This window comes from Fundulus heteroclitus, chromosome 21 (genome assembly GCF_011125445.2).
Source record: "Fundulus heteroclitus isolate FHET01 chromosome 21, MU-UCD_Fhet_4.1, whole genome shotgun sequence".
NCBI lineage: Eukaryota > Metazoa > Chordata > Actinopteri > Cyprinodontiformes > Fundulidae > Fundulus > Fundulus heteroclitus.
This window is the reverse complement of record NC_046381.1, coordinates 13888713-14032891: the sequence shown is the minus strand read 5'-3', so window position 1 is coordinate 14032891 and position 144179 is coordinate 13888713. Positions and strand designations below refer to the sequence as shown.

The 144179-nt window shown below is 40.2% G+C and overlaps 3 protein-coding genes across 9 annotated transcripts; 2 read left to right on the top strand and 1 right to left on the bottom strand.

The window, feature by feature from the left end:
• Positions 1-29231: 29231 nt before the first annotated feature.
• vipr1b (vasoactive intestinal peptide receptor 1b) lies at positions 29232-100347 on the top strand. Its single transcript, XM_021307360.2, has 13 exons — positions 29232-29496; positions 47535-47625; positions 50402-50512; positions 78852-78952; positions 82983-83080; positions 88038-88170; positions 91167-91320; positions 91462-91522; positions 91604-91676; positions 93039-93130; positions 93720-93849; positions 96023-96064; positions 99220-100347. The coding sequence occupies exons 1-13, from the start codon at positions 29443-29445 to the stop codon at positions 99409-99411; spliced, it is 1332 nt and encodes a 443-aa protein (XP_021163035.2). The 5' UTR covers positions 29232-29442; the 3' UTR covers positions 99412-100347.
• Positions 100348-117206: 16859 nt separating this feature from the next.
• On the bottom strand, positions 117207-125295 carry sec22c (SEC22 homolog C, vesicle trafficking protein). 2 transcript variants are annotated; one of them, XM_012880158.3, is made up of 7 exons: positions 125035-125295; positions 124447-124658; positions 122284-122447; positions 121934-122113; positions 121681-121799; positions 119627-119692; positions 117207-119524 (listed from the first exon to the last, which is right to left on the bottom strand). In XM_012880158.3, exons 2-7 carry the CDS (start codon positions 124626-124628, stop codon positions 119324-119326), a joined length of 912 nt encoding a protein of 303 aa, XP_012735612.2. In that variant the 5' UTR covers positions 124629-124658; positions 125035-125295; the 3' UTR covers positions 117207-119323. The 2 variants fall into 2 exon arrangements, with proteins under 2 accessions (XP_012735612.2, XP_012735611.2); XM_012880157.3 differs by having other exon boundaries at positions 121681-121802; positions 125035-125293.
• A 46-nt stretch (positions 125296-125341) lies between these two features.
• On the top strand, positions 125342-142547 carry nktr (natural killer cell triggering receptor). 6 transcript variants are annotated; one of them, XM_012880154.3, is made up of 17 exons: positions 125342-125426; positions 127577-127655; positions 128274-128348; positions 129251-129358; positions 129761-129805; positions 131831-131918; positions 132726-132755; positions 133474-133619; positions 133779-133968; positions 134072-134239; positions 135524-135611; positions 135723-135871; positions 135949-138609; positions 138680-138763; positions 139983-140042; positions 141781-141876; positions 142019-142547. In XM_012880154.3, exons 2-17 carry the CDS (start codon positions 127598-127600, stop codon positions 142080-142082), a joined length of 4110 nt encoding a protein of 1369 aa, XP_012735608.2. In that variant the 5' UTR covers positions 125342-125426; positions 127577-127597; the 3' UTR covers positions 142083-142547. The 6 variants fall into 6 exon arrangements, with proteins under 6 accessions (XP_012735608.2, XP_021163046.2, XP_021163047.2 ...); XM_021307371.2 differs by lacking the exon at positions 125342-125426 and adding an exon at positions 125585-125678; XM_021307372.2 differs by lacking the exons at positions 125342-125426; positions 127577-127655; positions 128274-128348; positions 129251-129358 and adding an exon at positions 130034-130057.
• Positions 142548-144179: the final 1632 nt, after the last annotated feature.

The following is a 144179-nucleotide window of genomic DNA, read 5'->3' as shown; positions in this document are numbered from 1 at the left end:
CAATTATCCTAACATGCATATTTTTGTACTATTGGAGGAAAAGCCACAAAATGCTCGAGGAGAACATATAAAATCGAGTCAGAATTACTCCAGGCTGGGATTCAAACCCATGACCATCTTGGCTCATGGCAACGGCGCTGACAGCTGTCCCACTGCACAGCCCTGCCGAGGAAAGTTTCAGCGAAAACATTGGTAAGAGCAATCTATGCTGCATGAAAGCATTCCCCTTTGGAGGCGGTCTCAGAGAGTTTCTTTGGGTTGATCAGAGCATCTTAAAAAGTAGTCTTTTAGATATGTGCTTTGCCCTTACAAACCTGAATCAAACGGCTAAAACGCCTCAACAGCATGCAGTCACAGAGCTCTGCTACTGAGCTAATGTTTGAGTCAGGAGTGTTGAAGCAGAGACTCATCGAAAAGTTGCAGGACACTGGCCCCCAAGGACTGGTGACTGAGACAGCTGATCGAAAATATACACAGATGGGCTAAAATAAAGGTAAACTGGTCAAAAAGTCTAAATGGGCTGAACTTGTACAGGGCTTTTCCAATCATACTGACCTCTCAAACCGCTGTACACTAGAGCCACATTCACCCAGTCGCTCCCACTAATGCACACATTCATACATCAATACACAGCTCTGTAGGTAACTTGGGGTTAAGTGCCTTGCCCAGGAGCATGTCAACATGTAACAAGGGAAAGCTGAAATCAAACCCATTCCGATTGCAACTACTGAACCCACCAAGCCAAAGTCTAAGAATCAGAGTTTCATATACTCTCATCATGGGAACAAATGTCATATTCTACGTTCTGTAATGCACCAGTACCACTGGCAGCAAGGTAGACCCACAGCATTATGCGACCATACCAGCCTAAACATATATTCTCCAAAAATACTTCTTTCCATTGTGTTATAGTAGCTAAATTTTTGTCTCCTCTGACTATTTAATGTTTCTCCAGAAAGCACATGGTCATTGCAACTTTCAGACCAGCTTGAATGTTTTCAGAGATTAAGTGGTGCAACAGGACAGTGACCTAAAAGTTTCATTTACCCACTAGGAATTTGGATTATTTAATAGAAAATATTCAGTTAGAATTGTAACTTTTAATTCAGATATTATGTATGACTTTAGACCCTTTGTGGCTCATAGAAAATTCACGATAAATTTTGTGTCCACAATTCTTTGTTTTCAAAGTGCATTAAGGTTTTTTGTTGTGTTATCATTCAGTTCAAATAAACTAATAAAAGCATAAAAGTCTTAGAACATAATCCCTATATCCAGAACAGTCAAACATCTGCCTGTGACTGTATTTATAGCTCGTATCTGGCAGATTGGCTGTTCTCCTTATGGTCTGAATGCATTTTTCAATTCAGAGAGAACATTTCTGTGAGACTTAACATCAGATTATATTTGATAAATGTAAATCTTTCAAACCCCAGAATTGTACTGGCGCTCCAAATTCAACATGCAGCAAGAGTCTAGCATGGTTCATGTTTGTTCTATACGGTTTAGATGAAATATGAGTTGATCTTTAAGTGGCTTCGATCCTTTAGCGTGTGTTCAGTTCATGTTGGGTTTTTTATGTCTCAGCTGTTGTTTTATGTAGTTGTATGGATCGTTTCTCTCCTGGGTGCCCTAAGAGATAAGCAACATATATACGAACAAGCCTGCAGCGCTTATTGTGACTATGTGCTGTGAAGCACGTGCAGAGGTACACGGACATATTTATCCTGATATTGGACATCTTTGCACTCTTCAAAAACGCCAATTGATCTTTCACACACTGTAGAACTAGCTGTAATAACATGAAATGAAACACTATATTTGGTCCTAAGACCACCACCGGAGGGAGAATAAACTGAAAGCTTTTCCCACCAGAAGTGATTTGTTTTTCCTTTTCAAAAATATGGGAGACTTCTAATCCTAGCTTCATGTATTCAAGTCTTATTTTTTTTTCTAGGAATCCACTAACATAGCTTTAAACATTTCCATGAAAGTGTTGTTTTTACTGTTTCAGTTGCCGTTTTACTTGGCAAGGCAAGTTTATTTGTGTAGCACCATTGAAACACACGGCGTTTATTAGTTAAAAAGGGAAAAAAAATGAGATGCATTGAAAAACACCTAAAATATAAAAACACAAAGCATAAAATAAAAAGAAAGGAATGTTAAAATTACCTGAGACATGACAGAAAACGAACAATAACTCCATCTTTTATCTTCATGAGTAAGTTGCAGTAAACAAAGCTGTCAGGTAGTTGGTTCCAGAGCTGAGGGTCATGTTAAGTCCTCATCCCAACACCACAGCTGGAAAAGGTCTCAGATGAGCTGAGGGGTCTACATGGTTCATAACTGACCATTCATCCATTCATTTTCCAACATGCTTATCCCTTATGGGGTGGCGAGGGGTGATGGTGTCTATCTCCTATCTGTCAATGGGAGAGAGGCGGGGTACACCCTGGACAGGTCACCAGTCTATCGCGGGGCAACACACGACCATTCATGCACACACTCACACCTAAGGAGAATTTAGAGAGGCAAATTAACCTCACAGTCATGTTTTTTAAATGTGGGAGGAAGCCAGAGTACCCGGAGAGAACCCACGCATGCACAGAGAGAGAACATGCAAACTCCATGCAGAAAGACCCAGGGTAGGACTCAAACCCATTTAGGGCCTCATAGTTCACTGTAGGATTTAAATGAGATCTTTTTACAGAGAGCCATGATTTAAGGACTGCTGTATTTGATCCGTTTTTCTGGTGTTGGTTGGGACTCTGGCAGCAGACAGTCTGCAGATGCCTGACTGATACGACACAGAGACCAGGAAAGACATTTTACAATAATCTCACCAACAAATAAAGGCATCCACTGGTGTCTTAGGTCAGTAACTTTTATTCAGGCAGTGTTTTTAAGGCAGTAGTTAGCTGGTTTATTGATAGATGTTACATGGCTGTAAAAATTAATGTCATGTCAAAAATGTCTGAATTAATGATGACACTTAGGATTTCTGCATGATCTGTGTTGATTAGTAGCAAAAATACTGATTTCCACCCTTGCATTTTAGAAGAAAACACTTGTTTATTTCTCTTCTGCATAAAGCTTGAAGAAAATTCTTATCCATCTTCTCAAATATATATATATATATATATATATATATATATATATATATATATATATAAACACTCTGTTATGGACTATTAATAGATATTGTTAGAAATGTAGTAGTACCCCATAACCTGAGCTGGGATTTATGGATTCTCCATAGAAGTGGCAAGATAATGTCATTCTGGTTTGTTACGGCTTTTAATAACAAGGTGAGTAAAAGTATTTCCAGTTTGCCAAATCAAGATATGAAGCAGTTTAGTACAATACCGCACAATTTTAAGATCAAGTACAAAAACCAAAAGATGTCCCCAAAATGTGAATATGTTTCGGGACACCCAGCGATGAAGTGGGAGATAGTCATTAACAGAGTCCTCAATTCCCAATGCTTGAAATTAATTTTGTAGTTTTTCAGTTTGGGTTCTGAAGCAAGAGATGCGGTTTTATCTTTGAGAACTAGAGAAAAAGATTAGCTGAGCATTGAAAAGGGAAACAATATCATCTAAAACAGAGACATATTTTCAAACTGAACTTTTACAGGCAGGTTAGAATACGATTTAAAACATGAGTCACAGAAATGAGCTATTAAGGCTTTGCACAGGCAACAAGATGACTCAAGGATATTGTAAACCTTAGAGCTGAATTTGCATTTGTAAAAATAAAATGTTATGGTTTGAATGCTACAGAGCACACGTTTTGGTATAGTCTCATGTCTGCAAGGCTAGTTAGCTTTCTAAAATGCATATCTTTCTCAATAATGCATTGATTTCATACTCAGTGAGGTATTGAATACATATATCTGCAAAAATCTATTTGGCACAACGATTTAAGCCTAGACAACTCTTTGCCTTATAAGGCTCACAAGTACTAATTAAAACTTCACATTGTTCATTATCATGTTGACGGTTGCTTTTAAATTTTGAATAACAAGTACTACCCCTGTAATAACAAGGGACAACGTTTTGACATTTTAAAACACTCTCATGACAGGAGTCGGGCTTCCTTTTTTCTTTTTGACAAGTGAAAAGAAGAACAATATCATCCAGTGGCCAAAGAAGGAAACGGGAGATAGACCAGCCCTCACAGTCACAGAGGCACTGCTTTTGCTTTTGATAAGCAGGAGTCATTATTCACACAAGGACAGGTCAGGACGGAAAAAAAAATCAACACTGTCTGTCTTTATCTGACAAAAATGATTAAGCGGAAAGGCTTTCCACTCCCGTCGTCGAACCTGGCATTGGTCCTCATTGGGTCCAACCTTTCTTAATCGGACAGTGGAAACACCGCAGCCGCCATCTATACCATGTAAAGGCAGGAGGTCAACACACACAGTGATCCACAAGCCGGTTGCTCTAAATTCGGTAAGTGCAAATCCGCTTGTGCGACCACAATCGAAATGACAGGTAGCTGAAGCAATATTCTGCAGGGCTGGGGGTGTAGAGGCATTGGGGAGAACGGGTGAAATGGCTGATGGTGATGGGTGAAGAGTGGCAGGTGTGTGCGTGCTAAATTTAGCAGCTGGGCATACGAATGGAAACAGGAAACGTCCACTCCCAATTTTAGTTATTTTTTTCCTCTTTGGCAAACACCTGTTTTAAGCTTTTTATAGAGACATTGGCTCCAACACTGAGTCTTTTTTGATCTGTGATACAATCTGATACAATCAAGGATGTGTAACAATGCATGTGTGGTTGCTGAACTACAAAAAAATAAGGTTACTTCTGCAGGAAAACCATTCAGTTCTCACTTAAAGCTTCCCAATTTGGGTTATTTGTTAAAAAAATAAATTAAATTAAATAATGTAATAAATAGCTCGATAAATTCCTCCGTTGACTTAATGTAAAAGGCTATGTTCTACATAAGTTTGGGTAAGTATATGGGGTTAGGTTTTCAATCCAAAAAAGATAACTCGACTTTATGACCAATTCTTTGATCGAAATATAGAAGCTGAACCTATTTTTTCTTCCCTTTAGATATCATGTATCTTTGCTTTTCTTCGTCATGCTTCTCAAATCAAACTAATTTCAAGATAAACAGGTTAAATATAAAATGCAGTTTTCAAATGAAGATTTCATTAACTGTGGGAAAATCCGCCTGGACCTGTGTAAAAATTGACCTTTGGCAGCAACAACTCCAAGAAAGCAATTGCAATAAGTGGGGTTTACATCATTGTTTAAGAAATGAGGACCGTTTTTCTTTGTAGAACTGTTTTAATTCAGTGAAACAAGCCGTATACAACTCCAGAGGGAGGCGTTTGAAACAAAAGCCCCCTCAGCTGACTCCTCTCCATGTGGAGGAGCGGGGGCTCTACTCCGACCCCCTCCCTGATGGTTGAGTTTCCATCCACCCATGTGCCCTCATTCTCGTTCTTTTGGTCATGACCCAAATTTCTTGACGATAGGTAAGAGTAGGAATGTAAACCGATCACTAAACCGGTCCAGGGTATGGATTGCTGTGGTTTTAGCTACAGGATGCAAACTAGCAGGACACTCTCACCAGAAGAGCTGAACTTAATTTACAGTAAATCTGTTTTATAAATGATTGCAAATGTGAAATTGAGAACTACTGCTAAAACGGAATGAAAAAACGTCACAATAACATATTTGTTCAAAGGTGTGCCCACTTATGCAGGCTTTATTTGTAAATCTTTTCTAATTTTTTTCATTTTCCTGCTGAGTAACACTCACTGTGTCTCACCAACACAAGCTGCTAACAAAAGCAAGGTTCATCCATAGTTCAGAGAATATAAGCGTCTCTGTGTAAATCTGTTCACTGAACTTTTGGCTTGCAGCAGCTGTCCGTACTGTCTGTGCTCTCTATGTACCTGCGGTTAAAGTTTTATTTTGTATTCTACACACAGCAGGTCACAATGCTCTCCTTCGTCTGGCAGTGATGTAATTTCACTGGACAGTTTCACAAACATATGGTTTTGTCTTCTGTAAAAACAGGAAAAATACACTCAGGTACAAAATTATGTAATAACATTTGAGGACATGTACTAAACCTGGTGATCAGCAGGAACCTGGCAGGTTAGACGACGAGGATGCTGCAAATAAAGTAAATTTTTCTCTGAACCTTTTTTGTTTTGTTTGATTTTCTTTCTCAGTCTGATAACAGAGAAAAACCTTTGTCCTGAATTGGTTTACCATGATGATGGAAATGCACACAGTCCAATAATATGACGAAAACTAAACTGTTTTTATGTGATACAGTAAACTATAGAAAAATGAGCACCGTTGGGTGAGAAACCCTGAGTTATACAGAAAGAAGCACCTACAAGTTGAAGCACACCAGTAGGTCCATCACTGAAGGGCTTAAAAAATAAATAAAATAAATGTAAGTTTTGGAGAGGCACTGTCAAAGGCTGGGCTTAAATGTGATTGGGATACTGTGGAATAACTTTAAACAGGCTGCTCTTAGTTGACAATCCTCCCATTTGGCAGAATGTAAACGATTCTTGATGTAAGCCTTAGCTAAAGTATTCCCCCAGCGACGTTTAAGAAAGCTTCCCTGTTATTTCAACACTTGATGGTAGTTGTTGCCACCGGGGATGACTCTACAAGTTTAAGGGGCAATAACTTTTTTTTCCAAGTTAGTTTAGATTAGCTTCCATCCATTTGATTAACAGTAATAAAACCAGCCTCCATTAGTAGGCTCAGTGTGAGTATATAAAGAGGTATTTTGTCAGGCATCCCAAACCCCCCAAAAAGTTTAAAAGATTTTAACTTTGAGGTTCATATAAAGGCCGCCCAGATAACCTCGTGGCAGCCAGTGTCCTTTCATAAAACCAATGTCCTTCCAGATGTGACCAGAAATCTGTGTGGAAATTGGCACATCCATCCATCCATCCATCCATCCATCCATCCATCCATCCATCCATCCATCCATCCATCCATCCATCCATCCATCCATCCATCCATCCATCCATCCATCCATCCATCCATCCATCCATCCATCCAAAAGTGCCCTCCTGATGTTTTTTTCTTTTTCTTTTCTTTCTTTTCCATATTATGTTTTCCAGTTTATAGCAGTGTATTGTGGCGAGGTGACTTTCTGGATTTAAAAGCTTATTTTTTCAGTGCACCACATTTTCTGTAAATTTGCCCGATAAGAACTACCCCTGTAACCCTGCCGCGTGCCTCTGTCAAATGGAACGTGCTGCGCGCAGCAGACGGGTGGAAAAGACACGCGGTGCTGCAGCTGCTGCAGCACCTCCTCACCTCTGTTCTCCTCACCTCACCTCTCCTCTCCTCTCCTCTCCTCTCCTCTCCTCTCCTCTCCTCTCCCGCCGCTGTGTATTAGAACCTGCCCTAATGGAGCCCTGTCTATCCTTCCAGGTAACAAACAAAGCCCGTGCATTTGCTTCCTAAAGATCATATGAGAAAGTCTAAACTTCACTTGCTTCAAATGTATCTCAGCTGGCTGAGGATACCTTCCTGCGTCTTCTACGTTTTCTATGGTCACCGTCACCAGGTGCCAAGAGAACATTTAGACGGAGTTACAGTTTTTTTTTTTTTTTTACATCTGCTAAAAACATCAAACCCCATTCTTAAAACCCAATTCTAAGTTCTCTAAACTGTTTTTTTATAACCATACACAATCTTGGCCAAACCTCAAACACCTTTCATTGTACTTAGACACAATCTGCAAAACACTCCTCTTATTTGCAAAACCTTCAAACACATTCTCAGTCACTAAACACATTTCACATTGTGATTCACTCGTGTTGCAGAATTCTAAACACTTACAGCAAAAATATGAACACAACTCCAACACAGCTGTCATCTTTAACGCACAGCAACTCAAAATTGAACACACGTGTATCTAATGATGTGACTGGGCCAATTGGGCGGTGCGAAAGCCTTGTCTGAAGCACAGGTGGCACATGTGCGAAGAGCTACAATGGACAGAAACATACAGAGAGGCAGAGGAGTACGTAGTAGAGGTGGTGGAAGAGGAGGAAGGAGACAAGGACGAGGCAGAGGAAGACAGATAGTAATCATCACTGATGAAGTTCGGGCAACTATTGTATACCATGTTCTTGTTCCTGGGCAAGTGAGAGAAGCAGGACAAAGGGTCCAGCCTAATATGAGTAGCTTCTCTGTGGCCAGCATCATCAGGGCACTCAGAGAAGCGAACAGGTAATTGACATAGAGGCAGGAACATAGTTGGCAAACATGCCATTGTAGAAGTTCCAGGCAAGCACGGTGGCAAGTATTGAGAAAAATATCTTAGGCAGTAAGGTATGTCTCCCCCCTATTGCTGGGTAGAATAACACATGCAGCTTTAGGTTTATTGCAGGAGGGGGTAGGTCAGAAAAGGACAGTTCCTTTGTTCGAAACAGATTCCCCCTCCTCTTAAAAAACATGGGAGGGTCTCACCCTTAAAAAGATGTGTTCAGACTTGTGAAAGTTAGACAGAATCCTGCATAGCCAATCGCTATGAGGACATCTTATAATGGTAATGTAATACTCTGTCTCCATATTTAATTCCTAATAAATTAAATATGCATATCACAATGTTTTACCTCTGATTGACGTATTCCTCATTTACTGCCAAATCTGGAACCGGGGTAAGATGGGCCTTCAATAGATATGCAGGAGCAGGCCGGTGTACTTAACCTATCAACAGGTCACCCTTTGTGCAGCCATAAGTAACCTGGAGGTTCTCCACCGGCATGCAATATAACACCGAATATCTCCTGACCGTTCTGGGTAGTCTACAGGACATTATGATTGCACGTGAACATCGGGATCAGCAGTGCATCCAATGTATGGCATAGTTTGGGACACCATGTTAGTTTGCATTTCACCATGCTGCCCTGATACACGAGTGGTTCACCAACAACGAGCGCTTCAGGAGGGTTTTACTGCCACCCTACAGCCCCTTCCTGAATCCAATAGAGGGGTTCTTCTCTACATGGTGGTGGAAGGTCTATGACCGACCGCCCTGTACTAGGGAACATTTACTGCAGGCAATGGAACCGATCTGTGATGATATACAGTAACTATTGGTTCTTGTCACGGCCGGGTTCAGCACACCAGAGGGCTCTTTTCCCGTTGTTTGGCAAGGGAAAACATACATTGCAAAACAGACCTAAAAATAAGTATAATGTTCTTAAAGTTAGTGTGTTTGTCCTTGATTTGAGCAGCAAAAATCTTATTCCATTGGCAAATCATCTTATTTACCTGCTCAAATCAAGGACAAATACACTAACCTTAAGAACATTTTACTTATTTTTAGATCCGTTTTTGCAGTGAAGCCTGTGATGTGGATGGAGTCCTCTGGCCAGACCCTGCACAAAGACAAGTTGTTGGTCAATGAATCTCGGCCAATAAAGCCTTTTTTTCTCCCTTTTTTCCCATTTGTTGGATTTTCATTTTGTTTAAAAGATATTTCATATTGCGTAAATTTAACAATAAACATTTAGGTAATATGTTAGCTCCTTGCACTGGTTGCTGTGTCTTGAATTATTTTCTGTGGTCTCTAATGAATGCTCTGAGGTGAATCTGTTTTTGCTTGCTGTGTGTGTGAACTGAACACATTGTTTGGATTTGTGTTTAAGGTTTTGAGAAAATGGAATGAAGTTTCAAGAAATGTGTTTTTAGCTATTGTGAAAAACTGTATTATGTCTGCTGTAATGGTACCCTATGACTTTATTTGGCTTATTTTTTATCGCAAATACAGAAGACAAGTTTGTCTGTTAAAACATTTAATTTAAATATATTTTAGGCCAAATGAGCTGGGTATTAACTATTAATAATTCCTTTTAATAAAGTTTATTAAATCACACTGGCCTCATGCAGATGTATATAATACTTCTTATTACCATATTCTCTCCTGTCGGTTTAATTTTGACTACAAATTTTTTTTTTTTACTCTTTTTCTGATTATAGATTTAAGATGAATAGTCTGATGATAACTCATCTGACCCATACCTGCTAAATTTGTCAGGGTAAACTGGTTTCTTACAACATAAGCTTATATGGTGCAGATGATATTTTCTGATAAAACTACAGAATTATGTAATCAAGACAAACACACTGTGCTCAACATTTACCAACATTTAAAAATAGAAACAATTGACACAATTCTAGAAGTTTGACCAGGCCTGTAATGGGACTAATTGGAGTTAAAAGTCACTCACTACCAACTGTATCTGCATTCATAGGTAAAAAGTTAATTATTGCTTAAAAATATATTTGTTTTTGCTGTGAATCTGTTTATCTCTGACACTAAACTTGCTCAGCAGGGCTGCATGCATCGACTTACAATGATTCTTCTCCATTCCACCAGTTCAGTTCAATTGGTGTATGCATACAAAATACTGGATTTCAAAGGGAGGATGTTTGAGGTTTTATTTTAAAAAAGACAGCAAAACAAATGTCTGGGTAATTCAATGCAGGAAGCAGTGAAAAACATGCATTTTGTGCACAGCTCCCAACATGATAGCAGCTCTCCAATACAAGCAAGAAAAGACAAATATGGAATCTACAAGCCATTTCGACACACCATTGTATTACCTAAATTGCTATGGGGATGTACTGTATAATTTTTATGTACCTGGGTAGGGGGAGATTGGACTTTTATAGTGAGACATACCTGCACTTTTGATAGTACTGTTAAGTTTTTAAGCCGTCACGGCTTTTACTTAGAAAACAAAAGAACAACTTCCAGGAGCGTGAGTCAGAGTTTCTGCTAGGTAGGATTTCATTTAAAGTTGTCCTTGTTGAGTGAGCTGAATGCACTAATACTCCTCCTCGCTGTAAGGCACGTTAAATGGCACCTGAATAATACATTGGTAGGTTATTGAAACAGAGAGGGGGGAAAAAAGCAAAGGAAATGTGTCTTGTCTGGCTTTTAAAGGTGTGGGCAGTTTGAAAAGCAGGATTTAATTTTTGCCTGAAAATGCACCTGTTCCGGTTTTTGTCAGTGTCATCATGGTGGTCCGTTATGTATAATTTGACTCTTTGAATCACTGCTCCCATTGAAAGCTATGACACATTTAGCGAACACAACAGAGCCTAAATGCTCTAATTCATGGGATGTGGCACGGCTTTACATCTCTTCAGCTGCTTGGCGGTCTCAGCATCTGGCCTGTACTCCAGGTGGGATTCCAGTCAAAAAGCATCAAAAGGAGACACACGGGAGGGATTATTTGTCCCAGCTTGATCAGAAACAAATTGGGACCTAACATCCAAGATTTGAACTGAGCAAGAATGACAAGCAAAACATAAAAAATAATAATAATAATGTAAAGATGTCAGGATCAGCTTATAAAACTGACAACGGTTTTCTTTTGTAGTTGCACTTTAACGGGTCAGGACTGAAATAAAGCCAGCCTCATTTAGGGAGAGAAGTATTTGCACTCTTTTTTAAAATAATATCTAACTCCACGGGCATAAATATTCTTAAGTGAACTAATTAATTAGAATCGATGCTATGAATTTTAATGTTGAAAGGCCCTTTACATCTGCAAGACGTTTAGCCAGATGTCCTCTGAACTGAGGTTTTAAAACTGTTCGCCATACGACGGTGTCTCAAACCGTCAAAGTCTTTCAAATACCGCACGTCTGATGTGCTCCAACCATTTCACACCCCGGGAACGTTATTACTTTAGGTTCAAAGGTGACGTCTCGGAGCGAAATGGCACTCTGCGAAGCTAATTTCTCTCCTGGGAGGAGGAGCGGCTCTCTGTCACAGATGGACGGGGCTTTTTCTCTGCAGCAGCTCTGACACTCCTGCGGTACTTTGAAGGCTTTGATGAGTTTCAGTGGAGGAGGCTAACGTGACACTGACTTCGGTACAGTCACATCGCTCCTTGCTGTGTGGGCATCATTTGAAAATCCTTCAGCCAAGTGGCAGATTCTGTCATCTTATCGGAACGTTAAGCATTCAGAACGTCTTGTGCTGACGGCAGCTCGTCTCAGGCTGTATTGTTTGCTCGCTACTTTTGTCAGCTGCACCTGATGGATTAAAAAAAAACAATTTTCTCTCTCCGCAGCTTCACCACTTTGTTTATTTTAATGGATTTATGATTGCTGTTTGCAAAATGATGCATCATCAGGACACAATTAATGGGTGAGGAAGAGGTGCAGGGATTGTCCTTGAGCCTTTCCACTTTAAAATTTAGAGCTTTAGTGTTTTAAAATGTTGCGGCTGGTTTTGTGTTTTGTCCTTAAAGCCAGCTCTAAATAATTTTTACCAACAAAATACAGCCACCTTATGATCTCTACAATCTTTAATCATGTTGCTGCTTTACAGCATACTAAAATAAAATAAATAAAAAATAAATTAAATACAGGCATCAGCCTTTAACACATGCAGTCATTTTCAATGAATTAAATATACGATCCAATGAGGTTTGTTTATCAAATTAAAAGTGACTTTTTAAAAACAACCTTTATTTCTAAACATACTCTTTATGAAGCGCACATTTGTGTTAAAAATAATCTATAAATAATCTTGAAAGTTTTGTTTTTATTACCTGTAAGTGGAAAATAATCATGATTAACAGAAATAAAGGCTTGAAAACATCAGTACGTGTAATGGGTTTTGAAGCAAATTACCTTTTCAATAATATTCTAATCCCATGAATGTGACTAAAAGCTTTGTCGCTGCTGCTTTCTGGGCCCTCTTCCCAGCCCTCACTGTCAGGGAAATTTCCCTATACTACTATACACAGCTTAAACCATATTTTTACATACTCTGTGTAAAAAGGCACAATTTTTTTTTCCCCATCCAAACTTTTCATATTTTACATTGGTCAAGACTATCAAGTTTATTTATTTTTGTTAGACGCCAGGATAAAAATAGTAATTTAAATCATCTTCTAATTGAGAAACTTACTTACATTTCCTTCATTTTTGGCAGCATTATCTTTTAATCTGTATGCTGTGGTTCAAACAGTTTAAGTATCGTTTCACAAGCTTCTATTAATAGGTTGCATGAATTTTGGCACAAGCTTTTCAGACCACCCACACATTTTCAGCGAGACGGAGATTCAATTCACTTCAATTCAATTTTATTTACATAGCACCGATTCACAACACATCATCTCAAGGCACTTCACAAAGTCGATTCAATCAAATCATACTGATTTAAATTTGTGATGGCCACTCAAAAAGCATCGAGTTCGTTATCCTTCTGCCACTTTGCAACTTACTCTGTGGGTATCTCAGTGTCAGGAACGGGGACAGATGGACCCAGTATTCAGCCAGACAAACAGGAGGTATAATTAAAGAAGGTTTATTGGAAGTTTTCTTGACAATGCAGGGACAGGCAGGCTCGTTGGTCAGAATAACAGTCCAAGGTCGGTACACAGTTCAGCAGACAATGCAGGCAGGGATCAAGTAAGCTCAGAAATCCAGAGGCAATTGGGTAATATGAAAGACAATGATCTGGCAGAGTGCAGGAGACAGAGGCAGGTGTAGGTAGAGGAGTGAGCAGGTGAACGGAGTGAAACTAATTACCAGAATGGGTGGAGCTGATCAGGGGGGGAAAAGTCAGGTTGGTTTGGTTTAAGACCCTGGTGGAGACAACAATTATGGAACCAAAGGTAGAACAATTTGCTGACACAACTAAATTAATGTATCAGTGGTGCTTCTGGGCCCACAGGAGAAATCCAGGACGGCACTGAGGAGAATGGGCAAGTTGTTCTAAGATGTGGGAAGTGGATGATGGAATCGATGGATGAGACATCGGGCTTATTGTTGTAAAGATTGTGGCGTTCCAAGGGAGGAAGGTGAGTTCATCCAGTGAGGCTAAGATTGGCAGGTGAGTGAATGGAGCTTGTTGTCGAGGGGTTCTGACAACCAGAACCAGGGGAGAACCAGGGGAGCAACATGAGGAACAGAGGGAGAGTTTAGGTAAAAACTAGAATGAACTCTGAGAGAAAGGAGGCCAGGAACCAAAGTGTGAACTGGGAAGCTGGTTACCTAAAATTAAGGCAGCAAGGAGGTAAGCACAGGACTGTAGGCCTGATTAGCATTCATGTTAGCAAAAAGCTCTGGCCTCTGCCTCAGGGAGTCCGCTCCTTATCATGTTCCTCCTGATTAGGCTGATGAAGTCCAGCTGTGAGGACATACCTGCTGGTTACACTCTGCAATCAGAGCTCACACACACACACACACACACACACACACACACACCAAGGCTGCATTCACTCTGCAGGCAAATGCAACCCAGATCTGATCTTTTTGACCGTATGTGACCCGTGTCCGTCCTTTTCAATGCCTGGCTCAATTCCGATCTTTCATCCCCCAAGAAAAATTAGATTTGTGCCGCTTCCATATGTGGTACTAGATCGGATACATGTTGTGTATTTTTCAAGTCTGAACGGTCATATTGCATTTCAGCCGTCTTTTACGTCACTCTCCTGCCTCTGAGTACACATCTCTACAGACTTCTCTACAGCAGTAGCATTCGTATTACACGCTTCTTACCTTTCTTCCTCTTGCTATGATGTGATCTTAATATTGTTGGCTTCCATTACTCTATAACTTTCTAATAATCAAATAAATAAAAAAAAAATTCTTATCAAGATTGTTAAGAAGATTGTGGCTAAGCAATTAACTGCTTCTTTAAAAAAATACAGCATTCTTGATAGTTTAAGGTTTCTGTAAAAGTCATTCAACAGAGACAACTCTTCTCAGAGACTTTAATGATTTCTTGGAGCAAAGTAACACAGGATTGTTCTGTCCTCCTAATGTTGGACCGAACCTCAGCATTTGATACAGTGGACAACCAGATCTGGCTTGTGTATCAAGATCTTCCTTAATTTTAACAGTATTTGTTATATCTTTCTGATTGGTCCTTCTGTGTCGCTGCTTTAAATTACAGGTCTTACATAAGCCATCTTCATGATGGTGTACCACAGGGTTCTGTTTTTGGGGCCATTATTATTTTTTTGGTTTCTGGTGTTCCCATTTCAGCACTTTTAAAGGTGTCTCATATCATTGCTGTGCATGCCTCATGTGGTATTTAAACTGCATGTCTTGCTATGTACTTAAACTTTTTAAAAGGTTGGATGACTAAAAATGTTCTCCTTCGAAATGATGATGAAATTGAAGTTCTTGATTGTGCTCCATAAAAGCATACAACTGTAATAATGGAAACTCTTTGTCTTAAGCCTCTCATGCCAAGTCTTCCTTTCACTTTGCTTTTGCTTAAGATGACTATGTTCAGACTCTGGTTCGCTCATGTTTTTTTGTCATTTAAGATGAGATAAGATGAGATAAGAAATTCCTGTATTGTCCCATGATGGGGAAATGCCGGCGTGACAGTGGCAAAGAGAGTTACACACAGTTTATAGTAATGTAGAAAAAACAACAACAATCGGATTTAATCTAATCTAATCTAAATTTTGTTCTATGCTCTATGTTCTATAGTAAATATTGCAGAGTTATTGATACAGGGTTATTGTAAAAAAAAAAAGGTAGAAATTATAAAGTCTAACAGCAGCTAGTAGGAACGACCTGCGGAAACACTCCTTTGAGCATCTGGGATTCAGCAGTCTGTGACTGAAAGAGCTCTCCAACTCTGCAACACCTCCTTGCATGGGGTTGCATTTACGGAGTAAAGTAAGGACTATGTAACAAACAGAACTGGACGTCTGAAAGAATTTTGTCCACAAATTCACTCATACTTCTGATTGATCATTAATCAGCCTATATGAGCAATATGATGTGTGGATGCTTCTCCACAGCCATAAGCCCCACTCTGCTGAGAGCATGGTGCATATCAACTGAAGAGGCATGATGATGGTGCATGTCAACTTTTCTTCTCTTATGTGTGGATTACTCATGTCAGCAGCTTGATGAATGTGGTTAAGTTGAAAACTTATGGTAATGCTGCATCACACATAACGGGAGAGCGGCACATTTTTAAGGCACTCCAGGTGATCTCTTCAAGACGCTGCAGAGACCTTCCGTATTCTGTGATCTTATTCCAGTGTGAGCAAGAGCTAAAGCACCTAAAGTAAATACAACTTTAACTAAATGTGTCAATATTAGGTAACTCTTCAAATCATGTCATTTCAGCTGTTGGGATTCTTGTTTTTATGAAATTTACTGTTTTGGGGCTTTCCATGAAAACTCTTAGGCAATCAGGCATTAATCAATAGTAAAACTAAATATCTACTCAGTAAGTCATGTCCAGTAGTTTTTATTACAGCTTTGCTGACTTGCCTGCTCCTGTTTTTACACAACTTGCAGACTTATGTGACATTTAGTTAACAAATTCAGACCCTCATTTGTGCTATGCTGCAAGTGCATCTTACCGCAAATACTGTCTGTTTCAACTAACCGTTGAAATGATCGCCCATCCCGGTGGAAAGCAGGAAGAATAATCGATGTAAGCAAGTAACAGTGATGCATTGTCTAAGCTCATTGCAAACCAAAAGACTTTCATTAACGTCATTAGTATTGATAGAATACACTCATTATTGTTCTATGGCAAATAACTAATTGTCACCCTTCAGCAATACATGGATGGTGTTTTCTATAAATGATTGTGTTAATCGTTCTGATTACAGATTCCCCTTCTTGCTTGTTTTTGTTCGGGAACAGATTTGCAGAATTTGGGAGAAAGATATGTCACTTTACATCAGGCTAATCTTTATTTAGAACATTACATAACAATAAAGAATGAAACTTGGGTTTATATAAAACGTCACACGAGGATAATGAGTGAATTTCCTGTTTGCTGGCACGTATTTCTTTGCAAATTTACGTCTAATATTCCCTTACAACCTGCTCCTGCATCAACTTGTCACAAACTGAAGATCCCAGAGGAATTTGTAAATATAAAGAGCTGCTGGTAATAGTGCATGTAGATTGAGTTAATTTGCACAGGGAAATGCTTGAACTGGAAATTGAATAAATGTGCAATGAGTCCAATTTCAAGTCAACAATATATTAAAGAAACTTGCAGCTATTTTACATCTCGCCTGGTTGTCAAGTGTACACGGATCAGAGCATCTCGAACCGTCAGTCAATGCCGAGGATGTGCGGTTGCAGTGTTTGAAAGATGACAGCTGATTGGCTGTGCCACAGCTGGCACGCTGCCCTTCCAGACCTTTTAAGACAGAGAATCAGGTTGGCTGTCAATATGATTGCTGTCGACGGCATGTACCTCCATTATGGTGCACCATGTGTGTCATGTTCTGCCTCTCACTTCTGCCAGCCACCTGCAGCAGTGTTTACCACACCTCTGCTGTGCACAAAGAAACTGCCATGGCAAAGCTAAAATAACCTTCTGGAAATGGGAATTCCTTGAAGGAAGCATATCCTAAACAGCTGGAGCATCTGGCAGGCTGTAGAAGGGAATGTGGAAACTCCCTGCTGCGTGCCTTTTTTGTCCGTATTTTTGAAACAGTGTATTTGATTTGAACTTAGAAAGATATTTCCACTTTTTGTTGCATATCTAACTCATGGATGATGATCGAGGGAAACCTATCTGTAAGGGACAAAAACTGAAAAATTATACTATAGTTTCCTTTGAAAACTACTTTATTTGTGTACGCATCTGGGATGAGGCTCTTAAGTTGAACCACAGATTGCAGTAGTTCATTTGTGAATTTTTTTTATTATTATTAGAAAATCTGTCTTTCTTTCAATTTAAAAGATTTCATTCACCCACTTTCTAAAGCTTTTGGATCATAAGTCAAATATTCAAAATCTTGCAGAAAAACACTAGAATCCCTCTGATTGTAAAGATGCTCCAAAACTGTCTAAATAAAAGGAAACTTGAACCAATGCTTGAGGCATAAAGTCCTGCAACAAATAGGAAAGTCTTGCATCATTTATGACATCCCCGGTTTTGCTCCACCTTTGTAAATGTAAATAAATAGTCCATTGCACTAATGTGGGTAAAAACAAAAGTGGGAGCATAAACTTTCACTTCTTAAACAAGATAATATTGTCATAACAATCCCTTTATCCCCTGAAATATAATAAAAATATTATAAACATCTTGCCTCAGACAAAAACAGAGGTAAGACTATCACTTAGTTACCAATTTTTTATGCGCTTAATTTGACATTACTCATGCTTTTAAGATCGCTGAGACCACATTTGTTGTTTAAGTGGTATCTTTTTGTTTTTAGGTTGAGTGTGTAGCCAGGGTGGGAAAGACTGAGATTACCTGCAGTGCACTAATGAATTATTACCAGATGTAACTACGTCGCTTGTTATTGCATAAACAAAAAATCCTGCCGGTTCTTCTCCTTGCAGTGCTCTTAGAGAAGCCAATGTTTCTTCTCTGGTGGTCATGCTACACAAATCTTTCAACAGCTGTGTTACGTGTAACATGTCACAACGAGATGCATGCTCTCTTTCTCATCGGGGCTTTCACACTCTCTGTAACCTTTAGCATCTTGAGCACGGTAGCTTGGTCAGGTGTCGGCACCGGCTGCATCGACACTCCATCCAACAGGCTGAATAATATGCTGGCATGTAACTCATCAGCAAATAGATTACAAAATTAGCCCACAATATTACATACCAAACAGGGCTTTTTGTGATAAGAGCAATACACACATTAATATTGCAGTGATGATATATTCGCTGTAGGATATTTACCTGAGAGCCTCCTCTCCTCATACAGTGCTGTAATGCAGGGCAGCATAACACAATTATGCCGTTGTTATATGATCTGATAGAGTCACACCTTCTAGTACAGCATGTTCCCGCAGAATTGCTCTGTAGAATGAGTGAGTTTTTCCATATATGCTGTTAATACCCTGTACATACACAGTAGGGATCGGTAATTACACCTTAAGTACTTAGATATAGGCAGTCTTTTGATACCCTTTCAATGGTACCCCATAGGTATAGTTTTATTTAATTTTTTACTGAAAACACTGTAAGTATTGGGCTCTTTTAAGCACTACTGACAAAGCTAATTGGACACTTCCTGTCAAATGTTCATTCATTCACCAATCTACTTTCAGCTTTAGATTCCCAGCTCCAGTTCATCTGAATCAGCAAGGTCAGCATTATTATTATTGTTCCTCTTGTTCACAAACAACAAAGAGTTGCTTTTAGATTTAAAGCAGTGTAGCTTTTAAAAATTCATTCCCAATTTCCTCTTGCTTTGTTCGCTCTGACCAGGCTCAGCTGGCTAAAGTCCTGCCTGCAAACTCCTGAATCACAAGCTGACAATGGCCCTCGCACACTAATGCTCTCACCTTCACCTCTGGTTGTGGCTCGGGTTTAAAAAAAAATAAAAAATGGAGGTGGCGACAGGACTCTGCTTGGTGCACGGGCGAACGGCAGCAATGGCAGTAGGAGGACTAATGGAAAAACACATTGTGTGGTCACAACAGAGTGGATTATAATGGTAGTCTTACTTTTTTTTCTTTTTAATTAAATTGCTCTGTGTGTGGGATGCATGCCTGCTGTAAAGGTAAAATATGTTTTATACAACATTAATGTTTTTATTCCAAAAAAAAATACCAAGTCATTGTTAACAGTTTGCTGGCAGGTACCGCATCTCTTGAACATTTCGCTCATGATTAAAAAGTTTTCTGACAAGAGAGCAAAACATACAATACAGATTGTGACTGTAAAGATGAATGGAACTTGCGAAATTAAGGCATTTACCTACAGTTTGTTCCCAAATCATAACTTAAGGTCATGCTGACAACACCTTGATATATAAAAAGAAATCTTTGTCTGCTTCATTGCCAATTCCTGAAACAAACAGTTTTGTTTTACCTCAACGCTTCACTGCAGACGCTTCTTTTGACATAAAGGTGGGCTGAGATGTATTCAGCTCAAGGAAATAAACTCAACCTTCTCTCAAAATGTCATGTTCACAGCTACTGCTGTGATTCTTTTCCTGTTGACTGCTGTAGTCATTCTCAGCATTCTGGATGGTTCCAACTAAATCCCCTGATTGCATGCACCTGTTACCGCCCTGATTACTCGCTTGGTTTCACCTGTGTGTGCCGCTCCTTAAGCCTGCCTTCTCCTGAGTGCTGGGGCCAGATTCTCAAAAACCGCCGTGTGAGTAGACCATCCAGCATTCCTGGCTTACCTGACTGTGTTTTGACTTTTGATCGTTTTTAGGATTTCTGCCTGTTGCCTTGCCCTTGTCAGACTCTCCTGTGGTTCTTATTTTCTAGACATAGACCCTTGACTGTTGCCTGACTCTGACTCTCAGCCCAGCCCGCTCGTACCTCTGCCTCATATTTGGATTCCTGGACCTAGAATTGGACTCCGGATATAGCCTGCTGGATTTCCCCATTTGTGCCTCTGCCAATCTCCGATCACCTGATATGACCTTGGACTGTATTGCAATTCCCTCGCCTGACCCTTTCAGGAGGGAAAATTCCTCATTGGATTATTTGTCTGCTACGGATCCAATTAAGGTTAGTGGCTGCTTTTGAAGTACTCACCCCTCTCCTGTACAAGCTATCAGCCACTAACCTGTCTCTCTCCCCTGCAGTGCTGCAAGTTCCGTTTTTCAGAAGTTCGCCACTCCGGCTACACCTACTTCTTTAATAAACTTTTTAAACGTTCATTCAGTGTTTGTTTGAAAACATCGGGTCCAATTCCTAATATCATTAATTAAATTAAATTTCATTTATATAGAGCCAATTCATAAAACATGTCATCTCAAGGCACTCTACAAAGTCAAATTCAATAATATTATACAGATTTGGTCAGATTATACAGGATGGTCATAAATGTCCTATATATGGGAACCCAGTTGATTGCATCAAAGTCCCGACAAGCAGCATTCACAAAAGGAGATCATCCCCTGAAATTGCCATATTTGGTGTGGCCCCTGCCATGGACCGCGGAACGCATTTCAAATTGGTCGGGCCCTTCAGTCCGGCGCGCATGCGCGAAAAACCCGGATGAACGTGAACTACCCATTTATTTAACTTTTTTTTTCTGACGTTCCAGCACACACTGTATTTATTTCCACTTACAATCATTATATTACAGCTAACACAATATTTACAGAATAAAAATGCTTTAAAAAGAAAAGTCAAACTCACCCCTGCTCTAAATATTCCCGAAAAAGTGTCTCCGTCTGCCATTATGCTGGATGAAGTCCCTGGCTATCCTCAAAGCATCCACTATGGTCAAAAGATCCCTCTGTGTGTGGGCGCACATCAAGCTATTTAGTCTTTTCTGGGTCATTGTTGATCTCAGATAGGTCTTGATACGACGGAGGGACGAGAAACACCTCTCAACACTTGCAGTGGACACAGCCTTAAAGCTAGCTAAGCTAACGAAGCAAACAAAGTAGCGGTCATTTTGTTTACATCACATGACACAATCAGCCAATAGGGTAGTTCACGCGTGACGTCAGCGCTACGTCCAGGTCCGGCGTGTAGCCACAAACAGTACTGTTCTCGTCTACTACATGACAAAACGGGTGATTTAGAGCGTATTTTTACTTCGTTTATTTTTGGAATCTAAACAATGCCTACGACTTGTTGTGCTCCCGGTTGCACACAGAGGCATTCCAAATCGTTGGATGTACGTTTCTGTCGTTTACCGAAGGAGGAAGGACGAAGAAAGAAATGGATATTTTCAATGAAAAGAGTGCAGGCAGACACTCCCAATGGACTGGGGGGGCATCGTACTACGAGAGAATTTGCAGTCTACTCTTTATCTCCGGTAAATACAACTTAATTCTGCTCTAGTCATTGTTCTAATTAAATAGCGGCGGAGGGGAGGTGGCGATCGCTACACGGGCCGGAGGAGCGGCTGCTACAGCAGCAGCTAACCTAACCCCCCCCCCCCCCTTTAGTTTGTAGTAGCTATTGTTGTAATCTCCATTGCCTTTAATGATTTGTTTTGTTTTTGATTGAATTGTTTTGTTTTACCAACCTTGTTTGGGGCATTTTTTAAAGTTTGAATCGAGTAGTGAAGAGTCTTTATCATTGCACACACTTGGAACTTTGGATCCCTCTTGCTTCTGTTTCTGGGGGTGTGAGACCTAATAAGAGCAGGCTAACTGTTTGAAGTCCACATGCTGTTTCCTGCAGCTGTGTCCTGCTGTTAAGATTAACATAAATAATTTACTAGGAAGTACAACAGTGACATGTTATCCCATACAACCCGAGAGACTGGAGAACGTTGCCATGCAAGAATAAAAGGGCTACACCTTCTTGGTCCAGACTGTCGCTACTAACTTCCCAGATCACGAGACTGAAGGTTTTGTGCTCTCTACTTTGAAGAATTCCTGAAGCTCATTAAGATTTGAGCGTTTGTGACAATAAATGTTGAAGTCTTGTAGCAAATCTTCAACAAGATTTAGGTCTGAACTTTAAATGTATGAATGTGCTTAGGTCTAAACTAGGAGTCTCCAACTCTAGTCCCTGAAAGCTGCTGTCCTGCAGCTTTTAGATGCGTCCCTTCTCTAACACACTTAAATGAAAATTAATGGTCAGGTCCCGGCAGGGATGAAGGACATGCAGATATGGGAATTCAGCTGTTTGAAACAGGTGTTTTTTGCTTTAAACTTCTCCAAAACCTTGTTCCTGCCTCCAACGGTTAACTGTATTTATCAGATAAAAACGCTAAAGCAAAACATTTGGTTGCACTTTTATTCAAGGGTATCAGAGTAATGGGGGCAAATACAACTACATGCCACACTTCAAATTTTGTATTTGTCTCTCTTGTTGTGTCTCTGCTCTGTCTTCTGTAACCCCAGTCGACCGAGGCAGATGACCGTTCATACTGAGCCCGGTTCTGCTGGAGTTTTTTTCCTTCCCGTTAATGGGGAGTTTTTCTTTCCACTGTTGCTTCATGCTTGCTCAGTATGTGGGGTTGCGGCAAAGCCATGGACAATGCAGACGACTCTCCCTGTGGCTCTACGCTTCTCCAGGAGTGAATGCTGCTTGTCAAGTCTTGATGCAATCTGCTGAGTTTCTTAGAACATTTTTTTTTTGACCAATCTGTATTACCTGATTGAATTTTGACTTTGAAAAGTGCCTTGAGATGACATGTTTCATGAGTTGGTGCTATATAAATAAAATTGAATTGAATTGAATTTTTTCTTGCTTCACATAAATGGCTTCCTTCACCCCTCTTTTAAAACATCTGTCTTCTTGGTCCAAAATGGGAACATTTTGGTCCTCAAAAGAGTGTCCTTCATCCTTGAGGTGCAGGTGGACAGCTGAGTCCTGTCCTGAGGAGGCAGCTCTCCTGTGTAGTTTGGTTTCTCCAATATAAAGATCAGAACATTCCTCACTGCACTGAACCACATACACCACCCCGCTCATCTGGACCAGCCTCTCTCTGAGGGTCCTGTTGGGTTTAAAATGGACTGAGAAAACCCTCCTGAGTTTTTGATCTCAGGTCTATAAAGCTTAGAACTCCACACTACTCCAGACATTTTGAATGGAGAAAGCTTCCTGAATGCGAAGCGAAACGTCTTCAGCTTCAGAATAGAAGTCCAGTTGTTTTATTTTTTTAATCTTTTTTTGTATTGGTTTTTTCACATCTGTTTTGCTTTGTTCTGACATGGAAACTCTCCTTTCCACCGTCTCCATATCAATGTTCAGTATGAGGGATTACTGTAAATGTCACCATGCATTGCCTGTCCGCTTTTGCTTTGTGCTCATTTAGAAAGTGATTGCTGTGAATTGTGACACATTCCATCAGCTGATTTTTGTAACACTTTGAATTGGATTATAATTGACTTTGAATCTGTCTACATGATTGGGCAGAATTTAACGTATATCTCTGTGTGCCGGATATTTGTTTTAGTCAGTTGCCTTGAAACGTCTGAATCGGTGCTACATAAATGAAATAAATTCGGTTGACTTTGTAACTTTCTCACCCTGCTGTTGGAATATCTTTCAGTGTAACTTTTGTGTTTTACATCATGATTCAGCCATCATTGATACTGTGGCTCTACTCTGTTTTCTCCATCCATATTCATGAATGAGCTCCTGCAGAGGGATGACACTGAGAGTGAAGTCACTCACAGAGACAGAGCAGGAAGCTGTGAGGTCCAGTCAGCTGTGACTGGCGGCCAATCAGCTGGGACAGACACATGGACTGGACGCTCGACAGGATGGTCAGGATAGATGAGGACGCTATGTGACTGCGGGGGGTCTCACAGTGGACAGGTGGATTTAAAGACACTGGAACAGCCTGGAGATAAAACCATTTCCCTCAGTTTGATACATGTCCGCAAAACCCAGCTTTTTGTGACTTTCCTTCAGCTATGGTGACCAAAAAATGTCTAAAATCCCTCTTTCTGGGTTTTTTGATTTGTTTTGTATTTTTTTAATGACATAAAAAAAATCTATACCTTATAATAAGCAGTGTGTGAGTTGAAAAGATGAGGCAAATGATTATAGTGAGTGCAGACCATTTAATAGAAATATAGATTAGAATAAAAATATCCATTGTTGTCCCTCAGAGGAGAAATTCAGGGGTACCAGCAGCAAAGTGACAGGCAAGTCGAAGCATCCTGATTCACACTTTCTTTCTTTCTTTCTTTCTTTCTTTCTTTCTTTCTTATAAAGAAAGAAAGTAAGAAAAGACAGAGCACTGATCTATTTCTTATGAATGTTTGTCCTGTACACATCTTTACGCATTACTCCTGCTGCATTTTGGATAATGGGACTTTATGTATGCAATTGTTCAGCAGATGTCTCTTTATTTATTTAAGGAACCATATGTCACAACTGGCTGCTTCATTCTGTCATTATGATAATGAGATGCTGGTCACCTACTGTAGACGTGCTCTATTTCCTCTGCCTGGGTGGCCACTGGGCTGCACTCTGCCTGAAACCATATCTAATGAAAGTTTTAAGAGCTTATGCTGTGTTTTAGGATTTTTCTACGTTTTCTCCTTTCATTAAAGTTGTAGGAACTTTACCTCAGGGTTGTGGCTATTACCCCTAAAGGCAAAGTGATGTGTATGGCAACACATCACCCTATAGTACTGCGTGTTGTTTGGAAATGTATTGGTTATCTTTAACTAGAACATCTCGAAGCAATACATGTGGATGAAGAAGAAAATGCTGGATTAGACTGCCACTAAACCCTTATACCGTTGACTGTTACTGAATTTAAATAACTAGACTGGGGACTGGGGTTGCAAATTAGCCTATAGGCTAGAAACCTTTCATGCAACACATTTACACATTTTGTTATGGCTCTGCCTATTACAATTATGAATGTAATAATGTGCGCTGCATTGTCCCTGACAAATAAACTAATAAAAAAAAACAAAAAAAAAAACAGTCATGGACGACAACCTGAGTTTACAGTCTAATCTCGGCTGTGTGTATAAAAAGCCAAGACGTCATCTTTTGTTTGTTGCCCAGAAAGCTAAGTGGCTTCAATGTTAGTAAAGACACTTTGCAACTGGTATGTAGGGCACTCATTCAAAGTGTTTTCTCCTTTAAAATAGACTCCTGGTATGAGAACCTCTTTGCTAGGGAGAAGAACAAGCTGACCAAGGCAAGGCAAGGCAAATTTATTTATATAGCACAATTCAGTACAGGGACAATGCAAAGTGCTTTACATGATTAAAATATAGCAAATTAAAACAGAATAAAAGCAAGTAGGAATAAAATGTAGATAGAAATTAGAACAAAGAAGTGGTGATTCAGTTAACTAGAACAGTTGAAGGCAATCCTAAACAAATGTGTTTTTAATCTTGATTTAAAGGAACTCAGGCTTTCCGCACCTTTACAAGTTTCTGGAAGTTTGTTCCAGATAAGTGGAGCATAGGAACTAAATGCTGCTTCTCCTTGTTTAGTTCTGGTTCTGGTTCTAGGTATGCAGAGAAGGCTGGAGCCAGAAGACCTTAATGGTCTGGAGGGTTGATACACTGATAACAAGTCTGTAATGTATTTAGGTGCTAAGCCATTTAGGGATTTATAGACTAACAGAAGGATTTTAAAGTCTATTCTCTGAGATACAGGGAGCCAGTGTAAGGACTTTAGAACTGGGGTGATGTGCTCTACTTTCTTAGTCTTAGTGAGGACACGGGCAGCAGCGTTCTGGATCAGCTGCAGCTGTCTGATCCACTTTTTAGGTAGAACGGTGAAAACACCGTTGCAGTAATCTATTCGACTAAAAATAAACGCATGGATTATTTTTTCCAGATCCTGCTGAGACATCAGTCCTTTAATCCTAGAAATGTTCCTCAGGTGATAAAAAGCCGACCTTGTAACTGTCTTTAGGTGCTTTTGGAGGTTCAGGTCTGAGTCCATCACTACTTCCAGATTTAGGACCTGATTAGTGGTTTTTAGCTGAAGCAGCTGAAGCTGTGTGATAACTTTTGATCTTTCCTCTATTGGTCCAAAAATTATTACTTCAGTTTTGTTTTTATTCAACTGAAGAAAATTTTGGCACATCCACGTATTGATTTCTTCTAGGCATTTATTCAGTGCCTGAACTGGTTCATAGTCACCTGGTGACATGGTGATGTAGAGCTGTGTGTCGTCTGCATAGTTATGGTAGCTGATGTTGTTATTTTTTATTATCTGAGCTAGGGGGAGCATGTAGATATTGAAAAGGAGGGGACCCAGGATTGACCCTTAGGGAACCCCACATGTGATTTTTGTCATCTCTGATGTAAAGTTACCTACTGATACAAAAAAGTCCCTGTCCTTTAAGTAGGATTTAAACCAGTTGAGAGCTGTACCAGAGAGGCCGACCCAGTTCTCCAGGCGTTCTAACAGGATGGAGTGATCAACAGTATCAAATGCTGCACTGAGGTCCAATAGAACCAGCACGGTGGTTCTTCCACAGTCTGTATTTATATGGATGTCATTAAACACCTTGATAAGGGCGGTCTCTGGACTGTGGTGAGCACGGAAGCCAGACTGGAAAACGTCAAAGCGGCTGGTCGTAGTTAAGAAGGTGTTTAATTGTTGAAATACAGCTTTTTCAATAATCTTACTGATAAAGGGGAGGTTTGAGATGGGCCTGTAGTTCTGGAGTAGAAGTTTGTCTAAATTATTCTTTTTCAGCAGTGGTTTGATAATTGCTGTTTTTAGGGACTGGGGGAAAACACCTGACAGAAGGGACGTGTTTGTTATATGAGTCAAATCAGACGCTATGACAGGTAAAACTTTCTTAAAGAAAACTGTGGGTAGAACATCAAGACAGCATGAGGAGGAACTTAGCTGCTGAATGATCTGCTCTAAGCTTTTGTGGTTTATTTGGCTGAATTGGGACATTTTGTCAGGATAAGTTCCAGCTGAATACGGCTTTGGTTCTGGAGCTGGTGTGGATGTACAAAATGATCCTCTAATTTTTAGGATTTTTTCAGTAAAGAAGTTAGCAAATTCATTGCAGGCCCTGGTGGAGTGGAGTTCTGAAGCCACGGACACAGGAGAATTTGTTAACCTGTCGACTGTGGAAAATAAGACACGAGCGTTATTAATGTTTTTCTTAATGATCTCAGAGAAGAAAGATTCTCTTGCATTTTTCAGTTGTAAGTTATATCTGTAAAGTCTCTCTTTATAGATGTCATAGTGAACCAGGAGTCTATTCTTTCTCCACCTGCGTTCAGCTTTCCGGCACTCCCTTTTTTCACTTCTAGCTGCTGGAGCATTTCTCCAAGGAGATTTTTTCTTCCCGGAAAGTTATCTACTAGCTCATCTACTGAGTTGCAGCCCAAGGTTGAAGTAGCAGAGTAAGCTTGAATAAAAATTTCTGTGGCATTGTCCTTAAAGGTACGTTTTCTTACGATGTCTCTTTGGCTAAATGAGTCACTGGAAATGATGCTTTCAAAGGTAACGGAGAAGTGATCGGATAATGCAACATCAGTTACATTGACCTGTGAAATGTTTAGACCTTTAGTGATGATCAAGTCTAAAATATGTCCCTGTTTGTGTGTTGGCTGTTAAACCAAAGTTTCTAAGTGTGTCACACAGTTCTTTTGCACTTCTGTCTTTAGGGTTGTCAACGTGAAAGTTGAAGTCTCCCACAATAATAAAAACCACCAAGTCATATGCAACCCGACACTCAGTAGAGACATTAATTTGATGCCCAGAAAAGAGGTGGAGTGGAGAAAGAAGGGTAAGTTTTTCTTCATGTCTTTTTAAAATAAATGGCCGTAATCTGTTACAATGTCATAGAACATCAGTATATTTGCGTAAGCAATATTAGCCTGCTTGTCTTTACTGAGGGTCTGGTCCCATGTGACTTTGTGGTCGGCTCCCCCCAGTGACCTGGTCTACTTTGGTAAAGTGAGTTTGCAGCTGTTTTAACTTGCTCTTGTTTTTGGTATTTGCAGCATTTTCTGTCAATTTGCTTCTGTCTGTTTTCTGTGATTGCGGCATTTGTCTTTTGCGCCATGTTTCTATTCTGTTTGTTTTTTGTGCCAGCGTGTTTTGGAGTCTGCGTCATTCATGATTTCCAGGGACAGTCCTCATATTTGATGACCTGTCCCCAGCAAAAGCTGTCCCTGGAAATGTCCCCGATTTCAGGAATGAGAGGACATTTGTTGCTAACAACAAAGGTTGTCTTGCTGTTAGTTACTCCGTTACAGAGTAGTAGAATAGGAGTAGAGCATGTTGTTAACCACCCCCCCCCCCAAGAATAATAATATTGATATCAAAGAAAAGGTCTTTTGATTTGAAAATATAGGTGTTTATTGGCCTTAGAATCACCTTAGATGGTAACATTGTTAATGTCACCAGGAGCGAGGTCAAAAGCAAGTTGTTCTTTTGAAAATCATGGGCTTTTGATCTATGATGAGTCTCATCTGTAACCCAAGAAACCAGGTTGCTGTTTTGTTTTTTGTTTTACCTAATGTCTGGTTAAAACTAACTAACCTTTGTCCCATCAAGAACCCACAAAATAACCCAGCAGTTTTTAGAGTGCACGGATATTTTTTTTTTTTAGAAAGATGTACAAGTGGCGTGCGTGTGCGGCAAGTTAATTTTTAATTTGCCCATGACAATGCTCCATCTGATAAAATCATCTTTCATCAAGCCTGTCAGACTTCCTTCAGCCTCTGTTTGTTTGGAGAAGATTAAACGCAATATTAGGGATTACACAGGAATTAATTACCAGGCTCTCTGACTGACACAGTCCTCCAGCAACACGCAGCGAGCTGACAGCCTTGTTAACAGCCCACAGAGACCGGCGCTGTGGAGTTGTGAATGGGTGAGGGGAAGGGGAAGGGGAGGGTGCAGTGGAGTAGACGCAGCTCTCCTGCTGCTGGAGGAGCGCACAAGACAGGAGCGCGGTCTGATGGAGCGGCGGCAGCCTTTTACCACACACAGATCTCCCCATGTCTGAATAGTTCTTACAGAGGAGAATTCACCTGAACCAAACAGGACTGAGGAAACTTCCCATCAGCGGTCTTTTGCCCAAACTGGGAGCAAAAACTGAGGAAAGGATGGATTCTTTCCAGCTGCTCTTTCTGCTGCTGCTGTACGGATGTCTTCCAAAAGTAAGTGTTTTATTTACGGCAGAAACATAAATCATGTTAGCCTCGTGATTGCGAAATGAATTTGATGCTTACCCAAAAGTGACTGAATGACCGGATACAGCTCCTACTAAACGAGATAAAAGTCTTCAGTCACTTGGATTTGAAATGTATTCCTTGAACTTTTTGACATCATAGTTACTCCCCACCCCCCGTTTTCCTTTTCTTTTGATCATAACCCAAAGAAGCATTTTTTCATCCTTTTGTCAGTAGATGAGTCACAACATTCGAAGGTGAAGCTCTCTCAGTAGTCGTCGTCGACAAATCTTCTCTGTTTTATGAAGAAAGCGTTAATAATTCAAATGGACGGTCTAAACCAAGGCCATGCTGGTGTAGAGCAGACATTTCTCAACAGACCGGATTGTGAGTCAGAACAATTGAACTGGCCTCTGAATTAAACTGCTTTTACCTTCAGTCATTTTTTTTATTACCCGACTAACGTGTACCATTAAAGGTATACTATGCAACCGGGGTTGATTTTCCAGCGAGTCTCCCCCCAGAGGGCGAAAGTAAAAGTGCACTGTCATAAAGATGCTCAGCTGTTCTGGTTCCTCCGTCAAGCCAGGCGCGGTTGTTTTGAGTTTAGCAGACAGGCGAACGCAAAGAAAAGTGGAAAAAACGGCAGTACAAACAATGACTAACAAACACAGTGAAGGTATGAACATCAACCTTCCCGCAGCGCTATCTTGGCGAGGCGGCGGCGGCGGGGGCGGCGGCGGCCGCCTCGCCAAGCCGCGACCGCGGCCGCCTCGCCAGTTTTATTATTATTATTGTTTTTTTTGTTTTTTTATGTTGGCAAAACGCTACCGCCACCGCCTCGCCAAGCTGCAGCCGCCGCCGCCGCCTTGCCGCCGCCGCCGCGGTAGTGTCTCGCCAACATAAAAAAAAAAAAAAAAAGATAATAATAATAATAATAATAAAACTCGATAAGCTTGCATGCTTATTTGATGTTAACACGCGGTTCTTTGTTGTTGCTTTCGCGCGTGCATATAGTGAATGGCAGGGCAAAAACCACATGGAGTTCTCGCAGTAAAGCAAGACTTCTGTGTGTGCGGGCCGTGAGCTCTTGCAATTGCAAGTGCGGTATTTCCCCCACAGACCCCCAGGGCGGCCGAGAAAACCTTTGTTCGACCTGAAATGACTCATTTAATCATCCAAAACGGTATGGAACACATTAATTAACTGAAAAATGTTGCATAGTATGCCTTTAAACGAGTTGAGTATGATTATTTTCTCTGAGGAGACAAAGGCTTCCTGTACTTTGGAGAAATAAGTAATTTCATTTCAGTATTTTCTATGTCTGGTTGGGTGTGGAGGAAAAAAATATAGTATTTCCCAGTCCCACTGTTGTCTCATGCATCCATCCATCCATCCATCCATTCATCTTTGGTCTGTACCGTAGTATAATCTGTTGCATATTCTCATTGAAATCTTGCATTTATCTTTTAAAATGAGCAAAATTTGAAACCTAAAAATTTGTGTCTGGAAAAATACAAGAAGGTATCGTGAAATAATTGTCAAAACCCGCAAGACTTTTAAAGATCCTATTGCTTTTGTTGGTGCCCTCTTCCAGGGACTCTAATTTGCATGACAAACCACTGACTTTGTCAGACATCATAACGTCACCTTTCAGCGAAACTGTGCATCGGGTAGTTTTACTGTTGCGTTTTGTTTTCAAATTCATGCTTTATACAGTAAAACCGCTGGTAGTAAAATCAGCAAATAAGCTGCTCCGTATAGTTTAGTCGCGTCTACACACTCGACGCCCACGTGGAATCTTGTTTTATCAGAAGTATTTACCTTTGTGCCGATCTCCTTGCTATGCACAGCTGTTGTCCGCACTTCTATGGTTTCAGTGATATAAGAAGTGGATGCTTTTTGTTCCAGTTTCAAACACTTGTGAGAGGGATTCAAAGACGACCGTAGGAAGTTAATAATGGTTGTTGATTAAGCGTGGCAACCTTTACTGCCCACCAAGAAGGCTCTTTTGAGGCTCAAAATAACACAGAGACTCTGAACTCCCTCCTTGCCTTTGTGCCACGGTGGGTTAGACAACTGCGAGATGTCTGGCCCACCCCGACGCCTCGCATTAACCAGGATCATCACTTGTTGACATACCTTAGTGGCTCTTACGGGGTGTCTTTCCCAAAGTCCTCTGTGCTGGCTTTAAAGCAACACAGCCTGTCATGTTCCATCAATACACCCAGCGACGAAATGCAGCGTTGAAGCCGCTAAGTGGCCAAAACTGCGCGTTAGTGGCTGAATGCCACCTTTATCGATTTAACACAAAGCAGAAGGGACGGGGAGGAAGAAGGGGACAGAGAGTGGGGTGGGCAATAATAATAATAACTCGTCCTTCCCTCTGGTTGTGAAAAACAAATTCACCTGACGGACACCGAAAGGAACCGTCTTTTCCAAATAAAGCCCGTTTTCGTGTAAACTGTTTGTGTTGGAGTGCAGCTGGGTGATTTCCTGTTGTGGTTAAAGAAAAGGGCAGGAGGTAAATTCTGACACGACTCCTGCGAGTCTAGAGCTGTCATGGCAAATGGGGTTCCCCTCGCTGCAACTTCAAACAGAACCCTTTAAACAACACAAGAAAGCTAAATTAAAAGAAACATTTTGAGATTCATTTAACGCTATACGCGGCAGCATTTTCAAATCTGCATGGAGAGCAAAACTTAGTCCGTCATGAATCAGGACAGAGACAACATCAAGCTCTCTGAAAACCGATGGCTGCTGGAATGAAGCAGGTAGCATGAGCATCAATCTCAGCTGCAAAAAAATCGGATGAATGAAACGCAGCAACTAATATTAATAAGAATGTATCTTTACGCTTTAGTAGGAGAAGTTTTTCCTGTTTTCTCACCTTTTAGCAGTTCAAGAAGCCACCTTTCCACCTTTCCATTAAATAATCTCTCATTTCTATTCATGACTTAAATCTTTCCCTAAACTGACCGACACTTGCTGCTCTCTTACTCTCAGCTGATCCTATGAACACTGGCTTACTTCCTCAGTGAGATGCTCCAGTCACTATTACCTTTATGTTCTTTTATTGTTCATCTTCTGTATGGCCCCATGCAGGCAATCACCGTTTAGTCACATTTTACCAGTAGGCAAGAAAGTGTTTTTTTCCCCGCTTTTCTTTTGTCTCTTTTTCCATTATGATATTAGACTAAAGCACAAGCATGCTAGGATCTCTGTTTGAAATGTGTATCTGGTGTCAGATTTAATGAAGTGTTGCTTCAATAACAAAAAAAAAAAACATTACCTAAAACAGCTGGATGTCACAATCCATTGGTGTTTGTTTTGATTTTCATCTGTGTTTTCACTCGCCTTATTTAGTTCTCTTCTCTGTTCGTTATTGTTGGTATGGTGTTGCCATATCGGTTCTTTGTGCTCTTTAATGTTTGGTGTATTCCTCTAGTTAATTTTTCTGGTACTTTTCTTTTGATCCTTTTACATTTAGGCCTCCTACACATGCAGACAAACACAGTAAATCTTCACAAACATATACCGGGTCCGTTAGTCGTGCCGTTACGGTGCCACAGAAACATGCAAATCATAACATGCACTGATAACTCATGTGAAGGACGTAACATCATGGAGGGGGATCAGATACAAACATCTATGCATGTTCATCATGATCTTTATGGGGATTGGCGGGGGACGCGCCATGTGGGGTGGGCTCGTTAGAAAGGAAGAGTCCAAGGACGCTACTGACAGCCATAACAAAGCCGCTATATGCCTCAGCGTGATCATTTCAAAACAGATGTTACTCTCATGTGCACACAGAAAAACAAAACCTCCGTTTTGATATTTATCCACTCTGGGATCCGTTTAAAAAAATATATTATGCTTTACGGTCTTACAAAATCTGTGTAGATGCACAGCCTAAACGACAAAATACGTTTGCAGAAAACACCTAACCCCGTTTCCGTGTGGACGAGGTCTTGTTTCCTCTTAGATCTCTGTTTGACATTTTTCCCTTTGGGTTTCTTCTTCAGCTCCATTCATGCCTTCATTAATTTGCTTTTTCTCCATGTCTCTGCTCCTTTATTTTGTCTCAGCTGTTCCACATCTCTGACTGCTCTGCCTTCTCCTCCTAGGCTGAAATGAAACCCTCTGATTAGGTCTTCTGGTTTGTCTTTTCTCTGCCCCTGTTTCAGCTTTGATACTTACTGGTTTCTTTTGCTCTCCACAGCATCCTCCTGTTACCGTGCCCATTGTTTCCACATGTTTTAGTCCAGTTCTCTGTCTGTGCTCCTTGCTCTGTTCTCTTTGTGCCAACCTGTAAGTTTTTGTATTATGTTCTTCATTAAACCTTTTCAAATCACCATGCTGCTCCCAAATACCTGCCTGCTCATTATTCTAGCTATTGCCTCACACATCATGACCACTGGATGTCCTGTTGGCTGAACATTGGTACACAGCTCACTGTCTCTCACTTTAGTTTTTTTGTCTTGCTACTTGTTGTCTCTTTAACCCCCCCCCAATTTTAGACCATATAGACCGGCTGTAATGAGTGATCCCTGCGTTTCTGTAGAGAAATGACCAGGCAGTCTCACAATCATGCTATGTAATTTATTTTGTTTTAACATGCAAAGATCTATTTATTCCCGCATTAAATATTTAAGGACTCTGAACACTGAGCAAATGAGAACGACTTAAAATATACGACCTTGGCTGTCCTGTTGCCATAACACTAACAGCGGCGTGTATTTCTCTCTTTTGTTGTGACAGCTTTGGTCTCTTGGACAAACATGAATTAGGTATAGAGCAAAAAGGACACTAATGTATAAATACATGAACATCTGCCTTAGTACAATGCATGTCAGCAGCATTTCTGAAGGCAGGGGGTGCTAAAGGAATCTACTGAGTTTATACTTTTAAAAGCTGTTTAGATTTGACGTTACTCAAATCTCAAAAATTGTGAAAACGTAATGTTTTCACAATGTTATCAAATTTGTCTACTCAAATCTAGTCAAGCACTGGCTGATCATAACATCGGATTTGATATTTGAAAATGTTAGGTACAAATTGTGTTACTTTAAAGACTAAAAAAAAAAAAAAAAATACAAAAACTACATAATTCCAAGAAACAGTTCATATCCAGACATCTTCCTCTGGATATGGGGATGTTCACAGTTTGATGTGAAAACCAACCTCTGGTTTATCCCAAATGTCTTCTACAAGGTTGAGGTCAAATATGCTTCCAATGACTATATTTACCGGTTACTGTATGTTCTCTTTGACCTCTAAATGATTCAATGAGCTCAGCAGATAGAAAATAACATCAAATCAACAAATCCTGTGTCTCACTTAAACTGCTGGCTTGTCTCTCTGGTGCATTCTTAAAATAAGTCTGCTCTGAATCATTGTGGGTAGAGTACCCAGACATTTTACTCAAATCAGAGTAGCAACCATTGTTAATAATATTTACTCAAGTAAAACTACTCCTATGAGTACACTTTGTTCAAAACGTTACTCAAGTAAATGTAACTGTAAACCTAGTTACTATCCACCACTGGTTAAAAGAGCCAGTCGATGATCTGATGCAAGTCCGGCTGGAAAACATCTTTAGCATCTGCACATTTATTTCATTGTTGTTTGTTGTTCTGTTTATTTTTGTGCACAAAAAACAACAAAAAACAAGGTGAGGCAGGATAGAGAGAATGTAGATGGTCTTCAGAGGAATTTGGACTGTCTTCTGAAATGTATGACTCTTCCTCACATGGTTCTGAGAAATAGAGTCTGTTTCGAGTCTTCAACTCTGTGGTGCGGACATACTGCTTCATAATCATGGTGGCTGCATATCTGTGTCCATGGAAGGAGGAGTCTGGTAGCAGCAGAGGCAGCTTGTTCAGCACCCACTGACGTGGTTTGGTCATCAGAGAATCTGAAGGTGTTCTGGCTTCGTCAGCTTCATGCCAAGACTGAAACATCCTCACGTCCTTATGGGGTTGCAACACTTCAAGTGAATTAACAGAAATGTCTTAAAATGTAACTGGCATGTGCGTTGCATCGCCTGTAACTAATAGGATCTCACGAAGCAGCTGAAACAGGTAGGGGAGAGCTCCAAGGCAATAAAAACACCTCCACTTGCACTTACAGGTTGGAATGCATTGGTCTTGCCATAGATAAGGGTCCCAGCTGGAGAGAAATGCACACACCTGTAAATTTTGCAAACAGGATGGATGTAGAGAGAAAATGTATTTCAACCTGGAAAGACTCACACAGACAGAAAAAGCAATTTGAGAGATTTATTGACACGAATCAATAAGAGTTTTTTAGCGCTTGGACCCTGGCAGAAGATGTGAAAGCTGGGAATGGCTATGAGCTTAGATGTTCAATTTTAGGATCAGGATTAGTGAAGTCTTCTCCCCGGGGTCCGGACACTGGTGGTGGATGCTGGAGGAGAGGAGGGAGCCAGGAGGAGCCTGAGAGAGGGATGAGGCTCAGCTGAAGAGCCATGAATGGAGAGATAAGCAAAGCCTTGCAGGATGATTGACTGAGGTAGGAAGACGACTTGATGCAGATTGGCTGGATCACAAGTAGATGACGAGTCATTGGGGAATGCAGGTTAGTGGTCCAGTCTGAATTTACGGCTAAACTCCATTTGTCCCGATGTCAAAGAGCAGCCCTGGTGTTGTATTTTTTGATGAGGTTGAAGAAGCAAGATGACTGGGGAGTAGAAAAGTGTAACCATTGACACCCTGAATGAATAACTGCACAAAAATGTCCTTTTATTGCTTCATCTGGGCTGACTGCTGCACGTTGCCTCGGTTAAGATCTACAAAATCTATTTTTCCTTGTTCTTGCAACAGTGACTATAAACATTAATAACTATTACTAATATTATTAGTATCAACACTATTATTAAACCATTTTTAATGGGTTGAAACACGAATCCTAATCCCCAGCTTCAGGTTTTAGAGCCTGGGTGTGACTGACTCATGGGGATCTGATTTGGATTTTGTGATTTTTTTTTTTTTGTGTGTGTGATTTTTGTTGACAGCACAGTTAGAGCACAGAATGCTGCAGCAGATGGTGTGTCTCCGCTCCCTGTACATAAAGTCTCTTCACCTAGATCTACCCATGCTGTAAAACAGCTGCTGAAAATACTGATGTTTGCTTCCCTTCTTCACAGCAAGGCTGAAACGGATACTGATATACATAGATATGGACAACCTAAAGTTTTTAAGGAAGGAATCTTTGGTACATAGATGTGTTGTAATCTTTTGCAAAGGTGGCCGAGAAAGCAGCAGGAAGAAATGGATGTGGCGACAAGTATAGTCTCATGTTTGCTTTCAGAGTGAAACTGGTAGGTTTTCTAACTTTGCTGTGATCCATCAATGTTCAAACAGTCTTGGAGGTCCTGGAGTCTACGGCGGTGTTGATGTGGTTTGAAAGAGAACTTGCTGATACTGTTCTGACAAACCTGATTGTGTGTTTCCTTATTCTGAAGCGCACTCAGCATCCAATAGTGAATGTGAATTTACAGAGTGAATAGCATGTCTGGGTACAGACAAACCTTGCCCACATTTAAATAAGACATCACGGATGAACATGTTTCCATGTTTATGTGTATGCTAACTTCACAACCTCAGCAACTATTTGGCATTGTGAAAGACCACGGATATCTGCATTACACCAATCGTCTAGAAAAAATACCATCTACTGAAAGCTGGTGCCGATGCTTGGGCAGGAGAGGAAAAAGAGAAAAGGGCAACCTTCTGTGCTGCTGGTTCTTTACAGAAAACAACGTGGAAGCAGTTGTTTCACATAAGCAGTTTTAGGTTGCAACAAGTCAAAAATAATAATAGCAATCTCACATAAGCAGTTTGTGTAGTTGAGACATAGGGGGAAGAGGTGAATCTGAGTTTTTTCACAGCCAGTTTTTAGGACTAAAAATCAAAGTCCCCTTATTTCCTTAATTGACAGTATCCTTTTTATTTTGATGCAATTACAGTACATTGTTCTGCATTTTTTATAGAACACATGTAAAGTTTTTAAAAGATTACATATTTTGAATTGCTGTTATTGTTTCTATTTTCTTATTCTTTTCACATTACCCACTGATATAGTATCTATCTATCTATCTATCTATCTATCTATCTATCTATCTATCTATCTATCTATCTATCTATCTATCTATATCTATATATATATATATATATATATATATATATATATATATAATGATACATATACAATCTTTGTCATTGTCTTTTTGAGAACTTCTGCATCTATCGTGTTTGTAGCTTCAACCGGATGCAAAAACAGGTCCAAATTGCTTCCATTTGCCTGATTGCATGTATTTAGGACAATCTGCTGGATGGATCCAGTGAGGAGATTGTATCTGGTGAATTGGCCCTTTAGTCTTTAAATGCCATGTAGTGTAAAATGTGGCAGCATTGGAGGTGCTGGACATGTGCTTTCACTTTCCAAGCACAAATGTGTGTCGCTCACACTGCTTTCAGTACTACATCTGACTTGCGTTGATACGCCGTTTAAATGCCTGTTGGACCACACTCCCGCTGTGATGTGGAGGTGTGCGCTGGAATATTAATGGCTCAGACTGACAGGGTCTTACTCTAGCATCGATGTTAAAATCTTCTATTGATTTTCTGTTTCTTCTGTCGAAACCTTAATCAATCCAATTCTGAATTATAAGCTCGTTTTCTCTACTTTGAGCTTGTGTGAAAAATGAGCAATCTGCACTGGATGCATGTAATTGAGGACTTTATTGATTTTTTTTTTTTTAAATAGTTTCTCCGGCAGTAATGTGGGATGTTATTCAGTGGCTCACACTTGTCAGTGTTTCAGAGCGTTAACTCACTTGCTAATAAATCCTAAAAGGTTTTCACATAATGTAGAAGTTGCTCCGCGTAGAGCTGGAAGCAGTCTATAAAGACATTACTCTGAATTGAGGAGCCGCTCAGTGACACAAGCCTCTCCTGTCATTTACTCCTCGGCTCTCCCCATTTTTTATTTGATCATTATCCTCCCCTCACATAAGGCAAAACATGGCTGCCATTTTATAGAGCAGCCGACACTAAAAAGGGGGAAGCAGCCCCCTGGCAGCCCCTCGTGATGAGCTCTGCTCAAACCATCAGAGCTGTCCGGTATTTATGAGATGTTTTCCTTTCTGAGACGCAGTGTGTATGTGTGCTTCCTTTAGGGTTTGCAGAGGTCTACCTTTCATCAGCTGCGAGGGAGATTTAATTTAGTGTTCACTTCCGCTGTCTGTTTGGAAGAGGTGCTCAACTGGACATATAAGTATGTTTTTAGCATCGGTTGGCGGGCGTTTCATTTTGCTTTCTGCATTTTAAACCCAAATCCCAACCATTCACCGTCCTTCCTGTTCTTTTGTTTCTTCGAGGATCAGGAGGAATCATGTGCCGTGAACCTGGACGATTGCTTCTGCACTTGGTCGCCCTCTTTGCGCTTCTGGCTCTGAAAAGAATAAACCGACTCTGAGCAATAAAAAACACTTGATCCCAGCAGCCTAAAGGCTAAGGCTGCGCAGACGTCACTGTATTGTGTCTGTTTGCTTGTCTCATGAGGGACTTTGTCTCTGGGTTTACTCTGTTTATGCAGCATTAATGATTTTGGGGAATCTTCAGCTCGGAACTTGAGCGTGTATTTTGAAAACAAAGTCGTGTTTTATTATTTCTGATTAAAATGCGGGAGAAAGTGGACAAGACTACAACATTCATCGTTGTAATCTAGTTGAGGCTTTAACCATTTTTATTTAACATCCAGTAACACAGCTTTGGTGCTTATTTTGAACTTTGTTTGCTGTCAGACACTAAGATCCTTCGCTCTGCGTTGAGCCAGTGTGTTTTACCTCAAGTAAAAACGTCTTGAATCCTTTAACAAGGTCCTGGGCTTGAATTGTGGCCTGGGGTCTTTCTGCATGGAGTTTGCATGTTCTCCCTGTGCATGCATGGGTTCTCTCCAGGTACTCCAGCTTCCTCCTACATTCCCAAAACATGACTGATTAATTGGCCTCTCTAAATTTCCCTCAGGTGTGAGTGTGTGCCTGCATGCTTGTTTGTCCTGAGTGTCTCCGTTGCCCTGTGATTTACTGGCGACCTGGAGAGAGATATTACTTATTTGTTATTGGAGAACATTAAAAAATGGATGGATGGTCATTTTACTTCTGCTTTTCAAACATTTTTAGATTTGTTTGTTTGTAACCCACACCAGACCAGCGGGTCATTTTTCAATAGTTCTAAACTCCTTAAATTGTTGAATTAGTTTGTGCATAATTGCCACATCAAAAAATGAAAAGAAAACAAAAATTCAAAACAAAACAAACACACAAAGCAGAAGCTTTTAACCAATGTTTAAATTAGGAACTTAAGGCAAGAGCAGAAGACATGTAAGCCACCAGGACACTATGTGAAGTACTATACACCAGAGGTATAGAAATTGTCAACCAAAGTTGGTTCATGAGTTGTTAGGATTAGCAGTTTATATCTAAGGTGCATATATACCAGAAATAAGTAATTTGTGTTTTATGAGACTTTTTTTAGGGACTTTTTTTGACCGCCAGTGGCCTTAAGCAATAGTGAGACAGGGATGAGTCACTTTTTGTAAATGTGTTTCCAGACTTTACAGCATTATCAGGTCCTCCATCCCTTTTACACAAGGTCAATATTTGTGACATTAGCTTAGCAAATTAAAACTACATTTACATCAATGAGTTTGCATTGAAGGAAAAAGAGAAACTGACCAATAAATCCTGAAAACTGACCAAAGCCCAGTTTTAAATGAAACATTTGGCTGTTTGTCTTGCTTTCTGCAGTATGTCCTGATTTGTTATCAATCATGTTGGACCTGGCACACGCAGAAAAGTCATTAGTCGGTAACTGAAATTCATTTCCCCTTGGAGGGTCCAATGCCAGAGCCACAGAAAAAATTTAGGATCAAGAAGTTGTACAGCGGTCTTAATAGCTACATAGCTACAAACAATCTTACCTTTGAGACTAACACATTTTAAATTCCTCAAACTTCTCTGTTTAAACTCTTCTAATCCACAATGTCTCTGTGTCACGATCCCTACGTGTTTGACTTTAAGTCGCCGATTCTTCCTTGATTTTTAGGTTCTCCAGTTGTCGCCATTTTAGTTCATTCTTGTTCTTTGCTAATTTTGTATTATTATGTTAGATTCCATCTCTTTTTCTCTGTCCATTAAACCATCCAGTCATTTCTCACTCAAAGCTTGAACATGAAAGGTGAAGCCAACAAAAAACATCATAACCCTCACTCTTCTACCCATTATCTTTGAGTGGAGGTTCTGTCGGGCCATCTCAGAGAAAGCTTGCATCGTGGAAACGGGAACAGAAATCTCACTGGGTGACAAATTACATGCATACAAGATGATAGGGACATATCTCTCCACTTGAAGCATTTCCAGAGAGATATGTTTATTTTATTTAGTTTTTTTTTTTTTTTTTTGTAAAACTGAAGCCTACAGAAATTAAAAGTGAAATCTACCACTATGTGCCGAAGAACATGGAATCTGTCACAGCGGTGTCCATTCATCACACTTTCCATTTCCTGAGTGCAGATGAGAGCCTGGATCAAATCTCAGTGGATAATAACAGGTAGCGATACTCCTCGAGGTCTTCTCTTACATTTCAGGTGTGAACAGTACAGCCCACTTATAGTGGTGCACATTTTGCCAAAAGCTTTAAACAGCAGAAAAACAACTTCTGAAATGAGAATCTGAGGTTTCTGATATGACAGTGCATAATATGTTAGTCAGATGTTTGCTTTGATATACCTTCGAGAGTAAATCCACATTAATAAACAGAGTTTGCATGAGCCATATAGATGCTACAGTTATAAAGTATTCACACCCCATAAACAAATATGTTTTATTGGAATTTTATGTGAAAGACTAACAGAAAGTGTTTTACAATTATGAATTAGAAAGATAATTATACATGATTTCAAACATTTTTACGAATAAAAAACAGAAAAGTGTGGTGTACAAAAGTATTCAGCCCCCTTTTCGTTGAGGTTGCTTGATGATTGATGACTGAACAGAGTCCACCTGTGTGTGATCTAATATCAGTACAAATACAGCTGCTGTGTGACGGCCTCAAGGGTTGGTTGAGAGAATATTGGGGAGCAAACAGCATCATGAAGTCCAAGGAACACACCAGAGAGGTCAGGGATAAAGTTGTGGAGAAGTTCAAAGCAGGCTTAGGCTATAAAAAGAATTCCCAAGCGTTGAACATCTCACGGATCACTGTTCAATCCATCATATGGAAATTAAGTATGGCACAACTGCAAACCTACCAAAACAAGGCCGTCCACCTTCCAGGAGGACAAAGGCCTTAAACATAAAGCCAGGGCTACAGTGGGATGGTTTAAAACAAAATATATTCATCTTTCAGAATGGCCCAGTCAAAGTCCAGGCCTAAATCAAATCGAGAATCTGTGGCAAGATCTGAAACCTGCTATTCACAAATGATCTCCATCTAATCTGACAGATCTTGAGCTCAGTCAGATTAGATGTGCAAAGCTGGTAGAGACTTGCAGCTGTAGCTGCAGAAAAAGGTGGTTCCACAAAGTATTCACTCAGGGAAGCTAAATACATATAAAAATGCCCTTTTTTTTGTTTGTTTTTTATTTGTAAAAACAAAAGAAAAAGAAAAAGAAAGAAAGAAGAAATCATGTATAATTTTCTTCCTACTTGACAATTGCATATATAGCATGACAAAATGGCTGCAGGTTCCACAAAACGATTGCTGTTAGTCTTCCTGCTGTTAGCATCTTCTGTTGTATTCAATGCAGGGAAGCAAAAAGTATAAAAGTGAAAACAAAAGCAGTTTAATGTTGGGTACAAAAAACAAGGTAGGGTGTCAAAGAAGGTAAGATTTCATGCTTTCCTGATGTGTTTTTCTGATAGTCTTTCTAATAATATTTTTTCTTATGTAACATAGATATGGCAAGATAAGAATCACTGCCCTGTTCAGCTATTGTGCTGAGGAATATTACTGGTACGCTGGAAATTAAAAGAGAAGTCCTTAATTTTTTAAACAAATAAACAAACAAAAATTGGATATAATCACTGTAAGGAACAGACAATTCCTTCTTTTAAAAATTCTGACAACAATACACAAATCATGGATTTTCTGCAGCAGGATATTAAGAAAATTCATTATACCACAGCAGGGGAGCCTAAAGTGGGTGTCGGGACCCCAGTGAGGATCGCGAGATGATTTGATGCTGATGTGCTAAAAAGATTCAGCATTTCCCTATTTGTGAAATTGATATCAAAGTATACCTTTATTAGATGCTCAATGTTCCTCATTTTAATGCATGAGTAAGGTGCACTTTCTGTAAGAGTTCTTATAAAAATATTACTTTATTCCTGTGATTTGATGACTTTATTCCCAGAATTTCCCAAAAAAAAAAAAAAAAAAAAAAAAATCCCACTCACCGAAATGGGGGTCGCAGACTGAAAGGTTTGGGAACCCTTGTTCTACAGAACCTGATTGGCGTGTTTTCTTCTGCATGCATGGGGTACCATCTATGTCGTGAATCGGGTGTGGACATAAAACAGACAACTTAAGTGAGACTTTATTATTAAATTTATTTCTCTAAAATAACATCTAAATAATGACTGTAATATTAACAATAATAATAATAATAATGGCTAAAGATTGTTTACATTGTCATCATTTAAGCAACCAGTCTCATCCAGGTTAATGTAATAACACTGAAGTACACATAATGGTTCATACCCTGAACAGATTTAGGCTCAATTCTTTCTGCTAAATATAACCAACATGTTTCTTCTGACTTGAATGGAAGTAATATTGGCGATCCTGAGCCGATGAATCTGAGGGAGGGACCTAAAGATTAGGGTGATGGAAGGAGACTTTTCAACCTGAAGAATTTGGAGCTAAACAGCAAAAATAAAGCGTTGAAACACTGGAGGAAACATACATAAAGATGGTCAACAACTATAAGAAGGGTTGGATTGCTGTGCTGCCGTGAGGATATTTCCCTTGATTACTTAATGAAATGCCATTTTTTAATAAAATAAAAACAGACTTTTTAAAGAAGGGTTGTTGTTGTTTTTTTCAACAGTGATACTCTTTATACACTGTTTTGTTACTGTTTGAAAGATGCCCATCCAACCTCGGATCAGAAACGGACTGCTGTGTTTGATGAAAATAATTTAAATCTAAATGACTATTTGAGCTTATTCCTCCTGTGTGTATTCTTCCTACCCACCATGACCAGAGCATTTTATAGTCTCAATGATGCATTTTATGCTTTTTTTAACTCTTCTCTTCCTATAGTGGAATCTGTGCTGAGTCAGACTGTACAAAATGCAAAAGCAGCTTTGCTTGGACTTGTTTCCATGCATGTCAGATGGCTGGTCTTTTGAGAGCAGAGTCAGGACATTTCTCTCGCAAACCACCTCACACGTTATTGAATTATTGCTTAGTTTCCCCACTCAGGATTTTTAAGTGTAATGTCCCTTGATAGTGTGCTAAAATGTTATGCTTGATCAGATAGGCGACTCCTACGTTGTGTGCGGTAGATTTCTCTTCGAGAAGCTGGTTGTGCAACTGAGGCAAGTGAATACGTGCAGAGTTGTCGCATTGACCTCAAGCTTATTTTTGATCAATCGATATTAAGGTCACCAAAGGTTCCAACCAACAGGAGATTTCCTCCACGAACGTTCTTGATCTGTGCACATACAGTTTGCAGGTTTAAACTCCGATCTCCCGGCTGCTCCGTTACTATTACCTCGGTTATGTCGGAGTTGATGCTGTAATCAGTTTTGGGCAAAGACTCCCATGAGCAAAAACCTCATCGATGGTGTCAGTGTGACCTCATCCATGTCAGGGGGAGTTAAAAAGAAAAAAAAAAAGCAATAAGTTAAACCCAGACAAGAGAGGAAAGATTGAAGGGCTGTTGCATTATATTGTGCCTTGCAAAAGTACACACCCCTTGGACTTTTGCAAATTCTGTTTTGCTACATCCATTAACCTTTTGAGGGATTTTTAGCGAAAACAAAGATCACTGAAAACCATATTTGTGAACAGTGAGGCTATTGACAGATAAATATTTAAAAAGTGTGGTGTGATTTTTTTATTTTTTATTTCCACCTTAACTCTTAATGCTCCCAAGAAAAATCCCATAAAACCGACTTCCTCTAGAAATCTACAGAAACAAAATGCGGCATTCAGTAATTCAAATCAGATACGAATACAGCTGTTACGTGAAGGGCTCAGAGGTTCGATAGAATATATTAGCATAACATAAATTTGGAGAGGTCTAGTCAAAGTCTGAGCCTAAATCTGTTTTAGATGCTTCGGCGTGACTTTAAACAGGCCATTTATGCCAGAAAAGCCTCCAGTGTGGCGGAATTAAACCAATTCTGTAAAGATTATCTGATTATCTGTTGTTAAAAAAAGCACAAAATCCACTGCACTCTATGCCTACCAGCTGTGGATTAAAAGTCTACTGAGAAATGGTACCAAATTAAATGATTAAGGGACTTCTAGATGAGCTGGTTTTGTTTGTTAGGCCAATTCTGTTTGAATGAAGGAATTTTTATTTGTGCCTGATCTGGCCTAACATTGACAATTACTGAGGATGACCAAAAAGAAGTCATTAATGGTTTATGTGTCTGTTGTCATGATCACTTTCTAGTTGCTACTACTCAATATTGCCAACATATCTACTGATGCTGACTGTTTTCATTGGAAGGCAAGCTTCCTATTTGAATTAGCTGGATGTGTGCCAGGATTAATAATCTTCTAATCACACTATGTGGCGGCACACAGTTCAATTACATTTTTACCAAACCGCTTGGTTCCTTTGAGAACAACAAATCCACTTTTTGAGTGTACATTAGATACTGAGTGCTTGACTGAAATAATAGCTGTTGGTTTATTACGCGTCTCCATGCATATGCTTAAAAGCTTTTGGTTGTTTGGGGGTCAGGGGGGGTCAAAAAAGCCACAATCCAACAGATAAACTGGCACAAAAAGTTAGAAAAGAAAATCCATTTGAGGGTTGGTTATTAGGGTTAAGTATGTGGGTTGTGCCCATCAAAAAGTTGCCAAATCCTCTCAGCCAACAGCAACAGAAGGTTATGAGGAGGAGATTCAGCACCCTGATATCCCTGCTCTTAGTGACTAAACTCTAAGGATGGAATGAGATTCGCTTGGGGGTCATCTTCATGTCAGAAAGACCAGCACAACCACATCGGCTGAATTGTGACAAATGGTGTCCGAGGTTGGGCAGTCATCCCCCAGCAATGCGTGACTAAGCTGGTGACCAGCATGAGGAGGAAGTGCCAGGCTTTTATGGTTGGGTACAGTCCTACCACGCATTATCAAGGCCCCTGTTTGGTAAAGGCTCAACTCTGTCACTGAACCCATCAATGTCATGTTTATTAGGGTTAGGGTTAAATGTGCTGCCATTTACAGGAAAATGACAAGGCTTTCCAGTCATATCAGAGTTATCACTAAGAAGTATTGTTGCAAGAAAGACAAAAGTCAACCAAACTTAAGTGATAGACGTCTAAATACAACATGCACAGATATTGTATATAGCCTCGCTGAGTAATAAATTACTATGTATATATATATATATATATATATATATATATATATATATATATATATATATATATATATATATAGATAGATAGATAGATAGATAGATAGATAGATAGATAGATAGATAGATAGATAGATAGATATAGGCACCAGCAACTCCCGCGACCCCATGAGGGATTAAGCGGGTCAGAAAATGAATGGATGGATGGGTGGATGGATGGATATATAGTCATAATCAATAAATTAGAATATGCATTTCTAAGGGGCCCGTTTGTCGGATTAAAAGCACCTTTTGAAAAAAGAACAACATGTAAGCCAGTATTAAACTTACTTTGAATTAAGTGGCCATTTCTGCATGAAAAATGTCGCTTTTCTATTTGTCTGATGCAATTATCCTAAAAAATGCGTTATTTTCAGTATATACAATATAGATATATATATATATATAATCAATATATATATATATATATAATCATAAATATATATATATATGTATATATATATATATATTATAGTACTATAGTCTATTCATCACCTACTCATTCTTATAATAGATATATAATCTCGCATATATAATATATATATCTCATATAGATATATATCTCTCCCTATCTTATCTATATCTCTATAATCTTCTCTCTTCCTCTATCTCGCTCTCTCTCTTCTTCCTATCTCTATCTCTCATCTCTCTATATATAATATATATATGTGTGTGTGTGTGTGGTGTGTGTGTCCTTTTAGGCCTTCTGTCCTTTCCAGTTTTTTCTCCCTCTGCCAGGTATTCATACGTACCAATTACTGACCATGCAGTATCCAATTGTTAACACATCAAGTGCTTTTTGATCCAGCACTCCTTTTACTCTGACCTTTATCGCTCTCACTACTTTAAGTATTGGAGTTTGGGCCGGGAGAGTTCATGAAAACGTTCTGGTTCATACAGACTCCTCTATCCCTCTCTCTGCTCATCTCCTCTGACCTTCTCAAGCTTTTGCTGCTCCGTCTTACACGTTTTCTTTGGCCCACCGGCTCTCTGCCAGTGGCTGTCAGCCCGCATTTTTCAGCCTTTGTTGACACAGATGAACAATCGCAGCCGATTACTCAGCGGCTCCCCTCTCCACTTCCTAATCCATTTGCATGATAGCATCTATTTTTCTTTTTCCCAGAAGGAGCTGTGTTTAGATTTCTGACATAGAGAACATTTCTGTACATTTACCGCATTATCAGCCAGAGCTTGATTTGGATGGAAAATTTGCATCAAAGGCTGCAAGAATGTTGCAAATAAGAAACGAAAAACTTGCACAGAACTTCTCTGTTTGTCTTAACCACTGGAGACAAATGTTATGACTAACGACAGTGCCACGTTGAAATCATATTTGCTTTCTTCTTTTTTTGCAGGTATTATCAGTGCAGATGTGCGACGTGGTGAACGAGATTGAGCTGGAGAAGGAGCGCTGTGAAAACCACACCACTGGGAATGTCACTTCAGGTCATTCTTGAAACCTCTTTATGTTTATGGAGGGTGTGCAGGGGGGCTGTTAAGAGGAAATAGTAGGCTGCAGGGCTGAATAAAAAATGAGTAAAGGTTGTACGCCCTGACGTTTTGTAGATAAAGTGCTATTATCAGTGGTAGAAACGGAATATGTGAGTTTTTTTTTCAAGTTTTTGATCAACCTTGAAACAGAAATGAAGCCTAGGAAAAATCCCTCTAAATCCTTACAATTCCAGTCATTTATTTTGCTACTAGAAAACTGTTTGAAAAGATTTTTAGTGGTAATGCCCTATTTTTCACCGTACTATAGAGTCCAACAAGGCATCCAGGACCTTTGAAAGAAAGCCAGGCCCACAGCATCACAGGTCCTCCCCGTCTGAGAGTGGCCATGAGGAGTTTTTAAAGGCGTTTCATCTTGTAGCTAAAGCCGGGCTCACGCTGAACGACTTGAAAAAAATTGTACGGGCCTTGAATGTGTCACACTGAGCGGGATGCTATAGTAGCTCCTGTCACACTGCATGAATTGTTGCCGCAGCAGACTCGCGTCAAACGGATCCGACATGTCGGCCCCATCAATAAACAGACAGCGTGTTACGGATGTTAGTGGGCTTATTGTTATAGTTGGAAGGTGAAGAGCGGAGGAAGGGGGAAGGGAAAAGAGACGGCGGTAGATGCAGAAACGGCGCCGCAAAAGAGGAAAGGAATCAGGTGTCAGTTTTCCCAGAATGCATCAGACACTGCTTGACATTTGTCACGGGTCGTTTTTGGTTTTGGGAGCTCTGAAATCAGGGGTTGGCGCTTCCATCACACATAACGTCCACAGAACAGCGATTCGAGCACATAAGCGGATGTTTTCCTTTATGATTAACAGATTTTGCTTAAGTTATCTAATAATTGCAAAGTGTGAACCTTGTTTTACACCAGACCCACCTGGACAGTTCGCTGCAAGAGAAGCTTAATCGTCTCATTTGATCGAAGCACAAGCTTCCTGTTAAAGCACTGGTGGAGTTGAACAAAAGGCTATTTTCTTGTTGTCGTTTGCTGATGTATAAAGACGAACACACGTCTGCCTTCCTTGAATCACATGCTCTCTTGTCCTTTTTATTTTGAAGAGTGGCAGACGGGAAGGGGCCTCTGTGTTACACCAATTAGAGAAAAAAGTCAGAAATTACTTATTAAAATTTCCCGTAAACTCTTATCAGCTTAGAAAATAAACGAAGAATAAAACAGCTGCTTCAATTACAAATATATCATCGTCAGGGTTGTCAATAAAAGTGGAAAGTGTGAGCCATTACTTCTCAACAAGAGATTGTTTCCTTCTCACTCAATAGTGCCTATAAACTGAGGGTTACAATTCCTATTTATTACTTACTTGATGGAGCTTAATTTAATACCTCCAATGATTTTAAGGCTTTTTATAGGGGCACCAAAAATGTAGACGGTCCTATATAACGCTGTGTAGCAGTAAATCCAAAATAAGTTCATTCAGAACGCTTAGACGTTTGAATTAAAAATGGAAAAACGATTTCTCTAAAACTGCTTTTTGATTATGCACACAATAAAAGCAACAAGACCAGACTAAAAGTCTTGCTTACTGGTATTATTAATTAATATTCACATATCGAGACCCATTTATGTACAAACAAGTAGAGTAATTCAATTACCGCAGGAGGTCAAAGCTTTTAAATAATAAATGAAGTCATACAAATTCACAAAATTAACTTACAGGCAGAAAAAAGCAGGACTAAGTGACATCATCTGTAGGTGTAAGACATTACCACTCTAAATGGACATGCTTCCACGGCACACTTCTGCAAAAGTGATTTAACAACGCAGCAATGCCTGTCAATGCACACAAATTGAATTATTCCTACTTTATATTCTCACCCACTCAAAGTCATTGTTTCCTGTGATTCCTGTAATTTTAAAAGCGCACAAAATGACTTTTCCCTTTTAGACAGTATCAGTCCCTTCTACATTTGCCTTCGGTTTTAATAAAACAGCCGTATTCGCTACTGGATATTCAGCGCCTTGCTTTAAGTGGTCACACAAGAAGAGCGGGTGTGGGAACGGCTTTCCTTATCTCTGCGCTAACCCTCATCTTTCTGCTCTCCTATCTGCTTCCTCGGCAGGAAGGTAGCGGAAGTTCAACCCTGAGGTCACTTCCTGAACAAATGAATTAGCAGACTGTGCATTTATGAGAAAACATACATTCACAACATATGGTTGAGCCAGTTTTCCGGCAGATACAAAGCATTCACGCCGAAGACTCAGAGACGTCTAGAGAGACATCCTTTGTTTTCAACTTGTGGCGGTTCACAGCTTGTGTTTCTATCTTTTCACACCATCCTATAAGCCTTTTCAGTGCATTAAGTGGCGGTAGGACCGCTGACAAGGTCGCGACATTGATGTCTGTTTTAGAAAAGGGCTGGGAACGGATTTCTGTAAAGGTTTTAGAAGGAAATCACGGCATCTCACCAAGTTACAGAGCCTGAACAGCAGTAACCTCAACGTATGAGCTGGGGTTTACTTGTTTACACCTGAAAACAGAGACAGATAGTAGTTTGAACCTTAATTTTTTTTTTTTATATATAATCTGCTTTAAAATGTTTTAGATAATTGGTTGCATTGAATGAAAACATTTAGCGAAACAGGCTCTTTGTAGCCACTAAAAGAAACAGGTCTCTGCTGCCGCTCCCTGCTCTGCTTGTGTGTGTCTCCCGCCTTATGATGAGTGATGCCCTGTTTGTGTTGCCGGTCCTTTTTTTGTCAGGTTGCCAGGGGATGTGGGACATCATCGCCTGCTGGCCTTCGGCCAGAATCGGAGAAGTGGTGACGATAACCTGTCCGACATATTTCAGTTACTTCAGCGACAAGCATAGAGGTAAGATCGGAGCCGTTTTGCTTTGTGTACCTTGAGATCACAATTGTTGTTTATTTGTTTTGTTTTTTTGATTCAGTTCAGACCGAAGGAGAATTTGTCAGATGGAACGCGATGGATCAAATTTGTCTAAATCTAAGGGAGAAAACTGTAGCAAGTAGATATGGTGACTGTGGATTAGGATGAACTCACTGTGATGTTCAAGAAACCGGTTTGAGAGTATTTAAATCTGACTATCATGGTGGAAGTAACCATTAGAAGATGGGTTGAACGTAATTATAGCGAGGTGGGCACGGACAGTAAGAAGATTCTGTTAGTCTTTAGCACTTAGACAAGGCTTAATTGATTTTTAGATGCTTAAATGTGTTAAGAATATATCCCCCACACCATTATACAACCACCACCAGCTTGAACCATTCATATATGCTGTGGTGAATCCATGCTTTCCTGTTCTTTACACCATATTCTGACCCTACCATTTGAATTTCCCAGCTGAAAATTCAGAGACCCATTGGAACCAGTAACATTTTTCAATCTGTTATTATCCAATAAGGCGAGCCTGTGGCAATCGTAGCCTCAGTTTCCTGCTCTTAGGTGACAGGAGTGACCCCATCTGCTTTAGGGTTTGACATGTTATATGTTCAGAGAGGATATTCTGTATACCATTGTTGTAATTATTGGTTGTTTCAGCAACTGCAGCTTACTGGATATTGTTTTCAGAGGGTTTATTCTGTGGAGGCTCCTGTGGTTCACTTTATAATTTCCTATCTGCTTTGAAAACTCATATTTTTCACTGGCTTTTGACCCAGACAGAGAGAGCTCATGTTATTTGTTTTCCTTTTACATCTTTTATGGGTCTTCTTGGATTCGTGTTTTATTAAATTTGTTCACTCCTTAGGTCAGTTGTGCTGTTTTTTAAAAACACTCATAAATAAAGTTGGCTTGGCTATTTTATTTTTGGGCCACTTCCTGTAAACCTTGGAGATGTCCGTGTATGAATATCGATACAGATTAAACATTTCCAAATTACCCAGATCTGCCTGTCTGGCACCGACAATCATACAGCTTTCAAAGTCACTTAAATCTTCTCTTTTTACCGATTCAGATACTCGTGTTAAACTACGGCAATCCGTCTGCTTAGAGTTGCTGCCGTGGGATTGTTGTTAGTAAGGAGCTGAACCGGTGTACCTAATAAAGTGACCAGTGACGGCATGTTAAACAGCCTTCACAGCAGTACTGAGTTGGACTTGGCTAAGCACTCTGCTGCCCAGCTTCCATCTCCAAGCACACTCCTTTCTATACATCCTTTCTTTGTAAGTTGGCTGCCTCCTCATGCCGCTTCTCCTTTATAAAAAGCCACTTGATGTCTTTTATACATCATCAAAGATTATTCTTATGTCCATATCTGGTATTTTGTATGATCTAAGGTTCAGAATTAATTTTAAGGGAAAGCCTTACACCACAGTTTTTTTTGTTGTTGTTGTTGCTAATTCAGTTGACTACAAGCTATTCTGAATCAAACAATATTTACCATAATTCAAAATTAAAATCAGTTTTATTATAATTTTTCAACATTTAAAAATCATCACTGAAGCAACAAAAATGAACCCTTTTTGCACTTAAGCCCACTACAAAGTATAAATTATTTAAACGCTTTGGAGCACTGCAGAGATGCTTCTCAACTGGTTATGCAGCATCTAATTCTCAACTGTCTGACCTTCACGATCAATGCGCGCGCTGTGAAAGCTTTATGTGGATATGCAACTACACAGAAAGTGACTTACCTCGGGGGACTCAGAAACAGGAAAAAGAAAGTAGTCGTCTGAAATGGATTGTTGGTTTTCCGCCATCAAATAAGGTTTCACGAACACGGCAGGTAAGGTGATAAAACGTCTGGCTCAATGTTCATAATTTCTCATTTCTATTCAAAACATTGGAAAACAAAACATCAGCATTCAAAGAAATGTTTTAAAATCATTTTCGCCTGACAGTAAGTTTTGTTCAAAATGTGATTCATTCTTCAGCCTCCTTGACCAAGCTGAATGACTCTTGAGTTTAGTAAAAGTCAAACAAAGGTATAATTTTGTTTTTACAAGCTACTACAGTTATCTTAGTATTGAAGTAGCCTAAGATGAGATAACTGCTTATTTTACAGCCTACTTTTTGTTAGAGCACTTGGACTTTGGTATCTGGTAAATGTTACAACACAGCACTATCAATCATTGGGAAGGTAACAAGAAAAGTTTTTTTTAGTTGATCAGTAATGCAGTGAACCATGTATTTTATGACCTGTGTTCTTAAAGGAATAGCATAATGCTATTAAAGTGGGTTTCTACATAGTAGTCATTGGTAGCTGTTATCCTACCTGAGAGGAAACCAGAAGTTAAGGTCACCCATTTTTATGCTCTGTGGTTCGTTTTTTTTTTTTTTTTTTTTTTTTTTTTTATGTATCCTGGGTTTTAGTATCCTCCTTATGTTTCACTAATTTTTAAATTTTGGCCTCATATTTTTGTTATATATATATATATATAAATATTGAGGAAGGTGGAATCTGTGCTGTTGGGTTTTGTACGTTGACGAAAGATAAAATATCTTATGAATCTGGACCAGCTCATTTACATTTAAAACCACAGATTTAAGATAGTCTGTAGTTTATTTTAGGGTTTACACAGGAGTAAGGCTGACAATCCTCAAGTCAAGTAACAATCGGATTGGACAGTAGATTAAAAAATCATCACGCCGTCTGCGGCAATGATGTGAATGCTGCTGATCAGAACCAGTAGAATGAAATGGGCTGCCTTCTTAGGGTAACTCGGCCCAAAATCCAAAGATGAGGAAATAATGAGAATATCACATGTTTAAATAGGAAGAAATTGTACAGAATTAAAAAAGAAATTATGGTAAAAATAATGCCATGCCAAAATGATTAATTTCAGCAAAAGAACTATATAAAAAAGGGGGAATAGAAAGTTGTCATGATTTAGGGTTTTGTTTGTTTTGGACTTTTCTGGACTTTTCTAGAATCAGCCCTGTCGCCTCTCAGCCACCACCCAATCAGCGCTGTCCTCTTCTCCTCCACCAGTTATCATCCAATCAGCTCAGTCTCCTTCCAGCCGCCACTCTGCTCTTCATCAGCTCCACCTGCTGCACTAATTGAAGTCAACTCTGCTCACCTGTTCACCTGCTCACATATACCTGCCTCTTTCATCCACTCTCTGCCGCCGTCTCTCTACCAGTTTCTGTGTGCCCAGCTAGCTGGACTCCTCTGTTTTATTTGTGTCCAACCCTCACTGATGAAAGTTGTCTATGTGCTGCACATTTCTGCCTGGTTCCCTGTGAACTCCAGCCGCTCGCTCTGCCCGTTCCTCGGTCCACACCATCTGTTCTGGTCAGCTCCTGCCTCATTGATTCTGGTCTGCCACTGTCTGCAACCCCTGGTCAGTTTGGTTCTGCCATTCACCTGCCTCCTCTGGTCCTCTGCTCATCCCTGCCTGCCTGCACCATCAGCCATAACTCATCTGTTCAAGTCTGGTTCTGCTTGCCTGCTGCAGCCGCAACTCTGTGTCCGGCTGAATATCGGGTTCACCTGCACCAATCATTACAGAAAATAATAATGAAAATAATTCTTGAAAATAGTTATGAAATGCATAAGTTAAAGAACTCAAAAGATAGATTAAAAAAAATTAGATCATTAAAAAAATACAATTTAAAGGCGTAAATTGCATAGACAGAGAGCAGTTATGCTAACCCTTAAAATACACAAAATATCAATTAAAACCATTTCTTATATACTTAAAATGAATTAAACTGACTGTTTTTGCTCCATTTGTTGACATAATTATTTTTATGTAGCCATTTCAACTGTACTTATTCATGATTATGGCAGTCTGGTTTTCTATTCTAGATAACGAGATAGGACACTTGCTTTATCAGAGGGATGCACTTTGAGTTCCTCCCAGTTTCATCCTGTTTCTTTTTTATTTCTGAAAAATCAAACCTGTTTTTTTCCCTCCATAATTTCTAAATATTACAGTCCCTTTATTGTTCACACTCACGTCATAGAATATTTCTCCCTTTCCTTTTCAAAATTAGCCAATATACTACTGTGGTATCTAAGATGGTAATACGTGTGGTAATACTGTAATGAACTTGGGTTACTTATGTATGACTTGTGCTAAATAAATAAACCTACCTTGCCCTAATTCACTCATAAGCATGTTTATTACACTGAAGTATTTTTTTTAAATCTATATATAGTTTAAGGTCTCTTTTTTGTATACATGTCTTCAGTTTAATCAGTTAAATTAAATCTCTGAGAGATCAAGTGCAATTATTAGGTAAACTAATAACCTTATCCAAAAAGCCTTTTTCGTCTTCTCTTTAAGCCATTTTCAGAGCAGTGGACTGATGGAGATCCAATCCACACCTCTGGGCTTTTTCTCTCTTGCTCCTGTGCTGCTGCTGCTGGCTCATAAGTGTGACCCAGCATTCAGTGCTCATTCCTGTTCCCCCACTGAGAGATGTGTTAAAATCCAGCTATTGACAGCACAGCTGAGAGACAAGGTGATGGAGCTCTTGGCTGTTAGGTGGAACCACTCACAGATCACATGCAGGCCCTCCAAGGACATGGATATGATGGTTTCGTGCACCTGCAATGCATGCTTTCATGGATAAAAGAGCCAAGTTTGTAACATACCCGAACCAACCATCGGTTCACAATAATGTTTTCAGTAGGTGTCAATTAGCAGACCTTCCCACCATTACTCTGTGAAACTCCCAGATATTCACTCCAAACAGAGAGTTCTCTTACAAGTATTTCCTCCAAAAACTGTACTTGTGCAGCATTTTAGCACCTTTACAGTGGATGCAACATTACAGTAGATGCAATCATTGCTAACCTCAACACCCCCGTGCAGGCATTAGCACCTCTCAGGATCAAACATCAAATGAGCGACACAGGAAAATGTGACACTTTAAATATGAAGGGTGCACTTTCAACCCTGCTTGTACTGATGGCAGCAGAAAAGAGAACAATTTTAAGGCTAAGATTTTTTTTTTGTTTGCATCCTGCAAAAAAATGCAAATAAAATTGATCTAGGAAAGTTTGAATTTGCTCGTAAGATTAGTGCCACCCTCTATTAAATAGTTTACAATGAACCTTTAAGCAGCCCCACCTCTTTATATTAGTTTAGCTTTTTAGACTTAGACTTAGACAACTTTATTTGTCATTTTGTATGCACAGAGTGCGTACAGAATGCAATTCCGTTGCATACAGCTTGTAAATTGCAGTAAAATTAAATTACAGTATAGGGTGCAGCAGTGATGTAAAAGTAAACAATTCAAATGTAGAGAATGCAGGAGAAGTCACAGTGTACAGGTGAGTATTTTTTAAACCATTTGTATGTGCAGAATTGATTGTGCAAAGGGCATTTGTGCAAGAATACAGCTTGTAAATTACAGTAGATTTAAAATACAGTATACGGTGCAGCAGTGATTTAAAAGTAAAACAATTGAAATGTAAACAATGCAGGAGAAAGTCACAGTGTACAGGTGAGTATTTTTAAAAACCATTTGTATGTACAGAATTTGATTGTGTTTAATCAAACTGTTCTGCATTCAGCTTACATATTCTGCACAATTGCCATTACAGCGACAGTTTTTACCCTTTTCTATCTATAACTGTACTGTGAAAGCCTCGGTTCTGCAGTCTACTTCTGCCTGAATGTGAGAAGCACTAAACAAAGCCAGTGCAGTTTAGAGTAAAGGCGTGTAGCGGAATGCTCTGATCAACAAAGCGAGGCAGGTCAGGAATACACTTTGATCTAAGATTAAACCTTGTGTCATCTGTCACGGTCACAAGCTGAGCAAGTTTGAATTTAAGCATCATAATGAAAAATGCTCAAAGTATTTCTCCCTAATGAAGAATCATCCATCAGCATTATAAAGTCATTAAATTTTAGATGTTGGGGTAATCTATATAGATTTTTTTTATTATTATATCTAATTAGTGTTTTTCTTTTGAATAGATTTAGTTTTGGTTAGTTTATATATATATATCTTGAGGCAGTTTCAGTTAGATTTGAAGCTACTAAAACTACAATTCCCTGTGAGTATTTAAATTCATCAGATTTCTTCAAGTTGAAAAAAAGATGAGTTCTTCGTTGTACAACCATATTTTTCCCTCATATATGAAATGTTTATGAACAAGTACCTTTTTTGTCGTATAAGATTCTCCAGGATTATGTTTTTTGATAATATAAATAAGTGTTATGTAAAATAATTACATTATTAGTATTGACATTGATTCCGTCAGATTAATATTGTCTATTGCCATTCTGATTTTGTTACATAAATCTCAGCATACATGTAGCATATGTAACGCCTACTGAAGTGTATACTTCACAGACTATTATAACTTTTCACCGTTCTATTTGTAGAGTGACACTCAGTTCATAACTTGATATTAGCTGGTAAACCTAACCCTAACCCTACCTCTAATTTTAACATAGTTTACCTAGCATAACATAGCAGTGGTTCTCAAACATTTGCTGTTGCAACCCTCTTTGAAGAGTGAAAACACTTCAGGAAACCCCTTCACCCCATCCCAACAAAATGGGTGAAAAATTTCACTTTTATTGTTTCTCTCTCGTAATGCGTTGAAGCCATCGGTCTGAAGATTTCTCACAATCCCTTCTATATTTAATGACAAATAGGCTGAATTTGTAAAGGTGCTTTTCAAGTCATACCGATGACTCAAGGCACTTTACATTATAGTCGGACATGTACCGACTAAAGGTAGGAGGGAGGGAGGAGACGAGTTGTATCCTCCTTTCAGCCAGCAGACTGTTGGATTTTTATCAGTGGGACAAGGAGGGTCTCTACACTACTGTGTCATTTCTACTGCAGGAACCTTTTCCTGGGACCAGGGCTGTTATCTGAGGCCTTTCCTTTGCTCGCTTCCACATTAGGGGACAGATCAAAATTCAATTGTCAAAAAGAGGATTTTTTTTTGGTATGAATGCAGCCCTGGGGGAGCACCTAGATAAAAAAAAATATGTTATCTCTGTTGCTCATGTACAGGACAGAGTGCAGGAGGCCGAGTGGAATATATTTCTAGCAGAGAGTAAAAACTTCTCTGAAATGGGATGCGTTGATATAATTTCCCCCAAAGGCTTGACCTCTGAGGAACATGGATCCTGCTAGCGGATGACGGGGACTTATAAAGACGGAAAGGCAATTCTTTTTAAATCCTTTTTATTCACTGTACACTGCTCGCTTGCTAAAGGAAATGTCCTCAAACTACATTCAAAAAGTATAAGGACATGACTTTTTTTTTCCTTTTACCTAACCCTGTTTAACTTTTTAAATTAGCATTTTTTTTTTTGGTTGAGTATCATTAGTTTCTCATATGCTATTGTACATTTGTTAATGTACACACATTAGCTACTCTGGGGTGCTGCTTGTACAATCATGCATATTTAACATTTTTCTCATATCGTTGTGTAAATCGAGTCCTGCATTGTCCATCTAAATTGAATATTGTGTCTTTATCTGAAAATGCTGTATTATCGATGATTGTGCAACACTTAATCTATTTTTGCCTTTTATCTTTCTGTTGCTTTAGAATTTAACTTTAGATGAGCTTGTTATTCGTTCCTGATCTAGTGTGTAACTCTATGGGGTTTTAATGCCACTGTCACGCCTGAATTTCCCCTTTGTGGGACAACAAAAGTATTTGTTCTATTTTATCTTATAAGAACCATTGAGGACAAATGACCTCAGTTTGTTTGAATTTAGGTCTTGAGTTGTTGTTTTTTTTGTCATTTTCCAAAGCTTGTGATGGGAAGCTTGTGGAAAGTTATTTCTCTTGTCAAAGCCTGTTATAGGAATTCTAACCCTTAATATTAAAATGTTTAATAGTGCTCATGTCACAAGACATAAATTACAGTAACTGTAATTTAGATATCTCGTTCAGATATCTCGGTTATCACGTGTCGATGCTGTGATCGTCTAATTATTCAAAGTCTTGGCTTTTTGCTTAATTGAATATTATGTGAGTGAAAAACAGGAATTCTTCAAAACAATTCTTCTTATATTAAATTTATTGGCTCCTCTTTTTTGTGTTAAAGTGCAGCTATTGACAAAAATACACAGACTTTCTATAATAAATGTAAGTGTGTAAGTGTGTGATGGTATAAACGCCTGAAGCAGCTATAATCAGGAAACTAACTTCCCGAAGGAGCATGTGCTTATTTTTAGGCTTTTCTTCACTGCCAAGCAGTAATTTATTTTCCAAAAGTGAACCACAAAGGTGTCAGATCAGACAATGAGTCGCATTTCTGATTCAGCTGACCTTGTTCTTCTTTAGCAGGGACCTCGGGCTCCAAATTACAAAACGCACTTGTTAGAAAAATATCTTCACTGTGGATTATGGAATTTGATCAGGAGTACCCGATAATACTGTAAGTAGCACGTGGAATGAGGATTTGCATGAAAAAAGACGATAACTGTGTTACCTAAAGGCAAAGCTTTGCATCTAAATTTTAAATGACATTTGAGAAAAATCCTTATCTAACCTTTTCTAAGCCGGGAAATTAACATACAGTGAAATATTTGGATATTTTATCTAAACTGTTTCAGCGAATTAATGCGAACAAAGAAAATTATTGTCCATAATCCTTGAAGACATGAAATTGTAATTTAACATTTTAGAGCCAGAACCTGAATTATCTCTAAAGTTTAGAGAAAACTGTCAAGTTTTAAGTACACTTGGGATCCACCAGTAATTGAATGTTTGCTTTTCTGCATCCACATTTTAAAGATAAAGAGCTTCTTGAATTATTTTTGCAATAATTGGATGGCCAGCTTGGTTCAGGATATATATTTTTTTCTTTCTGTAAGGGCAAAGCAGCTGATAAATAACAAGCAGAGGATGCAAGCAGCATGCACAGCCAATATACAGAGATGTAAACAGCTTGAGTTGGACTCCTGTGGAAGAATAACAAACAAGTAGAGGGTCGAAGAGCTGAAGGGGATTTATAAATCTGTGTGAATGAAGAATGTGCAAAAACTAAAAGTGAAACAGACTCAACCTATAGGCTTGTATATAGAGAGGTTTATTTTTAGCATAAATTACATATCCTCTATTATTCTGAGGCAATAATGAACAGTAAGACACGTGTGTCTAGTCAATTCAATTCAATTTTAATTTATATAGTGCCAATTCATGATACATGTCATTTCAAGGCACTTTCCAAAGTCAAATTCAATCAGATTATACAGATTAGTCAAAAAGTTTCCTCTCTAAGGAAACCAGTAGATTGCATCAAGTTTTGACAAGCAGCATTCACTCCATAGCATAGAGCCACAGTGGACAATCGTCTGCATTGTCTATGGCTTTGCAGCAATCCCTTTACTCTTAGAGTTAGAGGCTTTGCACATACCAAGATGCTTCCAAATTCTTACATGTATGATTTGTTATATGTATTATAACAAATCATACATCAAGCTGAGCAGCACGTAGAGCACAGGCTGCCAGACCAAATCAAGCGTAATCACACATACAAAATCTTAAATATGTATGTTAGAGTTTAGAGTATGAACTGCAGGTAAGCAGTTTTAAATCAGGTTTTTATTAACTTTATTGCTTGTCACATAGAGTAGAGTTCACAAAACAGTGCTATATTTTGGAACTACGTTGCATGGGCCATTTTGGATTCACAAAGCAGATGGCACTAATTACAAATAAGATGGGAGCAGTTTGCGCCCCTGTTAGGCGGTAGAATTTCAGCCATGAACACAGCAGCCGCTGAACTGATCATAGAGAAAGAGAAAATGTTTCACTTTTTTACTATAATCTTAATTAAAACTGAGGTGGCAACACGACACACAAAACCTTAAGAACTATAACTTATGGAAGAACCCCATTGGAAAGGCATTTCTAAATTGATGAATGATTCTCACCTATTATACCATGATCTGGGTGAATACTCAATTCTGATTGGCTGCAGGGTGTCTGTTAAAAAGTGTTTTGGGATATGAAAAAAGTTCCTCTCAAATAGCCTGATTGTTCTAGTTATTCGCGCTGGCTCAAACGTTAGCTGGTAACAGCAAGAAAGTTGGCAACGCGTCACAATGAGACATATTAAATAGTTTTTCAAACAATGATTTTAACAGTGAAAAAAAACACTCAAGTATTCATAATTGATTGATTTATTTTTGTTACTGACCATGGTATAGGCAAGATAATACCCTTCAAGCTGTCCATTATCAGAAATTAATGGACTTTACGGAAGCAAGTGTCCTCCACACAGCTTGTCGGGCATTATCCCTTATTTATAAAAGACAAGGTAGTGATGCATTTCTTCAACTGATTTTTCTGGGGAAACAAGCTTTGATTGAATCTGAAAATGTTTCAGATTATTAAAGCATAAAAGCTTCTGGCCAGATAAACCGTATTTACTTGGAATTATATGAGCATTACGTGACGCTGGTATTGTCCCCCATGCTTCAAAACTCACGTTTCTCGTCTCACCCTCGCCAAACAGGACAGAAATTCCTGTGTGCCTCAGTTCTGCAGTACAAACAGAACTTGTTTAGTTAATTTATTGCTTGTTTGCATGTGAAGCACCAGTTAGGATGCTCTGCAATCATAAGCTTTCAATTCTGATTTTCAAAATTTTTTGTTTTTCAACAAAATTTATTTGTTGAAAAACAAAATAAATAGGAATAATAGGGCTTATTCCACCTTCTGTGAAATCACAGTTTTTTGTTTTTCTTTGTAAATCCGTCCTGGCATGAGGTTCCTTTTGTTCCTTTTTCCTTTCCTACACAGAAATTACCACCAGTATTATGAAGCTACATCTAACATTAACAGATTGTTATGAGCCCAAACCTCACTATAAACCTCACTGACTACTAATCAAACTCATCCTTTCAAAGTAAAATGCATGCAGCAGCATAAAAGCAGATAACAAAAACTGTTACTATGACTCAAGCCTCAGGCCAGCAGTTCATGTCTTTGAAGCACAAATCTACGCTTAGTCTGAAGTCTTTTATTTTTGCGATCTGAGCCATCTGCAACCTTACAAGGATACTTGTAAGGTTGCAGGAGTTTAACAGTTATTTATTATCTTACTAAACCTTGCCTTCTTTATTAGGTTGTAATTCAGACCTTAAATTTCAAAGTCTATACTATTCAGAATTGAGACGAAAGGTTTTAAATGTAGAACTAAATGTATTTAGAAAATGGTGTGCCAGTATTATTAAATATTTTTCAGCTCACAGTGAGGAGAATAAAACTTTCTAAATGATATGTAGTGTGATATAAAGAAGGAAATAAACAGTGAGGAACTAAATCATTACAAAGACAGAAAAAAGCACAAACAGTACAGCGATGCTGCATTAGAAGCCTGAGATGTCATTTTGATGAGGAAATGTTTATTTCAGTCACGAGAGACTTGACAAACATGACTCGTAAATATTACTCTGAGTGACAAAAACAGCTCTGATCTTCAAGAACATCACACCGTTTGCGCTCGCTGTAATGTACATTCTTAATCATACGCAGAGTTTCCCCTATGGTTGCTCAAAGAATATGCTTTAGGAACAGGTCTTGCATTGCCTCTCAGAATAAAATGCCTGCTCAGTTAAGCACCGGCAAATACCTTTGTGAAAATGCTCCACAGTTTCTTTCTTTTCCTCCAGTTTAAATAAACACAACAACATATTGGTATATGGACCAGACTGAAAAAAGGTAAAAAAAAACTTTAAAATACTTTTGATCAACACCTTTTGAAGGTTTTTGAGTTTACTGGCGTCTTGGATGCATGTAGTTTACTGGATTTTACCCAACATATTAATATAAAATTATTCAATCATCAAATTAACTATAGCTTTACTGCAGTGCAGAAACGAGGCAGTTTTTTTTTTTTACTGTATTTAGTTTATTATTAAGGTGCTGTGGAAGATTTGTAGCAAGTAAAAAGATCCGTACTGTCTAGGTGGATTGTTAGCACGCTAAATCAGCACATATTTTTCTCTGAAAGCGGCTCCAATTGGTTTCTGCAAAGTCTTTCTGTCTGTAAGGAACTTGCCAGATGATCCTGGTATTTGGACCATGGAACTGTCAGAAGGGCTCATTTGGAAAACTCACCTTGTCTCTGGATTTGTGAGCTTTGTTTGACAAGACATCAACCAATCCTAAGAGATTAAACTAAACAAGTTTGGGGATGTTGTTCAGAAGCACTTGACCTACAACAATATTATGTTTCAGATGTGTTTCTGCTGACATGCTTCACACTTTGGCAAAGGGAGAAAAAGAACATTTGAGCAGGTTTGTTTAGAAGGTAGTACTAAATATAATGCTGTTTGGAAACAGACAAAACATTCCTTGAGCATTTTGCTGGATTTGATTGGATTAATCAGTAATTTTTCATCAAATTCAAAAAACCAAATCCAATCATGTTTTCATGTCCACCAGAAACAGGAAGAGAGGCATCCATGAAACTGTTTTTTTGGAAATGATCTAGTTGCTTCATGATAGGAGTGAATGTTTACTAGCGACCGTTAAACATCATGTTTAGACACAGACACTGCGAGAACAACCTGACATTTTAATCACACGTTGACCTTTCTCTGACTGAGCAGAACATCTTGATACTCCACAAACCTATTGCTGCAGTCACACTCCTCCGCGTATGTGATGACATTTTTGTGCAATTAGCCATGTTTATGTGCACAAAGCAGATTTGCTGTCCTTGACTCTGTAGTCCAGACGGGCTGTTGATTTAAGATACTTTGAATACATCTTTGATGAAATGGAATAAAATAAAGTTTAAGCTATCAAAGAAAAAAAATGTGTCACATCTAATTCTTTTTTCTCATTGGGTTAAGTGTATTACTGTTACTAATGTATTACCATTTATATCACTACTACCAACAACAATGATAACAAACTCCATTAATAGTTAAAAAGCTGAGAAGCAACTGGTCAGCGGACCTGAGTGACAGATTGGGGTAGTAGCGGTGGAAAAACTCTGTCAAGCAAGGTGGGGCAAGGTTGTTTAAGACCTTAAAAACAAAAAAACAAAAGATTTTAAGATGAACTCTAAACCTGGAGTAATATGCTCAATTTTATGTGTTAATGCTAAAAGACCTGCGGCAGCATTTTGCAAGAGCTGCAGACGAGTAAGTGATATAAAGGGAATTACAGTAATCCAATAACAATGAAATGAAACTGTGGATTACTGCTTCAAACTGTTGCCTTGGAAGGATTGCTTCTATTTTTGCTATTTTTCTTGAATGATAAAAATTAGATTTTAATACAACACTTATTTGAGTGTCAAGTTTATAATCATTGTCTTAAAACCAAGGTTTTTTACTGTGGCCTTAACATACATTGCCGTGGAGTATAGATCAACAGGAGGCCTCTAACATCTTCCACTAGGTCCAAAAACAGGAACCTCTGTCTTTTTTTATTGAAATGCAGTAAATTTAGGGCCATCCAAGGTTTAATGTCCTCAAGACAATAAAAGAGGTTTAATGGACCATGCATTGGCTCGCCTTAAAGGCACATTAATTTGGCAATCATCATCATAAGAATGAAAGGAGACACCATGTTTACCCAAAATAGACCCTAAAGGAAGAAGGTACAGAGAAAAAAGCAACAGCCCCAAAACTGAGCCATGGTGGATCCCAAAATACAAATAGGGTAACTAAAATGGTCAAATAAAGAAAAAAAAAGGAATACCAACTTAGTATCAGCCAGAACAAGGCAAGCTTTCTAGTTTCTATTAGCTGAACAATATTAAATAATGATAAAAAAAGTATCCTAACCTAAAAATTATCAAAACTCTGCTCTAAATAAATGAACTAAAAATAAAGCATCCAATAATCTTTACAAAATACAACTGTTTAGAAAAGAAGCGAGGCAGTAGTTAATGTTAGCAAAGGCCTAATAATGGCAATTAAGTCAAACATCTAAGAAAGATTTTTTTCATCACTTTCATCAAGAATTATTATTCATTATATTTGTCTGCTGCTCTATTTCACAGAGTATCATATTTAACCTTCTACATATATTACGTTGTAATGTTAATCACGTAGCAAAAAGTTTCTTCAACAGTTGAAGTAAAATACTTGCATCAAAAGATCTTCACTAACGGTGACCTTTCCTATACAGAACAGAGTTATGAACAGAGTTCAGCACTTTCTTGTGAGAGCTACTTGAAATTCCCCTGCAAAATGTTAAATGTCCAATTAAAACCCTTTCTTGGATCAGTTGTGTGTTAAGGTGCACAGGTCTTGCTTTTCATGAGACCTTTTACTTATTCTTGGTAGAAAAACTTTTATTTCAGACACCAATGAAACACATCCATTGAAAAGGGGGGGTGGAGGCAAATAATCATCCCAGAAATTGAGCCATAAAATAAATCATAGGCAGATTATCTTTCAACTATGAAGGCCATTGATGAAGGTGACAAAATGTTGGTTGTAATTTTCTTTGCGACAGAAGCTTTTAAGAGTTTTATTTTCATCTCCTTTCTCATTAAACTGAACACCAATGACATCCATCCATCCATCCATCCATCCATTTATCCATTTTCCATCACGCTTATCCCTGTTGGGGTAGCAAGGGTTGCTGGTGCCTATCTCCAGCGTTCAATGGGCGAGAGGCGGGGTACACCCTGGACAGGTCGCCAGTCTATCTCAGACACCAGTAATGACAATACATCTGAAATAGCTAACCATGGTTATGATGTTAATTGTGTTGTATCTAGCTATTTTTGCTGTTTTTAATGATATATCTAAAAGTTGACGCATAATTTTGAGAGACCGTTTTCGCCCGCCTTACTCGGCTCCTCCCCGCTCGGATTATCTTTGTCTGGTGTAAGGATTCCACCAGCCTAGAAATCCCTGGAAGAGCGACAGGCCTTCTGTGCATCACTTTAGCGGTCTTTGTGATTTGCCTGGCCAAGGTAGAAAAGGATGTTGCCTCATCAATCGACGGAAAGAGGGGGAAACTTCTGGTCTTTTCCTTGGGGTCGTATGCTCCAATTTAGGTTTAGATTCCAGATCTCCTTTGTCAATCCCATGACAGAGGTTAAAAGGGTAAATCACGCAGATTCATCTTTTGGCTCCAAGCTTAAAAGCTCTTCTCCGAAGAGTAAACGGTGATGTGCAACATTTGTCCAGCTAAAACGTTTATCACAGGGTCCATCGCGTGTTCAGGCACGAGGGAACTCAGCTGAGAATTCTTTGGGGTCTCTTTGATGCAGAAGCGCCGAGAGAAGGAGCTAAACTTTTACGGGCTTCCGCAGTTATACATTTTGGGGGGAGTCAAAGTCTCAGCCCGAGCTTGTTGCATGCTGCGAGTTCGAGTTCAAGCTGCATTGTGTGCTGGAAGCCATAGTTCGTCATTTTATAATGGCATAACACTTCATGGGGTTAGTTTCAAAGCTGTTCTCTGTTCCAGTCTCAAAGTAGGGCAAATTTAGATTAATTTGTTCAAAAGACACTATTCCAGAAGTCCTGGCCTTTTTTCTATGCTCTCTCTAGCAAAAGTTAGTCAAGCTTTGATGCTCTTTCTCAGAGGTAAAGGAGATCTACCCAACTAAAACGTTTGTTGGATACAGCCAAACCCATCTTTGTGTAAGCGAGGCCTCAGGGACGGCTTCTTCCCCAGAGCTGTGAAAGCAATCGCCCCCCTGGAGTGAAACGCTCACAACCTGTCCCATTTAAAAATTCCAGAGATCCATTAAATCCCTTACCATGCCTTGTACACATATACATATGGGTCTTTATAAATACAGATCTCCTTCATATCCTTTTTAAAAATAATATCGTACACACTGGATCATTTTTAGAAATGTTTTCATCCTTACAAACCTGTGCCAACACACCACTGATCATTCTTTTAAACATGCCATACACATAGGGGGCAGTGTACCGCAAAGCTAAAACCCATGGCAGCCAATGAGAATCATTCAAAACAATCACAACTTCCTGTTAGGAAGATGTGTTTGACCATAGACATAATATAAGAGTAGACGCGTCGTTGGGGGGGTTCTGCCTATGCTGCGATGCGTCAGAGCGTCCGCCATGTTATATGTGGCAAATCTGCAGTTACTCAGTCACTTAAACAGTATCAGAGGGACTTTAATCTTAGAATATACTTTGTATTCGTAATATTTTTATTTTTGCAATATTACAAGTTTATTTTCGTATCCCTTTAGCATCATTCTCCTAAATTGATTCTCGTAAAGAATATAAATAATTAAAATAATCTAACCTGGCCCTATTACTCCAGGAGTGAAATAATTCTGCAAACTGTAAACATTCTGGAAATGTTCCCTCTTAATTCTCATAATATGATGTTTTTCTCATAACATTACCACTTTTATGTTTTTGTTTTTTTTTAGTTTATTGTTCTAGGTCTTTTTTTCTCATATTAGTAATTTTACCTCTTTAATACTCCCCCAAAAAGTCTGTTCATAAAGTTACACATGTGACACGGTTTTATGACATAATGAAGACCACAATGTTTAGATTTAACAAATTGATCCTTATATTCATAACACATACACATTTACACACACAAATAGATATACACACACACACACACACACACATATATATATATATATATATATATATATATATATATATATATATATATATATATATAATCACACAGCTGTTTTTTGGCTTATTTATAATACTTGAAAATCTATGTATGCACATCTATGTCTAAATACAATAATCTGTACTGTATGCAAGCTAAAAACCTTGAAAAAGAATGGTCTTGCACAGCTTTTTCCTAGTGTTGCCACTCTGCAGCTTCTGTGTGTCCAGTTTTGCAACATGGTGCAGCCTTAGTTTATAGAAGGCAGATACAAGTAGTGAAATCAGCCCGAATACATTTCCATGCAGCACAGGAATGAAGCATCTTCTCTCATCCACGTTCACTACAACAGAACTTTTTTTGTGCCACATACCATATGGCGGTGACGTTGACGTGCGAACCTGCGCCCAAAGACGCGTCTACGTATATGATGTCTATGTGGTTGGCGGCCATGTTGAACAGTAATGTGCTTCCGTATTGGGTTGGAGTTGATGTAAAACAGCTGACCTCCAAAAGCTATTTCTCCTTTGCACCGCAATGTGTTGGTGTCACACTCCAGGCCTGGGTGCAGGGCCGGGTTTTCTCTCTCTCTCTTCTCTGCAGGGTGTGACGGGCAGGTGCTTCTCATCACAACTAATTGGAGCCCTTCTTAAGGAGCAGAGGCCAGGAGGAGGGCGTCAGTTCTTTCTCGCTTCCAGCGTGAACCTTTCGCCTACGCCACAGATACCTCAAGCCTGGAACCCTAGGGCAACTGAACGTTCCCTGATCGCCTGCCAGTGCAAGCCCTCCTCCTAGAGCTCACCTGCCTGTCCACCCTCAAGCCATCTGCACAAGAGAGCATCTCAGGATTTTCACCCGGACCCAGGACATCACCCCTCCTGGTCCTTGGCAAGCCTCCGACTCAGTGAGTTTAGCAACCTCCACATCCTCAGCAGCCACAGGCTGTTTCTCACAGTTTTCTCTCACCTCTCCAAGCAGACCAGAAGACTATCTAACCGGACACCACCAACACCTGAGACCCTGCACTCTAAACAATAACCAGATCAATAAACCAGATTCAACTAAACTGTTTTGTCTCCGTGGTTGCCCTGATTCTGAGTCGTTCTATTCTATCATGACAGAAAGAACTGACCAGTCTGACTCAGGGGCGCAACTGCGGAGCGCAGTTTCCCATCAGGGGTTATTGCTAGGACAGCATGAGGCTCTATTACAAACCATGAGCCAACAGCAGACGCAGCTTGTTCAAGCCGTGAGCTCACTAACTCACGAGATTCAGGACCTAAGAGGACAGTTAAGCAGGAATCAACCTACCTCTTCTTCTCCCCCAGTTGTCCAACCTCCCGCTGATATCGCGCCGGCTCCGATCCCTGGTGTCGGGGTGTCCGCTCCTACTCCAGAACCCTTCTTTGGTGAGCTGAATAAATCCAGGGGTTTCTTATTGCAGTGCTCCTTAGTTTTCTGTCGCTCCCCTCAGTCCTTTCCAGATGACGCTGGAAAGATTTCTTATATTGTCGGTCTCCTCAGAGATAGAGCCCTGAGTTGGGCGGAGTCATTTATCGACGAAACAAGTATTCTCAGTCTTAGTTATGCCGACTTCTTAGCACAGTTTAAAAGAACTTTCTCCTCCTCGTTAAGCGAGGAGGAAGCTGCTAAGAGACTGTGGTCCCTGAAACAGGGAGGGTCGCTCGGTAGCTGACTTCGCGGTCGAGTTTCGAACCCTGGCTACTCAGGCAGGTTGGGACGCCCTGGCTCTTAAAGCGGCATTCCTTAACGGACTCACCGAGAAATTAAAAGATGAACTAGCCACTCGAGACAAACCCCGAGACCTAGAGGAGCTTATCGCTCTAGCTGTTCGGGTGGATGACCGGCTCCGTGAAAGAGCCCGTGAGAGACGGGGGCAGGACCCTCCTCCGGCGCGACGCCTCACCTCTCCCGCCTTAGTCACGCCTCCCAGTTTCCGTCCAGCCCTTTCAGAGAGCCAACCATTGGAAGAACCCATGCAACTAGGCAGAGCTCACCTATCCCCGGAAGAAAGAGATAGGCGTATGAGGGCTAAACAGTGCCTCTACTGTGGCGCCTCCGGGCATTTTCGTTCTGACTGCCCCATTCGCCCAAAAGATCCGGCCCGCCAGTAGTCCAGGGGATACTGGCGGGCGCATGTTCTGAGACCCCCGCTCCCCGATTACTTTTACAATCCGTTATCTGTCTTCAAGACTCTCAACATCCGGTCTCAGCTCTTATTGATTCAGGCTCTGAGCAAAGCCTTATTGATCCAGTCTTAGTTAATAGACTCCACATACCTGTTCGTTTGTTACCATCCCCAGTCTCAGTTGTTGCTTTGGATGGCAGTCCCCTAGCCACCATTACCCATCAGACACTTCCACTTAAATTTATCTCTTCCGGTAATCATCACGAGAACCTTTCTTTTTTTGTTTTTCCCACTAAACACTCTCCTGTTGTTTTGGGTTACTCATGGTTGGTGGCCCACAACCCTCACATTAATTGGAGGGAGTCACGAATAGAAACATGGAGCTCCAGTTGTCTGGCATTGTGTCTCCAGTCAGCCCTTCCCCGTTCTTCGATTGGTCCTGTCTCCCCTGAGGTTCCTCCCGATCTGTCCTTAGTTCCACCCGAGTATCTTCATCTCCGACGTGTTTTTAGCAAAGACTTAGCTCTAAGCCTTCCACCTCATCGTCCCTATGACTGTTCCATAGATCTCCTTCCAGGGGCCCCCCTGCCGTCAGCCCGTCTTTATAAACTGTCTCAGTCGGAACAGGGAGCCATGGAGAAATATATAGCTGAGTCATTGAAAGCGGGCATTATTCGCCCATCGTCCTCTCCGGTTGGGGCAGGTTTTTTCTTTGTTCAAAAAAAGGATAAAACACTTCGTCCTTGCATAGATTACAGAGGCCTTAATCAGATAACCATTAAAAACAAATACTCCTTACCCCTTCTGGCTTCAGCCTTTGAAACTGTACGCGGGGCCACCATCTTCACCAAGTTGGACCTCCGTAACGCTTACCATTTGGTCCGTATAAGGGAGGGGGATGAATGGAAAACGGCTTTCAAGACACCGATCGGCCACTTCGAGTACCTGGTCATGCCTTTCGGTTTAACAAACGCCCCAGCCGTCTTCCAAGCCCTCATAAACGATGTACTCAGAGACTTCATTAATCATTTTGTGTTTGTTTATTTAGACGACATCCTCATTTTCTCCAAAGACCCCAAACAACATCAGCAGCACGTACGCCAGGTCCTCCAGCGGCTCCTAGAGAACCGTTTATTTGTTAAGGCAGAGAAATGTGAGTTCCACCGTGAGTCCATAAGTTTCCTTGGCTTCATCTTTGAGGGTGGACAGGTGAAGACCGATCCAGCCAAAGTCAAGGCTGTGGAGGACTGGCCCACACCCAAGACCCGAAGAGACCTCCAACGTTTCCTTGGTTTCGCCAATTTTTATAGAGTGTTTATCAAGGACTTTAGTGTCATTGCCTCACCCCTTTCGGCCCTCACTTCCACCAAGACAACCTTCACTTGGACCCCTGCAGCCGATCAGGCTTTTCGTTTCCTCAAGGAGAGGTTCACACAAGCCCCCATCCTGACATACCCAGATCCGTCGGCCCAGTTCACTATGGAGGTTGATGCTTCTGATACAGGAGTTGGGGCCATCCTCTCCCAGATGTCTGCCTCTGATGGCAAACTCCATCCCTGCGCTTTCTTTTCTAGGCGTTTCTCTCCAGCCGAGAGAAACTACGACGTGGGAGATCGTGAGCTGCTGGCCATAAAACTGGCTCTAGAGGAGTGGCGCCACTGGCTGGAGGGGACGGAGTTGCCAATTATTATCTGGACAGATCATAAAAACCTTTCCTACATCCAGTCTGCTAAACGCCTTAACTCTCGTCAGAGCCGTTGGGCACTGTTTTTTTTCACGTTTTAATTTTACCATTACCTACCGCCCAGGCTCAAAGAACGTTAAACCGGACGCACTGTCCCGACAGTTCCCGGCCACTCCTGACTCCACTGACCCAGAGACCATCATCCCAAAACCCTGCATCATTGGGGCTGTCACCTGGGAATTGGAGAGGCAGATTCAACAGGCGCTGGAGAACGAACCTGACCCTGGAGGCGGTCCTCCCCATCGACTCTATGTTCCATCAGCTGTCCGTTCCCAGGTAATTCGCTGGGGGCAGTCCTCCAGGTTCTCTGGTCACCCTGGCTCCTCTCGCACTATCGCCCTAATTAGACGATATTTTTGGTGGCCATCCCTAAACAAGGACGTTTATGAGTTTGTTTCTGCATGTCCTGTTTGTGCCCGCAACAAAGGTTCCAGCAGACCGCCTACGGGCCTTCTGCAGCCTCTACCCACACCTAGCCGTCCCTGGTCACACATAGCCTTGTATTTTGTCACCGGTCTACCTCCATCCAATCACAAGACAGTCATCCTCACCATCATTGATAGGTTCTCTAAGGCATGCCATCTGATACCTCTGACCAAACTTCCATCCGCTCACCAGACCGCCAGACTGTTGTTCAACCATGTGTTCAGAATCCATGGCCTGCCAGTAGAAATTGTCTCCGACCGCGGCCCGCAATTTACTTCCCAAGTCTGGCGTAACTTCTGTCAATGCCTGGGGGCTAAGGTCTCACTTACATCCGGATTCCATCCCCAGTCAAATGGCCAGTGTGAAAGGCTCAATCAGGAGTTGGAGAATACCCTCCGCTGTGTCTGCTCCCACAGCCCCACCTCCTGGAGCCAGCTCCTCGCATGGGTGGAGTATGCACATAACTCGCACATTTCTGCAGCTACTGGTTTGTCCCCTTTTGAGGCATCCCTGGGCTATCAGCCCTCACTCCTTCCCTCCTCCTTCCCCGACTCTACCATTCCATCCGTCAGGTCGTACCTTCAGCAGTGCCGCAAGTCTGGGATCGGACCAAGGCCGCCCTTGAGCGCACCTCCGTTCGCAACAAGAGGTTTGCGGACCGCAAACGACTCCCGGCACCCACCTACTCCCCGGGACAAGAAGTGTGGTTATCTTCTAAAGACTTTCCACTAAAGGCAGTGTCCAAGAAACTGGGCCCTAGGTTTCTTGGTCCCTTTAAGATCCTTCGCATTGTCAGTCCTACAGCTGTTCGGCTCAAACTTCCACCTCACCTTCGTGTACACCCCACATTTCATGTGTCTCAAATTAAACCCGTCACCTCTAGCCCGTTGTGCCCGCCTGCCAGACCCCCTCCACCCACCCGGATTGTGGATGGTCACCCCGCCTTCACGGTTCGTCGGATAGTGGCTTCCAGACGCCGTGGTCGTGGCTTCCAGTATCTGGTGGATTGGGCAGGGTACGGTCCTGAGGAACGATCCTGGGTGCCTCGTTCATTAATTTTAGACCCAGACCTCATCTCAGCCTTCGAGGCCTCCTCCACTGGACGGCCGCCAGGGGGCGTCCGTTAAAGGGGGGTGCTGTCACACTCCAGGCCTGGGTGCAGGGCCGGGTTTTCTCTCTCTCTCTTCTCTGCAGGGTGTGACGGGCAGGTGCTTCTCATCACAACTAATTGGAGCCCTTCTTAAGGAGCAGAGGCCAGGAGGAGGGCGTCAGTTCTTTCTCGCTTCCAGCGTGAACCTTTCGCCTACGCCACAGATACCTCAAGCCTGGAACCCTAGGGCAACTGAACGTTCCCTGATCGCCTGCCAGTGCAAGCCCTCCTCCTAGAGCTCACCTGCCTGTCCACCCTCAAGCCATCTGCACAAGAGAGCATCTCAGGATTTTCACCCGGACCCAGGACATCACCCCTCCTGGTCCTTGGCAAGCCTCCGACTCAGTGAGTTTAGCAACCTCCACATCCTCAGCAGCCACAGGCTGTTTCTCACAGTTTTCTCTCACCTCTCCAAGCAGACCAGAAGACTATCTAACCGGACACCACCAACACCTGAGACCCTGCACTCTAAACAATAACCAGATCAATAAACCAGATTCAACTAAACTGTTTTGTCTCCGTGGTTGCCCTGATTCTGAGTCGTTCTATTCTATCATGACAGAAAGAACTGACCAGTCTGACTCAGGGGCGCAACTGCGGAGCGCAGTTTCCCATCAGGGGTTATTGCTAGGACAGCATGAGGCTCTATTACAAACCATGAGCCAACAGCAGACGCAGCTTGTTCAAGCCGTGAGCTCACTAACTCACGAGATTCAGGACCTAAGAGGACAGTTAAGCAGGAATCAACCTACCTCTTCTTCTCCCCCAGTTGTCCAACCTCCCGCTGATATCGCGCCGGCTCCGATCCCTGGTGTCGGGGTGTCCGCTCCTACTCCAGAACCCTTCTTTGGTGAGCTGAATAAATCCAGGGGTTTCTTATTGCAGTGCTCCTTAGTTTTCTGTCGCTCCCCTCAGTCCTTTCCAGATGACGCTGGAAAGATTTCTTATATTGTCGGTCTCCTCAGAGATAGAGCCCTGAGTTGGGCGGAGTCATTTATCGACGAAACAAGTATTCTCAGTCTTAGTTATGCCGACTTCTTAGCACAGTTTAAAAGAACTTTCTCCTCCTCGTTAAGCGAGGAGGAAGCTGCTAAGAGACTGTGGTCCCTGAAACAGGGAGGTCGCTCGGTAGCTGACTTCGCGGTCGAGTTTCGAACCCTGGCTACTCAGGCAGGTTGGGACGCCCTGGCTCTTAAAGCGGCATTCCTTAACGGACTCACCGAGAAATTAAAAGATGAACTAGCCACTCGAGACAAACCCCGAGACCTAGAGGAGCTTATCGCTCTAGCTGTTCGGGTGGATGACCGGCTCCGTGAAAGAGCCCGTGAGAGACGGGGGCAGGACCCTCCTCCGGCGCGACGCCTCACCTCTCCCGCCTTAGTCACGCCTCCCAGTTTCCGTCCAGCCCTTTCAGAGAGCCAACCATTGGAAGAACCCATGCAACTAGGCAGAGCTCACCTATCCCCGGAAGAAAGAGATAGGCGTATGAGGGCTAAACAGTGCCTCTACTGTGGCGCCTCCGGGCATTTTCGTTTTGACTGCCCCATTCGCCCAAAAGATCCGGCCCGCCAGTAGTCCAGGGGATACTGGCGGGCGCATGTTCTGAGACCCCCGCTCCCCGATTACTTTTACAATCCGTTATCTGTCTTCAAGACTCTCAACATCCGGTCTCAGCTCTTATTGATTCAGGCTCTGAGCAAAGCCTTATTGATCCAGTCTTAGTTAATAGACTCCACATACCTGTTCGTTTGTTACCATCCCCAGTCTCAGTTGTTGCTTTGGATGGCAGTCCCCTAGCCACCATTACCCATCAGACACTTCCACTTAAATTTATCTCTTCCGGTAATCATCACGAGAACCTTTCTTTTTTTGTTTTTCCCACTAAACACTCTCCTGTTGTTTTGGGTTACTCATGGTTGGTGGCCCACAACCCTCACATTAATTGGAGGGAGTCACGAATAGAAACATGGAGCTCCAGTTGTCTGGCATTGTGTCTCCAGTCAGCCCTTCCCCGTTCTTCGATTGGTCCTGTCTCCCCTGAGGTTCCTCCCGATCTGTCCTTAGTTCCACCCGAGTATCTTCATCTCCGACGTGTTTTAGCAAAGACTTAGCTCTAAGCCTTCCACCTCATCGTCCCTATGACTGTTCCATAGATCTCCTTCCAGGGGCCCCCCTGCCGTCAGCCCGTCTTTATAAACTGTCTCAGTCGGAACAGGGAGCCATGGAGAAATATATAGCTGAGTCATTGAAAGCGGGCATTATTCGCCCATCGTCCTCTCCGGTTGGGGCAGGTTTTTTCTTTGTTCAAAAAAAGGATAAAACACTTCGTCCTTGCATAGATTACAGAGGCCTTAATCAGATAACCATTAAAAACAAATACTCCTTACCCCTTCTGGCTTCAGCCTTTGAAACTGTACGCGGGGCCACCATCTTCACCAAGTTGGACCTCCGTAACGCTTACCATTTGGTCCGTATAAGGGAGGGGGATGAATGGAAAACGGCTTTCAAGACACCGATCGGCCACTTCGAGTACCTGTCATGCCTTTCGGTTTAACAAAAACGCCCCAGCCGTCTTCCAAGCCCTCATAAACGATGTACTCAGAGACTTCATTAATCATTTTGTGTTTGTTTATTTAGACGACATCCTCATTTTCTCCAAAGACCCCAAACAACATCAGCAGCACGTACGCCAGGTCCTCCAGCGGCTCCTAGAGAACCGTTTATTTGTTAAGGCAGAGAAATGTGAGTTCCACCGTGAGTCCATAAGTTTCCTTGGCTTCATCTTTGAGGGTGGACAGGTGAAGACCGATCCAGCCAAAGTCAAGGCTGTGGAGGACTGGCCCACACCCAAGACCCCGAAGAGACCTCCAACGTTTCCTTGGTTTCGCCAATTTTTATAGAGTGTTTATCAAGGACTTTAGTGTCATTGCCTCACCCCTTTCGGCCCTCACTTCCACCAAGACAACCTTCACTTGGACCCCTGCAGCCGATCAGGCTTTTCGTTTCCTCAAGGAGAGGTTCACACAAGCCCCCATCCTGACATACCCAGATCCGTCGGCCCAGTTCACTATGGAGGTTGATGCTTCTGATACAGGAGTTGGGGCCATCCTCTCCCAGATGTCTGCCTCTGATGGCAAACTCCATCCCTGCGCTTTCTTTTCTAGGCGTTTCTCTCCAGCCGAGAGAAACTACGACGTGGGAGATCGTGAGCTGCTGGCCATAAAACTGGCTCTAGAGGAGTGGCGCCACTGGCTGGAGGGGACGGAGTTGCCAATTATTATCTGGACAGATCATAAAAACCTTTCCTACATCCAGTCTGCTAAACGCCTTAACTCTCGTCAGAGCCGTTGGGCACTGTTTTTTTCACGTTTTAATTTTACCATTACCTACCGCCCAGGCTCAAAGAACGTTAAACCGGACGCACTGTCCCGACAGTTCCCGGCCACTCCTGACTCCACTGACCCAGAGACCATCATCCCAAAACCCTGCATCATTGGGGCTGTCACCTGGGAATTGGAGAGGCAGATTCAACAGGCGCTGGAGAACGAACCTGACCCTGGAGGCGGTCCTCCCCATCGACTCTATGTTCCATCAGCTGTCCGTTCCCAGGTAATTCGCTGGGGGCATTCCTCCAGGTTCTCTGGTCACCCTGGCTCCTCTCGCACTATCGCCCTAATTAGACGATATTTTTGGTGGCCATCCCTAAACAAGGACGTTTATGAGTTTGTTTCTGCATGTCCTGTTTGTGCCCGCAACAAAGGTTCCAGCAGACCGCCTACGGGCCTTCTGCAGCCTCTACCCACACCTAGCCGTCCCTGGTCACACATAGCCTTGGATTTTGTCACCGGTCTACCTCCATCCAATCACAAGACAGTCATCCTCACCATCATTGATAGGTTCTCTAAGGCATGCCATCTGATACCTCTGACCAAACTTCCATCCGCTCACCAGACCGCCAGACTGTTGTTCAACCATGTGTTCAGAATCCATGGCCTGCCAGTAGAAATTGTCTCCGACCGCGGCCCGCAATTTACTTCCCAAGTCTGGCGTAACTTCTGTCAATGCCTGGGGGCTAAGGTCTCACTTACATCCGGATTCCATCCCCAGTCAAATGGCCAGTGTGAAAGGCTCAATCAGGAGTTGGAGAATACCCTCCGCTGTGTCTGCTCCCACAGCCCCACCTCCTGGAGCCAGCTCCTCGCATGGGTGGAGTATGCACATAACTCGCACATTTCTGCAGCTACTGGTTTGTCCCCTTTTGAGGCATCCCTGGGCTATCAGCCCTCACTCCTTCCCTCCTCCTTCCCCGACTCTACCATTCCATCCGTCAGGTCGTACCTTCAGCAGTGCCGCAAAGTCTGGGATCGGACCAAGGCCGCCCTTGAGCGCACCTCCGTTCGCAACAAGAGGTTTGCGGACCGCAAACGACTCCCGGCACCCACCTACTCCCCGGGACAAGAAGTGTGGTTATCTTCTAAAGACTTTCCACTAAAGGCAGTGTCCAAGAAACTGGGCCCTAGGTTTCTTGGTCCCTTTAAGATCCTTCGCATTGTCAGTCCTACAGCTGTTCGGCTCAAACTTCCACCTCACCTTCGTGTACACCCCACATTTCATGTGTCTCAAATTAAACCCGTCACCTCTAGCCCGTTGTGCCCGCCTGCCAGACCCCCTCCACCCACCCGGATTGTGGATGGTCACCCCGCCTTCACGGTTCGTCGGATAGTGGCTTCCAGACGCCGTGGTCGTGGCTTCCAGTATCTGGTGGATTGGGCAGGGTACGGTCCTGAGGAACGATCCTGGGTGCCTCGTTCATTAATTTTAGACCCAGACCTCATCTCAGCCTTCGAGGCCTCCTCCACTGGACGGCCGCCAGGGGGCGTCCGTTAAAGGGGGGGTGCTGTCACACTCCAGGCCTGGGTGCAGGGCCGGGTTTTCTCTCTCTCTCTTCTCTGCAGGGTGTGACGGGCAGGTGCTTCTCATCACAACTAATTGGAGCCCTTCTTAAGGAGCAGAGGCCAGGAGGAGGGCGTCAGTTCTTTCTCGCTTCCAGCGTGAACCTTTCGCCTACGCCACAGATACCTCAAGCCTGGAACCCTAGGGCAACTGAACGTTCCCTGATCGCCTGCCAGTGCAAGCCCTCCTCCTAGAGCTCACCTGCCTGTCCACCCTCAAGCCATCTGCACAAGAGAGCATCTCAGGATTTTCACCCGGACCCAGGACATCACCCCTCCTGGTCCTTGGCAAGCCTCCGACTCAGTGAGTTTAGCAACCTCCACATCCTCAGCAGCCACAGGCTGTTTCTCACAGTTTTCTCTCACCTCTCCAAGCAGACCAGAAGACTATCTAACCGGACACCACCAACACCTGAGACCCTGCACTCTAAACAATAACCAGATCAATAAACCAGATTCAACTAAACTGTTTTGTCTCCGTGGTTGCCCTGATTCTGAGTCGTTCTATTCTATCATGACAGTTGGAGCAGTTGGGCTTCAAAAAACATCTGAACCAACAATAAAAATCAACACATCTCGGATAGCATTATTTTTTTTCTCCACCGTGTGGCCAAATCAATAACAAAAGTCGAACATGTGACGTCAGCTCCGTATTATTTGTTACAAACTGTGATGCGTTGGACCCCAAAACTCCATTTTGCCATGTAAACACACACAAAAAACTGTGTTTTCTCAAAACTCCGCTTTGAGGTTTTCATAAATGATAATTTTTTGTGGTGTAAAACTAAGTTTTCAGGTGGATTAAAGGCCAAAACATAAAAGTTTGATTTGTTTTTCCAGATATCCGGCTATGTGTGAACAAGGCCTCAGATTATTAAACAATGTTCTCTGTTGATCATGGTGTTTATTCTCACTTCAACAGCCTGGAGCAAACCAAGCTGCTAATTTGAGATATAAAAATGCATGCTTACTTTGTCTTTGTTAATAACATGAAATTCCAGGAAAACACATTGTATTCTGTTTAATGAGACAAAATGTGGGAAAGCTTGAGGAATACAAGCCCAGTTCCTTTCTGCAGAATGTGGTCTTGCATATTTAAAATACACATTTTATCAGCAGGGAACAGTCATACATGTGGTGTCTCCATGGGTCTGAAGCTTTCTTGTTGACCGAGAAAGGACAGAGGGAGACTTGAACTAATTTTAAACCTTTTTGTGCAGATGAAAGAAAAGATCCACACGCTGGGTGGCTTTGACCTTTTTTTTTTTTGAGTCCTACTACCTCTCTCCCTCTCCAGGTAACCTCTCCAAAACCTGCACAGCGTACGGCTGGACCGAGATGCATCCTATTGACATCGCTGTGAACTGTGGCTACAATCTCAATAGCACCAGTGATGATGTGAGTAAGCCGCCGACATCCATAGGCTCCACTTGAAGCCCCGTGGCGAATGAATGCAACAGTGTGGCAGGGGAGCGTGTCAAGAGCCACTGGGCAGGAAAAATTCAATGAGAGCATCTTTTCTCTGCTCTGTGGGTCAGTGTTGTTAGGCCTATCAGCAAGGCGGCTGTATTGATTGTTGGACTCTTGGCTCCAGTCTTTACCTCGGGCCTGCTTTTATTTCTGTCTGTGATGGGGTGTTGCATGGAGAGGATTGATTTAGTCTTAGCATAGATCATTATTTACTGTGACTTCCAAAAGTCCCCCCCCCTCCCTTTATTGTGAATCAGACAACAAAAAGGATAAATAATAGAAAAATGCTGCATGTAAAAGTGTTCAGTCCTGAACTTTGATGAGACTATTCCCACACATTGAAATGTTTCTCCTTAAACCACTCAAGTGTTGCTTTAGCAGTATGGTTCGGGTCGTTGTCCTGCTGGAGGGTGAACCTCTGTCTCAGATCTCAACCAAACTGACACAGGTTTTGCTCAAGACTATCCCTGTATTTACCTCCATCCCTCGACATGAACCGGTTTCCCAGAGATGATGCTGCCACCACCATGTTTCACTTTACTTGGGGTGATGGGAAGTGTTGGGTTTGCACCAGACGTGGTGTTTTGCTCGATGACCAAAAAGTTACATTTTAGTCTCATCTGACCAGAGCACCTTCCTCCATACATTTGAGGAGTTGCCCGCATGCCTTTTGGCATACTTAAAATGTCCCTTTTTATTTTTATCACTAAATAATGCCCTTTTTCTGGTCACTCTTCCATAAAACTCAGCTCTATGGACAGCTTATTGTGGTCATATAGACAACACAAACATTGATATCCCATCGGTGTTTGACTTTCCTTGCCTAACCCAGCCAAACCTCTGCCGTTGTGTCTGGTTGTGGCGACAAGAGCAGCCGGTAGTTTGTGCCGGCTGGTCTGTGAATCCCAACCTGGGATAAAAACAGGTTCTTCCTGGATCTCCGGTAGTCTGCATTCAGCCTGTAAAGGTGGTATCTGCACTCCTGCAGGATAGTGGCTCGGCTCCCAGGTCAGCTTTCTCCTGCACAGCGTAGACAGAACACCACTGATTTGGTTATGATGTTAGTTTCACAGAAAGCAGACTTCACTCAGCTTGGTCGACCCTGCAGATGCTTGTGAGTCTCTGAGCCCCATGCGGCCCCCATCGGTGGCTTGTCTCATCAGTGTACACTCCTCTCTCCTTGAGGGTCCACAGGCAAAGAGAAGGATAAACCTGGGGAAGCTTGGCTTCAGAGCAACGGCACCCTGCTGCGGAGGGGCAGTTCCTTCGTGCCTGGAAAAGTCTCACAATTTGTGGCTTTAAAATTTAGTTTGATTTTATTCCACATGGCTTGATTGCACAACACCGGTCCGTGAGTTTCGGTGGGTCATCCTCTCTTGGCAGGTTTGTACTTTCCATTTCGACAGAATGGATTTGATGGTGCTTCAGGGGATTTTCCCCTCCATATAACATCACTTCTCAATACTTTTGCAAGGCACTGTATTTATCACAGGACAAAATTCTATTTTCAGCTTGTCCTCATTACATAGAAACTTATTTTCCATGTGATGATGAATCAAACTGTACCACCACAAGAAAATGTGATGTAGCTAAATCAGAATGTGTGGGTTGCTTTTGATTTTTGCGCATGTTTTTTTTTTTTTTTTTATCTTTTAAACTAAACAATTCATGATGTGTAGGGCAAAATATGCTGCCTGCATTAAAAATGGAAACAACCATAAGTCAACACTGCTGATTGTTTGCTGAAGCGTCGCATTCCTTGAAGCAGGACACATTAGCTTTACGCTGACATGACCGGGTCAGTCACAAAGTCCCGCTTGTGTAGTCGGGCTTAACGAGATGTTATTCACGATACCTCCTAGAGAGGGAGAGGTTAGGAAGGGAATGAATATATTAGATGCTGCAGAGAGAGCTAATCCTGTCTGTGTTGATGAAGGTGGGGCAGGGCGAGGAGTAGAGGAGCGCAACACGGCGGCAAAAAGCTTTCTTGGTGGGCAGTCTGCTTTCTGAGTCACACGGAGCCTCATTAGTATGCCACACAGGAATTCAGCAGAGTTTGAGCGAGTCGGGGACTCTAAAAGGAATTTGATGTCCATCCCTGTGCATACTTGATGTTTTCGTGTATCACAGGATGCCGGGCTTCTAATCTCATTTTCGTCTGAAGTAAAGCATGGAGAGTGATGGCGCGAACACATAAGGAAAAACAGACGTTCCTTAGGCCGAAATCAAACTACTGTAAAACTGGCAGGACTGATTTTAGAGTTGGAAGAAAGACGTAGCGCTGTAGTCTCAGAAAACCTACAATGGTTTAAACTTATCCGACTCATTTCTGACTTCAGTGATGAAAGGAAAGAAGAAGAAAAAAGGTAATTGTTTCACAATTTCATTTTGAATTTCAGGGAATGCGATGGCTTTATGGCTGAATGTCTGTGACTGGGTCAGTGTCTCATATAAATACAATCATATACCTCAAATTCTTTCAAAAGTTCCTTATTGTACTGCCAGAAATTTCAGGGCATTTCAATAGAATTGTGTGTAATTGATCAACACAAAGTAGTGCATAAAAATTTGAAGCGGAAGGGTTAGTGTGGCATGCATTCGTATTCAAGTCCCTTGAGTCAATACTGTTTACAACCAGCTTTCTTTTGAGGTCTACCAGCTTTGCTCATTAAAAGACTTCAGTTCTTCTTTCCAAAATACCCGAGGCTCAGTCAGTTTGGATGAAGAGAGTCTGTGAAAATAATTTTTTTTAAGCCTTGATACGGATTCTTATGTAGTCTGGACTTTGATTAGGCCACGCTAACATATGAAAATGCTTTGATCTAAACCCCTTGTAGCCCTGGCTGTATGTTTAGGGATGTTGTGCTGCTGTTCCCAAGCTCTTACAGGTTTTGCCCTGTTTTTAGCTCCTTCCATCTTCCTACCAACTCTTAACAAAATTCACTGTCTTTGCTAAACAAAGGGTTCTCCACAACAATATGCTGTTACCATACATGATATTCATACTCTGAATAAATTAAATCCATCTATTTGTAAGTTTATGTTGAGATTTGTAACAATCCCTAGAAGGTATCCTCATTTCACCAGCACTGCAAAAACGGATCTAAAAACAAGTAAAATGTTCTTGAAGTTAGTGTATTTATCCTTGATTTGAGCAGGTAAATAATATTATCTGCCAATGGAATAAGTATTTTGACCCCTAAAATAACATAATTAGACATCTTGCACTTGAAATAAGATGATGGAGATGAGTTGTTCCTATTTTAAGTGCAAAAATCTTATTCCATTGGCAAATCATCTTATTTACCTGCTCAAATCAAGGACAAATGCACTCATTTTAAGAACATTTTACTTATTTCTAGTTACGTTTTTGCAGTGTGCACATTTTGTTTACTTCCTTTTTAATGTGATGTGAATTGATGTGTATAACTGTGCAAAAAGAGGAATTTAAACTGACACTAGATGTTTTTTTTTATTTATTTATTTTTTAAAAAGTGGAGTTTAATGGCTGATAACACGTTGACCTGCACACATAAACAGTGTTTTTCTGGTGTTTCTCCAGATTAATTTCTTCCTTGGTAGGTATTTATTTTGAGCTGTCAACAGAACAATCATCTCTCAACTGCAAGATAGATTTTTTTCTTTCTTTTGTAAAAAGCGAAGCACTGCTTGCATTTAAATACAGTATGTCAGGAAGAACCGTGCCTACTGGCAGAGAAGCTAGACCTCCTAGCTTTGTGGTAACAGAAGCAATTCTTTTATACAGAGTAGTTCCCCCCAGATGTCAGACAATTTAACAGAAGCAGTTAATACAATAACAGTTCATGACATCTTCTCAGTGTGAAATGTTGAAAACATTTAAAATGATTTTAAAGAAAATGAGAATTGTGGATTATTTCATAAAACATTTTTGCATTATGTGATTTTTTTTTTCTCCGCTATTTCTTGTCACTTAAAGGGGAAGTTTTTCTGGCAAGTGAAGGTCGGCTACACCATTGGTCACAGTGTTTCGCTCATCTCGCTGATCACAGCTATTGTGGTCCTTTGCATCTTCCGGTAGGTAAATGTATCAATGATTTTAGTTTCTCACAATTCTCAAAGTTATTAGTGTTTTGAGTTAAACATGAGAACACTGTTGATGAGTGTAGCTTTACAAGATGGCTATGAACATCATGGTGTGTCACTTAGCTTCTGCTGCTGCTAAAAAAAAAACTGTAGTTTGAGCATTTCAAAGACTACGAACTGTAGGCCTGTTTCCAAAGCCAAATTCATCTGATAAAAATTTGTAAATGTGATTGCAGAAAAAATTTTTTTTGACTTGTTTCAGCCTGTTTTTCTAAGGGATCACTCCACTGAGACGACTTATTTCTGTTGAGACTTTGATTACTGATGAGTGGGGTTTTCCCATTTCTGATCTTATCTGCTTTAATTTAATGTCTGCTTTTGCCTCTGTTCATCAAATAATCTTAATTAACTGCGGGTATATCCAGCATGGCTCTAGACTGGTTTTGCTCATACCTTTCGAGACGATTTTTTAGTGTTTTGACCAACAAGATCACGTTTGAATCGACTTGTTTAGCATGTGGGGTTCTGCAGGATTCAGTCCTGGGACCCATCCATTCATATTATACATTCATCACATAGGAAGTGTAAGTAAAAAAAATATTTTTTTTGATTCCTGTCATCTTTATATTGATGACATTTGATTGTATTGTCTGTAAGCAGTTGTCTTTGATGAAATGTGAAACCAGCATCAAACTGTGGTCTGTTGAACTTCAAATCTACTGAAACCTTTATTACTGACCCTAAGCTCTGGTGATGTTTTTCATGCTTCTTTGAAATGTGTAATATCTCTAAATTTCAAAATCCTGTTTAAAAAAAAAAACAAGAATTAAATGATGAATTACATTCTCTGGCTATTTTTATATCACATTTGCATGTAAGAAAGAACTTGACACCCAGTTTAGAAAGCACTAAGACAGACATAACACGTCACATTCATTTTGGTGTCTGTATACTGACTTCCCAGACATTTCATTATAAATAATAAAAAAAACAATGTATCCTTACTTTTAAAGCCCTGTGGGATTTTGCCTTTCTCATAGTCTGAGTTCTGGTCAGGGATTATTGGACGTCCTACAAACCTTTGTTTTAATACAGTAAAAAATTCAAAGGTTTAAGTACAATAGCCAGAAACTGGGAATACAGTATAGATGCAACATAAATATCTTTTGCAGTTTTGCTCATGCATTGTTTTAAATTTTCATTTTGCTGTGCTTATTAACTAATTTCACTTTGCTGTTTCTGATCTTTGTACTAATTGTTTCTCCAGCCTCTGTTTATGCTCTTATTAGTACTAGGCTCAATACTGCCAGGCTTTCAGGATAGATACTAAAATTATAGTTGGATCTGTTGTCTACCCATCACCACAATTTTCAGAATGAAACGGTTATTTGATGTTAAGAAGAGGCCTTAAAAAGGTTGTATTGCTGCAGAACTTGAGGACAAGATTGGTAATAATCCTGCCTGGTGATGTGTCACGGATGACATGACAAATTATACATTTTCAAGGTCACGCAGAAAAATCAAGTGCTTCTTTAACAGATGCATTATTCATGAATGAATGAATGAATGATGCAAATACTTAAGTCATGGATTGAAATGTCACTCAAACTTGATAAGCACTTTTAGGATGGACATCTCCAACTATTCCAAGATTATGAATAAATGTCTGGTTATGTTTGATTGTCTGGGATTGGCTGTAAACTGTATGAAGGCAATTTTTCATGGCAAAAGACAGTTATAACCTTATATTAATAGATGGTGTACCTTTGTGTTCATATTCCTTTTTTATGGCATTAAGGCAGTGAGCACACGGTAAATAGGTAAATTTTTGCAAAAATCCTTGCAAATATATAATTTATGAAACTATTAATTATCTTGTCTATATTTTCCCCATCCACCTTAACTTAGTATAAGTATTTTGTTAGCTTTCTAATTGTATTCATTATTCCTACATGAAATTATGATTATTAAACACCACTTTTCTCATCGCTTTATTTTAGATTAAATACTTTTTTAACTTAATGGTCTTTGCCCCATAATCTCTTATTTAATTTAGTCAGTGGAGAACTGTGTGCAAAGATGAGAACAAGCTGTAAACATGTCTCCACCTGAGGGCTTTTTTGTTTTTGTTTTTGCTTTTTATTTTCTGCACTGATTATACCAAAAACCATACAGTAGGACAAGGTCAGAAAGCTAAAATAAATGAGAGATTAAACTGAAACAGCTGACAGATTAGAGCCGTAATGGGCACTGGGGGATGGTGGCGAAAAGGTTTAGTGAAGATCGATATTAGGACAGAGGAAGCTGCACATGTCAAAGTGAAACACATACTGCTGAAAAGAACCTGAGGGTGTTCATAAAATAAATACATTCTATTATGCACAACTATTTCACAGAACAAACAGTATCTTACCAACATTAGACATTGCTACGCCTACGCCTCATCAATTTGGATGAATTAAAATAAATTAAAACAAGTCCTGTTTTTGTCACTGTAGGGCCAGTCTGAGAAACTCAGTTTTCAGAACTTCACAGCAGTTAACAAACTCTACAGTTTAACGAGCCATATTTGCCCTCACTACTGGTTAATAAAAAATGTCTAAAGTTGCTAAACCTACTTGACATTTGAAAAAAAAAAAAATGTAGTCAGATTTAACAAATAACCACTAAATCTAATCATTTTGTTTAATAATTAAATAAACCACAACTTTTCCTTTTACTTTCAGGTTATAGAGCAAAGGAAAACATCAAGGCAGACAAGACAAACCATGCTTTTTTTGAATGAACATTTCATTCAATATTCATGGAATTGCGGGGGTAAAAGCACATAGCTGCGAAGGCATGACAAAGAAAATGGCTGCAAAAAATAAAGAAATAAGAAAGAATACTTTGTACCAAAAGTGCTATTCTATTGTGGGAAGTTCAGATATTGCAAGAAACCACTTCAAGGATATTGCTAAGTTCTATATCATTTTTGACCAAGTTATTAAGGGCCACAGTGAAGGGCCCGAGGAGCCATGCGTGGCTCCAGAGCTGCAGGTTGGAGGCCCCTGGTATCAATCAACACTTATAAACCTTCATACTTCACTAACCTCTCCACAGATAGGAGTTCGTTGCACAAACGTCTGTACTTATTTACATTCTGTTACCAATAATGTTCACTGTGAGATACAACCATAACACCAACTTGTCTGTTATTAAAGAATAGAAAGCGGAGCTTTTCAGCGGTGCTATATTTTATTTACTGATAGTCGACACCGTCAGCAGAAAAGAGACGCTCAAGGACGACTTCCTTCCTTACTTAATGATAAGGGTCTCAACAAAGTGACGGGGTTTCCACCTTAAAGCACTCAACTTCACCCGAGGGTCATAATGATAGCTTTGTTTATTTTCCGATTTTCCCTGGACAAATTCATGCTGACAGACAACTAGATATCGCTTTGTGAGACATACTCCAGATTCTGTGTTTTGGAACTGTGAGATCTCGTTACTCAGCCAATACTCCTACTACTACTACTACTACTACTACTACTACTACTACTACTACTACTACTACTAATATTAATAATAATAATAATAATAATAATAATAATAATAACTGATTCTACTGCTGTTAGTTCAGTAATATGGTTCATGTAACAATAAAGTTTGTTAAAAGAAATAATGCAAACATGTAGCATCTTTAAAATGTTTAATAAAAGATTATGTAAAATGTCCTTCACCTGTCCAGATGGACTCTGGGGATTGGAGGAAGGAAACAGAGCACTGCAAGCAACAAAACACAGCACTGATGCATTGAAACGGTTGTAGAGAAAATCCTTTATGCACCAGAGGAAAAAAACTAAACTATTGTGTTGACCCTGAGAAAGATGTTGTTGTTTTTTTGCAGACGGTCATATGACATAAGAGACAAACAAAAATAAACATCCTCTCACCCTTATGTTTCACTCATGTTTATGATGGGTTACATGTTTGTGTCTGGGCTGTTTTATAACTGTAAATGCAGATGAAGAGAAAAATGCTGCCGAGGCAGCTGAACTTTATTTCAGATTAATCAGATCATTCAACATATTTGAAGGTTGGTGTGAAGTCATAACAACTGAATAGTTCATTAAATCAGAAGGTGTTTCATGAAGTAGCTTAAGACTTGGTTAAGATAAAAAGATTCCTGTAGTTTCTTGTTTTTCCCTCAGATTTGTTTGTTTTTCCAGTAAAATTGGGTAGAATATGCATCACATTAAAGATGGAAAAAGGATTTAGCATGATCATGTTTATTTTAGTATACAAATCTGGAATTGTAACAAAGGAGTGTATAAACTTTTGAGAGTTTCTGCGTACAGGTAGTATTTTATGGGGTCCACATTCATTATTATCCCCTAATCTGCACTTAATGCAAAATGACAACAAATGCACAAAGACAACAAAAACAACAGTGTAATAGGAAGTCAAGTTATAATTAATGTACAATTTCTCCTGTGTGGGAATTTCAGTTAATGAAAATGTGTTTACTTGTCAGAAATTAATGTGTATTAATATTGGGAGCAACTAGTTCTAGAAATTACCAAAAAGTAAATATTCTGAGGCATTAGGAAATGTTTAGTCACTTCTTATCTCTTCTACTAATTGTTTGATTTCTTCAGTTATGATATTGTAATCAGAAATTGAAGCATTATCAACTACTGAATAATTGAGAGTGTTAAAAACCTTCAGTCGTTTGGAAATGCGGCTCTTTTGTCTGTTTTCAAGAAGGGGAGCCGTGTAGAGCATTCAACGTTCCCTGAACCGCTTAGCATCTAAATGAATCGGGAGGTTTAAGTTTAATTTATTTCAGTCTGTCATTTTGCTATTAACACCAAGGGCTGCGGATAATTAGATGGCATTAATTAAATTGGCAGAATGTCTCTCTTCCTTGATCTGTATTCTTGTCTCTCTTCTCTGTTTGTCCCAGAAAACTCCACTGCACAAGGAACTACATCCACATGCATTTGTTTGTGTCGTTTATCCTGAAGGCCATCGCCGTGTTCATCAAGGATCTGGTTCTATATGAATTTGGTGAGGTGGACAACTGTTCTCCAGGCTCTGTAAGTTAATTAATGAATGCATTTATTTATTTTTGTTAATCGGATTTTTAAATAGATACATCTAATTATTACAAACATCTGGTGGGTACTATGGGAGGCAGTGGGTTGCTTTTATTTTTCACGTGCACAATAAAGAAAAAAAGTGCTAAATAATGCTAACTCTCATGTATCAGAGGTCACTTTTAGTTTACCACATAGGTGTGTACTTGGTCCTTAAGTTTTGTTTTTTTCATTGTACACAAAACAATAATAATATCCAATTGTTAAAAAATCACTTCATTTTTCATTCATTCATTTGCCTTCCTCATATAGTATATAGTATATATATAGTACATATAGTATAGTATCATTCATTTTTGAATGATACTATATATTGCTGTAGCACAAGTTTGGAACAGCTTATTGATTCAAACCCGGGAGGTATAAAAGTTTCACAGTTTTAAAACCATAGCTTTGAAAACTTCTATATACCTTGAGATCAGTAATTTGCACTCACCTGGTGCTAAGCATTGGAATCACACCTTTTTCTTATTGTAGTAGGCCTACTACAACTTTGTAAGTGATTCTAAGCAAAAAGTAGTCAATCTGTTGTATAAAACCTATTGGGCTGTGGTGTAATTTTGTAACTCATTTATGTTTCTGATGGGCTGTTTAACCTTATCAAGCCACTTTTGTTTCAGTGCATTATGTTTAAAGTTAATAGCATATTTGCTATATAGCAAGTGTCTTTAAAATATATAGAAGGTCATTTATAACATAAAGGAAAGGCTCTCCTTAGGCCACTAAACCTGGCACATTGTGTTGAAGCTGTGTAACCAGTTAATCTGTCAATGAGCAGAATGATTTGTCAGAAAGATTAATTCTGTGTGTGCAAAGTCACGATCCATAACAGATACTTTCTAAAAGAACACCATAACAGTGGCATAAATTATTTTAATTAACAAAAATAGTTAATTAACCAGTTATTGATTAGATTGTAAAGAGATTATGAAGCATTAATGAAACAATAAAAAAGATGATCTTAAAGGTGCCATGGCATAAACCATTCCATGTAGTTGACATTGCTGCACATATAAATACTCCAAAGAATTTGATTAAAAAAATAACCTCAGCTTCTTGTTTTGTCAGGCCAGATTTCCCTCACCAGTAAAGGGTTGCTTTTAATCAAATGCAGCTCTACTAAGTTGACTTTACTCTGATTGGCTACAACCATATTAGGAAAACGGGTGAAGCATGCCCCCACACCTCTCCTCCCCTCCATCCGTACCTCTCTTCCCTGTGCAACACTCTGTCACAAATCCATTACTATGGTTTTACTGCAAGTGGAAGTGTTTGTGTTGCAGGATGTTGGACAGATAAGGCCAAGCTGATCAAAGGCTTTAACCTGGCGGCACAATTCAACACAGTGGTACCGAAATAAACAGCCGCATAGACCGTGCCAGCACAGCCGCAACATAGGAATGTTATTCAGCTGGGATCCAGCTCTCCACCACTTGTTTACTTGATGGTGTGCTCTGATTGGGGAATGTGAATTATACAGAAAGAAATCCAACATAGAAAGATAAAGAGTTTTCTGATCTGACCGTTTTTGAGCAGAGAGACAAAGCTGACCATCCCTAAACAGCTCCTTTGGTATTCACTTTTGACATTCACACGGCCTCATTGATCGCAACAGATCGTATTATATACCCCACAAACCTCATGAAAATTTAATTTGTTCTCATGGCCCCTTTAAAGAGACCCATTTCTGGCCAAGAAAGGATTTAGCATCAGTTTGAATAATTATAGCATAATGATCATTTAAAGTGATACAACTTGTTCCCTGTTAAGCGGCACAAAAAAGCATTTGAAACTAGCATCGTGAAAATTTTTCTTTGCCGTGAAGAAAATTATAATCAGTGCACAAAAAATGTTTGGCCTTTCAGTATTTGGTTGCCTGGATCCTGGGCTGCTCACCCCAAAATGTGGTGTGGAACCACTGAACAGAGACCCTGAGGGCCGCAGTCAGGGATGAGGTTTATGTCACACAGGCCGGCTACACAACGCTGCCACAGAGAGTTCATCAGAGCTGTCTGAGAAGATCCAGCGTGGTATAGAAACCTTTTAGGTTGTTGGGATGTCGCTGCTGTCAGAGAGAGAGAGAGGTTCAGAAAGGTAATATAGAGGCAGTGTTATCATTAGTGCTCACAGTGAGCATTAGTTCCATTATATTCACTGGTTTAAACGGATGCTATATGTGTAGGTGTGTAGCAGCTCTGCATGTTTGCGTGTTTAGCCATTACTGTTTGCAGTAGAAACACATTAAACAATCTGTAATGTAAATGTTCCAGCAAATTGTACTGTGAATGCAGTCTTTTATGTATTTCACATGTTGTTGTTTTTTTGCATTCGCTCTGCTTCAGATAGCCACATCATAAACAAGTGATGGAAGGAGTTTTGAATTTGTGCTCCCCAGATTAGCATACATTAAACTTTCAGAACGGTTCAGAAAGCCCATCTGGGTCTGTTTTCCTAATCTGAACACACCAAACGCAAATCAGTTCTTAAAAACAACATAATCCTTCTTAGATCGCTTCTTAGATGCTCTAATAATCCTTTTATATCTAATGCATGTCCAAGAACAAAATCCTGACAAAAATAAAAAGAAAAGATTAAGTGAATGCCTACTGAAGTGCAAATGTTATTATTTTTCTTGTGCCTCGATGTTAAAGAGATTGCCTTTTTTGCAACCCAAAATATTCTCCAAAACGTTTGCACACGCGTCAGAATTGGTGCCAATTTCTGTATAATAAAGTTTTACAAATAAAAACAGTTTTATTTTCCAGTTTGCTGGTCAGCTTTTAAGGCTGTTTGTTCCATCAGTTTGATCCGAGGTCCGTCCAAAATTTAGTACATTAAATTAAACTTGCGAAGCAACATTAGCATAAATATTAATGTGACTAATGTTATTGTGAAAGTGCCCTTGGGTAACTTCTGTTTCTTGTGTGTATTGCCAGGTTGGCTGCAAAGCCGTCATTGTGTTCTTTCAGTACTGTGTGATGGCCAGTTTCTTCTGGCTGCTTGTGGAGGGCCTCTATCTTCACGCACTTCTGGCCGTCTCTTTCTTCTCTGAGAGGAAATACTTCTGGGCTTACATTATGATCGGCTGGGGTGAGAATGGAGTTTTTTTTTTTTATATGCTGAGGCAGAGGGCCTCCAGAAAAAAAGATGGCAGCTTTCACAGGAAAGCAATCATATCTTCTGATTCTGGTTTTATCTAACCGTAAATATATTTCTGTTGTTGCCTACCAGGAGGTCCAGCGATTATCATCACAGCCTGGAGCATCGGTAAAGCGCACTACAATGATGTAGGGTGAGAGAAACAACAGGAAACTGCTACAGCTTGTCTTCCTTCGATTTTCCACATTTTTACTATTGTTTCATGGCTCACTAGGTGCTGGGACATTATAGAAACCACTGATGTGTTCTGGTGGATTATTAAAACACCCATTTTAGCATCAATCCTGGTAAGTTTAAACAACCTGCAAGTGCTGTTTTGATCAAACCCTCTCTCTTGTTGGTACTCCCACTGTTCTTTGTAAGAAGTGCGGTCGTTACATATCAACTTCTGTTGTGTCTGCTGAGAAGAGACCAATACTCTGCAGACAATAAGATATGTCAAGTGAAGTTCTGCCCTAACAAAAAAGTCAGCCATCTTTTGATGTATTTTAAGTGTATAACTGTTGATGATTGGACTGAACCAGTTGAGTGATGATAGGATAGCTGCAGAGATAATCTTGATGTTTTCCCAGTAATGCTTTTACCACTAGTCGCATTTTTTTTCAATGTTTTTAATCCGCATTTTGAAATATTGCATTAGAAAAGGTTGATGGAGACAGCAAGATTCAAATTAACTCACAAAATTTCACAAAAACGTTTTTAAGCATGCCTGAGGTGTTTTTTTTACCTTTTAAAAAATGTAAATGCGTCAAAGAGCAGATGAAAACAATGTTGAATCGGTTCTGACATAGCGAAAGATTACTTTACATGACTGATCAGCAGTTTATGCTGCCGTCGCCTTCCCAGATATTCCAGTAGAACTTTATTTCAGATTAATCAAATTCAACACAATTGATGGTTGATGTGAAGTCATAACAAATGGTTGGTTAATTAAATCAAAAGGTGTTTCAAGAAGTAGCTTAACATTTTTAGATTACTGCAGTTTCTTCTGTTTTTCCCTCAGATTTGACTGTTTTCCTGTTAAACTGGGTAGAATATCCATCACAATAAAGATGGAAAAAGTTTGAAAAGGACTTATCATAATCATTATACAAATCCGCATTTGTAACAGAGGGGTGTGTAAACTTTTACTGCGTACAGGTATTTCATGGGGTCCACATTCATTATAACACCCCAATGCTCCAGTTTCTGGAATATTTTGAGGTTATTTCTTTTTTAATTAGCGGCTACAGGTAAACATTTTTCCTAATTTTAAATTTGTGCATTTTGAAATAATGGGAAGAAATTGCCATAATCGACTGATGCCTACTGGTGTCCAGGTTCAGTGGTTTCAGCAGCGACCTGGCTGTCAGTTCACATTGTGTCTGTAAGTGACACCTAAAAATGTGCTGTAACGCCAGTCCAGTGTTCAACCCAAATTGACTATTTAATGGCCCTCATTTTTCCACAGTGCAGCTCACCCATCCCCTCAGATCAAGCTGCTGTCACGAGCCTAACATTTCTCTAGATCCATTAGATGAAACACTTAACATATCATACTAATATTTTTAACCCAGAGAAATTATACTAGGCTAAATCAATTGTTAACCACCAGTATTAAATTCTATTTAAAATATAATAAGTGCTGTCTTCTGAACTATTCTCTACAGGTGAATTTTGTTCTTTTCATCTGCATTATTCGAATACTTCGCCAGAAGATCAACTGTCCAGACATTGGAAGAAATGAGTCCAACCAGTATTTGTGAGTAGGCTACAATTAAGTACTTTTTCATTCTGAGTTGTTTAATAGCTAATACACAGTGACTACGTTAAGATTTCGAGAAAATGTTTTCGGATTCTGTTAGGGAATAAACAACAGCCACATATATACAGTATGTTAAAATAAAAATATCTTAGACGTATAAAGGTTGTTGTAAAACACACAGATTTGTTCCCCCAACTGTTGCTGCATATTATTTTTTGTGCTCAGTGAAATCCGCCGTTAACTTGTGCTTTTTAGCCTTCAAAAAAGAAACGCATTGCCTTTTTGTGTGATGCCAAGCGAACTGTGGGCTCCCACTGACAGAAACAGGGATGCAGCGCCGCTGTGTTCAAGTCATCTGTGATGAGAGCGTCTCGTATACCGGCCGTAATGCATGAGCTATTCTCCACAGACAATTTTAAACGCCGCCCCCCTTCCTCCCCTCTCTGGTCTGCCGAGATGAAATGTAAAATGAAAAGAACGCCGCAGTTGCATTTTATTATTGATGTCTACAGAGGCAGATTAAAAATTAGTTTCGATGGAGAAAGTAAGTGGGGGGGATTTTAAATCTACTGCTTTGTCATTTCAGGAGACTTGCGAAATCGACGCTGCTTCTGATTCCTCTGTTTGGAATCAATTTTATAGTTTTTGCGTTCATCCCAGAGCAAGTGAAGACTGAATTACGGCTAATTTTTGACTTGATTCTGGGATCCTTTCAGGTATGAAATGTTTCTAAGATGCAAGTCGTAGGAATGTGTCGCAAAGATTAGATTTTTTTTTTTTTTTTTTTTTACCAGTTTGTTTCATAAAAGAATATCACAGCTTTCTAAAGATTTAACATTTGGAAACAGGTTTCAGAACAACATATTTTTGTCTGTTCATGACTGGGCTAGTCTGGGCCAATAGTTGAGGATTGATTCACAAATTAGCAGCTCAGCCATATGTCGGCTATAAGTGTGTAGAGGGAGATGTTGCCAGATATAGCAAATAAACTCACTAACAAATAAATGTTAAGCATTTGGAGGCAATCATCATATTTGGATGGAAAGCGAAACACATGCAGACAATCAAGATGTTATGTAAATGTTTTTAGTAAAGTTTCACTCAGTTTAAATAATTAATTGGTGCCATAGACATAACATTCACACCAGACTGAGGTACCAATCTAAGTAATTGACACATCTAAACAAATTAGTCCGCAAATAAAGTTATGGCTTAAAAGACATTGGAATGACACAGGGCATAACTATTGAAAATATGAAGACAATGATGTCCAAAATGTTATAGAAAGCCAAGAAAGCAGCTGAAATCTGGTTGTGTTTAGCAAGCTTTTCTAATGCCATGTGCAAGATATCAATAATGATCCAGGTAGATGGAAATGACCCTCATAGAAAAATCTCTACTTCAAGAGCACAACAAGCACACACAAAAAAAAATCCCACGCATCCATCAAAAGAAAGTTTTAATTGAAAATAGCTGGTAGATCTGAGCACCACAGACTGCAAGCAGACGCAACACGAGTGAAGAGAAAGTGCTACAGGCAGCTGACTGAGTCATTTAGCAGACATACTGTAGATATGGCCTCAGGCAAGCATTACGCAGCGTTACCAGCACTTGATGGCGTTTGAGTTGAAATTACATTGTGATTTATGAGGAAGCTGGGTGGTTTTTAGGTGTAGGCATACACTTCAGTGACACATTGCTAGAACCACATCTGCTGACTCAAACTTTGTTAAAGTAGCTGTGTCACTGCTTCTTATCTTGCCACATACAGTATGTTGGTGTATCCTATAATGCTTTTTTACCTTGGTCCGCACATAAACAATGCTCGTTTTGGGCAACATCAAGTGATTTCAGATATATGCTATTCTTGCCAAAGGATTTTGCTTTCACACATATAAATTTGAGTGAGATCTCATTCTTCCTCTGTGTTTAATATGCAGCTATAGCAGTTTTAACTCCTCTGGGAAAGCTTTTCACAAGTTTTAACCGTTCTTCCTGGAGGACATTTGTCAAGTCAGACGTCAATGTTGGACGTGAAAGCCTGGCTTAGAGTCTCCTCTTGAATTCATCACAAAGGTGCCCCATTGGGTTAAGATCAGGACTCTGTGCGGCCTGATAAGTTCCTCCACATCAAACTCACTTGTTCATGTTTGTTGGTTTCTCGCCACCCTCCAAACACTAAGAGAGGATCCTCATATTGTGTTTCAGCCATTGCAGGACCAATATAAAGCCACATAATTGTATATGAAACAGACAATTGCACAATATGAACCTCTTGCCGTGGTCACCATCTCATATAATCCTCCAAACTGACTACTGTCAAGCCTCCCCAAGTACTGGTAATGCTGTTAAATGCGTCAACGAGGCAGCTTCTAAGTCTGGTTATTTTACTCACCGTTCTGTTTTCTGACAGCTGGACACTCTTAAAACAAATTGATTCACTAACAGTGCCAAAATGTACCCCCTCCGGGGGCTGTCAGCATCCTTGCTAACCATTTACACATTCATTGCTGGCCTGCAACCGCATCGTTCAGGCACTTCTATTGTTGAGACTTTAAATTTATATTATTCTCTGTATGGTGCTTTATAGAACCATTAGCAGGTTAAAAAGGCCTCTATGAGACATTACTTTGTAAAATTTTGCTTTATATGTTAATTAAACTATCGAGGAACAATGGTGAGAGCTGCCAGACAACAGAGTTGCACTATGAGCTGCAATAATAAACCTAAGAAAGTATTTTTTTGTCAGTTTAAAATTAGTTTTTCTTTTTCAAAGAATGCATGTCCTTGAATTTGTAATATGTGTAAAAGCGAGATGAACCCATTCATCAGAATATTCCAGTGACATTCCCTTCAATAATTTTTACACCTGTGTTTTTCTTGCTCCAGGGCTTTGTGGTTGCAGTCCTTTACTGCTTTCTCAACGCTGAGGTAGGTCGATTAAACATTTACACAAACACACATTTAGAAACCCACGATTCCCAGGGAGGAGGGGGGGGCCTGCGGTCGTAGTTCCTCTGTTCTTCCCTGACTTCAACATTTACATTCACAAGCAGCCGTGTAAGGCAGATGGAGGTATAAGGCTGCTCATATTCCAGCCCTCTTTCCCACACCGGAGCTGTTCTCAGCAGTCTGCCTGCCAGGCGGGACAAAAATAAAAGGCGGCCATGTCGCTGGTGATGTCTGCAGAGGCTCTCAGTGGAGAGATTAATTATGTCCTCAGTGCTGAGCCAGATTCAATCACTTGATTCTACACTGTCTGAATAATAATCGGCAGAGATTCTCACAAGTCTTTTTCAAAGTTTAACTCCTAAAGGTGGGAGATAATAATTAGGTTTTTGAATAGCAAAACTAAGAACAACAACAGAGTTCATGTGTGTCCTTTTTGAAACAGTAAAACAAGAAACTGTAAAAAAACAACAAAACATAAACAGGGGAATATAATGTAAGGTTTATCAGGTACACCTAGTGTGCTGTTAGTAAAATCCACATTTAGAAAGCTCACTTTATCAGATCAGTGCTGTTCTTGTATTCAGATTTGCAGCTCTTAGATATACGTGTGGCCCATACAAAGTGAAAGTTTTCCTGCATGCAACGAAAGCAACATAAATAATGCTGAAAAAAGCATGTAGAGAGGACCGACCTGTACTTGATTTTACATTTCTATGGTTAGTTAAATCTCTGCAGATAACAAAACTTTGCTAAAATACTAACAAGAGGATACTCAAAACTGGGCTCTGTTCCATTTCCCTGTTCATTCTGGCTCAGTTCTTTGTGCCATGTATGTTGACATTCAGCTGATGCAGACTCATCCATCTTCATTCCTCCTCTGTGCCTTTATAGTCGACTCTAAAACGGTGAGGTTCAGTAGAGTTTCTTTTTAGAGGGCTCCTCTAGCTCTGGGTTGTCTCCAAACTTTTATCGTTTAGTGTCGATTCGCTTGCTACATTTTTCAAATGTGTGGAAAATGAGAAATGGAAATGAATTTCTATGTTAAAACAACCTTACATTCTTTAGCTATACGTGTGTGCCAAACAGCAAAAACTATGAAAAGGTTTCAGGAAAAATTTGCTCTGAATATAAATTAAACACTTTTATAAAGTGGTTAAAAGTCAGATCCTTTTAGAGTTGTTGTTGTTGCTAACGTTTTGAAGCGGGCTTCATCCAAGGGTGGTATAGTAGAACTTGATCCATCAGGTGACCTTAGTATCCATCTTGAGTACAGATACTGTATTTAATAGTAATAAATCTTTTTTTAGCAGACTTTACATCCATAAAAGAAAAAAACAAAGACAAACAACAGAAATATGAAATATCCTTAGATTTAAATAAATAAATACAAATTTAATAAAAACTTAATGATAACTGTGGCAAAACATTTGCCTATAAATACATTAGTTAACATTAACAATGTTATTTGTTGGATATACCTGATTGCTCAGATGAAGGTTTGGCAAAATTGCTTGTAAAATAAATGTAGATGAACTAAATGTGATGTAATGTCAATAAGTAGCAAAAAGACGAGTCCCTCAGTCTTTCATCTCTCCTTCAGCAGTCAAAGGAGAGGTATTGCAGGGAACGTTGCGATCGCTCACTGTAAAAACTGAAGCACACAACAGAAAACCATCATTCTGGATGCTTCTTCTGCTGTCTTTAATTTAGCTCGGATCAGGGAATAAGATTTAGCCAAACTCAATCATCTTCCAGTTCCAAGTTAAAAAAAAAAGTACTGCCGTTTTGTAACATATGTTCAGTGACCAGGCTAACTGCAGTTAGCAATACGAGCTAACAATGTATTTCTCAGCATTTTGTATTTTAGCTACAAGTTCAGTATAGGAGGTTGGATATTGTCTGTAAAAAATTACAAAAACAATCCTTCTAAACTGCAAATAAGCTTTTACTGCCCCTGTCACTTACAGTTATATTCAGGGCAGCCATATTGGATTTTGAGGACAGAGAAATTTCTGACTCTGATCGAAATGTTCTAATAAATTGCATGTGTCACACACAGTAAACGTCAATAAAGTCCCTGTAAATAGTTCTAGCGTTACAGATTGACCTAGCATTGCTTCACTCCACCCATAATGGTGCTAACCATTTAAAAATAACCTTGTGCTCATACGTCATGTCACAGAAAGGATTGTGTGATAGCTCCTTAGCTCGAGTAAGGGACAATTCAAGCTTCCTATGCTAAAGGAACTATGATAGGAAGAATACAGGCTTCTTTTCCTGCCCCCTTCCTTACTGACTGCGCTATTCGGACAGCACTTATCATGGCGACTGCTAACACATTTCTACAATTAGACCTTTTCAGACACAGCCACTGACTTCCCCATATCAAACTCTTTATCAAGAATCAAGAATTGTTATTGTCATTATGTGTAACAAAATGTATAATTTTTGATGTGTTCAGAATTCACATAGTTACACATAACACGCAGACACAACAAGACAAAATCTTTGCAAGTTTTTGTTTTGTTTTTTGTAACTGTTGATTGCACTGGCCAACAACACTCTCTGAGGGGCTTTATTGTGTAAATACTCCCTAGCAGCTAATGGACTCATTTTCAAGTCAAAAAAGTCAGATAGCCTGCAATACTGTGCAAGAAATTGAGTTGTAGAAATGTGCAATTTGCAGTTTTTTGTGCTGTTTCCTATTTACAATTGAGCATGTAAATGTTTAAATAAAAATGTAATGCATGACTTAGATCCTTCAACCAATCAGGTGGTGCAAGTGGAGAAAATCTTTTAATTTTTTTTTGTTTGATTTGTTAAACAACACAGCTCTCTGAAAAAGTCCAAGTGCTATTGTTTCATTAAATTAAAAATTGTGTGTCAGAAAGGTGGTCCTTTGAAAATCTTGTATTGACGGTGGTTCATGATTTAAAAAGCTTTCAATATCACTCCTCTAATAAAGTAAAGCTTTCAGGCAAAGACAAAACGTTGCTGTATTTTATATGTTATTTACTTGAAAAATGTTTTCTTTACTGTTTGTGCTATCATATTTAAGAACAAGTAGTTTTTTTAAGTTAAAGTTAATCTTGGCGTAGGAAAATTGAATTGTGTTTTTCCTCGACCAACTGTAGGTCCAAGGAGAGATCAAAAGGAAGTGGCGGAGGTGGCACTTACAGAGATACATGGGCTCAGACACCAAATACCAACACCCGTCAATCGGCAGCAGCAACAACTTCAGCACCCAAATCACCATGTTGACGCGCTGCAGCCCCAAAACCCGCCGTGGTTCGTCTTCCTGTCATGACGACTTGTCCTCCATATGAGTTGTGAAAGCAGAGATGCAGATGAGCAAGCTGTAAAAATTATCTCATGACAAAAACTCATGTCACACAGAAAACTCTCCAACAAAAAAAAAAAACTTTCACTCATCAGCATATGTAATTATTTGTGACGTATACAAAGCTTTTACTGATCGTGTTTAGATTTTTGAAAACCAAAGTTGCTGATATTAACAATTTTGAATGTGTTTTTCTCATTTTTTTTTATTTTTTTTTTAGTATAAAGCTGACAGGTTAGTTTTTGACATGTCTGATCATCAGCTTAACTGTTGTTTTTTGTGCTCAGATACATGACATAGTCACACATCATATAAGAATGTGATTAAAAGTGTTTCCCAATGGGAACTGCACTGTCAGATAAGTGTTTAGATGTTATTCTGAGCTGATTAAAATCCCTTAGTGCAATTTGAGAACTCTGTGAAACTGTGTTGTTAAAGGTACATAGCCATGTTATATGCTTAAACAAAAGACCAAAAACCATTTGATCATGATAAAATAAGGTCATATACACCAAGTGTCCATCCTGATAGTGTTTTGTCAATCCTTTTTTAGGATAGAGAAATAGACCCCAGGACCGGGCGCGATGTGCTGATATAAACACACATGGTGCCATTTACCAGCAGTATCACAGAACTATCAAAATGCCGGTTTCCTTAATAAATAAAACATAATACTGGACCAAGCCTGACCCCCTGCAATGCCTCGCAGTAAAGCGACAGCTCGGAGTGATTGAAGACTATCCGTTAATAATCAAATACACCGATCTACAGCAACTTTGAGAGCCTCATATCAGAACATTTACTCACTTCAGTCAACTCTGTGATGAGTTACATCTGAGCCTCAGCAGATTAAGCGTCTGCTTCAGTGAACACTGATGTTCATACTGTATTCCCAGCAACATTCCAGTCTTTCCCCTCTTGGAATCATTTTTAGATTTTTTTTCCACTGGATCTTGGACCATTCTTCATTGTTCTGCTGGGAAATGCTAATAGCTGTTAGCTGCTTCCTGCTGCGCATGTGCAGTGCATACTTCCGTTTTTATTCGGGAAAAAAAAACAGAAAAAGACTTTATTTACTCACAAATTGAGCAAAAACAAAGCAAAAACACCAAAATAATGGACATCATAATCTTTCATAAAAACTTTGCATGCTACTAGAGTTAGCTACTGACGTATGAATAAATAAAAACTCAAATAACGTGGCTATGCACCTTTAAGAGTCAGCGGCAAGAAATTAGTTGCTCCAGTATTTTTAATGTGTGGCAGCGCAGTGTTGTCCAAAAACCTAAAAAGTGTGTTGAAGTATTTAGATTTTAAAAAGTAGCGAGGGGAAACTGGTCGAGGGTTTCCTCAAATGCTTGACGCTTAAGAAGGAAGACCAGCATAGTGCCACATGAGGGGGTTTGTAGCACAAATGCCCCTTTCTGCACTACGACTCTATCACAGACAGATCGCCATCTTCCTTCCAATAATGTGGCATTCCCTCTTTGTTTGCCTGATCCCACAATTTGAGGAATGTTTTTTAACAATTTGGGCACCAACAAATGTCAGGTTCCAGCGTTATCAAGCAACTCTTCCAGCTGATCTTTTCATCAGCTATTGGGCGGCACAGTGACCCTGGAGAGGAAATACCTTTACACGACTCAGTCTTTGAATGTTTACATTTACTCGGGAAGAGTAACTTAATTCTGTACAGACAAGTCAATAGTGTATATAAAGTATATGGCTATGATTCTTGCACAATGTGAATTAGATTAAAAAGCAGAAATTAGCAATCAATAATTGTTTACCATTGCAGCATAGATAATCAAACGCCTCTGCATTTAGACTCGTGTACAGGCTTGTTAATGTAACAGTTCCTGGTTTATTGTCTAGTTAGGTAGATTCTCACTAAAAATGTGTAACAGTAACTAGCTTACACAACGATGCAGCTCTGATAATGCTGATAAACCTCCATTATGTGTAATATTGACAGAAAGGTCCACTGACGTTTTGGAGACAAAACCTACTGTCACTGGAGTCTGAAAATGACAATGCAGTAGAGAAGGATGTAAAGCTAAGCAGAGTGACAGGGATGACTGGTCCTGTCACATTAAGACTGTTGTCATGCTTCTCAGCTCACGTGGGTCAGGCTTCAAGTCATCCACGCGTTCATGATGCAACACAGAGCATCCAGGAGAGTTTACCCAGAAAGAAGAAATCTGCCCTAAAGGTTTTGCACACTTTTTGTTATCTTCCATCACAGTCATTTTTGTCAGAAACAACCAAATTCCACATTTGCAATGTTGATAGACATGATGAAAAGTTTGAGTTCAGTTTATTGTTTTAGTACCAGTTCACAACATGTTCACTCAAGGTCATTTACAAGAATGAGGGGTCCAGTTAATCTACAATCATGTAGAAATATACTATAGACTCATACAAATGTCCTATTATATAATCGGATGGGGGGGGGGGAGGGGTATATGGTGGGGTAGTGGAGCGGGAGCTCCATGTCAAGGAACCGTAAGGTCCCCAGTCCGTCTGTCATATGTTTAATTCCCAACTCTGAGACCTTTTTTGCATACCTCCCCCTCTTATCTCTCATTGTGCATTTCCTTTTAAGTCATTCACTTTGCAGCAATCCCTCTTTCTGAGCAGGCCATTTGCAACAATAACCAGATTATCTCTGCTAAATATACATTTAAAACATTTAGGGTTAAAATAATGACCTCACAGATAAGCAAGGCAGTCTAAAAATCTAATTAAAAAGCTTGACTTAAAGTAATTTTGTTTTTTTACATTGTTTTATTTTTTTGTATACGGCAGTTAGTTGGACAAGAAGTGCTTTACATGTTGTGTTCTCAGTGTATCACGCACAAGAAGCTAATTTCATCTCATACATAAATAATCATCAGTTTTTGTGGAAATACCAAAACATACAAAAGGTTGATTTGAAGATTCATTAAAAAGCGTTTGCCTAAACCACTTTGATGTTTTAGAGACTGAAGTGTCTTTATGACATTCCAACTTGAACTCTTTCTGATTGGGTGTTGTCCTCTACTTATGATAACAAATAATCTGGATTTATTTTGAATAAAGAGGCCAAAAGAGCAGCAAGTGAGCTAATAACAGCTCATAACCTGTAAAAGAACCTCACTTGAAAAATCCTGAACTATCTCTTTAAGAAAAACATAGAATTGAAAACAATCTTTAATGACCAATAATAGTATAATTCACTGTCTATTTTTTTAAATCTCCACCATAACTAGGTGTTTTTAAACTCTAAACAAAGCATCTTCAAGATAGAGTGAAAAAGAAAACTCAAAGGACAATGGAAAATACTGGTGTCGAAAAGTCACAAATTTTTGTGATCTTTGGCATGGAAACCTGTGGGAAACTCCGTCCTTTCTTGCACTAGTTTGCACTTCTAGACAGTTTTCGTCACGTCAAACATGTGGACTATCTGCAGCGTGACCTAGATAGTATCAGAAGGAAAAAAAGGTCAGAGAAAAAAGTTAACATTTTATTTTTTTACTTCTAAATTAAACACGTTAAATAATGTTACTTAGCTAATTACCATTTATTGTTGTGTGTTATCTCGTGTGTTATTAAATGTTTGGACAGCATAAAGAAGCAGCAATTAAAACCCATTTTCCTTCACAACAACAGGTCTGGAAGTGGCTAACTGGAGCTAACGAGTTTCCAAAATCTCATGGTTTCCACACGGATATAAAATCTGTCTTATTAAAAGCGCTCAAAGGAAAAAGAAAACTACTAAACCGAACTCTTCCAGTAAAGATTTCATAGCTTGTCTGTCTCAAGTTGCCAGTAATTATCGATGTTATTGTGTGAATTTGCTTACATAGCCTTTCTTATAATGATTAGTGTAAATAGATTTGTACATTCAGCCGTTCTTGTGATACATGTGGATCCATTTTGTTTGCTGGAAACCTGGCTCAGCTGTGAAAAATACAGAGGAAGCATAAAAAAGTGACGTTGAATTGACAAATATTCTGATGTGTTCTTAGAATAAGTATTCAGTATTGAATTTGTTTTGTATGATTTGATTTTTTTATTTTGAACACTTGTGAAATATGAGATAAGTGCAAAGCGTGGGATGCTGGTCCAGAGGATAATGTTGCAAATGTATAAATGTACTGTGCGTATTTATTTGGTTGAGAGTTGTGTAAATATAAAACTGTTTACGTTTTGAAATATGTTTTTGTATTATCTTAATCATCCTGTTTTGATTCTAACACATCATTTCCATTGCAAAGAGTAATATGTTGGCAGGGATGAAAATATGACAATGAATGGCATTGTTCCTCTCAAAATGAAGGAAATTATTTTAGAGTAAAACAGGAGGAGCAATCATCGTTCCTTTTGGTTCACTAATTATTCAGTGAAAGCTTCCTGAACTGAAAAAAAATTGCTCATATTGTTGTGTTTAAATATTCCTATTTCAAATTAGGTGTTTTCTTCACTTGGCATCCTGTCTAGATTTAAGTAACAGATGATGACCTGGTCAAATGTGCTCGCAGCTATTATCCACGTACTTAAGCGCTTCACCTGATAAGAATGAGCAATACCGTCAGAAAACAGGACAAGCTGTGTTTGGAACAGACAGATAAGATGTCTGGAAGCACTCTGCGAGGCTCACAAAAGGGATAATCCCAGTAATGACTGTATTTTTTCACTTGAATTGTACAAAGGGTCGCTGTGCCCTCAGAAGATAAAACTATTGGAAAATACCTTTAAAATATGGTTCAGACTTCAGTTAAGGGAAGTAACTGTGAGGACTTTTCCTTTCCTTATATGAAGCAACCGTCTAAAGGGCATCTAGGGTATTTCATTATTGGTATGTTACTGTACAAATAATGTTGATTAAATTGTGAAAGGTTTCTTTCCTCCCACACCATTAAGGTGAAAAGCCCAGCACATATCTCCTGGAATAAATAACAGGCAAGCCATTAGGCTCTGAATGGTTAGGGTAGTTATCAGTGGCAGCTGGTGAAAAAAACTTTATCCGCACTACAGTTCAGAGATTAAAACACAACGATAAACTGTACTTGAACATAAATCATCCACAATCACTAGTCTGTTGCTTGATTTTTAAGTCTGCTCAACCTGGTGCAAGTACCTTTGTCCGCTTTTTCTCCAGCAAAAGCCTTGTGAAATTATTATTTTGTAAATAAAAGACAAAGTGTTATTTCACTGCACCATTCTCCCTGTCTTGTCGTTGTTGTTTGACTCTTGTTGTCTGTTTGCCTCTGTATGTTTGAGTGGCATTAGTGCCTTCGCACCCAAGCTGCCAAGAGTGTGACTTTGATTTGTAGGTATTATGCATTAATCAGATTGGACACAAAAAATATCCCCAATGAACCTAAAATGGAATAAGAATACTTAAAAAAAAACAAAAGTCAGAAACATTTTATGAATGAACAGATTAGATTGTAATTCATGTTTACCATGTCCACACTTTTTCTCCTACAATTTTGATGAGGGTGGCGCACTAGTACCCCTATTGACAAGCTGCCACTGGCTGACACTGACTAAGTCTATTTATTTGCTAATGCATATATTTCTTTACAGAAAGGGATCATCAAATTCCTTAGTACAGGGTGCTGTGGTATTGTTTTCAACTTATGTCACCTGCTGTAGGTAGTTCTGTGAATGTTTTGAAAAACAAGTAGAAGTTAGCTCCACAGGCTTTAGCTAACAAGCTCAAGCACAAGAAATATGAGTTTGTGGTCAAGGAAGCCAGCTTGGCTCCTTCACTGACTCTGATAGCTGCTGCTTCTGCCTATTAAAGGTAAAAGAGCATCGACTTCCTGTTGGCCCAACACGTGTGCAAGCTAAAACCTTTGGGCATCCCAGAATCTTTAATTCAGAATAATGTCATTTTACCTCCACAGATCTTGAGAAGCAGGACAAGACCTTCCCACCTTTCCGTCTACAGCTTCCTCTATAGATAGCAATGAAAATGTTTGCACTTGCAAAGGATCCATAATCCAGTGGCAGAGCAGTGATTGGGCATTATTTTTTACAACCAATGTGCTGAACTGGCAAAGCTTGTTGGTTCCTAGTTCAACACTTTGTTGCCACCAAGACAAAGAGGGTACCTCGAGAAAACCTTTTCAAGGGCCAGTTGACATTGAAAGACCATGCATGTTCTACCAAACCCAGTTTCATGTTTTTTTGCTCTGTATAGCAAGGACAAACTATTTGAACACTTTTATGGAGCATGGGATAAGCCCTGTCTCGTCATCACCACTGGTGGCAGCGGCCGGATTGTCTTCCTCTGGCCTCCATTGTTTAGTCGTATGAATAATGTAATGCCTAAAAGGATATATTACATATCTAGAGCAATAACCAGAGCAGACTTCCTTGTTGTGTCTCTGTACTTTTCAAAAAGGCTGCATTCCTTTGGTAGACAAACTAATTCAAACATCACCTCATTAAATATTTCATGAGCTCTAATACCCGTTGTGGTTCCTTTTTGTTCTGGTCCTCCAGAACAGCAGCTACATGATGAAAGTGACCTTTTTCTACAATAGCAAGGTTAGGGTTAGTCTTGCCAACTGTTAAATTTCATTCTTTTTTAACTTAGATAGTCTTCTCTGACAATATTAAACAAGTCTGTCTAACCAATTTAATGGGATTGAAACTCTGGACCTTGGGTTTATTTGTCAGTCAGTTTTCCTACTTTCCCTTTAAGTCTAACTGACTTCTTACAGTCTGTGACACCATAATGGTAATCCCGCATTTATTCACCTTCCGGCCCAATATTTTCATTTGTGTCATGAAATTTAAATGTGTATGTGTACAACATGATTTGGTACTCCTAGAAATTGTGACAAATACAAACTAATGGATCAGCAGACATTACAAGACTCTTGTATCAATCTGCTAGTGATTAGTAAAACAATTAACCCTAAGGCCAAACAAACAAAACAATGTAAATACTAAATACTAAACTAAATTGACATAAACTATCAACAGTAACCATCACTTCACAAGGTGAAGACAGATCCGATGCAGAACCTGTCCAATGTGTGCAGGACAGAGCTGGATGAAGTTATTCTAGGGTTTCCTGCAACTTTGAGACAGGTGTCTTGCCCTTGAGCATTTTGCAAAATGTATGAAGCTGGTGAAATAATCATGAGGCACACAAGGGAAAGTCTGGAGAGTTAAGTGATTGAATAAACTCCGGCCACACTGCTAAGAGAGAGCTTTGATCAACACAGCTGTTCTGAGATCAACTCAGGTTATTTCATTCCTGTTTAAAAAGGAAATATTTTTTGTTGAGCTTTGATTACTGATAGTTTTTCTTATAAAAAGCAGAATACAAGTAACTATTCAACTCACATGTGACATTTTACAAAAACATACAAAACCTCAAGAAATAAAAGCCTTGGAGTTATGGAGTTAACTACGGATTCATGAGATGTCTGCCTTTTTTCACCAGGTAAAAGACGAAGTCTAAAATCTATTAAAGGAACCATGGCGAGAAACTCTTCTCCAATTTAAAACAATTCTGCAAAGAAGAGCAGGCCAAAATTCCTCTAAAGCAATGTAAAATAGATTGCCAGCTATTGCAAATACATGTTGGCCACCCAACAGTGGCACTACCAGGTACCACATTAATAGGGTATTGCTTATTCACTCAGTCAGGGTGGTTTGAATAGCTCTATTCCCTTAGTAAAGAAAATTATCATTTGAAAGTTGCCTTTTTGGATTAATGATTTGAAGCATTTAAGTTTGATAAAAAAAAAGTAAAAACAAAAATCTTTAAGTCTCTCAATAAAGTAGCTATCATATAAAGTTAGCTATCAGATGTAACTTGTTTCAAAGCTCTTTTTCTGTGGTAGGGCTGAGATAAAGTTCCCATCACACATTTCAGTCAAATAATTAAACAGCTAAAGATTAGAACTTTAATTATAACATCACCCCGTAAGCTTCTTATTAGGACAATAGGTCATAGTTTTCTACTCAGATTGCACCTCCTATAAGAAACATTGGGTTATTTTTCTTACTTTATTAATCGCTCCTTCTTTTTTAGAAGAAAAAAAAATCTGATGGATCACATTAGGTGGGAAATATTCAGTTTAAACTATTGGTATTTTTAAGTAATGATACTAGTTATCTATATATTATATTCATAGGACAAATCTATCAGTAAAATTCTGTTTATAATAGTATTCATCTCTATATTTATTCAGTAAAAACCCATGTCCTGTACTTATGTTATGTACTTATTAACTATTGTTTATCCTGTTTGCTGCTTTTACACTTCTGGTTAGACCTAAACTGCATTTCGTTGCCTTGTACCTGTACCTGTGTAATGACAATAAAGTTGAATCTAATCTAATGTAATAATAATAGTGAAAAACATTAGAGCTCTCCTATGCATTATTTTTCTTGTCAATACCTTCAAATCGAAAACCAGGACGTATGTCCTTGTGGAGATTACGTCTGTGTATGCTGCCAGCATTGGGTAATCATATTCCTTTGTTCCCAGCATGTAGAAAAACAAACATTAATCACCGGACAGAGCTCCACGCGCATCCCATTTTAAAGCATCCTAAAGATTTTTTTTTTGTTGTTGTCGTGTCCTTTCATCTATAAGAAAATTCTCCTCGGTTCATCGGCCAGACGTTACTCAAACGTGCCCATTACACAACACAGGGGAAAGACTTGAAAGCATTAGAATGTGATTTATGGATAAACAGGGTGTAAAGAAGCATGTGAAATTGCTGCTCGCATTTATACAATGCCAGGATGTTAGATCTTACTCTTGATTTGAATGCATCATTCATTTGCAGAACATATGACTCATGGAGGATTTACAATCTTGGCGCAGTGTTGTGGCTGCTTTCTATTCTGGTCTGAGCCGCCTTCAGTGAGAACTAACCTTATTAGACTGAAAAGCTCTGCTCTAACGAAGTTTAGGCTTTTCAGTATGACCACTGAATATTTAAATACCGTGTTGCAGATATTTGTAAGACAGTTATCAAGATAATTCTAATATTTCTTGTATATTAATCACATATCATGCATTTTTATAGCTTGAACATCAAGAACCATATGCATTGCCTTGTTTTGACCCAAGTATTAGCTTTATTTGAGATATATTAAAGTATTCTTTTTAGGTCAATATACAACACTTGGTGCATATTGATAAGCTGTGCAAGCTTATCAATATGCACCAAGTGTTGAGAGGTGACTTGAGAGGGTCGGCAGTCTAAGTTCAGACTGACGTAGCCTAGAATGGGTCATGTGATGATCCATTCATCGACGGATCCGGTCCTTCTCAATCTTTGGTCCAAAGTGGTTCCGCTATCAGATTCCAAAACGTGGAGGGAGACTGTTTAATTTTGCTCCAGCGTAATGCTGCCAGTGGCCTTCAGGGGCGCTAAACTTGGAGGCTACAGGTATTGCGCTTGTAGTGGCTAAAAATTACACAGTGCAGCTTTAAACTTCTTCACATTTTATTGCAAACGCAAACTTGTATATATCTTACTAACATATAATAGGATGGATAAACACAAGTAGTGTTTACATAAAAATGCTTTAATTCCAACCAGTTGCTGACTGTATGTTTAGGGTCGTTTCTAGTTGTGTTTCTACCTGGATTGCCTCGTATTCAGCTCCATCCGGCTTTGCACTCATGCCATACCCTTTTGTTGATGGATTGAATAGTGCTAAGCAAGGTGTTAGAAGCTTGGTCTTTTCTATAATCTAACCCTGATGCTGTTTGTTCACTAACGTTCTCAAACAAATCTAAGGCCTTCACAGGACCGGTGTATCAATACTGAGATTAGATTTTGGGCAGGTGGACCAAAAGCCATGTAACTTCAGGGGGATTGGTTGCATTGCATTTTATTTAGGCTAATCAAAGTTAAGGGGGTTGAATACAGACGCACACCACCCTTCAGTTTTTTATTTATAAGGGACTTATCCTCCTTCTAGTCTGAACCAGATTTAATCTTCTGTTTAATAAGGTCTCGTTTGCAACAGGAAAATTATCTCATTGTGATCTTTTGTGGCGTAAAACTGAGAGGCAACCAACCTCGTAATACTGCTTAACCACATTTTATTGTCCATCTACTTCAGAATGATGAACCTGTGTGTTTTGGCCTGTCACATAAAATCCCAATAACAATCTTGATGTCTGTAGTTTAACATGACAAAATGAGAATAAAAAAATCAAGGGGTAGGAAGATTTATTTTAGGTGCTATCTCAGTTAATTGGTTCATACAACATGAATAGTAAGTCATCAGAAAGCAAAGCCATCTTTCATATGTGCAGCTGCGTATTCATAACCTTGCAATCGCAAAATAGATAAAAAAGAAGAGAAGAGCCAATTTCCTCCTGTCAGCATCTTATCTGAGCGCATGACTTAGATGAAAGCAGTTAGGACAGCATGTTTGAAGCTATATTAAGATTCAAAACCAGAAGATGCAAATAGGGACATCGGGGAAAAAATGTGGTCTGTGCTCTTATGATGTAAAATGTAGCCTTTTAGTGCAGAACAAACAGAAAAATCAAAAGTATGAAAGAGTATGCCATTTGCAATCAGAGATGGCAAAGAGTTCTGCTCAGATCAAAGCACACGAATGCCTGGAGTTTAACCTGCAAGGAGACTACAAAGAATCAACCTCTTTCCTAAATCTACAACAAGCTCTGACGCCAGGAGGCATGACTAAGGAATAAAGCACCAAAACCTGCACCTAAGACCAAGTTATCACCACTCCTGTAAAATGTTGGTTTGGATGTATTTTCATTTAATGAAGAAGTTTGTTTCTGAAAGAAAGTGAGACAGACATCTCCCAAAAGATGGCGAATCAATCTAAAAGCAGTATCAATTGTGAAAAAATTGCATAATAGTCAATGGAAAAAATCTTCATTGGCATAAGCAATCAAACCCTTCTTACATTTGCTAACCAGCTTTTTGCATGTTTTCCGTTGGTGTTTTGACGGCTTGCCTTTGATGATGGGTTACAAGTCTTTGACGTTGGAAGATCTCCTTGCTTTCACTCACTCATGGCTCACTCAGGGCTCTTGCATAGGCCGTCCAAAATCATTAATATGACTAGCATTACTTAGTTACTGAAACCCCATTTGTGAAACGCAATTAAGTTCAGATTTGCACAGATATCCCAGACTCTGCAATTACATGACAAGAAGAAAACAGTGGAGGACAACAATCTGACAAGGAGCAACAACCAGACTTAAACTAAATGCACTCTGAGGGTCAAACAAAGACGTGTGACAGCTAATAAGCCCCTCTTTCTGGTCTCTGCCGGGTCATGGGGTGCATAAAGAATGCAACATGCTCCCTATGGATTTGATGGAGCGTTGCAGTTTTCCAACACTTTTCAGCTGGTAAAAAACAGCCACGTTTGGATAATGTTGGTTTATTATCATGGTGGCAGTATATTTAGGTCCTGGAGCCTGCTAGCAGTGGTGATAACATATGCATGACACGTTATTTACATGCACCTGCACGATTTAATCATGGGACAATATGAAGGTCACAGCTCTCATATTAGATGTATTCTGGGCAGTGGAGCAGTTGGTAGCACTGTTGCCTTATAGCAAGGGTTCGAGTTCTGGCATGGGGTCTTTCTGCATGGAGCGTGCAGATTCTCCCTGTGCACAGTGTAACAACATGGGATAGGTTAATTGGTCTCTAAATTGCCCTCAGCGGTGAGTGTATGCCTTATGTGGACTGGCGACGTGTTCAGGGTGTACCCCGGCATTCGTTTAATGACCGCTGGGGAGGATTAACCAACCCTCCCACCCACGACCCTGCACGGATAAGTGGGCACAGAAAATGGCTGGATGGAGGATTTTAAAGAGGCAAAAACTTGCAACCCTATAAGAACACAACGGGCTGGCAGAAATCTGAATAATTTGAAGTGCTGTAAGGTTGGCCATTTTTACTACTAAAAAACTGATAGCTGACTTCATAACTGGAAGCCTTGAAACAGTATTTAGTATCAAGTGAAGCTGAAGGTTTTTAAAGGCACAGTTCATATAAAAAATGTATTCTGTAAAGGAGAAACCCTGGCACCGTGTCCAGTGACGGGGGGAGTGAGGAGATGCAGAAGTTAAAACATGAGCAGCAGCTCGGGGTTTCTAATATAAATTCATCTCCATAAGTTGCATTGGGACTCATAAAAAAACAACACCAGGCCACAGGGGATCACAGGGAAAAACAGATTTTGGATTTTTTTTACCTGCATAATTCCCTCTGACCAAACGTATGCTGATATACATTTATCAACTATGACAATCTTAAGTCCATTTCGCCTTAAATTATTTCAGTCTGCCCGCACTCATCTTCTCTACTGCTAGGTGTAACTTGAATAGTTGGCCGTGGAATACAGAGCAAATAAAAAGGTCAAAGTCATAAGATTACCTCTGATATAACTTTGTCAGAGGCTCATGCACCAGAATGTCTTCAGGCATGCCATTCATCACTTTTGATAGCCTGTGCCTTTGCTTATCTGCACAGGGAATATTTAATAAGACTCTTGCCATATCCATCATTGTCTTATCATTGTCAGGCTCCCTCAGATTGGGAATATTCACTATGCGGTGCCATCCTGTATAAAGGCATAAACAGATTTGGGATTTTCATCCTATTTCTTTAGTGTTGTAATATTTGCTACAACACCCACCACATGCCTGAGAAGCCGTAACGCATTCAGACTGAGATAAATCCTTCTGGAGCGCCTGTAACTTAGAAACAGAGAATACTGGAAGAAACCAGATTCCAGGTTAATTTAAATGTTTCTCCTGCTCTGTGAACAAGCTGCTTTCTTCTAAATTGGCCTCATTCTGCGTTTGTTCGGGCTAAAACGTCTGTTCTCTTTCAGAGATACCTTGATCTGAAATTGCCGGAAGCTCTTTGATGGGCTTGATGCACAAATCTGATTCATTTACACCTAGTTTTGTTAAAAATGTAAGCATCGGAGCATTTAATTTGTCCAGAGAAAAGAAAGGAAATTTCTAATTTCCTGTTTCTAGATACTTCCTCAAAGACACAGCAAGACTCAAGGCCCCTGTCCTGGTATGACGGAGGAGTGATTAATTTAGAAAATAACGGAAAAACCCTGAAGCGGGGCGCCGTCATCTCGGCAAGAGACCTGTAACAAAGATCAGGAAGATAGGAGTGGGTGCCAAAGTGACTCACTCCCATTAAGTCCTTCAAATCTCACAGAGTTATTTTACACAGTCCAACCCCAGCAGACTCCCCGCCACCTGCTTCAGCTACACCGTCACGCCTGACCTTCCAAATAAAATTGTTTTAGGGAGGTTTGCTTCCAGCCAGGATAAAAGGAGAACACAGGTTCACAAGTAAAAAGGCCCAAGATACATTTAAGCGAGTCCGTTAACATCCTGTTGGTTAAAGGTTAAATTGAGAAAAGCATCTTGAAGCAAGTATATTGTGTTTAGTGTTGTTCAAGCAGTCACCTAAAACTACTGAACTAACAAGTTTTCACCCATAAATAATGAAATGCCCTGTCGACATTAAATAAGGCGTCTAAATGGAGACTTTAGCTACAGCGAAAATGTGCAAAAACAAACATCTATTTATCGCTAAATTTCCATGTGGACTTTAATCAATTTGAAATCTTTAAAAAACAAACGTCTGCTGTACTTCCTATTAATACTGATATGACTTGGAGAAAAATCTATCCTAAAAGGATGCATGATTATTAGGGTTACTTTCTCCGCAGCTTATCTTTGGAACTATAACCACATGTTTTGGCCAGAGGAGACTACATATGATCAGGGCCGGATTATCCATAAGGGCCAGTGGGCCAGTGCCTAGGGGCACCAACCATGGGGGTGCACCACATGACACATGCTTTAAAAATATATTTTTCATAAATTGTTATATTATTAACTTGAAATTGTTGAAAGACCATGCATTATTCCTTTTGTGAACACTGATGTCACAATAATAATAAATGATAAATAAATCAAGATTTTTTTATTTCAACATTTTAAAATGAGATATTTGAATATTGCTCACTGCTCATATGCCTACATGTAGTTGTGTAAGTTAGTATAAATAGTAAATTACATTACAGAAATCCCCTTGATTATGTCTGATGTTTTTGACCGGAGGACAGCACGGGTAAGGGTGTGGGGTGGGGGGGGGGGGGGGGGGGGGGCAGTGAGGTATAGTGCCCAGGGGCACCACATTGTCTTAATACGGGCCTGCATATGATTGATGTTTTCTGCGCTCAACACCCCTTTTCGATCTGGTATGAACGGTGCATGATTAGTACGGTGGAGGATCTGTGATGCTGTGGTCCTGTTTGTCTTCCCAATGTCCCGGGAACCTTGTTAAAAAACATGTCATCACTGACTGGATGAAATCCTTGGAGATTTTTTAAATAAACATCTGGTGTCCTTTGCCAGTAAACAAGCTAAAAAAAAAGGCTTGACGCGGAGGTGTTGCAGTTAATGAACCAAACCTAATGGCCAAATCAAGCCTGAAATAGTTCACCGGATATATTCATCCTTTTTTTTTTTCACGGACATCTCGGTTTTCATCATACTCAAATCCTAGATCCTGTGCTGCAGGGATGCAGAACACTGGATGATTTAGAGAGATGGTCCAAAAAGGAATGCTTAAAGATCTCTCTCTCTCTCTGTGCTCCCACCTTAGTGTAGACAGCAGGGGTACCAGTAGGTGCAGCCCTGTTAATTTACTTAGTATTTAAATAAAAGCACTCAAATGTGAGGCTGGATTTCTCTAAAATATCCAGAGTAAGGGAAGATTACTGCAATAAAAGATGCATGTATTTTTTTCCATATTTTTACCAGGGGTTGCTAAGACATGTGGCCATGATTTTTCTTTATCTTGTAAATTTGCCCTTAGTCTCTTATTATTCTTTGCTGTGTTTTTTAACATATCTTTTATTTGCCTTGACCTTTGCCGCTGGTACATCTGCATTTCCCCACTGTTTTTATTTTATTCCTGTATTGTGCACAGTTTAAGGCTTTACCTTCTTCCAGCCCGGAGAGTCCGAGCCAACATCCCCGTGTTCTTACTCGGCAATTCTTTAAACACGGCGCCTTAAAGACACAAATCTTTGAGTGACATGAATGTGGAGTCAACACTTGTAGCACGTTTGTCAGCCGGGGACGCTGCACAGCACCGAGGGAAGCAAACCAGCGTGTGTCAAGAAGGAAGATCCATTTGACACGTCGAGGTAATGAAAGTTGTCCATTGTGCTGCATAATTCAGACCATCATAAGACAAACATTTACTCTAAAAGAGAAAAGAAATACTGCGGTGCTGTGAAGATGCTGGAGGAGGCGGAGAAGGAGGAAGAATGTGAGCCGTAAACATTTCAGCAGGACCACCCATGCTGTTAAATACATTTGTGACTGATGGATCCGTGCTTTTAAACCGATGCCATCAGCCCTGCTGGAGATCCTCCGTTTGTTTCTGAGCTTACGACTAAACATAATCAAAAATAAATCTCTTCAATATACATGAGAAGAAAGGGAGACACAAAAAGCGTTACAGAAAATGGTGCAATTTGAATTGCTGCAAAGCAACGAGACAAAAAAGCTGACATTAACTGTCATTGATATATTTAAGCATTTTAATGGCTGTTTTGCTTAATAATGACTTCAGCTCTACGACTGATGCTTTTAGATATGCGCAGTAAGAGTGTTGACAGACTGAAGCTCACATACTTAGGATCAGGTCACTTATCTACGCATCCTAATGTCTAGTGTTGGATCTGACTGTGAAACATAAACCACATGGCCGATAAAATAGAGTGAATACAACTAAAAAGCCCCTCCAGACCAGTATAGCCTAGATTAGTACATATTTAGGCATTTTTTTCTTTCTTTGAGGCAAAAATTATATTACACAATGATAAATGAATAAGATAGGCTCCTTCACACAGTTGATTCTGATCAGTGGTCAGCATCGCCGTAATAAACAGGAATGAATCACGTGGCTTTAACAGCCCCAGAAGGGAACAGACAGGTACTTATTTAGATTTCAAGCTTAAAAGTCACTCCGCTCCTAAGGCAGAGAGTTAAAACAACAACAGCAGAACTGGTCTTATCTTAAACACAGCTAAATATATCACAGTATGAAGTTTTTTTTCTTTGCCATATCACAATAATAAAAGAAATAGCCAATTGATTATATCTGTAACCCCCAAACCATTGATAGTATGATGGTGATGTGTTTTTGGGCTGTTTTAACTATTATTCCATTGCAGAACCGTGTTACTATTGAATGCATCTGGTGTGGTGAGGTAGTCTATTTATGGCTACCTCACCACACCAGATCCTCAGTTTTAATACGAGAACAATGTTTGTATTTGCCAGGTTGTAGATTATATGTGATAATAGATTTTTAGCAAAAACAAAGACTGTGCTGATACAATCTGTTTATCGTCATTTATATCGTCATGTAATAAACATCAGAAATTCCTGTGAATGTGTTGTGAGAAGAAGTCCATCTGGCCTATTCCTTTACAAAAAGGATGATTTTTTTTTTTTATGTTTGTAAACCTATTACTCTGAGTTCTCTTTTCACATTTGTTCTTTAATCTTGGGGCTTTTTTTCTCAACCAAAGCCAAATTATCGTGCCCAGTTTAGCAGGGAACAATCTGCCCAGGAGTGTGAGATCTGCTATCTTTAAAGCCATGACACACACTCACTGTGCTCTCAGCGAAATCGGTAAAATCTTTGCCAACTCTGCAACAGCCTACGGGTGGAAACCCAAAGTTCAGCATTGTGAAACAGCGCCATCTGGCGAGAAATTGGGGTGAAAAAATACAGGGATGCTTGGTTGAATATGATGACACACATGCTGGTTAGATCTGCAACTTAAATGTCCTGCTACAAATATGCAATAAATGTGCACATGTAAAGATTTTAAGTACTAAAATAATAAAAAAAATCCAAAATATTGAAAATTATATACTGAGTAGCAAATATATCCTATTTGAATGTAATCTCTCTCTCTCTCTCTCGCGCGAGAGATCGAACGACGCTAGGAGAGAAGCGACGCGATCCTCTCTATGCTGATCTCGCCTCTCTCACAGCGCGTCGTCCTCTATCTCTTATCTCGCTCTCTCTCGCTCTCTCTCTATATATATATATATATATATATATAATTGTTTTAATACTAGAAATATGTTATTTATTTGTAAAATTATAAATCACAACTGTTAGCATGAAATGAAGTGGTGCCATTACTTCCTGTTAGCCATGAAAACCACTTACTGACTTTTGTGTAAGATCAGTGGACTGGTCCTGGAAGCAGGAACACTCACAAATTAATTTTAAAAATGTTTCCTCATAGTTTACTTTTTTACATTTTTGTGTTAGACATGGAAAAAAGGGGGAATCCATGTTTCGTTTGAATAGTCAAAGACCTTCACTCTCTTCCATGTTCATCGGGAGACCATGCTGCAAACGCTGGGGATCATTAAACAGGTTATTTGCTCTACACTGCAAACTCTTTTATAACAAAAAAAAATGCTTAATCAGAAAGTCCTCAATGTTCTGCAGAGAAAAGTGCTGCAAAGAAACAATTTGTCATTTTTCTATTCACCGTATTTGATCACCTGAGAATCAGCAGAGAGGTTTAAACGCTGACAGAAAGCTTCACTGAAATTCTGTGTAAACATATCAATACAGAAGAAAAACCCACTAATGAGCAGCTCACGGATCCTGCAGCAAGTCAGTTCTCTTCTGGAAATTACAGAGGAATGAGGAGAGCTCAGGCAATTGGATCATTTGGATTTTTTTTTTTTTAGATTTTCTTGAAAAATAACCAACTTTCTACATTTATCAAGATGTCAGTAGCTAATAGGGAAAAACACCGATCCCATCCAGCCCTACTGGATCCATGACAGTGCCAGCTGTACAAAGTAGCTTTCACTGCTTGGTATTGTTCCATTTAGTCGCTGAAAGCTGTTGTAAGAACAAAGAAAACCGCTACAAGAGTTATTACATGACACTTCATCTTTTCATGTTACATTCGTGAATTTGTAGTCAAACATAAATGTAGGTAAAGCAGACTTCTTCATTTATATTAACGTGAGAACTACCACCATAAAGCAGATGAGCTGAGCCCCCAAAGCATACGGAAAAACGGAAAATAAATATAAATTAAGAATAGCTAAAATTTTAAAACATTCAGCAATAAAACCCTGACAAGTATTACTTTATGTAATAGTGCAGCTTTAAAGATAAAATAAACCATACAAAAGAAATCAGTGCTTTCATGTCCTTATCATCTGTTTAAATTTATACATCTGTTGAAAATGGCAGGACTAAGATGCAGAGACGACCCAATCGCAATTTTTTGGCCGACTTTGTAAAGCTCTGAGCTGCCCATATCAATTTTAGCCGACTAAGATTTCTATTTAAGAGCTACAATACAAGAAGAGATAAGAAAATCATTCAAAATGTGCTTTTACAGCATTCCTGCCATGAGCGGTCGTTCATTATTTAAAGGAGGCACAGAGGCTACGTCACACTGTGTGTGAGATATAGTGATTCGCACTGTTAGCATAACTCAGACAGCAGTCTGTGTCTATTCCCTAGGGAATGGAGGTCCTTGCCTTAACTCTGAGGTTTCCAAAAACTGCCATCATCTCCTAATCCAGCATGGTGCCTAAGATGGAAACGCTAACCAAAGAAACATTGCTACACTCCCTTCAGGCTTCCTATTATCTGCTGAAAGTCTCCATCTCTAGCAGCCATGACATGTTCCTAACATGTCGTGGAAGAAAGTTTCCATCTAAATAACTTCTGACTATTTCTAAACACCCCACTGATACCTAAAATAGCTAACTTTTGAGTCGTCTTTATGCTAGCTTCAGTCAGTAAGCTAGCGGAGGGATTTCTTATTGTGACTCGTGTAGCACTCAGTGTGGCGTCTCCACTAGGCATAAAAAGATAAAACCTTTGAGTTTATGACCGACCGGTCGCCAATCAGGGCCGGTTAAGCTAAATTTGGACAATCTTGTTGACCAGCAAATTTCTCAGTGGTTCTCTGCTTAAAATATATCTGTAGCTGATTTGATAGAATAAAAACTTAAACTGGAAGGAAGTGCCTGTGGACGACAGAGCTTATGAAAAGGCCAATGGGCTTTAACCTCAGACAGAGTATTCAGTTTTAGAGCAGGCCTGTGAAACTGTAAAACAAGATAAAGGAACCCAACCAACATGCAACATTTCTTTAAAGATTTAGGCTTTTGTTTTGGCTAAACGTGTACCGGACCATAGAAAGCTAACAAGCAGCACTGAGAGCTATCCTTCACTTCATCTATTAATTCAAACCATTAAAAAAATAACTTACATTCCTACAAAAGCAACATGTTTGCACCCATAAAGCATGTTCTTCCTATCTTAAAAGTACAATAATTACAAACGGTCCGGGGAACCCCGTGGAGCGATTAGGGAACAATAACAAAAGGTCCGGAAAAGCCGGAGCAGAACGCGAGCAAAAAAATGGGTCGCGTGATCCAAAGTAGCGAGCGCTGTTAAGACGGGTTCATGGTCTCTGTGTAGAAAACTTTGGTGAGCAACAGTGACTGGGAAACGTTTCCTTCTTTGTCATTTTGCTTTGAGGTCAAATGCATGTTCAAGCACTCACGCTCACTGCCTGTCTGTCATTCCCTGTCTAGAAAAAAAAAAAAAAAAAGTAAAAATGCTCGCTATGTACAAGAGAGAACTAGCGTGAGCCATAAGAATTTCCACAATGAAACTCCATTCATTATCGTCTTCATTTTTAGTTACTGTAATTTAAAAAAAAAAATCCACACGGTGAAATAGGCAGTTTACATCTCCTCCGGTCTGAATACTTGGGTCGGTGCGGCACAGCGGACAGTTCTGAGCTCCTCAGACGCCGCAGTCGTCGGATCTGTGCTGGAGTCTGCGAGTGAGCGTGAGCGAGGTGGAGAGGGAGGCGACGGAGACGTGGAAGAGGAGCTGCCACGTGTTCCTCACGCCGAGCAGGTGCAAGTTGCAGAGGACGATGGCGGCCAAAAGGAGGAAGGACTTCAGCTTCTTCAGGGACGAGTGGAACAGGTACAGGTGGCACTGCGGAGTCGGCAACAGGGAGACGTGTTAGAGACGGAGCTTGGCATGAGGTGACTGCTGTTTGGAACGAGTTGCGGTGTTAACGCGTGAGCCGCTAGTTACCTGAAGAGAACAGCAGAGGAACGCGATAAAAAATGCCGCAACCTTCCATGTGGCTTCGCTGTCGTCCTTTGGAAAAGTGAGATCAAAACAGCTGAGTTAACTTTGGTTTTACCTGAACATCTGCTTTTGTCCATTTCAGATTAAACTAGCTAGTTCCACACAAAAGTGGGAGATCTAAAAATGCTAAATCTGTAGAGATGTTATTTTCTTTTCTAACTGTTCTGCTTGCTCAGCAGATCAACAGTTGGGGTCAGCAACTGTTTAACCCAAGCATTCTTTGTTCTGGGTGGACTTTTATGAATAAAAATCAAAGAACTGGGCGCACAAGTTTTGAATTACACATACAGGTGTAAAATATATACATACAATATTTGGATAAATGTCCCTTCGCAAGTTGTGCAATGATTACACAATTCTGCAGGCACCAAACAAGCACCTGGCTTTCTGGCTGGATATGTGAGCAATCTTCATATAAATAATGTCAGAGCTTGTTTTAGTTATTCCATTTCCTGGCACAGATCCGGCTTTTAAACATAGTTCACAATTTTTGGATTGAGATCAGGGCCACTCCAGGAGCCTGATGTCACTTTATCTATCCAAAAAATAATAAATGTGGGTTTTAGCAGTTTTTTCCTTGTAATAATTGACTGAATTTCCACAAAAGAACGGCACTAAAAGTACCAGTAATGTTTTTACATCAATTTGTCTTGTCATTAGGTTGGAAACTATATTTTTTTTTTTACATAATTTCCACAAAATATAGTTATCCCTTAGAAGAAAATCCATCCCCTTTTTGTTTTTCTTTATTTTACAACCTATATATAAATATATAAACAGTGGTTCTTTAAAAATGACAAGAATATCCTACAGTATTTATCAAAAGTTATAAATTTTCTTTTTTTCCAGAAGGTCACATAACATTAATGGCTCTAAATGAGTTTTATTTAGCTGGACTGAGGGCAACAGTGTCTGTTTGGATTGTAAGGGTTGCAGACGCCTGATCTAGCTGTTGATTTCAGAAGTTAAAGAATTTGGGGAGTGTCATTCTCCTTCATTAGTCCATGCACTTTGTGCACCAGAGTCCCTCAGCATGATGCTGCCACCACCATGCTTGACAGCTGGAAGAGCCTTCTTAGGTTTTAAAGTCTCACTTTGACTCTTACAAACACAATTCTTATTACTGTGACCAAACATCTCAGAGTCTGTCTCCTCTGACCCTAAAACCTTCCTCCAGAAGTCATTTGTCTTGTCCATGTAGGCAGCTCTACATTTCAGATGAGCTTGAATGAGTCAGTTTTGAAGCATGTGCTTCTTTCCTGGCCCACGTTGACGTTAAACTCACTTTCACATTGACACATTTAGGACATTACAAGCAATTTCCTTTTTTATCTTCATGACGGTTTGTATTTAGATCGTTGAAACCTGGACACGGCTAGGTTCTCTGACAGGAAAATGAACCTCAATGTGCATCAGAAGTGATTTTTGAACGGACAACAGAAACTGACATTAAACGACTGGTATTGCCCCGACATCACACCTGCTAAAAATGTCTGGAGCACGATTAAAAGGCAGTTCCCTGACAGGAAACCAACCAATTTAAAAGAGCTTTATCATTTCTACCAAGACAAGCGGACTAATAATAACCCAGAGTTATTCCAGGAAAGCATGTCGTTTCTTTGAAAGTTGTTAAGGCCAAAATCATAGTAAAAGGGAATGTATACTAGTTGACTTTGTGACAATTAGAGAAAAATATTTTTTTTCCCCCCAAACTTGGGCACCCGGTTCTTGTTTTTAGAAAACATTAAAGTCATATTGAGTACCTCTATCCCTCTGTGTGAACAGAATAGCTCAGCTCCATCTTCACAACTACATAATCAAAGTGATATCCATGCTCCTGATGGCTGTATGTAAAGTTCTGACTGACCCTGTAGTCCTGAATCAACCACGTGTGTTAGGATTTTCAAATAACTCAAATTAAAAAGCATTTCAGTGACACATGACCACAGTGCAGTGAAGCGGACAAAGCTCTGATCTGACCCTTGCACTGGCCATACCTGGAATGTGTTCTCTATGAGGTGGACCCCACGGATCACGTTCAAAGACGCACACATGATGTTGAGGACGAGAGAAAGGATGCCCGGCGCCGTCACTGGTTCCAGCCTCTGATTTATACCTGCTGGAGTAAAAGGAAACAACGAAAAAAATAAGTTTATCAGGTTCAGACGGTGGAAAGTATAAACCCACCCAACAGCTGTGTTACCTGAAGTATATAAACATTGTAAAGAGACGGACGCAGGACTGCCTTACCCGACGTGGCGCTTTGTTCTATGTGCCCATTCGCGGTCCCGTTGGTCAGCTCCACTTCATCCAGACTGATCACTTGCGGTGGACGGATCCTCAGCTCCTCTTGGACCTCCGCCAGAGTCACCTCTAGTGCAGGACCACCAGTCTGGTTGTACTGCTGCTTCAGCTTTTGAATGGTGTTGTCTGTTAGGTAAAGGCAACGTTTTCCATTCGGATGAATAGATTTCACTTGTTTTAAAGAAATTGCTCGTCAGGCAAAAGCGTATGAGCATTCAATTAGTAGAACATCTTTTGAAAAAGAATAAAAACGGTTTAAAAAATTAAAAAAAAAAGGCCACATTTTCTTCCCTCACCAAATTCCAAAAATGGATACGGCCTGGCTGCCAGGGAAATGACGGCGCTGTCGAAGCATGCTGTGAACTCCCAGCGCAGATCTTCCAGGAAGCAGAAGGCTTTAGCGACGGGGAGGCTGCTGTGGCACACGCTCATGTAGGATACACCCTCCGAGGAGACGAAGCTGAACAGGTGAGCGGAGACAAGGTGTCTGGTAAATAAACAGCCAGGCACAGCGTGGCATGGACTACCTCACGTGGGTAACAGAGGGTCTAAGCACAGGCGGATTCCTGGCAGGAATCCTTCCGTGTGAACTGATCTGTTAGATCTGACTTTCTCCAGATCCAACCATATTTTTCATTGAGCATAATAACAACCCATAAACAAATTAGGTGCTGCCTACAGGTCGCTTGATCCTTTGAATCTACCAGTAATGAAAAAAAAAAAAAATGAAAAAAAAAAAACATGGAAATGTATGCAGTAAAAAGTCTGTTAGGCCCATTAAAATGTCAGGTTCTGGTGATGGAAATCTGGAAACAACGATAAATTACATCAGAACTTTTGAGACATTAATTCTGTATTAATCAGCTGAACAACTAAATATACAACTGTAGGAGGTATGAATCTAAAAAAAAAAAAAAAAAAAAAAACAACTAAATAAAACACAATGACTATGATGCACCTTTTGATTCAACCTCAGCTTTCTTGGATAAAAAAACAATTATGATAACTCTGGTTAACTTGAAATAAAATTCACCCCGGTAGAACTCTCCTAATATTTGCACATTTTTCTATGTTTTATGTAAAGCCAGAAATTGAATTAAAATGAGCCCAAAGTACAAAAATATCAGCCAGGAGGGGGATAGAAAAAAAACTTGCATAGCTGGAGAAACTAAATATTGTTTAATAATTGATAAAAGGACAAGAAAGAAAGTAGTCAGGGAGGATACAGTGACACTGATGGAGTAAGCAGGAATCACTTACTCAGCGCTGGTTGGATTCTGTGACAACAATATCCTGTTATCTCCATATGTCTGGATATAAGAAACAAGAAGCTATTGCTAGAAAAAAAAGGAAAAAAAAGGCCTTCCCAAGATGTGGAAGAGTATGTACTGGTTTGGTGAAACTAAACGTGAACGTCTGGCCGCATTTCTAAAGAAACAGGACCAAAAGAGCATCATGTGACAGAGAAATATAATGGTGGCAGATAAAAGTGGTGAGTATGTCAAGGTGGATCAGACGTGAACAGTTCTAAACAACATAAAAAAACAAAAAACAACTTCAGGCGCCTGCTGAAAACGTCAAGATGAAGAGGGATTTCATTTTTCAACATTATGGTAATTACAAGCCCCCCCTCCACGGTTTAGTGGGCGAAGTGCGCACCTTTGACACGAAGGAACTGAGTTTCAACCTCGGTTGTGTCAGGAAGGGCATCCAGTATAGAAACGCTTGCTGTGGCAGCCCCTAAATAAGGCAGCGGTAAAATGGAGTGCGCTTAGAAGCACGAATCACTATCAACAACAAAATAACTTCACCAGGGGGAAAAAACGAGTTTTAAATGGCTTTGCCAATTCCAGAACTACATCTTACAGAAAATCTGTGCGGTAGCCTGAAGACGGGTGTGGACCAGAGATGCCAGCACAAAATTTTGAGAACCTTTACGAAGTAGAGTGGGCAAAAATCACCAAGACAAGATGTGAGGCCCCTTTTTTACAGACTTCTAACAAAGAAGACTGAATGCTGAAAACAAATCAAAAGGTGATTCAACAAAATATTAGAGTAATTTTTTTTTTTGGCTGAATGGTACAGGACGTGTGTCACATTCAAGGCGGAAAACATTTTAGAGATAATTCATCATGGTCTCACTTTTATAAGTAACTAAATGTCTAACCTACTGTATGGGGTACAATCGGCCCAAGCATAAAAATATGTATTCTGAAAACAATGCTCTTTCCCTTTCTTTTTTTTTGTTGTAAAGCACTGGACTCTATCTGTAGCTAAAACAACCAAAATAATTAAGATGTTTTATGAATATAGCAGAAGTAATCACTGGTAAACTGTAAAAGAGGGTTATTATTTATAATTAAGGGTTATCACACAGTGAGGCTCTGATACCGGCCTATGCCTAATCACATTCACCTTCTGGAACATAATAAAAATAATAATAATTTCAGGTTCCTTACTATATATTGAGCTTGCGGCCCTTAACGGTGACCCTGTCAGGAAAACGGCCCAGTGACTTGCTGATGGTCCTGAGCTGCTGCTTCCTCTCCTGGAGCTCTGTATTGTGCTCAAAGTCGGTGGAAGCTGACAGGGGGAGTCCATCCCTGACGCGCACCACGAACGCAAACAGGATCAGAGACATGACAGCCTGAGTCTGAGGAGGATGTGCAGCCTCCATGGGGCAGACAGAGAAAAGAAGAGAATCATTCATTAGAAACACTTTGTTTAGTTTAACGGTCATCAAACACTGATTTAACACTGATCAAACATGAAGTTATTGTATAAAATATCAAAACATTACTTAATCATATCTACAGCTAATAGATATTTTTAGAGAAATTTGATTATAAACTACGACACCATTACGTAAATACACTAGTGTAGCAAAGATTTAATTGACGTACAAGTAAGTTCAAATAAATGTTTTTTAAACATAAACATAATAATCATAATAAATTAGTAACATAAACAGTTGTCTATATGTAATGCGTGGGAAGAAAAGTGATAAATATTAAATAAGAAATTAAGTATTTAAAGTTACACCTTACCTCATTGTTATGGGGTTCATGGTGCAGCTTATCCCAATGCTAGTGTAAGCTAGCTAACTATAGCATCATACAAAACAAACAAACTGCTCAGTGAAAAGCAACCCTCCGATATACAAGCTAGGGCGGTTTTTAGCGACTAATGTAGACCAGATCCTATAAACAAATGCGAGTAGGACGGCTGATTTGACTAGCCTAGAGAGCCAACTTGATTTCTGTTTCTGGATAACAACCACCACAACAAATCTTCTACGGCACGGCAAGAGGGACAAACTTCCTGCAGAGAATTCCTATTCTTAAAAAAAAAAAACAGAAGAAGAAGAAGGAAGTTAGCGCAAGCTAACAGTTTACCGTCAGTGACTAGCTCGTCTTACTCGGCTAGCTACTGTTCGTGGGTAAGTCTTTTTGTAATTTTAATTTGCTTTAAATGTGCGACGCGACTTGAAAGCTGTCTATATGTTCATGCAACGCGCGAGTGGGAGTCTGTAACGAAAGAAGTTGTGGAGAATGTGACGCAGGATTACTGCGCAAACACCACCCAGAGCCGCTAGCTGCGCTTAGCTAGCTAGCTAGTTAGCTAAGCGCAGCTAGCGGAACCATTTTGGTAGCGCCTCTGCTTTCGGCTCTACGAAGTGAACAACGTTCAGGTAGTTTCTAAATGAATGGCAACAAAGCTTCGTTGTCAGGTTTTCTTTAAATAAAGAAGTCGCAGTAAACGACATTACTGTGTTCTGTAGTAAATAAGTTTAATAACTGTCAGCAATTTAAATTAAAATAGGATGTTTCTTGTATTTTTTGTTGTTGATTGTTCTCTTTTAGGTCAGTTTATGCTAAATGTTTATTTTGTCTCTATATTTGCTTACCGTACATTGTTTATTTTTTATTTATTTTTTTTGGCTTTGTTCCTCATTTGACAAGTTATGTAAAGTGCAGCTATTGCTTTCCATCTGATTTATATTTAAGCAAGAAGACTTTCTGTGTAATACCTCTTAAAATGCTCGTCTTCCAAAAAACCTTGCCTCACTTAAAAGCTTCTTCTGGGGTTTTAGTAAAGGGCTAGTGACAATTTCCTATGACATGGTTCTAATATTAAAATCTAAAGGCTGCTGAATATATAAAAAAGGCTTACTGTTTAAAAAACAAAACAAACAGGTGCTGGATGAAAACCTACAGAGATGGAGGTTTTCCCTGGAAAGGAGAGGAATGAAGGTTAGCAGGACAGACTACATGTGTGAGAATGAGAGGGAGCCGAGATGAAGAAGGTGTGGGTTTTTAAGAGCTCAGGTTCAACAGTCCAGAGCAACGGCGACTGTGGAAAAGAGGATAAAGAAACGTGTCCAAGCAGGTTGGACCGGCTTAAGAAAAGTGTCAGGTGTGATGAAAGAGTCTGAGCGAGAATGAAAGGAAAGGTCTACAAGACGGTGGTGAGGCCAGCGATGCTGCACGGGTCACAGAGAGTGGCGCTAAGGAAGAGCTGGAGGCAGAAAGATGTTGAGGTTCTCTTTGGGAGTGACAAAGGGTCAGTCTTGGTCAGGGGAGGCACATCTACAGAGAACTATACAGGATAAAAGCTGCCGTCCTGACGGCCTCATGCGTCAATAGTATTCAGGCAGATCCTGGAGGATGAAGGACTAGATACCACTAACTGGTACTCCAAGCTCGCCTGGGCCTAAATCCAGTAGAACATCTCTAAGTCCAACTGTCCAGAAGCTCAGTGATGCCCTGGACCACTCAGCAGCATTTAGAGTTGCTTCTAAGTCTCTGTGGCGCAATTGGTTAGCGCGTTCGGCTGTTAATAGGAAGGATTGTGGTTCCACCCAGGGACGTTCGTTTAGGCGGAGTGTGGCCTAGTGGTTAGAGCAGTATGCTTGCGCTCTGAGGAGGTTGCAAGTACCTGGTTCCATCCCCACAGCCTGCACTCTGGGTCCCTGAGCAAGACCCTTAACCCCAGATTGCTCCCCGGGTGCCACAAAGTGGCAGCCCACTGCTCCCCAAGGGGATGGGTTAAAATGTTGAAGTGAATTTCTCCATTGTGAGATCAATAAAGTTCAATTATTATTATTATTATTATTATTATTATTATTATAACAGTTAAGCAAACCGGACCAGCCTGCTGCACCAGGCGTTTATTTTCACTTCCTTGGGTGACTTCAGGTTAAGCCTTCATGTGGGACGATCATTTCCATTTTCATAAAATAATGCGGCCTCCTTTTGTTCCTAACACATTACCACTCCCTATCAGTAAGGATATTCAGCAGGAGTTTTTTAATTTAATTTAATCTGATGTGTTTTCAAAGGTTTCCCATACTTTTATTTTGCGGTGTATAAAGTAAGATTGTGGCATATTGAGTTAATTTCATCTTGGACAGTTAATTCCTCAGTCGTCTCCTTTTTTTTTCTCCTCCCCTGTAGATTTACTCCATCATTCAACGTCGGTGGTTAATAGTTTTCATAACTTGTAATGAGAAGTTATGGGACTTTATCAGTAAATGGTTATTTCTTCTCAGTTTTTGTTTATTATTACTTTCCCTGTGTTTTTTTTCAGGTCACCGTCACTTTGATCACAATGGGGGTAAAAGACCGCCCGCAGTGTTACTTTGATGTGGAACTCAACCGGGAGCCAGGTAAGGAAATTGTCAGATTTAAAGGTAGAACAACTTGCAGCACAAGTTTCATTCAAACCGTATAGAAAAAATCGCTGACACTAAAGCAAACCGTGGCGCTTTCTTTAATTCTGCAAAATGAAAACGCAACACACACCCAGTGGTTCACTAGCCCGATGGACTGGTTTGATAGCAACTGTACGAAGACTGAACGGCTGTCCTGGAGTTATTTTGATGAGTTGTTCTTTCCCTTTTTCTTTGCAAAAGGGAACTAAATACTAGGCAATGGGGGAAAAAAACAAACAAGAAAACACTGCTTGTATGTATGTGAGTGTATGTATGTATATATATATATATATATATATATATATATATATATATATATATATATATATATATATATATATATATATATATATATATATATGTATGTGTGTGTGTTGATGGGGGAGAAAAACCTTGAACTTTCTTTAACATGGAGAGTTAAGTTTCCAACAATGTCAGGGCTTTACTACAGGAACCATGCTGGTGTTACTACTCCTGCCTCTTGATTGCAATTTCAAAATCTCTTCATTTAAAAAAAAATAAAAATTGCCCAATAAATGCTATAATACTTTCTTTTTTTCTTGTTTGCTGTAGTTGGACGCATCGTCTTTCAGCTTTTCTCAGATGTTTGTCCCAAGACAAGCAAAAACTTCCTTTGTTTGTGCACTGGTGAGTCGTCTTCACTCAGTGGCGTTAATATCCACTGTATTATTAATTCTAGACAACGCTTGATATAGTTTGTGTTTAAGTCATTTAATAAACTGGATCCTTGCTGTATTGGATGTGCAACTGAACAAGCTGTAACTCTTAAATGCTCAATGGACCAAGCTGCATCTTTAATAATAGCATTTTAGTCAGTAGATATATTTTATGTACAACGTGGAAGAAAAATTAAGATGTTGAATAAGGATAAACAAAACACACATTACTGTGTTTTGTCATCTCACAGTCCCCACTACCCTTCTCTTTTTTCTACATCTTATTGCAGGAAATGGGATTATTGCAGCTTGAATACATATATATATATATATATATATATATATATATATATATATATATATATATATATATATATATATATATATATATATATATTTTTTTTTTTTTTTTTTTTTTTTTTAATTAAGTAACCAAACCTTGGATTAATGCTGCTGGCAGGGAATTAAGATTTATCTCTGCTGAATGCAGCACAAAAAAGGATCATACCTTTAAACTATAAGCTATATTTCCCCCAAATCTATAATTTAAATATTTTTATAATTATTTAAAATAAGGTTTACTTATTTTAAATAATCGAAATGATTTTAAATAACCATTTTAATTATTTAAAATAATGTTAACTTATTTTAAGTAATTAAAAATGGTTTCCCCTGTCCAGCATCAACTTTTCACATGTCTGACCACTGGTATCGAGTTCTTTGAAATACAGTAGCCCTATCCCAGTAAGCCAGGCCTTCCATTTCTGAGCTACACACCTGAGGTTTGGTACACAGACGTATTTTCTAGAGATGCAAGTCGGATTTAAGTCTGTTGTTTCTGTGAGAGTTTTGTTAACATTCCTGTTATTTCAGGTGAAAAGGGAACCGGGAAAGTCACAGGGAAAAAGCTGTGTTACAAAGGCTCCACATTTCACAGAGTGGTGAAAAAATTCATGATTCAGGGAGGCGACTTCACAGAAGGTAACAAAATAAAGATCCTTGCTGGGTTTGAGGGTTTAAGTGACTAAATGCTGTTGGATTTCCGTCCAGGTATGGAATGTCTTTAAAGGTCTACCTAATGGGAAAGACAATTTTATTAAAGGGATGCAAACAGTTTTTCATTAAAGTAGCCGAAGCTAGCAGGTGGACTGTAGCTTTGCTGTGGAATGATCATGGCCGACATCCTGGAGACCAGCTGCTTCCTGAAAATGGCTGCAATGTCAACAAAAACAGTGTTTGAAGCAAGCACTGCCCATTAGGAGCTCTGTTTCTGTTTAGATTATGGATAGTTGTTGCTATGATGGTAAATCTACAAACACTGTTACCATATTTTGATATAAAAAAAAATCTAAGAAAGTTGGATTATTCTCTTTACTGCTACAGGAAATGGAAGAGGAGGGGAATCCATATATGGTGGCTACTTTGAAGGTATTTGAATATTGATTTTATATGAAAATAATAATCATTTTGTGTCTAGTACTGCATATCTGTACCATGTGAGCAAAGTTCTGCATGTTCTTTCTAGCTGAGTCAGAAATTTCTTGTGAATTTTCCAATGTGTGAATTTAATCAAGTCAGCATGGGAAGTAGCCATTCTCGTTCCTGAATGCTACAATCCTCCTGCCTAAAATTATCAACATATTTTCTTATTTATAGAGTGGTCTTTTGCAAAATGAGAAGGTAAGAAATGTGCACAGTTCAGTAACACCATAACAACATAGTCCTCACAACAAGGCTACTACTTCCACAGGTTTATTTGAGTCCTGATAAACTCTCCATTCAGTCAGATATCCCTTTTGTCCCCGAAGTGTTTGCCTGTAACCTGCTTTTCTCATATCTTTAGACCTAATGTGACAGATATAGTTAAATTATTGACTTCATGACATGTAGGAAATGTGACTGGAGGTTTATTTTTTTGTTATTCAGATCATAGTTTAGTAGAAAGTAGGACCTACATTTATAAACAGATTTACTAGAGCGCGTGAGCTTTGGTTGGTTTCTTCTTTTTTTTTTTTTTTTTATCACACATAACACTTTTATAATGTAGGAAAATATTGTCTCTGTTGGTTCAAATCATTCCCAAGATTATGAATAAATGTTTCTATTATGGCAAATGCGTATATGTCTAAAAAAACACCTTTCACAGTTTCTGATCATGAGATTTTTAATCATGTTTAAAAGTGGAATGAACTTTAAAAGTTCACGCTGACAGTCCAGATAATTTTTGATTGACACCCAAATGTTTAAATTGTTGGGTTAGCATTGAGAACCTTAGCAAAAGACGACGCCCCGAGACATGGGTAGAGGTAAGGTTTAGCCCCAGCAAAGAGGAGTGAGTTAACATGAAGGCAAACTGGGTGTCAGAGGAAAACAGTAAGATTTAAAAAAAAAAAAAAAAAAAACTTTCTATTGTGGACATTTTTAGGATCTCTTGTTTGTGGTGTGCAAGTGTGAGCTGTAGTTACAGAGATTATTCAAAAGCAGGAAGAAGACTATCATCAATTATCAGTCAGTGTTCGGTGAGACAGAAACCAAAAGAAGAGTTAAGCTTTTTTACAAGATTTTCTCTTTTTGTCCAGACTCTGTGGAAGAAAACCCAAATTACAATCGCTTTTTGTGGACAAATCTTTAATCTTGCGCAGCTGTAGCCACACTCAGGATCTTCATGTTTCAAAACTGGACGTTATCGCTGGCTGGCTAAGCCCAGGGTTCAGGGTGTTTTTAATTTTTATTTATTTATGGTACCTTAGAGCCCATGTAGATTTTTGTGAAGGTAAAAAATGATGTAAAATCACTTCGTGTCTCGGCAGCCTAACCAATCCTTTCCTCTTCCAACAAACCAAACAGTGTTTCTGGGCGGAAACAAATTAGAAGCAAATCAAGGTGACACCCAAACCTCTAGACTCTCTAGACCAACTATAAACTAAGCTAATTATAAGTAACTTATTCTTTTTTTTTTAGTTCTGGTTCTCTAGTTTAAATGTAAAACAACTTACCTCTTACATTGACTAGGAGCTTAAAGCTTAACGTTTTATCTGTTTTAAACTTTCATCTTGATTTTATATGCAGTCAAGATTAATTTACTACCCTTCTAAAGGAATTTAATTTGATGCTTTTTACTTTTTAGAGTGTATTAAGGAAAGTTTTACTCAAGAAAATGTGTTTTTTCTGACCTAAAAATATATTTATTTTAAGTGTCATGTTTTATTAATGAAATAAACTGCAATTGACAATAGTAAGCTGTTGCACGTTGTCATAAACCCTCCAGTAAATATCTTTAAATGCTACAAAACACCAGTTTAAAGCCTTGGAAAACTGCTTAAAGAAACATTTGGTTCCGTAGAGACGAAAGGAGACACAGGGTAATAATACATTATGGTTCTGATTTTTCTTCCTCCGTAAGTGTCTCCGTCAACATTAACTGGGAAACGCCCTGTTGTCTGTTCCCGGCAGATGAGAATTTCATTCTCAAACACGACCGAGCCTTCCTGCTGTCCATGGCCAACCGCGGGAAGAACACCAACGGCTCGCAGTTTTTTATGTGAGTAAGAGTCGATGCAAAATAAGGCACATTGTTGAACTTTGATTCCAACTGAAGCTCTGACTTAGTGATTACATCCTGACCCCTCCTTTGGTGTGACCCTGCAGAGTAGTGTGTGTCCGTCAAAAGTCCTCTGTGTGTGAGTGTGTGTGTGCGCAGTTTGATTTCAAAAGTGCAGAGCAACATTGGATTCAATTTTTTTTACCTACAAATGTGTTACATTTTTTCTCTTGCCGTTTTTTGTGTAAAATTTACAGAAACTCTAGCATCCTGCTCTTCCAAGGTAATGTGTCTCAAAGGCTGTGTTTCTCTCTCTTTCTCTCGCTCTCCTGACTTTTCTTTTTCACGTTTTAGTTTGTATTCCCAAACAATTCGCAGTACACTGTTTATTTTCTCCAAAGTTTCACTATTGGCTTTCGGCAACTCATGTCATTTGGACTGAAAAGGCACAATCGTTACGAGATTTGAGTTTTTTCCTCCACCAGTAGCTGCTTATGAGACATTAAGGAGGAAGGTTTTAATGGATTTTTTTTCCTTAATTGATTACAGCAAATTAAAACACCATCACTTAAGTGATGTTATTTCAAAATAAGGTTTGCAAAACTGCTTTAAAGTCAAATACTGGATAAACCAACAGAGGTTTTATACATTACATTACAAACCTTTTAGGAGACGTTTTGTGTTATACATTTGCTGCCTCACATTGTTTCAGTGAATCGTTTTATCAGTTATCGATGTTTTCACTTTTTTTTCCATGAACTCTTGACTGTTATTGATCAACTCGTCATCTGGATTAACCGTAAACAGCACAACTAAAATGGCACCTCACCTTGATGGGTAAGAGATTCTTCAGTCGTCTCCAAATACGTAGACGAGAAGGGACCAACTCACTTTGAGCCCCATGGCTAGCCTCAAAGAAAATGTGTCAAGAAAACACCTTAAGCTGCCTTCACTGCTGATCTGTTTTCTATATTCTTTCTAAAAAATATATAAATGTTTTACCTGCAGATACCGAGGTCAACAATAGAAATTGTCTTCTTAGGGAAAAAGGCATCTGGGCTGCTGTAACATTGCAAATAATTGCAAAAATCTTGGTAATTAATTAGGATTATGAAATTATGCTGACTTGGATAATCTCCTGACTGTCCAGGTCAGAAGGAGAAACTATACCCCCCCACCCCCCCACCCTTATACTTTTCATCCACTACATGATAGGTAATGAAATACAAACAACAATCAAATAAAGTTCTGGAAATAATAAACTCTTTGAACTGGACCCTTTCAATTGATGCTTATTGCTAGTAAACCATGATTGGATCGTCAGTCAGATTGCATCCTATGATACATCTTATTGATCAATTATTGGGGGGGGGTCCTTTTCCCAGGATCCCTTTATTTTAACCGTAGATTCAGGACTAAAGAGCTTTCATCAGGCCCAAAATGACTCCACGTTTCAGGCGTCGTTGAACTTGTTTGGTAAATCTGGGCAGAAAGTGAGAGTTAGTCTGGGCCTCCACCGCTCCAGGACTACATTTTGTTTTGTTTTTCCGCGCAGCGTCCATGTCGTCTTCGGTCTCGTCATCTCTGGGTTTGAAGTGATCAAGAAGATCGAGAAACTGAAGACGGACTCAGCTAGCAGACCCTACGCTGATGTGAGAGTGGTGGACTGTGGCCAGCTGATCACCAAATCTGCTAATGACGGTCAGTTCACCGTTTGGGTGCCAACCTGCAGGAATCTGGTTTTATTTGATTAAATAGTTTGTTTTTCTCATGCTCTATGCTGCTATTAAATATGAACTGCATAACCCTATATGTATTCCAACTTTAACATTAAAATCAATGCTTTTAATCACATTTCAGTGCTCGAGGGAAAGCGGAAAAGAACTTCATCCCTCAACTCCAACGACTCGTTCCGTTTTTCCTTGTCTGAAAGTGAATCAGAAGAAAAGCTCAACTATCAAAAGCAGCTGACGAAAGGTAAACAGTCTAAAAAGAAAAGGAAGGAAGGAAAAAAGGTCAAGAAAACAGAGACTGTCCCTTCCAAGCAAAGGTATTTAAAAAAAAAAAAAAAACTATCCATGATCAAGATTGATGCTTACGATGGAAAAACTGCCGTGCAAATACATGTTTTGCTTGTGTTGCTACTTTTAAAGGTCTGTCGAAAAAGAGATGGCCGAAGGTGAAAGTAAACCTGAAGAGGAGAAGGAGTCAGGTGGGAAGAGGGAGAAGCTTGTTGTTCGACCGGAGGAAATCCCGCCTGTGCCGGAGAATCGCTTCCTGCTGCGCCGCGACATGCCAGCGCAGGAGGATAAAGCCGAGGCGTTAGTTATCAGCGATGTCATAGCGCACCACGCATACAGCCCCCTACAAAAGTATTCAGTCCCCTGAAGCTTTCTTATAGTTTGTCACATTATCACACGGTGAAGTGGAAGGAAAATTACATGTTTTGCCATTTAAAATCTGAGGGCTGTACAATTTTGCCAAAAATCTAAATTGCGATTTATTTCAACCATAATTGCGATTTAATTTTGACTTTTCTCTGCATTAACCACAACAAAAAAGGTCTGTAGATAAAGGTACAAGAAAGCTAACTGTTTTTAATAATCGTAATGTTATTCCTGAAGAAAATGGCTTGTTGCGTTGAACATCAATCCTTATTGAACATAAAATGCAACCAACAAACAAGTCTATGTTTTAAACAGTTTGACCGCTGCTTAATGCTATGGTGAGACACCTGAAAGTTTCTGGTAAAAACAGTATCATTATATAAACTCAAACAAATAATAAAATTAGATGATCTCACTGCTGCAACACTCTTCCCATCCATGTGGAGGCAACCCCACTTTAAATATATTACAAATGCCTAAAGGCTGCGTCTGATCCAGACCTCTGCAACTTGGAAATTGCGTTGTTCTTTTTAATTGAGATTATATTGCAAATGCAATTAATTGTGTGCACCTTTATTTACCCACCTTTAATCAATGCATTTAGCAGATTATTCATTAGGAAGGAGAATAGCAATTTTCATGTCTTCCCACAGATTATCAATTCAGGTTTGGACTTTGAATCGGCCAATCTGACTCGTAGGCCAAGCTTTGGTCTGAATTATTCTCTAGTGGCTCAGGCTGTGTTTAGTGTCGCTGTGCTGCAGGAAGATGGACCTCTGTCCAACTCAAGGGGGCGGAGCTTCCTGGGACTGCGTTGTGATTGGTTGGGAGGATGTAATGATGTAATATTAACCTACATGATAGGCTAGAATACAAAAGGAAGGAAAACTATTCTATTGAACTTTGTATTGATATACGTCTATCAATCGATATATGTCGTCGTTGAATTATCATCCAGCCCTTGTGCAGTGTTAGTTTTACATCACACAGCATTTAGCACATTGGGCAAAAAAGGCTTTAATTTTGACTTGATTTGATCAAATTACCTAATATACAAAATTAAAATTTTAAATCTTGGATTTATCAATGCTCCATGAGATATTCAAACCTTAGAATTTGTTTTACCTATAGTCAAGGGGGTGTGAATACTTTTGCGAGGCACTGCACTCACTTCTTACTGTAGTTATTGAGTTAATTCAATGTAATTGTGTCTTTCAGTGTCGAGAAAGAAGAAAGTGGTCCTTCAGCTGACCAGAAACCAGCCGTGACGAAGTCTGGACGGAAGATCAGAGGCAGAGGAACCATCGTATGCTCCTCTCTTCGTTTCACTTTGCTGTGTTAAGAAAACAAAATTAAGAAAAACTACATTTTTGGCCTCATTAATGACAGTTGTGCTCTTTATTTTGCCTTCTTTTAGAGATATCACACCCCTACAAGGTCCAAATCACGGTCTACATCTGTCGAGGAGCGCGAAGGCAGTGAAACTCCGCCACATTGGAAAGTGGAGACAAAGAGAACCAAAGTTTTTCCTCCCCTGAGCCCGGAGAGGTGGAGCAAAGGAGATAAGTAGGGCTTTATATTCTACTTCCCACCTCTTTGGACGTTGTCCTGTATTTGCCTTCATGCTTCTTTTGCTTTAACAGACTTAAAGAGCGTTCCTCGAGCAAGTGGGATAATAGAAGCGACTCTCCTCGGTCCCAGTCTGGAGAACGTTCCTCAGACCAGAGCTCTGAGAGGTCAAGCCAGCGCCGGCTGCCAAACAAAGAGAAGAAAAGAGCCAAACACAAGAAGAAAGCCAAAAAGCGCAAACATGGCAAGAAGAAAAGCTCCAAGAACAAATCTCGAGAACAGCACGAGTCGGAGGGAGAAAAGTCCGCGTCTTCAGCTAGGAGGTCCAGATCCCGCACACCGAGCAGGTCTACCTCAAGTGAGCATCCTCCTTCCAGCAAGAGGAGACGCCGGTCCTCCCCGTCTTTCTCCAAATCCTACTCTAGGTCCTACACATCGAGTCGATCCCGATCCCAAGGAAAATCCAGGTCTTATTCGCGGTCCAGAAGCTTCTCTAGATCAGGAAGCCGATCTTTTTCTAGATCCGGGTCTCTGTCCTATTCTCAGTCCCGGTCAAGATCACGGTCGAGGTACAGGTCACGATCTCGGTCGTTTTCTCAGTCCAGGTCCAGATCACGGTCGAGATACACATCCAGATCCCGATCTTTGTCCTCCCGAAAGAGGAGTTTATCTAGATCTCCAAGGAAGAGGAAGACGACCAAAGCCAAGCCGGACGTCATGATCCCTGCGCCTGGGAAGGTCCAGGACAAGAAGATCACAGCCGTTCCCATCCTACCAGCAGTCCGGGTGACCGAAAGGGTCCCTGTGATCCCGCTGAGCGACAGTCCTCCTCCGTCCCGCTGGAAGCCAGACCAAAAGCCCTGGAAGCCCTCCTACTTTCATATTCAAGAAATCAAAGCTAAAGTTGCGGCCAGTAAGCCGTCTACCACTGCGCCCGCAGCGGACAGCTTCTCGGAGAAAGCCAAGACCTCGGTTACGGCAAAGGCCGCGGCAGAGGACGTTCCAGACAAGGCGGCACTCAAAACTACGCACAGCCCACGCAGCCGGTCCTCCAGAAGCAAGTCCTTCAGTCGCTCCAGGAGCCCGAGCTCTAGCAGGTCCCCGTCCAGATCAGCCGAGCCGTACCGCAGCAGGTCGTCGTCCAGCAACGGATCGATCTCTGAAAAGGAGCAGACAGGTGGCAGCAACAAGAGGAATTCGTTAGACAGAGAATGGAAGGAGTACTACAGCTCTCTGAACAGAATCAAGAATTTAGACAAGTATATCACAGTTCACAAGAGTGGAGATGGGCTCTCGGGTTCAGAAAAGGAGATGAGCGGCGAGCGCAGCCCTGCCGTCGGCGTCTCGGTGGAGAACAAAAGGGACAACTCGGAGGAGACGAAGCGAAACGTTCCGCTGCCGGTAGAAAGCTTCAACAGCCGCTCCGAGTGGGACAGCGACAGCGACAAGGTGAGCCAGAGCAACGCCGCCACCGAGAAGCAAGCCGCTCAGTGCGGCACGACGCTGTCGGCTGGGTGGAATTCAGACGGAGAGCCGGAGACGGTCACCAGCAAACGAGCGGCGGGGTCGGAAAAAGAGGAAGGAGAGGCCAGCTCCGAGTCGGACTACGAGGCTTTGAAAAACACATCCATAGCAGCGACGGAGCTGGCGAACAAAGCCGCGGCGGCGTCCTCTTCTTGTCCCTCGGACGACGGCGCTCAAAGGGAGCTGGAGCGCAAGAAGAGCAAGAAGAAAGCCAAACGGAAGCGTAAACACAAGAGGAAAGGGGAGGGCAAGACCAGCTCCCATCACGGCAAGGACAAAGCTAAAAAGTCCAAGAGGAAACACCAGAAGCTCAAAGAGACCTTCCACTGGCAGCCGCCGCTCGAGTTCGACGAGGAGGAAGAGGAGGACGACGCTAAACGGGAGAGACGCAGCCCTGGCAGAGAGCTTGCAGCGCATCCTGGGGACGATTTGAGCAAAAAGGACCAGAATTCAACCGATTTGAAAAAGAGGCCCGCAGTAGAAGAAGAGACTGAGCTGAGATCCAAAGAAAGCTACGTTGAAAACAAAAGTCCCTCCGAGCAAGCCGCCCACGGGAACAGTGCGAAGAACCAAGATTCTTTAGATGATATGGAGATCTGCACTCCGGAGCACAACGTGGAGATCATTGAACATCCCGTCACGCCCGATCTGCCCAGCGCCGCCGCTAAATTAACCCCAGGTTCTGCCTTGAAGCCGGCACAAGCGGCGAGCACCGACGGCGTGTTGCCTCAGAGCAGAGCGCAGCCCGAAATCACCGCCGCAGCCGCCGCAGCGCAGGGTGAGGAACCTCCTGGCAGAGCCGCCATCAATTTCAAATGGAAGCCGCTGAAACGCATGACGGCCGTGCCGGAGGTGACCGTCCAGGCGGTCGTGGAGAAAAGCAAACCGGCCAACGAGAGCGCGCAGCGCCTCGCGGCACAGGGCGTGAAGATGGAGATAAAGAGCAAGAACCGCGTCCGACCGGGTTCCCTGTTCGACGAGGTCCGCAAGACGGTGCGGCTCAACCAGAGGCCCAGAAACCAGGAGAGCTCCAGCGACGAAAGCTCCCCGTCTGCGGGGAAGGCCAGAGGCGCGTCCCGCTCGCCAAAGAAGTCCAGCTCCCTGTCGAGAAAGTCTCGCTCCGGTTCCAGCCACCGGTCGCGCTCCCGAGGCTGGTCCCGCTCCTCCAGCAGATCCAGAAGTCGATCTCGCAGCTACAGCTACTCCTCCAGGTAAGAGACGACCGTCACGCACTTTTAGAGCCAAAGCCGGCCTCCTGTACTCACCCCTCTGTTCCTGAAGGAGCCGCAGTCGGAGTCGGAGGACCCGGAGACGGGGAAGGTCTCGCTCTCGCAGCAGCACATACCGCAGCTACAGCAGGCACAGGTACCCCAACCCTCAGCTAACCAGCCAGTTACCTCGCATTCTTGGTTTTACCTGCAAGAAATCTCAGTGGCTCAGTTCTATGACTAGAATAATGTTTCCTGAACGTGTTGAATCAAAATATTTGAACTAAATGAACAATTTATTATTCAAAGCTGATTGCCTATAAAGATGTAGAATAAATTTTATAAAAAATTTATCAGTAAAATATTTTATTAATATATTTATTTCACCATTTCTTAATTGTAGGGACATGATAGGTCAGTTTTTCTGTCTGCTTTACCCGCTGGGGGCAGTGGGCGGGGCTTCTGCTGCTATAGTTAATATAACCGGTTTAGCTCTGGAATAATTAAATCCTGAAATGGCTAAACTAGGGTTTCATAAAAACTCTTACATTTATTCAGCTTTCATTTTAGTCCAGTTGTCAGCGCTGGGTCTCAAATTCTGCATAGTTTAGTCTTAAATTTGAGTGTTTCTTCATTCATTGTTTCTTTTATCGTTTTTTGGGGGGGGGTTTTTTGCGAAACATGTTGGCGACGGCTGTTTTTTATTCCTTAATTTGTAGTTCCGGCTGAGGAATTAGGAAGTCAAATTTGAGACAAGACTGCAAGCCCCATGATGCAGGGAGACAATGGGCTTTGAATAGAACTGATCACATGACTTCTTCCTGGGAAACCTTCTTCAAACTGGCTTCACCGCATGATGAGACATTTAAGATTAAAACAATTCCCCACCAAGGCCTTTTTGTGAGACTTAGATTCACCTAGTTTGACTTAGTTAGAAAGTTGTGCACGAGTTCTTTAAGGAAGTGTTTTTTATAATTAATCTTTCTCCTAAATAGGCATCAGCTCGATCTTAAAAAGGTCCTAAAACTCAATAAACTCCTAAAGAGCAAAGAACTGAGTCACACTTGGAAAAACCCTGCTATAGAGATAGAAATCTTTAAATATTTTAGTCAGTCTTTCTCTTATAAAGACATATGCAACATCTTTAAATAATTCAAAACACATATTTATTTCAATTCAATTGAATTCAATTTTATTTATATAGCACCAATTCATAAAACATGTCATCTCAAGGCACTTTACAAAGTCAACTATATTTATAATGTCTTATTTTAACAGCTATTAAACATGTATTCATTGCTTTTGGTAACTGGTAGAGAAGCAGAGTGGTGGAGTTTCATTATTAATCCTCTCGTTTCTTCCCTTTCTCTTTTCAGTCGGTCGTACAGTAGAAGTCCCTCCAGGAGCCGCTCACATCATCGCCACAGGAGGTCCAGGTTTGTGAACCTCATCAGACACATTCTGAAATCTTTCTTTTTGTTTGAAGGAGCTCTGAACACACTGACAAGGTACTATAAATCAGTCGCATACCAAACACCGAAGGGATGTTTCACTCAACGCCTTGGTTAGAATAAAAAAAAAAATGATCAAAGGAATTTAAATTAAATAAAAAAACCTCCTAGAAAGAAGGCATCTCCTATTTCTGTGCAACCTCCCTGACGACATAAAGGTCAAATAATAGATTAAAGGTTTGGGGAAATGATTTAACTTTAACTGTATTTAGATTAGAGCTGCACACTAAATCATCACCATCACAACATCAATACGTGCAATATTAGAATCTCAGGCATGGCTCCAGTAACTTGACTCATGCCAGACGTATGTCGCTCCGCCTAGCTTCACTCACATACATCTGGTACATCGCCCATAGAAAGTGATTTCTCCAACCAATTTTATGGTCTGGCCAATCAGGACGCAGGGCTGGAGTTTCATAGATGTGACGTAGTGGAGACGCGACCATGACGTGAGACTGTTTTGATAGCAATGGCGGCTTGTCGAGGAAGCAAGCGTTAACATTGATGCTGCTATTTCTTCCATGTTGTCCAATTTACCTAATACTGTTTCATTAAAAGAACATCAGAGAACGGCTCTGAAGGCTTTTGTTGGTGGAAACCATGTTTTCGCCCTTCTCCCGACCGGATTAAGCTAGATTTGTTTGCGGGGCGCGTCCGCGTCTGCAGCGGACGCGGACGCGCCCAGGAGCGGTTAGCGCGCACCATATTAGGAGGCCTTTAGTCCTCAACGCGGTCGGCCTGGGATCGACTCCGACCCGCGGCACTTTGCCGCCTGTCTTCCCCCCTCTTCCTGTCAGCTCACTGTCAATAAAACGCGTGCCACTAGAGCCGCAAACACATTTAGAAAAAAAAGTTTGTTTTTTTCCTGCGTCGCTCTCACAGCGTCACGGGTTAGCTTCGGTGTGAGTGGTTGAAATAGCACGTCAATAAAGATGACAGACAAGTGGCTTATTCAATCATATGCAAGCATATGTAAGGCCGAGCCTTCAATAAAGCCAATTCCTATGGAGAGGTCCCAGATGGATGAGTGGAGCTAGGCGGAGCGAGATGCGTCTGGCTTAAGTCAGGTTATGGCTCCAGCAGAATCTGAGAACTTCATGTCTGCTCTGGGTCTGAGTTTCTTCCAGCTCCAACCCGCGCATTCCTGCGCCTTAAGTCGTTGCCCATTTTAAAACCACAAAGTTCTATTGTTTATTGGGATTTTATGTGATGCAACACATTGTAAGAAATTGATGCATTGTTTTTAATTTCTGCTTTGCAAATAATGCAAAGTGGCCCACGGCTCCTCTGGAGGAGCTTCAGAGATCCACAGCTCAGGTGGGAGGATCTATTGACAGGAAAACAGTTTTAATTGTGGCAATTGAAAGTGATTTTTTTTAAAAAGAGCCATAAGAAGTAAGGTTGTGGTGCCATGGTGTTGGCAGTATCAGGGTGTGGGGTGTGGTTGAGGAGGGCCAGGAAAGCTGGTCAGAGTGGATAGGATGGAGCTAAATACAGGAAGAAAACCTGTTAGAGGCTGCAGAAGACAGCTTCAGCTTCCAGCCGGGCAAACACTAGACACACAGCTGGAGCTGCAATGGAAGGACTGAGATCAAAGCATATTCATGTCTTCCACTGCTCTAAACTCTCTTCCCTTATCTGGCTTTTTGTTTTGATGCAGGTCTGACTCCTATGACAGCTATTCCAGTCGGAGCGTGAGCAGGAGACGAGGCCGCAGGCGAAGTGAGAGCTACAGGAGCTCTGAGCACCGATCGCGGTAAGGAGGCCCCCCCCCTTGATTCTCTGCTCGTATTTTGCACAAAATATTTCCCACCACATGCTTCCAGGTTAAACGAAGGCCTTCCTCTCTCTTTGACAACTACAAGCTGAGCTCTTCCCCTGTAATCCGTCTGCTTCAGGTCGTCCCGCTCGTCCAGCCGCAGTTCTTCCAGACACAGGAGCCGCAGCAGTCGCTACAGCTGAGGGCGGGAGAGACGCGCAGGTCAGCAGCTGGAGCGCCAACAGGAAGGGTTCCTCGTGTTTTTTTTTACACCGGTTTCCTTATGGGAGATGAAGGGATGGACTTTAAAGTACTAAATGTGAAAAGATCTTCCTTTAAGTGCCCGACAGCAGCCGGTTGAACATCTGCAGCCACCCTGATGAAACGTTGCGTTTGCTACGAGAGAAAGGCGTCGGAAGTAATTGACATTATTGTATATATTTATCTATTCTTTAACATTTGCTTCTTGTACGCTGAATGGTGTAACTGTTATACTGTTTAAATGTCACACTTTCAATGTGTTTGAGCAGGAAAAGGGGGGTGTCTTTTATTTCTAACTCCATGTCAAGAATAGTTGTTTCTGAAAGGACAGGTGAATGTAGAAACTGTACTTAAAATGTATTATCTCCGATTTTTTTTTTTTTAAATGACATTACTAAAAAAAAATGTTTACTTTTATTAAATACCACCACTCTTTCATCTTCGATGTTTCTTCATTTGTGCACTTAAAAGAAAACCCAACACATTTTAATCGTACTTCAGATGTTAGAATGACCTCAGACTTCATATAAAATAACATTTTCCCCTTTATAATGTTATGTAGTCAGATTAATTCCTACATAAGTGTATGCATTGACACGCATTTGGATGACTTCAGAGGTTTTCAGCTTTTCTCTTGGAGAGCTGCAGTCCACAAAGGCCAACCTGCAATGCCTCAGTTTGATCTGCAGGGGGCAGGTTTGCAGGGGGGGCGGGGGCTTTGTGGCCTGGGTGCAAAGAGGAGCAGATTAGTCAGATTCAGTTGCACAGAAATGGTAAGAAATGAGTGAACAACCTTTATATTTCTCTAAAGTACCATGGCTGAAACTTTTGGCAGCTTTTAAAACTAAATTGTATGACGTTAATTCAGAGGCATGTTTAAAGCCCCAGTGTGGAGGATTTACTTCCATCTAGTGATTCGCTAAATGAATTACAAATGACCAAGAAGTGAGCTCTGGTGACTCGTTAAGCACGTAATAACTACTATTCATCAGCTTTACCATCCTTGGAAAATAATACCCCAGTTAAGATTGTGAGGGACCGAGCCGGACAAGCATGAGGACACAGTGTTCATTTTCAAGAAAATAAGTTTTATTTCCCCAAAGTAACGAAATTCCAAACAATAATTATAGGACCCTTTTAAAAGAGGTCAAATGAAGAAACCAACTCAAGGCAAAAAATATCAAAGTTAAACAAACAAGACTTCAAACTAACTGCTAAACAATTTCTAAAAAATAAAAAGTGCTAAACTCCAAGTCAGGTAAGCTGTCTTTCCTATGGTTGTGAAAGTCATAAAACTGCATTAAACTGCTTCCTTCCACCCAATGTTCCATTAATATGAAAAAACAACTTATTTGATGATGATCTTTGGTGACTTACCCTTCTTTTGGAGGATGTTAATGATTGTCCGGTCACTAGATTTTAAGGTGTTAGCCATAACATTTCTGTATTGTCAGGCTTTGAAGCACCAACTCGACTCTTTAATGAGCTTTGCTTCTTTAATAATGGTCTTTTATGGCTTACCTTCTCATAATGGATGTCTGCTATAGAAATGTTCAACTCAGCAGTCTTCACCAAAATAGTCTAAGCCAGGGGTCACCAACATGGTGCCCTCAAGCCTGTTCAAAAAATAGCAAAACTCTCAAATGAGCTTAATTTAAAATGCTATTTTGTGTAGTTGCTCTTCCTTTTTAATGATACATGTATTTACAATGATTTAAAAGCATCGAAAACAGATTTATATTACATGCAGTTAAGGTGAGCTCTGACTCTTTGAGTTCAAGGGTCAGTACAGGTAGCCCTTCATATGCTACAGGAAGTAGCTCTGCTTTAATAAGGTTGGCGATCCCTGGTCTAAACTGTAACAAGCAGATAATATAACAGTCCTCTTCAATCACTTTTACATAAAATTATTTCCGTGAGACTGAATTTTACTTTTTTCAATTCAATTAAATGTTATTTATATAGTGCCAATTCATGAAACATGTAATCTCAAGGCACTTTCCAAAGTCAAAATTCAATCAGATTATACAGATTGGATG

Excerpts from the sequence above, each read along its gene's own strand:
- nktr (XM_012880154.3), top strand. The coding sequence starts at position 127,598 with ATGGGGGTAAAAGACCGCCCGCAGTGTTACTTTGATGTGGAACTCAAC. Across the intron at positions 127,656-128,273 it reads GGAACTCAACCGGGAGCCAG|TTGGACGCATCGTCTTTCAG; the intron begins GTAAGGAAATTG and ends TGTTTGCTGTAG. Across the intron at positions 131,919-132,725 it reads AACGGCTCGCAGTTTTTTAT|CACAACTAAAATGGCACCTC; the intron begins GTGAGTAAGAGT and ends AACCGTAAACAG.
- sec22c (XM_012880157.3), bottom strand. The coding sequence starts at position 124,628 with ATGTCTCTGATCCTGTTTGCGTTCGTGGTGCGCGTCAGGGATGGACTC. Across the intron at positions 122,114-122,283 it reads GTATCCATTTTTGGAATTTG|ACAACACCATTCAAAAGCTG; the intron begins GTGAGGGAAGAA and ends TTTACCTAACAG. Across the intron at positions 119,525-119,626 it reads TCCTCTGCTGTTCTCTTCAG|TGCCACCTGTACCTGTTCCA; the intron begins GTAACTAGCGGC and ends CCGACTCCGCAG.
- vipr1b (XM_021307360.2), top strand. The coding sequence starts at position 29,443 with ATGGATTCTTTCCAGCTGCTCTTTCTGCTGCTGCTGTACGGATGTCTT. Across the intron at positions 47,626-50,401 it reads CACTGGGAATGTCACTTCAG|GTTGCCAGGGGATGTGGGAC; the intron begins GTCATTCTTGAA and ends TTTTTTTGTCAG. Across the intron at positions 93,131-93,719 it reads AATGAGTCCAACCAGTATTT|GAGACTTGCGAAATCGACGC; the intron begins GTGAGTAGGCTA and ends TTGTCATTTCAG.